General features: G+C 41.5%; 6 protein-coding genes and 3 long non-coding RNA genes across 12 annotated transcripts in view; 5 read left to right on the top strand and 4 right to left on the bottom strand.

The window, feature by feature from the left end:
* The window catches only part of LOC138969043 (prestin-like), a 69,355-nt gene extending 49,936 nt beyond the window's left edge, over nucleotides 1-19,419 (bottom strand). For both annotated transcript variants that reach the window (XM_070341734.1, XM_070341736.1), the window contains exon 1: nucleotides 19,204-19,419. The gene's annotated coding sequence lies outside the window, so the exon portion shown is untranslated. The remainder of the gene's footprint in view (nucleotides 1-19,203) is intronic.
* Nucleotides 19,420-20,344: 925 nt separating this feature from the next.
* Nucleotides 20,345-25,876, bottom strand: LOC138967984 (uncharacterized). Its single transcript, XM_070340546.1, has 3 exons — nucleotides 25,763-25,876; nucleotides 24,206-25,410; nucleotides 20,345-20,366 (listed from the first exon to the last, which is right to left on the bottom strand). Exons 1-3 carry the CDS (start codon nucleotides 25,874-25,876, stop codon nucleotides 20,345-20,347), a joined length of 1,341 nt encoding a protein of 446 aa, XP_070196647.1.
* An 11,317-nt stretch (nucleotides 25,877-37,193) lies between these two features.
* On the top strand, nucleotides 37,194-49,571 carry LOC138967982 (uncharacterized). The gene is made up of 13 exons (XM_070340545.1): nucleotides 37,194-37,224; nucleotides 37,736-37,851; nucleotides 38,161-38,391; nucleotides 39,902-39,984; nucleotides 40,406-40,506; nucleotides 42,182-42,261; nucleotides 43,391-43,506; nucleotides 45,552-45,676; nucleotides 46,668-46,760; nucleotides 47,406-47,581; nucleotides 48,446-48,541; nucleotides 48,997-49,125; nucleotides 49,506-49,571. The coding sequence occupies exons 1-13, from the start codon at nucleotides 37,194-37,196 to the stop codon at nucleotides 49,569-49,571; spliced, it is 1,443 nt and encodes a 480-aa protein (XP_070196646.1).
* Nucleotides 49,572-49,837: 266 nt separating this feature from the next.
* On the top strand, nucleotides 49,838-52,494 carry LOC138969042 (uncharacterized). Its single transcript, XR_011456356.1, has 3 exons — nucleotides 49,838-50,350; nucleotides 51,657-51,772; nucleotides 52,354-52,494. It is a non-coding gene; the product is annotated as an uncharacterized lncRNA (long non-coding RNA).
* LOC138969041 (nudC domain-containing protein 2-like) lies at nucleotides 52,177-82,095 on the bottom strand. Of its 2 annotated transcripts, XR_011456355.1 has the most exons (7): nucleotides 81,787-82,095; nucleotides 81,328-81,376; nucleotides 80,641-80,792; nucleotides 59,701-60,389; nucleotides 58,381-58,491; nucleotides 57,431-57,510; nucleotides 52,177-56,626 (listed from the first exon to the last, which is right to left on the bottom strand). XR_011456355.1 is itself a non-coding variant. In XM_070341733.1 (4 exons), exons 1-4 carry the CDS (start codon nucleotides 81,970-81,972, stop codon nucleotides 79,060-79,062), a joined length of 462 nt encoding a protein of 153 aa, XP_070197834.1. In that variant the 5' UTR covers nucleotides 81,973-82,095; the 3' UTR covers nucleotides 78,692-79,059. The 2 variants fall into 2 exon arrangements, 1 of the variants encoding a protein (XP_070197834.1); XM_070341733.1 differs by lacking the exons at nucleotides 52,177-56,626; nucleotides 57,431-57,510; nucleotides 58,381-58,491; nucleotides 59,701-60,389 and adding an exon at nucleotides 78,692-79,134.
* Nucleotides 82,096-82,324: 229 nt separating this feature from the next.
* On the top strand, nucleotides 82,325-110,580 carry LOC138969039 (scaffold protein ILK-like). 2 transcript variants are annotated; one of them, XM_070341730.1, is made up of 13 exons: nucleotides 82,325-82,756; nucleotides 89,539-89,704; nucleotides 89,978-90,073; nucleotides 91,197-91,293; nucleotides 91,905-91,985; nucleotides 92,614-92,699; nucleotides 93,793-93,902; nucleotides 94,402-94,523; nucleotides 95,157-95,278; nucleotides 96,494-96,565; nucleotides 109,023-109,122; nucleotides 109,758-109,888; nucleotides 110,192-110,580. In XM_070341730.1, the coding sequence occupies exons 1-13, from the start codon at nucleotides 82,668-82,670 to the stop codon at nucleotides 110,339-110,341; spliced, it is 1,422 nt and encodes a 473-aa protein (XP_070197831.1). In that variant the 5' UTR covers nucleotides 82,325-82,667; the 3' UTR covers nucleotides 110,342-110,580. The 2 variants fall into 2 exon arrangements, with proteins under 2 accessions (XP_070197831.1, XP_070197832.1); XM_070341731.1 differs by lacking the exon at nucleotides 96,494-96,565.
* A 3,745-nt stretch (nucleotides 110,581-114,325) lies between these two features.
* On the bottom strand, nucleotides 114,326-114,589 carry LOC138969040 (uncharacterized). Its single transcript, XR_011456354.1, has 2 exons — nucleotides 114,451-114,589; nucleotides 114,326-114,414 (listed from the first exon to the last, which is right to left on the bottom strand). It is a non-coding gene; the product is annotated as an uncharacterized lncRNA (long non-coding RNA).
* A 6,161-nt stretch (nucleotides 114,590-120,750) lies between these two features.
* On the top strand, nucleotides 120,751-125,204 carry LOC138969038 (tripartite motif-containing protein 3-like). Its single transcript, XM_070341729.1, has 2 exons — nucleotides 120,751-121,149; nucleotides 121,556-125,204. Exons 1-2 carry the CDS (start codon nucleotides 120,879-120,881, stop codon nucleotides 122,701-122,703), a joined length of 1,419 nt encoding a protein of 472 aa, XP_070197830.1. The 5' UTR covers nucleotides 120,751-120,878; the 3' UTR covers nucleotides 122,704-125,204.
* Nucleotides 125,205-132,180: 6,976 nt separating this feature from the next.
* LOC138969037 (uncharacterized) lies at nucleotides 132,181-141,067 on the top strand. Its single transcript, XR_011456353.1, has 5 exons — nucleotides 132,181-132,822; nucleotides 134,511-134,579; nucleotides 135,668-135,762; nucleotides 138,025-138,195; nucleotides 139,813-141,067. It is a non-coding gene; the product is annotated as an uncharacterized lncRNA (long non-coding RNA).
* Nucleotides 141,068-144,179: the final 3,112 nt, after the last annotated feature.

Below are 144,179 nucleotides of genomic sequence, written 5' to 3'. Positions count from 1 at the left end.
AAACACGTGTACATGAACCACGTGATATTTTTCCGAGTAAAGCAAGGGTATTCACTCTTTCACAACCTATACAAATCCGACAGAGTTATTTCCGGAATTCGTCTATTAAACAGTGGCGTTGTCTTTATGCACGGAAAGTGTGAGTGTTCAGAAGTATAGTGTCACGTCCGAATTTGGTTTTTGTTTTTTTGGGTTTTTTTGTTTTTGTTTTTTTGCCAAGCACATCATTGTGGGGCTTTTAATCAATAACATGCATCCGTCTACAATTTATCATCATTCATCCGTCAACATTTATAATAGATATGTTTGGCAAGTATACACAACACACAGTATTAGGACATAACAGACAGACGGACATATAACATACCGTTCTCCTGCAAGTAAGGCCGGAGCTTAACATAGCATGCAGATTACCATACTTGACATTATGGACGTATTACCTCCTTAATAATAATACAGTCAGAATTTGTTGATTGACGACACGGGGCTTGTGTAAAACGGACGTGAGGCGGTTCACATGTTGACAGGCGATACAGTGTTTACCTCCCCTGTAAACTCTCCCCACTTTAGATCATTGTCATTGCACATTTCTTTGACGTCAAGCAGGGTTGTAAGGTTAGATGGGGTTGTTGGTAATTGGATCAAAACTTGGACGGTTCTTGTTTATCGTTCATCAAATCCTGAAATCTCCCCCCTCTACCCCAAACACTTTTTGCATGTTTATATTACATCTAATTATATGCGGAGCTGATGGTATTTTAGTGCGGCGCAGTACATGAAAAAAACACCCGTGTGCACGTTATTCATTCAATCTTCAAAAACATTCTTCGAAGAAATTGCGTTTCGTTTTTCTGATCCGGCTTTCTTTTTTGCGTAATCTGCTGTCAATTTACTCTTCAGTGTAGCAAACAAGGTAAACCGTTTCCAGAAGTCAAATAAAACTAATCAGTCTCTTGCGTGATTGAAAAAAACCACCTACTTCGTCACCATGACAGCGACTAAACAAAGACGTTCGCTGCGAGTTAAGATATTGTATCCATCACTTCTGTGATTCCCATGAGAGCAATGTCTTGACAAATGTTTCTTCAATCTTTTAGGGCGGACTTCAGAAGACCCGATTTGACTCCGTCCTATAGCCTTAACAGTCGAGAATTCAAGATTCCTTGTGTCGCGTGCAAGCGATCTTCTTCTTCTTCAGCGTTCCAGAACTGTCTGGTTACATGTGAGCTCGTTTGCCCATTTGGGTTCCCCACACTATACTCTGAGAGCATAGTCAGCTTCACTCCGCTTTCGTTGAGTATGCATGCTGGGTATTTTCGTGTTTCCATAACCCACCGAACTCTGACATGGATTACAGGATCTTTTCCGTGCGTACTTGGTCTTGTGCTTGCGTGTACACACGAAGGGGTAACCTGGGAGATCGGAAACATCTCCACTCTTAATCCACCAGGCGGCAGCGACCGGGATTCGAACTCACGACCTACCGATTTGGAGGCCGACGTCTTACCACAACGCCACTGCGCTCGTCGCGCAAGTGCAAGCGATCATTTACCGTATCCGGTGAAAGAATCACGCCGAGCACACAAGATTAATTTTTCACGAGTGTAGTCAAAGTGGATAACATAACATAATTTTTTTTAAACACACAATTAAAACACCACGGATTGTTGCGGGCTATGTTTTCGAAAGGTGTTCCTTGTTGTCATGGTTTACATATGACGAAGTGCCAAAAGGTGCGCACAAAAAGCGTACAAAGGGGCTTATAAATAAAAGTTGACAAATAACACTGATATTGTGATTTTCGTTAAGACAACAAATAATGAACACAAGTATGAAAAGAAAAAGCAACATTACCCAAATATTTCACAAATTACGAGAATTATTTTTGTGTTCGTTATATTATTCAACAAGCATTCGTGTGTACTGAATCGTAGCATTGAGGTTATCTCGCATGTTTTTGAAACTAGGGCTTTGAAACCTGGCACACTACCAAAGTTGGATGACCCCTAGGTATGGTTCAAGTCACATTTCAACCTCAGTAAATTTCAAGGTCACAGCAAGGTTAAAATGATAATATCTTACAAGAAAACTGTCTCTCATCGCCCCAAGAGCTATACAAGTTCAGTAATTATGTGACCATACACCAGGAATATCTTACAATAAACGTTTGAGCGCTGAGTTCCTCAAATTGAAAACGGCTGTTTCATTGAATAGGAATCCCAGACTGTAATTCTCATTGTGACGCCATTTTGCGCGAGTCGTAGTTTTCGTCCAATGGACATGCGCGAACAATATAGGCAAGTTGCATGCGAAATCTTACTGATAGTTTTTGAAAAATGTCAACGGAACTTTCTAAAGCAGTATTACAACACACGTAACGTACGTAATGCCTAACTTCCCATACCGTCAACCCAAAAGTAAACATCTCAGAGTTGTAGTTTTGTTTGCAACATGCAGCGCTGTCTTTCGTGTTTAAATGCTGCCGAGTGAATTAATCATTTTTGCCTTTTTTGTCTGTAATCAATACTACCAAGTGTAGGCCTACCTAATGCGCGTTTGTCCGTTTTTATAGGTCCATTTTGGGGTATTTTGGCCGTAAAAACAGCTATACTACCTAAACGGGTAAAGATTTAGAACTCTTGTTAATATTCGTGTGTGTTCAGGCAATTCTGAACTTAAAAACAACAGTTTAAAGACAAAGATAAACAAGTCGCGTAAGGCGAAAATACAACATTTAGTCAAGTAGCTGTCGAACTCACAGAATGAAACTGAACGCAATGCCATTTTACTCGTAGCATCGTCAGGCCACCGCTCATGGCAAAGGCAGTGAAATTGACAAGAAGAGCGGGGTAGTAGTTGCGCTAAGAAGGATAGCACGCTTTTCTGTACCTCTCTTTGTTTTAACTTTCTGAGCGTGTTTTTAATCCAAACATATCATATCTATATGTTTTTGGAATCAGGAACCAACAAGGAATAAGATGAAAGTGTTTTTAAATTGATTTGGACAATTTAATTTTGATAATAATTTTTATATATTTAATTTTCAGAGCTTGTTTTTAATCCGAATATAACATATTTATATGTTTTTGGAATCAGCAAATGATGGAGAATAAGATAAACGTAAATTTGGATCGTTTTATAAATTTTTATTTTTTTTTACAATTTTCCGATTTTTAATGACCAAAGTCATTAATTAATTTTTAAGCCACCAAGCTGAAATGCAATACCGAATCCCGGGCTTCGTCGAAGATTACTTGACCAAAATTTGAACCAATTTGGTTGAAAAATGAGGGCGTGACAGTGCCGCCTCAACTTTCACGAAAAGCCGGATATGACGTCATCAAAGACATTTATCAAAAAAATGAAAAAAACGTATGGGGATTTCATACCCAGGAACTCTCATGTCAAATTTCATAAAGATCGGTCCAGTAGTTTAGTCTGAATCGCTCTACACACACACACACACACGCACGCACACACGCACGCACATACACCACGACCCTCGTTTCGATTCCCCCTCGATGTTAAAATATTTAGTCAAAACTTGACTAAATATAAAAATGAGTTATTGTAAGTCAAATCATGGCACCATCGTTTTGCGCACCTTTTGGCACTCAGGCCTACATAATAGATTCACAGATAAAGAGAGGGGTGCCAGTAGCCAGAGGTGACATTTGAACCACTCCAAACCAATATAATGCGTATTTCTCAATTCGGTAAAGACAATCAAGCAGTAAATTGAACAGCGATTAGCCAACGATTGGCGAAAGAGAGCAGATTTTGTTGTGTTACCCTTTAAAAAGCGGACGCCAGATTAGGCCTTTTACTATCTCTGATTAGCTGTCACTCAAGGTATCCAAACAAAATTGCGTGTCATGAATGGATATTAGTAACGCTATTTTTTGTAATAGTTCATTTAAGGGCACTGGAGCCTTTTTGCAAATGAATTCATAAAATGTATGAATTCATAAAAACATTCCAACTCGCCACAGCACGGTGTCAGGGTGTTGATGTATTGTATATGACCAAGCGGAGGGATGGTCTTGTGCCATGTTAAAACCTGGCCAGATCTGAGACAGGGAGACGAACTGCTTTCACAGAGCTACTTTCCGTACCCGAGGAAGAGGACAAACGTGTGGATGAGTGTATATATGTTACAGTCAAATCGGGAAATCAGGTATTTCACGAGAATGCCTGAAAGTTTAGGCATTCACGGTAAATACCTGGTTTGATCAGGCAAATCCGGAAATGACTGAAATTGTTTAGGCACTATCGGTGATTGACTGAAATAGGCTGCCAGGCATTATCGGAGAATGCCTACCGCTCACAATCTGTGTTTCTGGTGAGAGTCAGAAAGCATTTCAGCACAAAAGCCTACTATAAAACTTTGAATGGCTGGGGTTGTAATTTTTTTTCATTTTCATTTTCATTACTTTATTGTCCCATCGCTGGGAAATTCGGGTCGCTTCCTCCCAGTGGAAAGCTAGCAGCAACGGAGTCGCGCTACCCAGGTGTCTGCGTGTTTAGGTGTATTCAGCCACCTGCACTTATGGCAGAATGACCAAGGTCTTTTACGTGCCATTGTGATGACACGGGGGTGGGACATGGCTTCCGTCTCTGGGTCTGCACATAAAGTTGACCCGTGTCCGTCCCGGCCCGAATTCGAACCTGCGACCTTTCGATCACAAGTCCAGTGCTCTACCAACTGAGCTACCGGTCACGTTGGTTTCATGCCTCTTTTCCATCAGGAAGGTATTGCTGTCCAGCCATCAACTGCCTGTGCCGGGCCAATGCTGTCAGTGTGGAATCTATGTGTGTGTGTGTGTGTGTGTGTGTGTGTGTGTGTGTGTTAGAGAGAAGTGATAAAATGTCATACCTGATTCAAAATCAAGAGATCACTATTTTATTATCTGTGTCTGCGCGTGTGTGCGTGTGCGTGTGTGTGTGTGTGTGTGTGTGTGTGTGTGTGTGTGTATGTTAGAGAGAAGTGATAAAATTTCATACCTGATTCAAAATCAAGAGATCACTATTTTATTATCTGTGTCTGCGCGTGTGTGCGTGTGCGTGTGTCTGTGTGTGTGTGTGTGTGTGTGTGTGTGTGTGTGTGTGTGTGTGTGTGTGTTTGTGTGTGTATGTTAGAGAGAAGTGATACAATTTCATACCAGATTCAAAATCAAGAGATCACTATTTTATTATCTGTAACTGCGCGTGTGTGCGTGTGTGTGTGTGTGTGTGTGTGTGTGTGTGTGTATGTTAGAGAGAAGTGATAAAATTTCATACCTGATTCAAAATCAAGAGATCACTATTTTATCATGTGTGTCTGCGCGTGTGTGCGTGTGCGTGTGTGTGTGTGTGTGTGTGTGTGTGTGTGTGTGTGTGTGTGTGTGTGTGTGTGTTAGAGAGAAGTGATACAATTTCATACCTGATTCAAAATCAAGAGATCACTATTTTATTATCTGTGTCTGCGCGTGTGTGCGTGTGCGCGTGTGTGTGTGTGTGTGTGTGTGTGTGTGTGTGTGTGTGTGTGTGTGTGTGTGTGTGTGTGTTAGAGAGAAGTGATACAATTTCATACCTGATTCAAAATCAAGAGATCACTATTTTATTATCTGTGTCTGCGCGTGTGCGCGTGTGTGTGTGTGTGTGTGTGTGTGTGTGTGTGTGTGTGTGTGTGTGTGTGTGCGTGTGTGTGTGTGTGTGTGTGTGTGTATGTTAGAGAGAAGTGTGGGACAAAAGTATGGGACATGTGCGCAGAGAGAGACAGAGAGAGAGAGAGAAAGAGAGTCCCAGAGAGAGAGATACATACATCGAGACAAACAGTGAAAGAGAGAAGTGACAGAGAGAGACAGAGACAGACAGAAAGACAGGTTTGAGAGAGAGGGAGGAACGAGAGAGAGGAGTCTACTTTCTTCGAAAACAGCTTGTACTGACGTGGAGTTTTCCGACTTCCGTTTTCCATCATCTCTTCAAGTAGGGCCTATTTGAAAATATTTGGACTTTGGCATCAAGTGTTTTCCATTTTTGGCGTACTTTTGAAAGATTAACCGTTTAAATCGGTCTTCTACCAATTCTGTTTCCTCCATTGCTACCCTCAACATTGAGAGCAACGTCACAATGGAACTAGCATTATAATTTATACTGAAAGTGAACTCCAATCAATCCAAACTCAGCGAAAAGGGGGAAAAAAAACAAGTCGCGTAAGGCGAAAATACAACATTTAGTCAAGCTGTCGAACTCACAGAATGAAACTGAACACAATGCAATTTTTCAGCAAGACCGTATACTCGTAGCATCGTCAGTCCACCGCTCGTGACAAAGGCAGTGAAATTGACAAGAAGAGCGGGGTAGTAGTTGCGCTGAGAAGGATAGCACGCTTTTCTGTACCTCTCTTCGTTTTAACTTTCTGAGCGTGTTTTTAATCCAAACATATCATATCTATATGTTTTTGGAATCAGGAACCGACAAGGAATAAGATGAAAGTGTTTTTAAATCGATTTCGGAAATTTGATTTTGATAATAATTTTTATATGTTTAATTTTCAGACCTTGTTTTTAATCCGAATATAACATATTTATATGTTTTTGGAATCGGAAAATGATGAAAAAATAAGATGAACGTAAATTTGGATCGTTTTATAAAAATTTTTTTTTTTAATTACAATTTTCAGATTTTTAATGACCAAAGTCATTAATTAATTTTTAAGCCACCAAGCTGAAATGCAATACCGAAGTCCGGCCTTCGTCGAAGATTGCTTGGCCAAAAGTTCAATCAATTTGATTGGAAAATGAGGGTGTGACAGTGCCGCCTCAACTTTTACAAAAAGCCGGATATGACATCATCAAAGACATTTATCGAAAAAATGAAAAAAACATCCGGGGATGTCATACCCAGGAACTCTCATGTCAAATTTTATAAAGATCGGTCCAGTAGTTTACTCTCAATCGCTCTACACACACACACGCACACCGTCACACACACACACATACACACACACACACACACACACACACACACACACACACACACACACACACACACACACATACACCACACCCTCGTCTCGATTCCCCCCTCTACGTTAAAACATTTAGTCAAAACTTGACTAAATGTAAAAAGACAATGTGCTATACGAGAAACTCACAATAAATTCGTGCCCAAGGCCGGCTATGTAAAAACAAACTCCAATCACTCCGAACTTTACGAGAAAATCACAATAAATTCGTGCTCGTAGTCTTACACACGCGATAGTGTTACACTCGCGGTAGTGACCTGCACCCGTAAAAAAACAAAAAAACTGCAATCACTCCGAACTCAGTGAAATGGGGAAAACGATAGAATAGACAATGAGCTAGAAGAGAAATTCATGCTCAAGGCAGGCGAGGTAAAAACAGACAAGGTCTCAGAACAACCCGTTTTGCCTAACAGTCAGGCAAAACGGGAAATTTGCACAAGTAGTTTTTAGTCATTTCCTGATAGTGCCTAAAAAAATTCAGTCATTTCCGGAATTGCCTGATCAAACCAGGTATTTACCATGAATGCCTAAACTTTCAGACATTCTCGTGAAATACCTGATTTCCCGATTTGACTGTAACATATATATATGTGACCCTCCACCACGAAACTTGATGAGTCGCATGTCACCTCGCGCGGTTCTGCGCTAGGCTTAATATAAGTTCGGGGAGTGTCTGGTAACAGTGTGAGGGTCACCTTAGTCACAGGCTTATAACTCAAACAGTTTTCGCTCTTTTATAAAGCGCCACTGGATAGAGCATAAAAAACTCGTTAAGAAAATGTACAAATATGAAAATCATGCAAAGGTGACATGCGATTCATTCCGTGGTGGAGGGTCCCATATCATTCTCTCAAAGCGTTCAATGTATACGGTGAAATATGATTGCTTGTTTCGTAATAGTGTGATAGTCTTAATAGAAGGGTGACCTTATTTAGATTTTATCTGTAAATTTATTCAATTTAAAGATGAAACGAACAACACTTTAGGTCAGTGTTATTGGAAGTATGATACGTGTGCTTGTTATTACATACGTGAACCTATGTTTTATGCTTTATGTGTGTTGTCCTTTTTTCCAATTGTTGTTATAATCGTTTACAGGCAGTCAGGGTGTGCCGAAGAACATTTTCCATTTGTATGTAACATTTTAATGCACAATAAAGTGTTGTTATTGTTATTGTTATTGTTAAAATGTTGTATACCCTGAAGTTACACTTCGTCACGACAACATTTCTTTTTGAGTGATTTTGAACAGACATCAATTTGAAGTTTACGTTTGCTATTTTTTTCAGTTCTTTCTGCAAGTACGAAAGACATTCACTGTGCGTGTGTGTTAAAATGCTCGCTTTAAAATAAAAAGTTGATTAAAGCTGCTCGGGTGAAAACATAACGCATATTGAATCATCTAACTCTGTTGTATGTTCAAGCATGGAAAAGCTTGCAGAAAAAACGTGAGTAAAGTATATCTGCACAAACACAGAGACAAAGACGTTCATTCAAGGAGTAGCAAACACACCAGCCCGCACAAAGAATGGAAAGAAAAAACAGAAACGTGTTGTGCATTCAGATAATACAGTTGTATTGAATTGAATAGAATTTAAAACAAATCATCTGCAATACGTTAGCCAACTCTTGGTATTTGAATCAAGATTTGCCGTTCGCGTTCCGGTGTCACAAACTGAAAACTCTGCCTGAACAATCCTTCTCATTGCGGTCAATGCGCATGCGCTAACATGGGGAGATTAATCAGGTCGTGAACCCTAACCCTTACCCTAACCCTTACCCTAATCCTAACCCTAACCCTAACCCTTACCCATGGTTCGTTCGGTTAAAGGGTCGCATTTTTTTAAGTCCAAGATTGGCGCATGCGCATTGACCGCAATGAGAAGGATTGTTCAGCAGAGGTTTCAGTTCGTGACACCGGGTCACTTGAATCACTTTGATCCTAGAAAAAAAAGAACATTCTATTGCCCTTATTAGGTGACTGTACAATCAATTCCCTTGCAATAAAGGTGTTAACTCTTGGTAGCTTTTTCTCTCAATCAAGAGTTGCCGCTCGTAGTGCAGATCAAGTGAAAGCACTGACCTCAGGTCAGGCTCCTTAATTAAATCATTGTCTCCCAGGTACGGATATATCCGTACTCACACATAATTATGGCTCTATCTGACCAGGTACGGATATAATTATCAGCTCTGACTGTTAGCTTCAGTCTTCAGTCGCATCCTGTAACATCGATCTAACGCCTGCATTCCAGCGTGTTGATACACAGTTGCTATACGGTTGCTACTATTCTGAGTGACCTGCTGCAGCACAGCTGGTCTCAGCAAAAAAACAAACCTTGGTCAACATAGGTGGGGTAGAAAGTGTTAAAAGGACATTCCATTGCCCTTATTAGGGAAATCTCCTGAGGTCAACGAATTAAAGTCGCTACAGCTCAACTTGTAACTCTTGATCAAGACGCCCCTTCAGTTTAGACCAGCTGGTTCACAGATTCAGCGTTCACAGACATTGTTCAGGCCTGCTGTAGGGCGATTGTCCTATCAATAACCTGTGTCCGTGTCGTTTACGTCCTCGCGGAGAAGACATTAACCTTTCTGTGTTGCTGCTTGCTGGGAAAGATGCGTTCTGGAAAATACGAGAAGAGAGAGGGGGTGGGGGGGGGGGGGGGGGGGGGCAGGGAAAAAAAGAGAGAGAGAGAAAGAGAGAGAGAGAGACAGACAGATAGATAGATAGATAGAAAGACAGACAAAGACACAAACACAGAGAGTAATGGCAGCGAAAATGTGTTTGCACCACAACGAACAATTAACACACAATTGTGGACACAAAAACAATTGTACACAAACAAGGTGATCCCCCCAAAAAATGCACCCCACAAAAGTGTTAATAAAATATGCATCTGTTGACCGACTTATTTCATAGTTGGCGTACATTAACTTCAACTTATGCATGACCAGTAAACAAATCGGACAGTTTGTACGTTGAATTGTCTGACTTTTGTGCGAATTTAAAACAAGTTTCCAAAAATTCTGCGATCAATTCAACAGCACGAGGTTTGACAATGAGCGGTAGTTATACCTACCTGATTTACAACCTCCAGACTTTTATCTTTTGGATTTTCTGAATGTCTGAGTATACAAAAACACCCCCTTCACCCCCAGGATCATCGGTGACTTGAAGGAAGCAGTTACAGCAAGGTTTATTAGGGCAATCCCTAGACAGGAAAGCGTTGGTGTCATTGACAATTTCGGAGGTGTGATTTGGAACCCATTTTGGAGAGAAAGTTCAAGTCGGACTATTTACCTACAGACTGAAAACTTTGTAAAATTGTTGAAGATATGAAAATACTGGCTAAACTGAAATCACTGTAAAAAATAACCCCTTTCGTTGTAAAGTTACACTTGCGCATTAGCGAGCAAAATTCATTAATGACATAAACGCATTCCTCCATGAGAACTGCTCTGATCCTGGCTGTAATTGCTGTATGCAAGTCACTGTTTGTCTAATGTAGGTTATGGTGTACAAGGGTCTTCAAATAACCCCAAAGGTAACAATCTAGAGGTCTTAAATCGGGTTAGTTTGGCTACCGCTCAATTTCATACCTCGTACTGTGGAGTTTTTTGTTTGTTTGTTTGTTTGTTTGTTTGTTTGTTTGCTTAACGCCCAGCCGACCACGAAGGGCCATATCAGGGCGGTGCTGCTTTGACATATAACGTGCGCCACACACAAGACAGAAGTCGCAGCACAGGCTTCATGTCTCACCCAGTCACATTATTCTGACACCGGACCAACCAGTCCTAGCACTAACCCCATAATGCCAGACGCCAGGCGGAGCAGCCACTAGATTGCCAATTTTAAAGTCTTAGGTATGACCCGGCCGGGGTTCGAACCCACGACCCAAAGTGAACAGACAAACAAATATTCACACAGAACTTATCTTGATAGATAAGATAAAGTTTTATAAGTTTAGAACTGGCATTGGTAATAAGTCTGTGTTTGAAGCGATTCGCAGCCTAAGGTGTTGCAATCTTCTTCCATCGTAGGCGCTAACAACGTGCACTATTACTTTTTCTTACAATGCTACATGAAAATGTTCGAACGCACATATAGTAATAATACTATACTACGTTCGCGGACGTGCGGATAGTCGTAGGCGAATGTCGCGGTAGAGACCTAAAAGACAACATTGTACTTACTTCGTCACATTACGGAAATTGTATTTTTTTTAAATCACCGAGGAGAAAGATGTACACATAACAATAGTACTCACGTATTTACTAACTGAAAATGCATATCAGAACGTAAAAAGGCAAACAAATACTGACGAAGTCTGTTTGAAAACATGCACTATTATACAGAACATTGTGCAGTAAGTAGAACCTTTGCTGTGTATTCAGTTGGCCGCTGTCAGCGTGAGTTCAAACCCACGTTCGGCGGAAATTTATTTCTCAGACTCTCTTTGGTGTCCGAACACCCCCCGTGTACACTACATTGGGGTGTGCACGTTAAAGATCCCACGATTGACAAAAGGGTCTTTCCTGGCAAAATTGCTTAGGCACAGTTAATAATTGTCTACCTATACCCGTGTGACAGGGAATAATAGGCCGTGAAAGGTAAATATGCGCCGAAATGGCTGCAATCTACTGGCCGTATAAAATTTCATCTCACACGGCATCATTGCAGAGCGCCTAGAACTGTACCCACGGAATATGCGCGATATAAGCCTCATATTGATATTGATTGATTGATTGGATTTAAAGCACACACACACACACACACACACACACACACACACACACACACACACACACACACACACACACATATACACACACACACACACACACACACACACACACACACACACACACACACACACACATGTTATATGAAGTCTTATATCGCGCGCGTATCTCCAGACTCGGACTCAAGGCGCAGGGATCTATTTATGCCGTGTGAGATGGAATTTTTTACACAATACATCACGCATTCACATCGACCAGCAGATCGCAGCCATTTCGGCGCATATCCTACTTTTCACGGCCTATTATTCCAAGTCACACGGGTATTTTGGTGGACATTTTTTATCTATGCCTATACAATTTTGCCAGGAAAGACCCTTTTGTCAATCGTGGGATCTTTAACGTGCACACCCCAATGTATTGTACACACACACACACACACACACACACACACACACACACACACACACACACACACACACACACACACACACACACACACAGAGAAACACACACACACTGACTCACACACAGACACAGACACAGACACAGACACAGACACAGACACAGACACACACACACACACACTCACAGACACACACACACACACACACACACACACACACACACACACTACCCGACTACTCCGCCTTTCCAATTCAAGTCTCACCCCACTAACACCAGGCATAAACAACCGTTTGTAGGCTACACAAGAGCATGAACATGTCTACAAACACTATTAAACAACCTAAACTGGACAGTTCGCAGGCACTATTTAAACTGAGCTTCGTAATTACCTTTTTCTGAACAAAGGTATAGGGCGCAGTGGTATTTAAATCGTCCTAAAGACTGGCACGAAGACAAGGTCTATGCAGTTTGCGTAATGAACTTCTTGTTTAATACTTTCTACCCCACCTATGTTGACCAAGTTTTTTTTAGCAGAGACCTCAGCAGGTCACAGTCACTCAGAATTGTACAGATCGACGTTACAGGAAGCGACTGAAGATAAAAGTCTGAGCGGATATATATCCGAACCTGGTCAGATATAACCATATGAGTGGGTACGGATATATCCTTACCTGGGAGACAATGAGTTAAATCCGAAATGAGAGAATTCCTCGGTTTGCATCCGGGAGATTCGGTGACTGTTTGGACCTGAGAGCAATTAAAGTTCCGCTGAATACTGTTTCTTGATGGCGTAAAGATCTTTTCTGCAATATATATCTAAGGGTTAATATCTACCCCCCCCCTCCTCCCTCCTTCAATGACTAAGCTTCAAACGCCCATTTTGTCTTATGCTAGAGAATTTCGCTATGTTCTGTGCTACACTCTCTCATTTACCTTTGAGTTCCATTATTATCTTGTGTCTGGGAATTAACACTCCATACTCTCGAACAAATGTAGGGTTCTATACAAATTAGTTGAAATATGGCTGATTTACTAATTATGAATATGCATGAAAGCACACAGTAAGGGAAGTCATTATTTTACATAGAGACAAGCCAGACGCACACACACACACACACACACATAGCTAGTGTATGCACATTATCATAAATATCCACACAAACACACGCACGCACGTACACACGCACGCAAGCACGCACGCACACACACACACACGCACGCACACACACACACACACACACACACACACACACACAGTTTAAAAAAAAGTTGTACACTGTGATGGTAACAAATTCACGCATACTGATGGACGTACTCACGCTCTTACCAAACAACTACTCACAAAAGCACAGACGGGAATCCTGCCAAGCTTATTTCTAACACAATTGTTAAGTTGCTAGGCAAATAGAGGTTGGAGCGGTCCATCAATTCCCATGAAAGGGATGAAAAAAGCTGTGGTCGTGGTTCAATGACGACGAAAAATAAAAATGTCACACTCTGCTGACTGTTCAACCGTCATTACAGCAAGATTGACACTAAAACACCGGCGATAATGACCCGCAATCAAACTCGTTTTCCACATTAAAACACCTTTTTTTGTAATGTAAAAGTGGGGTGAGCTAGTGGCAGGGAGGAGCGATGCACTTTCCCTTATTTTTGTAATCTTGTGTGTTCGAATGCGTGTCAGTGTGTGTGTGTGTGTGTGTGTGTGTGTGTGTGTGTCTGTGTGTGTGTGTGTCTCTGTGTGTGTGTGTGTCTGTGTGTGTGTTTGTGTGTGTGGACATGCGCGCGTGGCTTTTGTGTGCGTGTGAACACGTGTTCGTACATTTGTGTGCATCCGCTCGTCAGCGTTTGTGTAAACAACCAAAAACACAAAAAGGCAATATTCAAACAAATAAACAAACAAGGTAGAGACTGTCACATCGATCATTTTTAGCCTTCAAAAGGATTGGTCAGGGCGCGCGAAATCACAATCATTATGACATCATCAAAACATTACAAAGTAAACCAGGTTCAACCCGCACGGTACGTCTGTCAGTACAAGCTTTAATTCATGACCAGCCTGAGAACCAAGACTGTTGTGACTGTGTGTTTTTCTTGCCTGTGTGTTTTCCTTGCTCGTTAATCGTGAAGACCTGACCCATGCGCTTTCAACACGTTGTCAACCGATCCGAATTAGACCTGCACCTGTCACGTTTCGTCTCGGTTTTTTTAAACACGACTTTAAAAACAGCTGCGATATTCGCCCTGCACATTTTTTAAAATTTTTAGCCAACTTTGAATTGGAAAGTTGTAGCGCGATAGTACCTACATTTAGATGTGACATACGATACGAAAATATAGTTGTGATTTAGGCTGTGCGTCAATCAAAATGGGGGAAGTCAGTTGCGGGAGTCGGGGCGTTGAGGAATCATGAGATATAATTTATACTACATAGACAGGCAGATAGAGAGACTGTATAGTGCCGACCATATGCCTCAGTAAGAAACAGCAACGAAGATGCAGGAGGACAAAAAACATACACACACCAACAAACAAGAAATCAAACTGCGGCTAAACATAAATTATATATAGAGAATACTACATGGCTTGCTGCGTCGTACCAGATTTACACGAGTTGTTTTTTTTACATATTGAACTGCGAGCGAAAGCGAGCTGTTTACTATTTGAAAAAGCAACGAGTGTAAATCTGGTACGACACAGCAAGCCATGTAGTATTCTGTTTATCCTACATACTGTACTTACGTGTATTTTACTGAAAAATGTCTTGCAGTCGAGGCAGCTAAATTGAAGACGCTTGTTTTGGAACCTCGATCTCTTCTAAAGCCTCGTGCAATCTATTACGTCAAAGCAAAGAAACGTCACTCTGAAAGTGTGGCGTGACGTGTTAATTCTAAAGATTCATCGAGGGTTATTAGCGAGCGCAATTTTTGTTTTTATAATGACGTTTGTCTCGGTGACTTTGGCATCATAAGCAGAGAAAAAACAGGTCCCTGCCAGACTTGCTTGACATGACCTCATTTACATGATATACACAGTGTGATCTGAACGATTATTATCTCACGGGTGTCTTTCTCACGCATGTAGAATAAATATTTTTTTTTAGACATACACACATCGACAAACACACATACATAGAATACATCATGCATGAAAACAGATGAGTTAAAAAAAAAAATAAAAAAAGAGGAATAAATATCTGAAGGGTCGGCGGGCGGGGAAGCGGTGGCCCTCGTGCAGTGGGGTGAAGTAAGGTCCAGGTACTATGTCCCTAGCAGGGAGCCTGGGTTTACAGCCCTCCGTAGTTTAAAAGGAATGTGGCATTTCTAGATTTTCAGGGCCTAAAAGGGAAACTTGCACGGACTGTTGTGCACATTTGAGCTTGTATGCGGGTCTCTGACAAAAGAAAGAGTCGTGAACATAGCTTTCAAATCCCAAACCTAAAATGCAAAGGTGGGAAAGGAGAAGCATGAAAAAGGCTGGTAATATTGCGTGGGTCCCGGGATCGGGTGGGGGGTAGAGAAAATATCATAACTAGAAAAGTCATTCTGGAGCGTTATTTAATTTCCACTTCTCTGTTCTTTAAAAAAAAAAAAGGAGATTTGTTAAAAATAGGAAATCTTACAAAAAGAGGAAATGTAGAAACTAAAACAAAGAATATCTTCTTAAAAGAGGAAGTTTTCATGCCTGATTCATATAGGCTATCCCCCCTCCCCCCGCAACACACACACAGACACACACATAAATTACACGCAAACAGTGACATCCTAAGCCAAATCACGCGAACGTACACGTGCACTCACTGAGCAGCTAATCCTACGCCTCAACAGGTGTGAATCCGCACTCTTGACGTATGGATCTCTGTTTTGTAAGCTTATCGATCAGTGGTATACAATGGTATGGATCTCTGTTTAATAAGCTTATCGATCACTGGTGTGCAATTAGTTGTAGGTGTGCCGTGCAGTCAGTAGTCTACCTTGACGTGACAAGGAGCGGACATATATAGAGGCTCTCATCTTTAGACTGAATTGGGACGGTTGTCAAGAGAGGGGTCAAACAGTCCAGTGCGAATCCCCCTCGAACATTTTTTTTAAATAAGAGAGAGAATTTTTTTTAGAACAAATAATAATTGAGAAATGAAAAAACCTGAAGGTTCAGATTGCACCAGATTGATCCATTTTCCTTGATTTGTATGCCCCCGGACCCCCCAAGGAGCCGGCCTTTGTCTTCTAAATAACGGTTATGGAAGGTAGGCTAATCCATATGTGTGTGTGTGTGTAATTTGCTGGCTCAGGTTGCACCAGATCAGTCAATTTTCCTTGTTTTGATCCAAATTTGCCTTCTTAAATTTACTTTTTTGAAGGTGTATTAGGGGAAGTTTCTTGGCTCAGATTGCACCAGATTGCTCTATTTTCGCGCCCTCAACTAAACGCTTCGCGTCGTCGAATAGTCCCTGAAAGAAATTAGGAACCCCCCCTTAAAAATGATGTGATCCGCCCCTGCAGTCAATCGAATGATGTCGGTGCAGGTCATTCACTACCTCATAGCTGGGAGGGGGGGGGGGGAGGGTGTGCAAGCAGACAGACATACAGAACAATGATAGTGGTGTGGTCTTTGGAGAAAGTAGAAGACATACTAACATCTTCTTCAATCCCCTTACCCCTCTCTCCCTGCACGGGCGGGGACGTAGCTCAGTTGGTAGCGCGCTGGCTGTGTAGCCAGTTGGTCGCTATCAGCGTGGGTTCGATCCCCACGTTCGGCGAGAGATTTATTTCTCGGGGTCAACTTTGTGCAGACTCTCTTCGGTGTCCGAACACCCCCGTGTGCACACATGTGCACGAAAAAGATCCCACGTTCACAGCGAAAGTCTCAGGGCCTGGAAAACACGAAGACACGCATGCATCATCTCTCGTCTCTGATTATCATGATCGTATTTCGATACTTTGGCGAGACAAACCCAATGCTGGTGTGTCGAAGATGACAGCCACAGCGGGCTTGTTCGAATCAAAGTATCACACCATATCTTCAGCGTATTACCAATACCTGTCCCAATATAGACCAGTTGGTCTAAGAGGACGTTAAACCCTAATAATAATAATAATAACAATAATGGACATTTACTACAGCGCATAATCATATATATGCTCAATGCGCTTTACATATTAATTTCTGCCGTGTGAGATGGAATTTTTTACACAATATATCACGCATTCACATCGGCCAGCAAACCTCAAGCCTATTAGGGCGAGCATTCACCTTTCACGGCCTTTATTCCAAGTCACACGGGTATTTGGTGGACATTTTTATCTATGCCTATACAACTTTGCCAGGAAAGACCCTTTTGTCAATCGTGGGATCTTTAACGTGCACGCCCCAATGTAGTGTACACGATGTCAGTCAGTCAATCTCCCTGCACACACACACGCATACATTCTCAGCTTCAGCCCTGAGGCTCACCAGCAAGCGTGCATACAATATATGAACGTTTCTTCTTCAGAAGAAAAAATCCACACACGAAACATTCACTAGAACGTTGACCTAGTAGTCTCTGACGTGAACGGAAATACATGAGACAATCAACAGAAAACAGAACTGTGTTGTCTCGGTGATCTCAAGATGGCGTGAGCCAAAGAAAAAAAACCCACGCTTTAGGTTATCCCCTTAAGAGATATGTATCATGGACTAAACTATCTCTACCATATATAAGAAGACCATTTCAATATGTACTCATTTGGCTTTAAACCGTCGCGATATAACCGTGAATGGTTGAAAACGACGTTAAACACCAAATAAAGAAAGAATTTGGCTTAAAGCAGTTGCAAATGGGACCTGTTCTTAAGTAACTGCACAACATTTCAAAAAGCTCGACTATGTCTTCAAATCTTGAAACACCTACTACATTGCAGTTTGTTTTCCAAAACCACACACACACACACACACACACACACACACACACACACACACACACACACAAACACGTATGCACGCACACACGCATGCACTCACACACACACACACACACACACAGGAACGCTGGGAACGCTGGAGTTGGGCGAACAAAAACTACCTGCATTACAGCAATGCTTATTGAGACGACTTATGCAGCAAATGTTGTCGTTTATGTCTCAACAGCATTGTTCATTAAATAGATACAACCTCCGGGATTATATCCGACATAAATGCGGATACAGCTGCTGTGATTCGTGTTATAATAATCAATAAGAAATCAAACGCCGATAATTATCACTGACGCAGGAGGTGATGACGTCTGTCGGCGTTGGAATGGGGAGCGCCTTATTTTGTCACGTGCAGTTGCTAAATCTGTCTTACTTACGCCCCGTTAAGAATGTCGTGTGAATCGTTGAACATTTGCCAGGCATCTGAGTGATTAAGAATGTTGTAATGTACGCTTGCTAAGTCTTAGAAAGACAATTATCTCTCACTAAGAAATTGTGTCATGTGCATTCATTGAATTTGAAAAAAAATTCAAAAGCTCAGTATTGAATATTTTAGTTTTTCTCTATCAATAACATGATTAGTAAATTCCTTTATTTCGGCACCAACTGTAAATGAAACTTTAAATAATAATTATGTTCATGTACTCATGCCTGCATCAGTCGTTTATGCAGAGTTCCGGAATGGATGCTTTTTGGCCGACCCGAAGAATCTGTCTACTGAGACTACAATTCCCTTTTGTATCAAAAGTTCGAGAAGATTGAACTCTCCGGGATTTCACAGAAGTATTACATATAAACCTGTCAATGGGAGTCACAGCTGTTGCACTTTCAGTAACAGCAAATCCATGAAACTGCGCTGAAGTAGACATACTGGGAGGTTTTATATATACATGTACGCAAGTTTAGTCGGGGGAAAAGCAAATCTCAAAGACAAGCTTATCAAACCGAAATCACGGTCATAGCTAGAAAAACTACGCCCTTTCTACGCGCGTTAACGAAGCCTGCCGTCACATATCCATCCCCTAGCTGACGCAGCCATCCCAAGAACAGGAGACGTCTGCTTCCTATCAAAGAGTAAAAGTGGCTTACCTCCCTTCCGCCGCGAGAACCTCGCGCGACGTCGCGTTCCACCTGTTGACGGAATCGATCGGCTTTTGATTTCAGCGACGACGGGCGGGCTGGCGGCAGGGACAAGTGACAACTCTCTCACGAAGCTTGCTCACACTACCAGCACGCAACAAGTTAGGACAAGGGGCTGAGCACACGGACCGCTGTAATAACGATCGTCTGTGTCCGTATCGGGCTGGGGAACGGGAGGTGTGACGCCGCTAATGTTGGCGTCATCTGCACCACGACAGCTTGGCACAGATTGTCGGGCCTGTATCCTCCCACCAGCTTACATATATATTTGACCTTCATAATTATACCTATCCGTGTGTTTTCGTCGATAACTTCATCGCCACAGATTGCCGACCCAGCATCTGACACTAAAAAGCATCGCATGCAGGTCTCGCCCATTAGCTCTTCGCAGCATTAGCGTGTCGATTAACTTCGTCAATTGTCAATACACAGACCAACTTCATCTTTAGTGCACATCAGCATAAAAACGACACCGCGTTTTGGAACATCTTGAACACGCGGCCAGTACAACTGGCCTTGACACGGAACGATTCAAGGGGGGCAATCTCAAGTCATCTGAAAGAGGGAAATCCAAACGCAATCCGCCTTATTCGATTTTATGGGCTTGGACGATAGAGAAAAATAAGAAAATCAAAAGCTGGAGTCCAGTCTGGACGAAACTGCTATCAAGAACGCAGAATTGATTTTATCTGAGTTTTTTTTAGCCGTAAGCGCCATGTTTATCGGAGCAGGAAACTCTTCCAGAGTGAGGCCCCTTTGTTGGTTTCACTGCGGTGAACAGCAGTTATGAGAAATTCGAAATGAGAAATGGCGCTTACGGCTAAAAAAAACCAAAAAACTCAGAAAAAATCAATTCTGCGTTCTTGATAGCAGTTTCGTCCAGACTGGACTCCAGCTTTTGCTTTTCTTATTTTTCTCTATCGTCCAAGCCCATAAAATCGAACAAGGCGGATTGCGTTTGGATTTCCCTCTTTCAGATGACTTGAGATTGCCCCCCTTGAATCGTTCCGTGTCAAGGCCAGTTGTACTGGCCGCGTGTTCAAGATGCGTGTTCGAGCAGCTTGTTGCGTGACTTGTCTGTCTTCTGTCATCAGTCCCCAGGCGGGATGCGCCTGTGGAGGGAAAGGGGAGGGCCCCAAAGGGTTTAAAATCGTGATCGTGATTGGCGTTTTTTGACCTTTCTGTGACCGTGATTGCCGAAATTTTCATTTCTGTGATCGTGATGGGACTTTGCCCGTGATCCGTGACGACAAAAAAATCAAGTCTCGTGATCGTGATCGTCATTTGTTTTCGTGATCGTGATGGGCATTATTGCAAAGCATTTTATTTTCAACGTACATTTTTCACAGCTGTATCACTTTATGATCCTCTATTCGTCAAGGTGTTTGTGATCGTGAAAACAAAAATCAAGGTAACTGTGATCGTGAAAGCTAAAATTTCCCTTCCCGTGATCGTGATGATACCCCCCCCCCCCCCTTTGGGGCCCTCAAAGGGGGCAAAGTTGAACCACCTAATGTTTTGCAATATCGATCAGGACACTAATGTCTGTAACTGTTTTGGGCCTATAGAGGCAGATGAACTCGCATACAGAGCAAAACTTGATATCAAACATATTCAACATCAAGAAAATGAAATAAAAATGCCATTGTTAAAGTTCAACCCAGCCGCCACATTGGACAATTGGGACCACATGAGGGTATACAAGTTGGACCAATAATGTAAACAATTAACAAACAAATGACAACACATTTGACAACAATGTTCACATATAACAGAAAAGAATGACTCCAAATAATGTAGAATAGAAAAAAATCAGTTTTTATCATTGAGACCTTTCTCAAAAAGGAAGTATTCATCGCCCAAATTTCCCCCCGTTTATGTGGGGCTTACGTTTTAAAAACAACAAGCAACATAATAATGAACAGCTGATTGCAAGACATCTCACACAAAAGAAGAACAACAACAAGTCGCGTAAGGCGAAATTACTACATTTAGTCAAGCTGTGGAACTCACAGAATGAAACTGAACGTAGTCCGCCGCTAGTGCAAAAGGCAGTGAAAGTGACGAGCCTGTTTGGCGCGGTATCGATTGCGCTGTGCTTCATAGCACGCTTTACTGTACCTCTCTTCGTTTTAACTTTCTGAGCGTGTTTGTAATCCAAACATATCATATCTATATGTTTTTGGAATCAGAAACCGACAAGGAATAAGATGAAATAGTTTTTAAAACGATTTCGGAAATTTAATTTTGATCATAATTTTTATATTTTTTAATTTTCAGAGCTTGTTTTTAATCCAAATATAACATCTATATATATATATACGACTAGTGTCTGTCTGTCTGTCTGTCTGTCTGTTCGCGATGCACGGCCAAAGTTCTCGGTGGATCTTTTTCAAATTTGGACACCATATTCAGCTTCACCCCGGACACAACCTCATCGATGAGATATTTCAACACGTTCTCTCAGCGCGCAGCGCTGTGCGCGCTGAACCGATTTTTTTTGTTTTGTTTGTTTGTCGTCGGGATCAACTACCAGTAACTCTTCTTTATCTTCTCCAGCGTTTTCAGCCGCGATTATCTCCCTTCCTCCGTGTGGCGTCAATCCATATTCCCGTTACTACGTTACTATTTTTAGAAGGTCACTGCACGTTACTATTTTTAGAAGGTCTCCAGTGTTTTGCGCGTTTATCTCCTTTCCTTCGTGCGCCGGCGAAGCCGGCGTACACCCGGCAGAGCCGGGTCCCAGGCACAGCCTGGTATTCGGCTTTACTTCTTCCCGGCGAAGCCGGTACCCGGCGAAGCGGGTAATCATCTAGTATGTATATGTTTTTGGAATCAGAAAATGACGAAGAATAAGATGAAGTTGTTTTTGGATCGTTTAATAAAAAAATAATTTTAATTACAAGTTTCCGATTTTTAATGACCAAACTCACTCATTAGTTTTTTAGCCACCAAGCTGAAATGCAATACCAATCCCCGGCCTTCGTCGAAGATTGCTTTGCCAAAATTTCAATCAATTTAATGGAAAAATGAGGGTGTGACAATCAATCAATCAATATGAAGCTTATATAGCGCGTATTCCGTGGGTACAGTTCTAAGCGCTTGTCGAAGAGTTGTCAACACAGGACTAACAAAGAAACTAACATCTTCAGACGGACACGAACCCTATCACACACTAGCAAACCCTGGTAAACAAACAACTGTTTAACAACAATGTACACATCAATAGCTAGGTCCAAACAAAATAATATTAAACACAAAGAAAACACCTCTCACAGAGCACAGCACAAGAATGTCTTTTGGGGCACAACACATCACGTCGAGCATGAAAGTCGCAGCCAGCTACGGGAAGAACTGAATCTTCAACCAACTCTTGAACGCGTCAAGAGAGGGGCTCTGGCGAAGCTCAAGCGGCAGGGAGTTCCAGACGGAGGGGCCCGCGGAGGGAAATGCACGCTGACCAGCAGATGCGAGTTTCGAGCGAGGGATGTGGAGGCGGAGAGGGTCAGCAGCAGAACGAAGGGGACGGTCGGAGGGCTGGGTGTACAGGTCCAGGGAGGATTGAAGGTACTCGGGAGCAGAGTCGTTGAGACACTTGTAGACCAGAGTGGACAGTTTGTAGGAGATTCGGGTGTTGACAGGGAGCCAGTGCATGGAGCGAAGTAGGGGGGTGATGTGGTCTCGCTTCGTCTTCCTCAACGTCAGCCTGGCAGCGGCGTTCTGGACTCGTTGTAGGCCATGAATGGATGAGGCGGGGAGGCCAGCCAGAAGGGAGTTGCAGTAGTCCAGACGACTGAAGATGAGGGAGACAACCAGCTTGACACAGGCGTCGTGGGTGAGGTAGCGACGGATGGAGGCGATGTGTCGTAGGTGGAAAAAGCAGGTCTTGATGATGAAGGAGATGTGTGTCTGCATGGAGAGAGTGGAGTCGAGAAAGACGCCAAGGCTCTTGACAGCAGGGGAGAATGGAACAGTCGCGTCATCCAGCTGGAGGTCGGTCACAGTGAGGGAAGCAATCTTCTGTCGTGTTCCAACGAGAAGGGCCTCCGTCTTCTCACTGTTCAGCTTCAGCTTGTTCTCAGTCATCCAGTTCTTGATGTCAGTGAAACAACTGGAGATGGATCCAAGGAGATCGTCAACGTCCTCCGGCTTGGCGCTGTTCTGGAGCTGCGTGTCATCGGCAAAGGAGTTGTAGTTCAGGCCGTGGCGTTCGATGACCAGGGAGAGGGGTTGGGTGTACAGGGTGAAAAGGACAGGGCCGAGGACAGATCCTTGTGGGACGCCGAAGCGGACAGGGACAGGCTGAGAAGAGAACGAATCAGTGGTGACAGTCTGAGAGCGGTTCTGGAGGTAGTTCCTAAACCAAGAGAGGGCGGTGTCGTGAATGCCGAACGTGGAACTGAGGCGATCGACGAGTAGCTGGTGGTCGATCGTGTCGAAGGCCGCGGAAAGGTCCAGCAGCACAAGGGCAGAGACGAGACCGCTATCTGTTGCGTTCAGGAGGTCCATGGTGATTCGCAGGAGCGCCGTCTCGGTGCTGTGGTGAGGGCGGTACGCTGACTGGTACACTGGCATCAGCGAGTTCCGAGACAGGTGGGCGCTCAACTGCTCCAGGATGATACGCTCCAGAAGCTTGGAGAGGAAGGGCAGGTTGGACACAGGACGGTAGTTCTTCAACTCGTTGACGTCAAGGCCGGGCTTCTTGATGAGTGGGCGGACAACGGCAGACTTGAAGCAGTCGGGAACGACGCCTGTGGCCAGGGATATGTTGATGATATCTGTGATAGACGGCAGGAGCTTGTCCAGACACTTGGTGAAGAGGAAGCCTGGCAGGGGATCTAGCTCGCAGGTCTTGATGGCCGTCTTGGTGATGAGTCGCTTGACGTGGTTTTGAGTGACAGGCTGAAAGCACGTGAGGGGGGAGCCGGAGAAGGAAGGGGAGGGTGGGGACGGGACGAAGGGCTGCTGATCGAGTGTTTTCCGAAGCTTGTCAATCTTGTCCTTGAAGAACTCCGAGAATAACTCCGGGATATCCTGTGGTGGGTGAGCAGTGGGTAAGGGGGCAGCGGGGGAGGAGCCCAGGAGAGAGGACATGATGGAGAACAGCTCCCTGGATGATGAGGCGTTGACGATGCAGTCGTGGAAGTGCTCGATCTTGGCAGCAGTGATGGCTTGCGTGACTCGAAGCACCGCATCCCTGAGAATCTGCTTATGAACCTCCAGGCCAGAGTGTCGCCATGCACGCTCCGCTCGCCGTCTCTCGATCTTGGCGGCTGTGATGTCCTCAGAGAACCAGGGAGCCGGCTGTCGCTCAGAGACTGCGCATAGAGATGGCGGGGCGTGTTTGTCGAGGAGCTGGCGCAGAGTCAAGCTGAAGAAATGGGCGGGGTCAGTGGACGGGTCTCGCTGGGCAAGCAGCAGGGCAGCTTCGTCTCCAAAAGCATCTGTCTCAATGTCTCGTAGCTTGCGACGTGTGACCATCTTCCGCTTCTGTGCTGGCTTGGTGATGTTGACGAGGAAGTTGATGGCGGTGTGGTCGGAGACAAGATGGTCGTTGGCGACGAGGCTGGAGACCAGATTGTCCGAGGGTCGAGTGACAATCCAATCCAGGATGTGGCCACGGGAGTGGGAGGGAAAAGGAACGACCTGGTCCACACTGTAGCTGTCCAACAGCGCACGGGCCCGCTTGGTGTCAGCGTTGGCAGGGCAGTCCCAGTGGATGTTAAAGTCACCGAGGACGATGGCGCAATGGGACGTCACGTTGTAGTGGTCGAGGGCTTGGGAGAACTCGTCGAAGAAAGTAGAGTCCTTCAGCTTGTTCTTGGTGTTAGGGGGAGGGCGATATATACACAGGAAGGTGAGGGTGGTGGTGGTGGCGACCGTCATCTCCACAGCTTCGAAGGTGGTGTGGGGGAAGGGGAGGCTGTCCGAAAAGGACGCTGCAGCATGCATGTGGTCCTTGTAGACGACGGCGATGCCTCCACCACGCCCAGCCGGGCGGGGGAAGGAGACTGTCTTGTACCCTGCGGGGATCAGCTGCTTGATCTTGGGGTCATCACCAGGTCGCAGCCACGTCTCGGTGATGAACAGGGCGTCTAACTTGTTTTCTATAATGTAGTCTGCTATCAGATCTGCTTTGCCTTCTGGATTTACTGACTGGGAGTTGAGGAGGCAGAAGTGTAGGGTGTTTTTGGAATGAGTGGGTGGGTGCTGATTTTGGGTGAGCGGGTGCTGGGGAGGGGTTGTGGGAGAAAGGGGAGGGGTGGGGAGGTGAGGGAGAGGGGTGATGGGAGGATGGGGAGGGGTGGTGAGAGAATGGGGAGGGGTGGTGGGAGAATAGGGAGGGATAGAAGGAAGCAGGGAAAGGGTGGGGGTGCTGGGGAGGGGTAGTGGTACATTGGGTGGGGGTGGTGGGCGTGAGAGAAGTGGAGGTAGGAGAAGGGTTGAGGGCAGCAAGTTGCTGTGCGGTTCGAAGACGCTGCGAGCGGCCGGCGCGACAGCCCCTTACGGTTGGTGGTCTCTGCAGGATTCCCAGCTCCTTGAGATGGAGGTATAGAGGCCGTGGCAGGCGCAGTCTAGCAGCGTCGGTAGGACGGTAGTTGAGGGGGGAACCTATCGCCATAGTGAGAGAGGGGAGTGGAAAGAGAGAGAGAGAGAGAGAGAGAGAGAGAGAGAGAGAGAGAGAAAGAGAGCTCACGCAATTTATGACACCTAAGAATGTACTCTGAGGGTACATCTCGGGAGACAATCCCCTACCTATTGTATAAGCGGGCAGAACAGTGGGAAAAGGGCCAACTCACTCTGTGACTCATCGCACGCAGGCGCTGGTCAGTGTAGCTACAGCTGACTGAACAACAACAATAGTCTAGCAGGCTACCAACTATGACGCCTGGGCAGAACAAAGGCCACTGTACACACTAAGGTACACGCTGACGCATAAGGCAGACTACGTTTACAGAAAGAGAAACACTCTAACCTAACAAAATAATAACAACAGTCTAAGCAATCTAGCAGCAAAAAGACTAACACACTAAGTTCACTATAATTTACGACAGGCTACGGTCTAGGATGACACGGGAAGTCCGAAAGCGCCTCAACCACAACACCACAACACAGACGGATGAGATACACACTAACACTGAGATCAAATGCAGTAAAACAACCCACAAAACGTTGACAAGGACAACAGAATAAAACCACAAGCTCTCGTTGACAAACACCAACGAACGAAAACAAGACAAAACAGCAAGTAGAGAGCAACGAAAACAAGGGAAACAAAAGCACTTAGCTGATTCACGACCGGGAAGGAAAGATGGCCGCTCTAACACGTGGACAGACGATCACACAAATTCACACCAATAGCACTCACAAATTCACTTATTCCGACAAGACAGGTTCACAATTAGCTTCAATACACTCTTATACACCACTCTGCAAACATACAACACAAGAATCCTTGGAAATCAACACGAAAATTATCCAAATATCGAGACAGGTAATGCAGCTGTAGTCAGCGCAAGGACAGACAACTCAACTTTTACAAAAAGCCGGATATGACGTCATCAAAGGTATTTATCGTAAAAAAGAAAAAAACGTCCGGGGATATCATACCCAGGAACTCTCATGTAAAATTTCATAAAGATCGGCCCAGTAGTTTAGTCTGAATCGCTCTACACACACACACACACACACAGAGACAGACAGACAGACAGACACACACACACACACACACACACACACACACACACACACACACACACACACACACACACACACATACACCACGACCCTCGTCTCGATTCCCCCCTCTATGTTAAAACATTTAGTCAAAACTTGACCAAATGTAAAAACTAAACAATTTCAGCAGTATAGATGTTATGATGACATGTTGAATTTGTAGTACATTGGTCCCACTTTCACTAATGATGTTATAATGCGGCGGATTTATTGGACCAGTGGTCCAATTTTGCCTCCGAGCAGAGGTCCAATTTAGGCGTTTCATACTTCCATAAAAACGAACTTTGAAATAATATGTCTTGAGCACGTGGCTCTGTGTAAGTGGCGTCAATGTGAACTACAATGATGCTGTACCACTGCAGCAAACACATATTTTGCAAAGGTGTGTTCTTAAATAGATCTACAAACAAATGTTTGACTTCTAGAGAAATGAAACTGTAATGCAAAATGCAAAAAATGTGGAACCTTAGACACTGCTTCTTTTTTGAAGCCATGTTTTTGCCAGCAAATGTCAGCCAGTCAAAGTGCCCGTTTGTTCCATAACCAGGTCGAGCTTTCCATCAGCGCAGTTTGAGAGAACTGTAGGTGGTTCAAGTAATCGCACGGTCCAAGTTATCCCCCTTTCCCCTAGTACTCTCATGTCCCTGACAAAAACCAAAACATATATGGTGAGGGCACAAAACTCAACTCTCTTTCTAGAGTCTGTGTGCTGTGCAAAAACCAGAAAACAACTGAATTCGCTTTGGGTTTTTTTCTGCTGACCATTGCACACCAGGGTAATGTGTTCAGGCGTGTTCGGCGTTTGCTTGATTCTTGATTTTTATATTTAGTCAAGTTTTGACTAAATATTTTAACATCGAGGGGGAATCGAAACGAGGGTCGTGGTGTATGTGCGTGCGAGTGTGCGTGCGTGCGTGTGTGTGTGTGTGTGTGTGTGTGTGTAGAGCGATTCAGACTAAACTACTGGACCGATCTTTATGAAATTTGACATGAGAGTTCCTGGGTATGAAATCCCCGAACGTTTTTTTTTCATTTTTTTGATAAATGTCTTTGATGACGTCATATCCGGCTTTTCGTGAAAGTTGAGGCGGCACTGTCACGCCCTCATTTTTCAACCAAATTGGTTCAAATTTTGGTCAAGTAATCTTCGACAAAGCCCGGGGTTCGGTATTGCATTTCAGCTTGGTGGCTTAAAAATTAATTGATGACTTTGGTCATTAAAAATCGGAAAATTGTAAAAAAAAATAAAAATTTATAAAACGATCCAAATTTACGTTTATCTTATTCTCCATCATTTGCTGATTCCAAAAACATATAAATATGTTATATTCGGATTAAAAACAAGCTCTGAAAATTAAATATATAAACATTATTATCAAAATTAAATTGTCCAAATCAATTTAAAAACACTTTCATCTTATTCCTTGTCGGTTCCTGATTCCAAAATCATATAGATATGATATGTTTGGATTAAAAACACGCTCAGAAAGTTAAAACAAAGAGAGGTACAGAAAAGCGTGCTATCCTTCTTAGCGCAACTACTACCCCGCTCTTCTTGTCAATTTCACTGCCTTTGCCATGAGCGGTGGACTGACGATGCTACGAGTATACGGTCTTGCTGAAAAATGGCAGCTACTTGACTAAATATTGTATTTTCGCCTTACGCGACTTGTTTTTATTTTGTTTTGTTTTGTTCTTTGAACTTTCTAAGGGTTATGCGAAATCTATTCCGCTTTTGTTCCTTTTCTCTGTGCTAGATCTGGCCCAATTAAAACGTATTAAAACAAAACACACAGAAAACAATCGCACATGCAATTACGACTATGCTACGCTGTTCACTAGGATAGGACAGAAAACAACAAGTCGCGTAAGGCGAAATTACTACATTTAGTCAAGCTGTGGAACTCACAGAATGAAACTGAACGTAGTCCGCCGCTAGTGCAAAAGGCAGTGAAAGTGACGAGCCTGTTTGGCGCGGTAGCGATTGCGCTGTGCTTCATAGCACGCTTTACTGTACCTCTCTTCGTTTTAACTTCCTGAGCGTGTTTTTAATCCAAACATATCATATCTATATGTTTTTGGAATCAGGAACCGACAAGGAAGAAGATGAAATAGTTTTTAAAACGATTTCGGAAATTTAATTTTGATCATAATTTTTATATTTTTAATTTTTAGAGCTTGTTTTTAATCTAAATATAACATATGTATATGTTTTTTGAATCAGAAAATGACGAAGAATAAGATGAAATTGTTTTTGGATCGTTTAATAAAAAAATAATTTTAATTACAAATTTCCGATTTTTAATGACCAAACTCACTCATTAGTTTTCAAGCCACCAAGCTGAAATGCAATACCAAACCCCGGGCTTCGTCGAAAATTGCTTTGCCAAAATTTCAATCAATTTGATTGAAAAATGAGGGTGTCGGCGGACTCTCCTCCCAGGTTCTCCAAGGCGTAGTGGTGGATGATGCGTCGCGCTTCCCTGGCAAAATCCTCCAGCTCACAGCCCTCGCTGTCGCCGGTGAAGATGGGGAGCTTGGGTGGGCGCACAGCCTGCCAGCGTAGACGCGCAGCATCGCGGGCAGCCTGGTCTGCCATCTTGTTGTCTACCTTACACTGCTTTCTGGTATTATTAAGATTTTAAAGTTACTGGTGCCTATGCTCCTCTTATCCTGCTCCGCAAGCGCCAGATGTGGGAATGTCGGGTGGAAGGACAAGGATATATAGCACAGGCAGAGGAGCATACAATTAAGACACCGAAGACAGAGGTTGCTTTAACTTATCTTTTATTGAAGGAATTGTACTAAAAATAACCACTCAGTTAGCTTATCTAAATCATAAATATTCCAAAACAGTTTAGCTAAATTTAGTTGCAACTAGAAACAATGCTAAAAGTTATAAAGTAGAAACAATAAACAGAACTCTAATACAAGAAATAGCAATGCTTACATCTAACCAGAAATACCAATTATGAATTCTGATATCTACCAGTACCAGAATCAGCTAGAAACAATAACAGAACCAGAAACAATATATATATATATAAGACCAGAATTTCTGGTGTAAACCAGAAATATAAACTATGAAACCAGAAATATAAACTATGAGTTCTGGTATCAACCAGAAACAGTATACTATATATATGTGTATATCTGGTGTAAACCAGAAATAGTGTTTAAAAAGTAATTATTCTGGTAGTAACTATAATGTCTGGTGTGAACCAGAAACAATATATGTATTTCTGGTGCAAACCAGAAAGCAGTGAAAAAACAAGATTCTTATTCTGGTAGCAACTATAATGTCTGGTGTGAACCAGAAATGAGTGTAATTAAAAGACAAGGTTATTCTGGTAGCAACCCAGAAATATAAACTATGTGTATATAAATGTGTATATAAATGACCCAGAAACAATATATGTATTTCTGGTGCAAACCAGAAACAATATTTGCCAGAAAACAGGGAAAAAAAGGATTATTCTTATTCTGGTAGCAAACCAGAAATGAGTGTAATTAAAAGGCAAGGTTATTCTGGTAGCAACCAGAAAGCAGTGTAAAGAAGAAGGCAAGATTCTCCTCAGTGAGCACACTTGGAACCTAAACACAAAACTGCTGCTGACGATAGTCGCGAAACACAAGAGCACGAATTCACAAGTCGCGATAAATTTGGGCAGAGGTTCGATACTTTCACGACAACAACATATGAGCAGCACCCAGCTCACTCGATGATCGGTCTCACTAAACGCGTCTGCTGACCTAGCCTAATGCTCTCCCTTTTAAAGGCTGGTCACTTCCGGTAACCAATAGGAAGAATACCTAGGTGTCAGACAACGGGGGGCGTTCTACTTAAGATGCCTGCCCAATGAAAGGGATCGTTACCGAGGCATGAAGCCGTGTCGGTCGGGTGTCAAGCACCGGAAATATTACGCACACCGGATAATGCTCATTAGATTACAAGCAGTGTCAAAGCTGATACACAGAAGGGGGGGGGGGGGGGGTAAGAGACTAAAACCTCCAAGCCATCATCTATGATGTGCCCTGTCAAAAGAAATGACACCCACTTGACAAGACGCCGTTCCAACGATACAGACAGGCTGGCGGCACATTACATAACGACCACCTAAATCTGAGATAAGAGATTAGAAATGCATCCGGTCGGGGTCTACCCTACGATAGTAAACACACAATAAAGTACAATGCACAAAGACAACCAGGTATTATTTAGTCACTCCTTAGGCACTGATGGTTAGAGGTTACGCTGCTGCTTCTCATCATTTCAAGTTAGGGATTTCTTAGCACAAAGGGCATTATTTAAATGTAAACCCAATGTGACTAGCACACACAGGGAATAGCTATAGACAGGGGAGGCAACTGGGTCGGGCAGGAGATAATACACACAAAGAGACGTGGCCGGCCACTTGGCTACAATATATTACAGACAAAGTGTCCGAGAAGCCAATTTGAGAACCTTTTCTGGTGAATTTGACCTGAAGAAGTTCAAAGGACATTCGTTGTGCTGTAATGAAGACACGCCTGCAATGATTGGCTCAAACATTGTTCGTAACTTTTCTTATTAATAATGGAAACAAAAGTCGTTGGAGCCAGGAATTCAAATCTGTAATCTAGCAAGAGCATGCACGTGTTCAGATTTGAATATTCAACGTTCAAACGCCAATTCTATGGCTTTGTGTGTGTGTGTGTGTGTGTGTGTGTGTGTGTGTGTGTGTGTGTGTGTGTGTGTGTGTGTGTGTGTGTGTGTGAGGTGTCATTATTTTAACCCTCAAACTAAATCTCTGTGCCTTGGAGCAAATTGAGTCACTTTTAGGGCGGAAAGTATCCCTTTAATGATAACACAAGTAAAACCATTATAGTAACTTAGAAGTGATACTCCCCGAAAATAAATGGTCTTTATCGCCACAAGAACTACTCTGTTCTGTTTTGGGATTACAGTGAGGAGTGTCTTAAGATTAGTATCATAACGTTCAGTTAGTAAAATGTTAACAACAGTACATTCTCCATGTTGTCTGTTTCTGTTTACGTATGGTTCTACTATTTCGGACTTGACATCAGTGAAAGGGTCACACGTTTGCTAGAATGCAGATTTGGATTCTTGAATACATTTTCCTCGGCAAGATGAATGAATGCCCGATAGATACGAATATAATATGACATTGAGCTAAATCGGGTTTCTGACAGAAGAGTTTTCTGCAAGAAGGCCATCCTCTTATTCACATTCATTTAGTCGATTGGCATCGTTACGGAGCATTTTCAAGTGAATCAGTGCACATACGTCAAAATGAGCGAATGTCTCTCGGACATCTTCAGGTTGCATTCGCCGGAAAATGTTAAAAGAAATGGAGTATCGATCTCAGAGTATCCTTTTTACATTTAGTCAAGTTTTGACTAAATGTTTTAACGTAGAGGGGGGAATCGAGACGAGGGTGTGGTGTATGTGTGTGTGTGTGTGTGTGTGTGTGTGTGTGTGTGTGTGTGTGTGTGTGTGTGTGTGTGTGTAGAGCGATTTAGAGAAAACTACTAAACCGATCTTCATGAAATTTTACATGGGAGTTCTTGGGTATGATATCCCCAGACACATTTTTTTATATTTTTTTATAAATGTCTTTGATGACGTCATATCCGGCTTTTCGTGAAAGTTGAGGCGGCACTGTCACGCTCTCATTTTTAAACCAAATTGGTTGAAATTTTGGTCAAGTAATCTTCGACGACGCTCGGACTTTGGTATTGCATTTCAGCTTGGAGGCTTACAAATTATTTAATGAGTTTGCTCATTAAAGTTGTCATTAAAATCGATTTTTCGCAAACAGATTTAAAATTGATTGCATCGTATTCTTCAGGACATTCTGAATCTAAAAATAGTACATATGTCATGTTTACTCTTAAAATGTGATCACAATTAACGAAAATAGATTAATTAGTCTTACGATTAAAATTTAAGAAATCGATCCAAAAATGATTTCATCTGATTTTTTATCGTTTCCTGATTCCAAAAACAAAATAGATATGATAGGTTGTATTCAAAACAAGCTCAGAAAGTTAACACGAATACAGAAAAGCGCGCTTTCCTGCTTAGCACAATACGCTACCGCGCTATTCTGGCGTGTGCATATCACTGCGTTTTGCATGTGGGAGGTGAGCGATTTCCTTCTCGCGGGGATTGACGAAGCTGTACTGTCTTGGTGAAAAAAATACAGTGCGTTCAGTTTCATTCCGTGAATTCGACAGCTTGACTAAATGTAGTAATTTCGCCTTACGCGACTTGTTTTTAAATTAGGAAAGTGAGAAAGATAAATAGAGAAAGAGATAGAGGGAGAGAAGTATTTGTGTGCGTTTGTTTGTGTGTGTGTGTGTGTGTGTGTGTGTGTGTGTGTGTGTGTGTGTGTGTGTGTGTGTGTGTGTGTGTGTGTGTGGTGTGTGTGTGTTCTTTGCGATACTTTCTATGGCAATATAGGAATCGGGTTGAGCATGCTGTCAGTGAGTTACTGGAGTGTGAGTAAGTATGTACATGTATATGAATATCAAACTGTACGTATAGAAACAAGCATCCTTTTTTTGCTGGAAACGACCCACAGAGTTTCAAGCCTATATAGCCTGACGATGACCGCACACAGCAGAACCACCTTATGAACCAAATACAGAATCTTTAATGCCCATGGTTGCGAATTTGTCTTGACATTGCGGTTAAGAAACATTCACTCCAGACATGCACACCAACACATGCATCTATAAAACCAGATCAACGACATCAATTTTAATACAACACTGGACAGCAATTAAAAATACATAATGTAGATGGACGGAGTTCACTTCAAGGGCGGGTTTTACAGTGCGGTGCTGGCACGATTCCTGCTGAAGCCTCGTTGTAGAAGCATGTGTACCGGCCTAAGGGAAGAAACCCACTTTTTGTAAACAGCCATTTACCTCCCATCTCTCTCTCTCTCTCACTCTCTCTCTCTCTCTCTCTCTCTCTCTCTCTCTCTCTCTCTCTCTCTCTCTCTCTCTCTCTCTGTGGGGCTATGTGTGGGTGTGTGTGAGTGCGTATGTACGCTCGTATGTGCGTGTGTGTGTGGGTGCGTATGTGTGTGCGTGTGTGGGTGTGTGTGTGATAGAGAGGGAAAGAGAGAGTCTGTGTGTGTGCGTGTGCTTGTGCAAGAGTGGTTGGTTCAGTGTGATTGTCGGTATATCTTTGTACATATTGTAACTCCCTTTGTCTAAAGGGCTTTTAAAGCTGATGACAGTACACCCTCAAAGCGTCAGAGCGTCAAGCGTCTCTCTCTCTCTCTCTCTCTCTCTCTCTCTCTCTCTCTCTCTCTCTCTCTCTCTCTCTCTCTCTCTCTCTCTCTCTCTCTCTCTCTCTCTCTCTCTCTCTCAAAAACCAATCGTTGTTGTCAGAGCCGGTCCGCCAGACATTAAAGGTGATTACGCTTGCTTCAACATCACCAAGCTAGGTCACAAAATACAATTACGCAGTGCAAACACCCTTTTTCCTGTGTGCGTTTAAAAAATTAACATTAGCCAGACCTAATTTGTAAAAGTCAGCCAGTCCGTAAGCCGGCCTGCCTTACACACACACACACACACACACACACGCACGCACGCACGCACGAACGCACGCGCGCGCACGCACGCACACACACACGCACGCTTACACACACACACACAGAGACACGCACACACACACACACACACACACATACACACACACACACCACACCACACACGTATGCGCAAAATTGAAGGAAATTACATTTCCTGAGCTAAGAAAAAGAAGTCAGCTGATTTTTGTTTTCTTATCAGAGGCCTAAAAGCTTACTGGAATACTTACATAAGAAAGTTTATCGTTCTTCGTATAACGATAAGAGAAGTAGAGCAGCCTCTTTCTTCACAGTGCAAGCCAGGTTCAGATAAATCTTATGGGAAGAACGGCAAATACTAGTGAACAAAAATTTCTGGTCGCTATATACCATAAAAGAAAATCAATTGGTTATTGTTATCAAGCCGAGTTTAAGCCAGCTAGAGTTAGCCAACAGTGAAAACGGATCGAAACTAACGATGAAAAGCCCAGTGACGTTTGCACTACTGATCGTTGTGGTGTCATTTATGACGTCACTACATGTTGATGCTGGTACTGTCCATCTCTATGTCAGTCCGTCGGGCTCCGATGCCAACAGTGGGTGAGACTGAAAACTTTTATTCACAAATATTTGAGTGTGTCTTAAAAGGGTTGTATGTACGCTGAAGTACAATTGTTTGGTGTACAGAGGCAATGATTTGTTAAATTCAAATACCGTGAAGCAAAGACGATGACAAAAATGTTAAAAAAATCACCAGTTCCAAACACAAGCAAGCAACAACCCGAAGACGTTTTCAGCTAGCAGCTGTGGGGATAATATAATAGGCGTATTGGCCGAGTCAGTGCTGTGCTATATTGACTGGTTAATTGATGAATTGATCTCCAAAGCATATGATAAGGAAAGAGGTTTAAGACACAAACCCAGCAACCTGAACGGTCGCAAGACAACTGAAATGGCTTTACAACCAGTTGTTTTCATTTTCAACTCAATCTTATTCTTATTCTCACGACACACACCACGACACGACACTAGCTGAGAAAAGGAAAACATGTTGAGGAATACATAATGTAAAAACCAGATCTAAAAGTAAGCCCGGTGTAACACGAGAAAATTACTCCGGAGTAAACATTTCGTACGAAAAAATTACTCCCTTTACGAAAAAAGCACTCCCCCATTTCACGAGAAAATTACTCCCCAAGACAGGTGAGTTCCGAGTAAACATTTCGTACAAAAATGTTACTCCCATGACGAATAAATAACGAATGAATTACTTCACCCCAACACAAGCTATTCAACTTCCCATGCCAGGTGTACGAAATTTTTACTCCCTTGTCCTCTGTTAGTCTTGGTGGTGGAAGGGGTGGAAGGAGGGTAGCGCGACATTCGTGTGCGCAAGATCACTTTTTGGCATTATCCCTTCGCCCGCATCCCATTTTTGCCTACGAGATTTTTACTGGAGGTAAAAAAAAATGGGGAGTAAAACTTTCGTGGAGGGAGTAATTTTTTCGTGCCTTGGGGAGTTCTTTTCTCGTACGAAAAGTGTACTCGGAGTAAGAATTTCGTACGAAATACTTACTCCGGAGTAAATTTTTCGTGGAGTAAAATTTTCGTGTTACACCGGTTTACGATTTCAAACCGCCTTTGAGTATGAAATGTTCGGACGGTCCCTTTCAGCCTACAGTGAAATGGTAATGTACGTACAAGCTTTGTTTCAGAACTGTGAAACGTAATAACTAGGTTTGAATTCAAATATACAAGTAAAGTTAATGGAAAATCAAAGTAAAGGTTGGGTGTAATGTCAAAAATTATACTTACATTCCGTTTCAGCATGCTCTTCCACAGGAAAAAAACTCCCAGGGCTTTGTCCTGCTTGCGATTTTGCCAAAAGTACTTTGAACACACCCCCGACGTAACTGTCAATGAGCATCATAGTGTTTTTGCCACTTGCCGGTTGAATTTGGCGCCTAATTCCAACTTCGCTGCATCTCAGGGTTGTTTCTGGTCCCCCAAATGTACACATTCAGACCTATGCCGCCCTGATCGATCACAATTTTGCTTTTTACGTAACTGGCACAAGATAGCAGACATCTTGGGACCGTAAATGACTCTTTGCGCATGCGCCGCTAATAATTTGATTGGTCGATATTTTTAGGCAAAGCACATGGTCTCAGAAAACAGAAAACAAAACATTGGAAGCGTGAGTCACGCTCCCAAAAAATAAAAACTTTGTTTACATATATTTTTTTTCTGTAACTTTTTTCCCCATGTTTCATTCATCATCTGACATAACTTTTTAGCGAAATCTAACCATAAGATTATTGGAAAAAAGCAAAAATGTAGACGACCACCTTTAATCTCCCTGTCTCAATCGGTATGTGTCTGTCTTTCTGTCTGTCTGTCTGTTGTCTCTGTATCTCTCTGCCTCTGTCTCTGTCTCTGTCTGTCTCTGTCTGTCTCTGTCTCTGTCTCTGTCTCTCTCTCTCTCTCTCTCTCTGTATCTGAGCATGAATTTTGCGGGTAATGTGGTAACGACGCCAGATTTACGTCAATTTGTTTTGTTTTGCAAGAACAAGCCCGTCTCAGCCAATAAAAACCCTGCAACATTCTGTAGACATGCTGCAAAATAGTGGAGTTTCTGGCAACGGTAAGTTTATATGAAAAAAAGGTACACTTATGGCATTTAAAATTAAATGTGTGTGTGTGTGTGTGTGTGTGTGTGTGTGTGTGTGTGTGTGTGTGTGTGTGTGTGTGAGTGTGTGTTTGTGTTTGTGTGTGTGTGGTGTGTGTGTGTCTATCCCTTTCTCTCTGTGTGTAAATGTGACGCTAGCTGTGTGTCTTCTGAGTGTTACCCTTAGCCATCGTCCTGCTCCCAAGTAAATACAATGGATTAAAAACTTCTTGTATTTTGCCACCATTACTCCTTTTTCTCAAATGCTGTACGTTTGCCAAGCAAACTGCCTTTCCTCCATGTCGATATGTGTACGCATGAGGCTTTGCCAGATGATCAGGTTCCCAAGCAATCGCCCCTCTGTTTGGTTTTAAGCGTTCTTTGAAAGCTTTATACTTGCTGAATTTCTTTCTTATTCTTGTTCTTGTTCTTCTTGATCACACTTGAATTTCTTTGAAATATACATCCCGCTCTGACTGATATACAGATGTGTTCGTGGAGCTTATGCAAGGTGATCACGTGCTGACCTCAACCCTGCATCTGTCACATGACATACATGGCAGCGTCACCTTCAGGGCCTATCGTGGCCAGGAAGTCCACGTGGTGAGTTGAGGATGTGGGACAAATAAACAAAGACACATACAACAAATTTAAAAAAGGAATCAAAACCTACCAATCAACCAAACAAATAACAAACAAACAAGCAAACATGTGATACAAATTTAATTCGGCAAAAAAAGAAAAAGAAATGTGGTTGTTGTTGGTATGTGTATTTATGGTTTTATGCTATTATTCCGTGTAAAAGTCTGGACAGATGTCTGGTAGTTTACGTTATGGTTAACACGGGAAGGAAAATGTATGTATATTCAACGTACACATGTTAGTTTTACTGAACAAAGATTGTCCTGTCAGATTGGCGGTCCACGAATTCCGAGCAAGAACTTCAATCACGTGACAGACTCTCACGCGCTGAAGCTACTGCCAGCGCCGTCTGTGAGCAAAGTGCTGGAGGTCAACCTGACCCAGATGGGGATAACTGACCTGGGTCAGATTCGTCGTACGTCCTTCAACCACAAGACTCCTGCATCCTTGGAGGTGTCCGTCAATGGATCGCCATTTCGTCTTGCTCGGTGGCCTAATCAGGTAGGGCAGATGTAAGATGCAGCGGGTTTCATGTCGGTGGTGGAGAAGTTGGCTCCCGATAACTACGCGACTTTTCCCATTCTATATCCCATTGCGCCTCAGCCGACGAAAGTGCATGCATTTCATTACTAACTATGGTCGTTTTCTATGAATCTACATTTGATATAGAAAAAAAACTCACTAACTGTTGGGGAGCGTGAGCGTCGAAACGTACTACCGGGGAAGGGCTACTCGATGACGCCATCACTGACACAAAAAGCGCTTCATCTTACATCTGCCAATCACGTAGACACATAGGCGTCTGGTCTTATTCGTGAAAGAATCAGAGTAGGGTTGTTGGAATGTTTGTTGACAAAACAATACGTTACATTCACAAATATATCGACCCAACGGTCTTTAAAGTGCACTTTAAAGTGTTCTTGTTACTCATTGTTTGTATGTGCACTTTAAAGTGTTCTTGTTACTCATTGTTTGTATGTGCACTTTAAAGTGTTCTTGTTACTCATTGTTTGTATGTGCACTTTAAAGTGTTCTTGTTACTCATTGTTTGTATGTGCACTTTAAAGTGTTCTTGTTACTCATTGTTTGTATGTGCACTTTAAAGTGTTCTTGTTACTCATTGTTTGTATGTGCACTTTAAAGTGTTCTTGTTACTCATTGTTTGTATGTGCACTTTAAAGTGTTCTTGTTACTCATTGTTTGTATGTGCACTTTAAAGTGTTCTTGTTACTCATTGTTTGTATGTGCACTTTAAAGTGTTCTTGTTACTCATTGTTTGTATGTGCACTTTAAAGACAGTTGGGTCAATATATTTGTGAATGTAACGTATTGTTTTGTCAATAACCAATGTTTCAACAACCTACCTTTCTTGTTTTTTCATTCTGAATTTTGGAACGTTGGCAGTCTCTTTGTTTTTGGATTTGCTTATTCGTGAAAGTAAAGGTTTCCTTCGAGTACTCGTGGAAGTGAGAATTTCATTGACGTACTAATTAGAGCAAGAATTTCACTGAGGTACTCAGAAAATAAAACTTCAAAAAACGTACTCACGAAAATGAGAATTTCATTGAAGTACCCGTCAAAGTGAGAGTATCATTGAGCTTCACGTAAAAGTCAGGGCCGGACTAGGCTAAGAGGAGGGGGGGTTGCCAGTGGTGGTCCAGGGGGATGTTCCCCCTGGCGGGGTCAAGGGGCAGAGCCCCTTGTGGGGGTCAGGGGGCTTCGCCCCCTGAAGCTGATGGGTAGGTCATATTCTGAGATAGGAAAATGGTCGCTCCTTGCATGAAACGGCATGAAATAAACAATAATAAAAAATGTTTTAAATAAGTGAGGTACATGTTTAGGCTAGGGGGAGGGGGGGGGGTTGCGCAACCCCCATAACCCCCCCGGTATTCCGGCCCTGAAAGTGATAGGGGTTGTCTAAATATGTGCCACAATATTTAACAGATGAGGTTCTTTGCGTGCTATTAATCCATTCATCTGGTTGTGAAGCTAATGAAAGAGTGTCTGTCAGGGTTATATGAACATCAAGTCGACACCAGACGGAAACAAGGGGAAGCGCATCACGTACAACGTCACCGACAACAGGGACACGAGGTGGGCTCAAGAGACAGAACCCTGGACTTATGGATGGTGGTCAGTAGTGCTTATAGTTTGTTTGTTCTTAGTATAATGTCACCTTACATGGCGTCGCGTGACTAGCACGGCATGACCGCCATGGGATGAGCTGACATAACATGACATAACAAGGCAAAACGTCACATTGCATGACTTTGCGTCACTAGCATGACATCACATGAGCGGACATAGATATGACGTTTCAAGAAAAAACGTCACTTTCCAGTTGACACAACACAATACAGGGCAACAGAACACAAAACAACATAACGCAACTCCACATAACGCAACGTAACGTAACATAAAGTAACGCAACATAACGTAACGTAACGTAACGTAACGAAACGGAACGTAACGTAACGTAAAATTACGTTGCATATAATATGTCATAACTGTCCAGGTGCCGTGGCTGGGCAGACGCCACACTGGACATTCAAGACGTTGACCACCATACCCACACCATCACCCTCGCCGCACTAGAGAATCACGGAGTCTGCATAGGTGAGCTAATCACGTTTTTCTCTCCCGTGTAATGTTGGTCAAATATATGTTCTTTAAAATTGATCAGCTCGCTGTCTAGGTTTTTCATATCTTTCCTTCAGCTACCTTGTTCATCTCCTTTCATGCTGAACCTTGATGAAGAGTACCAACAAGCAAATTAGATAGAAAAGAAACTTTCATCTTTCTCCCTCTCTCTCTGTATATGTCTGTCTGTCTGTCTGTCTGTCTCTCTCTCTCTCTGTCTCTCTCTGTGTCTGTCTCTCTGTCTCTGTCTCTGTCTCTGTCTCTGTCTCTGTCTCTCTCTCTCTCTCTCTCTCTCTCTCTCTCTCTCTCTCTCTCGCTCTCTGAGACACAATTAGTTATTGAGTTACCCCTCAATGGGCGAGGGACGGATGAAAAACAAGTCGCGTAAGGCCAAATTACTACATTTAGTCAAGCTGTGGAACTCACAGAATGAAACTGAACGCACTGCATTTTATCAAAATGACCGTAGTCCGCCGCTAGTGCAAAAGGCAGTGAAAGTGACGAGCCTGTTTAGCGCGGTAGCGGTTGCGCTGTGCTGCATAGCACGCTTTTTTGTACCTCTCTTCGTTTTAAATTTCTGAGCGTGTTTTTAATCCAAACATATCATATCTATATGTTTTTGGAATCAGGAACCGACAAGGAATAAGATGAAATTGTTTTTAAAACGATTTCAGAAATTTAATTTTAATCATAATTTTTATATTTTTTTATTTTCAGAGCTTGTTTTTAATCCCAATATAACATATTTATATGTTTTTGGAATCAGAACATGATGAAGAATAAAATAAAAGTAATGTTGGATCGTTTTATAAAAACATAATTTTAATTACAATTTTCAGATTTTTAATGACCAAAGTCATAAAGTAATTTTTAAGCTTACATGTTGAAATGCAATACCGAAGTCCGGCCTTTGTCGAAGATTGCTTGGCCAAAATTTCAATCAATTTGATTGAAAAATTAAGGTGTGACAGTGCCGCCTCAACTTTTACAAAAAGCCGGATATGACGTCATAAAAGACATTTATCAAACAAATGAAAAAAAAAGTCTGGGGATATCATACCCAGGAACTTTCATGTAAAATTTCATAAAGATCGGTGCAGTAGTTTACTCTGAATTGCTCTACACACACACACGCACAGACACACACAGACACACACAGACACACAGACACACAGACACAGACACACACACACACACACACACACACACACACACACACACACACACACACACACACACACACACACACACATACACCACGACCCTCGTCTCGATTCCCCCTCTATGTTAAAACATTTTGTCAAAACTTGACCAAATGTAAAAAGCATGTTTGCATTGCTTATTCTGTCATCCTCAAAAAATAAATTTCAATCCAATTCAATTCAATTCTCTCTCTTGTTTCTAAATTATTGTGCTCTTTGAGAATCAGGACCAAGTGTAACAAAGAGTACAAATGCCAAGTGAAAAGTAAGTCGTGTGAATAAAACGGGGCAGCCAATCTGACGGCGTAAAAGACTCCGCCCTCGTTAAGTCATTCAGTCAATACACGTACTTGTCTGGATGAAAAAAATAAGGGAGATTATTTATCGTTTACCGCTGTGGTCTACATTTAGAGCTATAACTTTTCTTTGCTCATGTGTTCTTTGCTCAGGTCACTACGGCGATCCGAACACCTTCGACCAAGGAGGTTACTTCAGGGTCATCAATATGCTGTCCGAACTGGACACGCCGGTTAGCCAATGTCAATCTTTAAACAAAACAAAACAAAACAACAAATAGAAGAAGACAAGTCACGTGAAGCGATATAAAAACATTTAGTCAAGATCAACACCACAAACCAATCATCGCCGAGACTACATTCAGATAGTCTCGGCTAACCGTACCGAAGACCGAGACGGGTCACGCTCGCCGCCGCGAAGCACGCGTCCGTCGTACTTACTGAACCTATTTTCTTTCATTCTGAGCACATATTTATAGTAAATATGACATATCTATATATGTTTGAATTCAGGAGAAGATGAGGAATACAATGCAATCAATCTAAAATCTGTTTGCGAAAAATCGATTTTAATGACAACTTTAATGAGCAAACTCATTAATTAATTTGTAAGCCTCCAGGCTGAAATGCAATACCAAAGTCCGGACTTCGTCGAAGATTACTTGACCAAAATGATTTAAACCAATTTGGTTGAAAAATGAGAGCGTGACAGTGCCGCCTCAACTTTTACAAAAAGCCGGATATGACGTCATCAAAGACATTTATCAAAAAAATGAAAAATGTGTCTGGGGATACCATACCCAGGAACTCCCATGTAAAGTTTCATGAAGATCGATTAAGTAGTTTCTCTGACTCGCTTTATACACACACACACACACACCACACGCACACACACACCACGACCCTCGTCTCGATTCCCCGTCTATGTTAAAACATTTAGTTAAAACTTGACTAAATGTAAAAAAGGAAAAACACCATCCTTTCCTGCATAATTCTTCATTCTGGGGGAGGGGGGCGGGGGGAGTTTCATCACCTAGTTTGTTTGATAAATCAGTCTTGTGTCTAACTGCGAAATTAATTCACTGGAAAGTCTCTTTTCTCCGCAGCAATCAGATAGGCTATTGACTTTTGACACGTGTTACAGGGGAAGGATGCTCTTAACCGATATTAAAAACCTGCACAGGTTTTGGATGGTGTGCACATTATCGTTTGTACAAGACGGGAGGTATCTGTAACTACAAGCCTATTAGAACAATAATACATGTAGCATGCTTCTACCATACAGTCCTATTCAAACGTGACTCATAGCACTTCCTTTGTTGTTTTGCAAGAGATGTGACACAGTTTCTCTGCTACTGACAGGGAGAATATTACGTGGACAGAAACAGCAAGAAGTTATACCTGTGGTCCAACACACCTCAACAGACTCTGACTTCTTCTGACCGTGTCTATGTTTCGCTTCTTGACGACTGCATTCGGTAACGTTTGTTTTTATATGATTATTATTATTTAAGTTATTGAGACACCCCAGTGCACTAAGGGATTTATAGAGCAAATCGAGAAAATTCATTATTGAACGAAGCGCATAGCTTAGGCAAAGGGCGGAAGAATACGCTCTGTGAAAATATTTGCGCACTCTTGGAGTGCGCTAACAGTTTGAGCGCATCGCCATTAGCCAATCAACTGGTTCACATCAGTCATGTGACACCAGTACTTACTGACAATTATTATTAAAGAGCGTACATTGTTTACCGTGTGGTCTTCGGTTTCGTGGCCAAAAAACAAAGAAAATCTCAGAAACATTCTTTTTACATTCAGTCAAGTTGTTTCTTGTTGTTCTTGGTCTTCTTCTCTTCCTCTCACTTCTTTTTGTTTTTGTTTTTCTTGTTCTTGATTTTGTTTATCTTTTTTTCCTCCTCGAAAACCCAGATTTTCGGGATTGTCTGCGTGATTTACACCCAACACAACAAAATGCGTCACGAGAAAAAAAGTCACAAAAGTCACATATATGTTGAAGCGCTAAAAGCAAAGCAAAATGTCCTATTTGTATTGCCAACGCACACGATGCGTCTGAAATCAGCAAAGTGCTCATTGATACAATAGTATTATTACCTAGGGCAAGTAAATAGAGGTTACATGCCGAGTCTCAGTGATTATTAAAAACAAGAAATTCCTCCGAGGTAGGAAAAACACCCCCGTTGGTCAAAGGGAAATAACCATTCTCACTGCCACCAACTGAGAAGGTTATTTCCCTTTGACCATGAATATGTGCCTCTATAAGTCCTTGTAGAATCTTAATCCACCAATAACTCCCTAACCGTGTGTTTGACTGGTCCCAATTTTTGTAAGGACCGTCTCAGGGATGTATAGAACCTGTTCACCAAGTTTGGTGACGATCGGTCCGTTCATTCTTGAGATCTATATGCGAACACAAACACACACCCAAACAAGCAAACAAACACATCGAGTGAAACCTATACACACCCCTATACCGGGGGTGTAATAATGGTCGAAGTTAGCGGATCATGAAAAATGCGAGCTTTTATAATCACTGAGACGAGGTGTGTAACCTCTTTATTCCTCCTTTCTTCAGTTATTCAAAGAAAAGAGGAGTTTTTTTGCGAAAGTTTGATCGAATCCTATTCACTCAACCAGTCAACCTGCGCAGGCGATTGATTAATGCGCGGTTGTATAGTTCCGTGCAAATCATTCCATTCTGTTAACACTTTTTGTCAGTTTTCCTATTTTGGACTAAAATCAAGTACACAGATATGCTGTTATTCTGCTGTGGCGGCAAAGGCAGATATTGTGTGTTCTGTATATGTTTTGGTATCGCTTAGGATAATGTTCTTTCGTCAAATGGGACTAGCAGACGAACTTTTGCACCCGTGTTCCAACGTTAAAAACTGTATGAAGTTCAGTTTTCTGGGGAAAATAATGTATGAAACCGCTTTATGTTGTTTAAATTAATGAGATGTGTGCATTTTGTTGCGTGTGATCTGTTTATTAAATGAAATATTGTTGAAAACTGACCGTCGGATTGCAGTCTGTTGTCGAAGAAACTGAGTGAAAAGAAGGGGAACTACTCTTGTCGCTAGTATGAGTTACTTGCCTTGCGGGAAATTGCTTGTGATGAACGTTTGAGCACGGCAGATCTAGATTCAGAAAACAACCGAACTCATGGATTTTATATGGAGATTCATGTGTTCAGGCCTGTAGTTGTTCATTTAAATGCGGTATGTTTGTATTGTTTGCTCCAGAGATGTATACTTCGTACATTAGAGCGTTCGGAACTTTTCAGTCGCAAAAAGTAGTACCGAAGCAGAACAACTTCTCAACCCATTGCACTATCGAGGATTCAGGCTGTTGCTGGGTCGTTATTTGTTTGGTTGCTGGGTCATTATCGAAAAGTAACTACCCCTACAAGTTTACAGAGGTAAAGAAGCAGAGGGGGGAATAAATACAAGTAAACGCGAGTTGTTTCGTTGCTGAAATCAATGTTTGTCACTTGTCTTGTTCACAGAATTGAATCCAACGTGCACAATGTCCACTTTGAGGGCTTCACTCTGGAGTCGTGTCGTTACTATGGTTTTAACCTTGTCAACGGTAACAAAGTGACCTTCAGAAATTTGGAGATCAAAAACATAGGCAAGTAAGCATGTTATATGTGAAGTCGTGCACACGTTCGGTAGGGGACTTTTTCTGTTGTCACAAATATATGCAGTGCAAATAACACACTCTATTATTTTCATGTACCTTTAAGTGCTCTCTTCGGGGTTTCTTAATACAATGAACAAGTCAACTTGACTGGACTGATTTTGGAATTTGACATTAAACTTTAACATTATTATGAAAACGCGTGCCTGCGTATGTTGTTATCTTTTCAGCCAGAATCGTACTGCATTTGGTTTTAGCAAGTTTTCATTCAATTCATTATGATACAATAATAAAACGAGAAACAATAGGGACACGAACTCAAGCGAACGCTTATATTACGTGCCCTACGCAGTTGAAGAATAACACAAACATGATGTCGGACATAACATTAATAATATACTATAGAAATATCTGGATCAAAATCAGAGTCAAAGAAAACATTGGTGAGTGAATACTATGGACAACCAGCATATAATTATTATACGTGGGATGATCAGTATTTATTGACAATAGACGATTTTCGGAAATAACTCCGTCGGGTTTAGACGGGTGGAGAAAGAGTGACTTTTTCTTGCAAAACCTCGTATCTATAAACATTCGAGGGGCCAATCACAAGCGAGGTTTTTTTTTCGGAAAACACGTGCGTGTTTCCACTTATTACTGACACACCCATCTCTAATGATAGGCCCCCTCAAATGTCTGTAGGAGGTTTTGCAAGAAAAGATCACTCTCCCACAACCAATGCAAACCCGACGGGGTTACTTTCAGAATGTGTTGATAGGACAGACGTTTCTTGTTTTATTTTTGAAGATGGGAACTACAACCTTTTACAGAAGAGAGCGTTTTGCATCCCTTTTTTTGTATACGGATTAAAAAATTTCTTCTTTTAAGCATTGTTTTCTACAGAACTAAGCGTCGGTTGTTTTATCTGCCAGTATTTTCATTATGTACATTTAACATGGAACAATATTCTGCTTCCCAGGTTCTTATGCCATCAACTGTGAGACAGACTGCCGCTCTGTCACACTGATGGAATCAGAGATTCATGACACCACAGGGGGCATCTGGATTGGTGGTAAGGCCAAAATCTTACACGTAGTTTTTACTTTTATTCTAAGCGTTGAAAAGCATGTACTTATTGTTGGTTTTTATTCCAGGGGTGCTACATTTTTATTTTTGTTGCCAAGACACAATGTCTAGATTTGTTTTTGTTTGTTTGTTTGCTTAACGCCCAGCCGACCACGAAGGGCCATATCAGGGCGGTGCTGCTTTGACATTTAACGTGCGCCACACACAAGACAGAAGTCGCAGCACAGGCTTCATGTCTCACCCAGTCACATTATTCTGACACCGGACCAACCAGTCCTAGCACTAACCCCATAATGCCAGACGCCAGGCGGAGCAGCCACTAGATTGCCAATTTTAAAGTCTTAGGTATGACCCGGCCGGGGTTCGAACCCACGACCTCCCGATCACGGGGCGGACGCCTTACCACTAGGCCAACCGTGCCGGTCTCTAGATTTGTTAATGCCATATCATTTGGTTTGGGCATCTCTGGCTCTCACTTACTATTTATATAGTTAAACTAAGATTTTATGTTTCAGCGGATTTCACGATCCGTTTAAGTCTAGGTTATGTCGAACCTTCAAAATTGTGTTAGCAATTAACGTTTAAAAATATGATTGTTCTGTTTCACGATTAAAGCTGTTTTGTCACTAAGGTGGAGATCGAGTGACGCTGACGTCATCAGACAACGTCATTCGTGACAATCACATTCATGACTATAGCCGCCTGACAGGTAACGTAGGTGACGCAGTGCGTGTCAGCACAGGGGTGAACACCAAAGTGCTCTACAACAACATCCACAACGGTGCATACACTGGCATCAGGTTTAGTGTAAGTCGACTTTCTAGCTTCTTTCAATCCCGAAATGGGTGCAATGCATTGTAATATTGAGTTTTATATCAAAATTATCAATGATCATCTTAGGTTTTCTTTGAACACTTTTTGATGAACATGGAAAAATGCCATTGAAGAAATAAACGTTCGAAGTGTCATAGTTTCAGCTTTCCGTCTTAGAACCGCTTATTAGATGTAAACTTCCTGTTATATCAGTCCATCGCCTGTATATTGCCACTACTCCCATGCCTACAATTAGCAATGTACAACAAAAACTATTCATGTTTTACGACTCGCATTGCTAAACAAACTGACTCACACAACTTGAGACATGTCAATGCCCAAAACAGATACATGCAGATAGATTGCCAACTTTCTGAAATAAGGACACAAAAGAAGGAATAGTTATTTTTCGATCATATTTTTAAGTGTTTTTCATTTGCACAATTATACACATAAAGCCCTGAAACAATACAACACATCACCGACACATTAAGGTGCATATTATGCTAAGGAATACAGAGGACATCACGGGGAGAAGGGACGGAGGAACAATAAAGGATGAAAGGCAGAACACGGTTGTCACAGACAGACAGACAGGCAGACAGACATAATATTCATGCAGACAGACGGGATGGACAGACCACTAAGCATGACACATACAAATAAACTCACTGACACAACATATTCATGCAGACAGACGGATGGACAGACCGCTAAGCATGACACATACAAATAAACTCACTGACACACACACACACACACACACACACACACACACACACACACACACACACACACACACACACACAGATAGTCTATGCTGTGTTCATACATGTGTCTTTGTATGCCTGTTTCCAGGGCAACGATCACGTGATCCAGAATAACCATGTGCACCACGTGTGTCAGGACAGCAGTGACTGTGGGGCAATCCACTCCAATGGACACTATACCTACGTTCGTAGCTATTCTCAACTCAGTAGATAATACATCTATTGGTACTTAGGGCTATCCACTCCCATGGATACTATATCTACGTTCGTTGCTATTCTCAACTCGATAGATAATACATTTATTGGTACTTAGGGCTATTCACTCCCATGGATACTATACCTACGTTTGTAGCTTTTCTCAATTCGATAGAAAATACTTGTGTAGGTAATTGGGGTTATCCACTCCCTTGGACACTATTCCTACATTCATACCTATTCTCAACTCGTTACAAAATACATCTTTATAGGTACTTGGGGCTGTCCAATCCCATGGATACTATACCTACGACCGTAGCTATTCTCAACTCGACAAAAGATAAATCTATATGTTTTTTGAGCTTGTGTCCACGTTCGATTAACTTACCTTTCCGTTTTTATTTTCATGTTCAATAACTGTCATGTCTGGTACCATGTCGGTAGCGAGGAAATGTGATAGAGAAGAACTACGTGCACCACGTACTACACAGCGTACCGGGCCCTGACAACAGAGGCGTCATGCTTGATGACGAAATGTCCAGCGTCACGGCAAGGTACAACGTCTTTTATGATGTAAGTACTGACGTCATCATTTCCTTTGTTTTGCCAAGCACATCAGATCGGGCGTTATACCCCCATTCCACACAACCGTTCTAGGTCCCGTTCCCGTACCGACCAAGGAACGGTGCGGGCACGGGAGGGAACCGCAATGGAACGTAAATGATCGTTAACGGAACTGCTTTGAACGGTAGGGTCGGTAGGGACGGTTGAGTTTGGGCTGCATGTTCAAAATGTTGGCCGTTCCCCTCCCGATCAGAATGAACGGTAATGGAACCTTAAACCATTGGTAACGGAACGCTTGGATCGTTAAAGGAACTTAAAACAACGGTAACGCAACGGTAGCGCTCTCACACACTGAGTTGTCATACCCACATTCCATACATACGTTCTAGCTTCCGTTCCCAGCCGTCCTGGGGACGGCTGCCACTATGGTCAGACGCTGCTCAAAGATGCCCTAAACGGCCGTTTGCGCAGCGTTCCATTGTTGTGGCAGCCGTCCTGGGTCGGAACGGGAACGGGACCTAGCACGGTTGTGTGGAATGGGGGTATAAGTTGTCCCAGACTCATGGAACATCCAAGTATTTGAAAACACGCGTGATGTTCTCCAAGTAGAAATCGTCGCCTGAAAAGTGACACGAACATTTTAAAAAGTTCCTGTTTCTGTCAGCTCAATAGTTACTAAGACGAAAAATTACCAAAAACAGATAAGGCAACGCGCGTTAAAGATAGGGTGTCCACGCCGCCATCTTGGAGAGTTTTCTGCCGAATTGGGCCGATTTGAAGATTTTGGGGAATCTAGTGTACCTTAATTAAGACGCACCTGGCTCGGTTTGCTCAATAAAGCACCAGAAGTATGCTAAATAATTAAATCAAAATGAGTAAATTGGCATTTGGTCGCGACCGAGCTCTCCACCATTTGAAGATTAAAATTGGCCGTCAAGACTGGTTTTCGCCTGCTGTCATGACAACTGGCAAAAAATGGCGGACGAACCGGACGTATCGCAAAGAGCTAGTTCATTTCTCAACGAAATTGAGTCCAGAATGAAAAGGAAACCAATGACAGAACCTGAACGGAAGCGACGCAGACGACACACTACAGCAGAACGCAAGAAGCGAACCATATTAATAGGATATCAATGGGAACGATGGATACAGGAGGCTGTAAAATGTTACAAACTTGTGTAACCGTTGGGGCAGAATCCGCCGATGAAGCGCTCGCAGAAATCCTGCTAGATTTGTAAGTACGACAATCCAAGTTCTTGTTGTGTAGATCTATACTTTTTCCTGGCCGAAGCCTCATTACATTTTTAATCAGTAATGCTTGCTGGTCCTGCCATTTCACGAAAATGGACCAGCCACTGTTTGTATGATGTATCCATGTGCACTTTCGTAAATTCCGTCACTTGACGAACTCAGAACTGTCATTTTCTTCACCGCGATACACAAGTTCATTGCGAAGATCTTCCTCAGTAAATCGTTCAGATTCCACGTACGATTTGTTGTCAAGAAACAACTCAAACGAAAGTTTCAAATCAAACTGTTAGGAGGGGGGGGGGGGGGGGGGGGGGGTGGGGGGGGGGGGGGGGTAACGCCAAGAACCTATCGCCAGGCGAGTCTAACATCACTTACAATGTATGGCTGTGCTTTGTGTACACGGGTGTATGAGACTGTCTAGCGCCACCATTGTTTCTGTTGCTATTTATAAACTATGACGTGGACATCATTTGTAAACATTGCCGAGCAGGATTTGTGCTCGGAACAGCTGATTCTGTGACGGTGTGCAGCCAAGAGGCATAAGTGAAACGGGAACAGTCATGAGGATGCAGACAGATTTTCAATACATTCATCATGTTCTCTTTTAGAAAATGAGAACAAAAAATAACAAGAGGAGAACTTGGAGAAGTAACAGGAGAATGTACGCAACAATAAGCTTTATTTTTAGGGGGATGAGTGTGTACGTGTTGGTGTGATTGTTCCTTTGTATATTTATCATTCATTTGTGTTTATACAGTGGATCCCACTTTTATAAGACCCCCCACTTTCAGACTCCTTTGACCTTCCATTTTAAGACATTGTTTATTCAGAATTTGTTTTCATAACCTCGTTAATTTACTCCCATTTAAAGACTCCCTCCTGTTCATGAACTGATTTTCTCAGATTTCATACTCATAGATCACATTCCTGTACTTATTTTTCAATATTCTTCCAGTGAGGTAAGCTGCATATAAAAAGGAATATATTACTCCCTGCTTCAATACTTGTATACATTTGTCAAATTATTCAGCCAGGAAGGTGTTACAATCTTTTGAGAAGTTGGCAGGAGGCGCTCCATGCTTTGACTGAAGGAGTTCTGTACCTCCCAACTATTATTAAATAAAATAGCAGGGGGCCTAAAATGTAGTCATACGCTCTTCATGGTTTCTTTGTGTAAATCATGTGGAGAAAATTACATCTTTACATAGCGTATGATATGTTATGTAATGTGTATGTGCACAGATGCATATATTCAAAAACTCACACATACCTTTCTTTTCATTTACCAGTTACTATGCGAAGACACAAGAACAGCAATCTTCTACATCTATCAAGGCAACTGGCGGACGACAACCAGTGATGCAGGAGTCAGATGTTTCTTAATTTCATCTGTAGAGGAGTCGGTGTAAGTCAATAAATCTATAATTTGCACATTGCTGTCTCTCAACCAAATGAAATGGAAGAGTGAATGATGTTTTATTGTGTGTGTGTGTGTCAGAGTGTGTGTGTGTGTGTGCCTGTGTTTTCATTTGTTATTTAGACTATGTAATTAGTTTCAAAGAAATACATGCCGTAGAATGAGTGCAGGTGAGTGGTCATATTTTTAATTTGTTTAGTTTTCTATCAAGATCATGTGTATATAATATTTATTTGTATAAGCAAATCGGCCGGGATTGCATAAGCTGCCATTGGTTTGAAAATAACTTGTCTCTTTCTTTATTATTGCGTTTTTGCGGAGAAACAAATGGTTACAGTTAGAGGACAAGACAATTATTATTATTAATAAATGAAACAACAAATGCACACAAATATACTCAATTGACAAGAGCATTGTTCAATTTTATTTGATGTAAATCTCAAGACCACAGCCACACATTCTCTCTGAACAGTTTAAGGGGGAAAAACATGAAACTAGTGTCTGGATTCTAAATTTCACTGTTTGAGAGATCTCAATAACCCAGAGCCATTGTTGTATTACTTCCACAGCTGCACCATGTTGTCAATAAGCACTCTTGGCTGCTGTCGTATGACCAGGGACCTAGGGTATGCAGTCATGGAGACCTGCTTTGAAGGCTCTACAAGATGAGCAAATGCTTCCTGAGAAACATCCCCAACTACTGAAATTTCAGGTACATATAATAACAGTTTTTGATCAGCAAAAAGGACACATTGTAACTCTTTCAGACTTTTTAGACTCGAATAAATGATAGTTCAAATTAAAGTTAAAATAAACATCAGTTCAGTCAAATTGTGGAAACTGTTAAAAAAATGTGAGTTGCGGGATAGATTGAATAAAAACTCTAAATGTAGAAAGTCTAGATAAATACAAAGAAAAAACATTTTTCCTGTGCTTCTTCAAAAATTCAAAAGCAGGGACTGTTTGTTCAAATTTGCTATGCTCTCTACCATCATCCTGAACTCAGGTCAAAATGAGTTCAGCTCATTCTCTCCCTGACAGGATGCCTTGAGTTTCCTTGTCTGGCAAACCGATATTTTTACATATTTAGAGCTTTATGTAATGTATTATAATTTACTAGTAATACCCGTGCTCCGCACGGGATTTTTTCTTCTTCATTAATTACAGAGTTAATTATGAATAAGCAACAACAAAAACGTGTTCAATGTGCAATGGCAAGCGCCTACAGAACAAAATGCCATACATTTATTTGAAGAGATAAAAAAAAGGGCACAGTGGTGGATTGGCCATGACTTGTGCAGTGACAACAGTAACATATTAAATTTAGAAGTAATTGCGACAAAGTTACCCCAAAAAAGCGCTAGCACACACAGAACAACAAAATGTGATAAAACATCAAACCTAAGAAAAGGAGCGTTCAATGTGCAATGAACTGCAAACCATTTACACAGCAGCAAACATGTGACGCTTTCTGAAATTTCGGTCAATGTAGTGATATTTTCTTTTTACCCGGCTCGGCGCTTCAATACACTTTCTTTGTTTTCTTGCATAGCTGCTCGCCATTAGTAATGCAAGAATCTACAGCTTGGTGAAGACAGACAGTTACGAAGGAAAGGCTAAATGCGGCCAAACAAAAAAAGTGGCTACATTGACCGAAATCTCAGAAAATATGACACATGTGACATGTGACTGGAGTGAAACAAACACATAAACACAGCATTAAATGAGCAAATAGTGTGCACAGTACAAAAAAAAGTTTGACACATTAGCAAATAGGAATGAAAAAGTAACCCAGTGGTAAATATACAGTGGGTTCTGTGAACAATAACAAATCATATAATTGGGAAAGAATAAAACAGCGTTAAATTGTGCCCTTTTCTTAGATTTCAGTCAATGTGGACAGTCTGAAAATTCAATCAATGTGACAAAATCATTTTGTCACGCTTCAAGTTCAACCAAGATGATGAATGCTAGTTAAAATGTGTAAAAGAATATATAACACCAATCATATAATTGGGAAAGATATCTCGTCGCAGTACCCCGACAGCTCGAGTCACCCACAATGAAACGTTTGTACGATTGACTGGACTTAAACAAATTAGCGGCTACATTGACATAAGTGAGGGACATAAATGTGCAAAAAAATTTGCCCAGAGAACAATAGTTGAACACATCACCATATATGTCTTGGGACGGGAAAAAAACAGCACTAAATGGAACAAAATTTGTACACTTCAGCAAACATGTGAGTGAAAAATAAAATGTTAACTCTTACACTGGTGCAATTCTGTAACACATGTTACATAGCCACTGGTGAATTAACAGAGAGAAAAATAACAAAAAACGGTCATAATATTATAGGTTTTCGCCTACATGGGAGGTAATCGGAACCGACCAAACAGACTCAGCCAGTAGCGCGACATGTGTCGTGACAACCAGGTGACAGTATACCGAAAGTAGCGCGACATATGTCGCGACAACCAGCCTCAGGGTTAAAATGTGAAATTGGTTCTGCGTTCTGCGAACAACAAAATGTTTACACATGCATTGTGCACAGAGAACAAAAGTTTACAGATCACCATGCATATAATCATATAATGGCATTATGATGGTTAGGCCTGAAGAAATACATTTGCTTTTGTTTAATATCTCTCTTGGGCTGCAAGCCAGCACAACATAATTAAAACATTTCATTTGCCGAATCAGCACCACCAAAACTGATAAATAGGACTAAGCATGGAATATTCACTGCAGGGGCTCTTTTTTATTTGTCATGCTGTGTGACACACGCGTTGCAGTTGTCACCATGTGTAGAGTTTAAGATGATGTGATTCCTATTCTTATAAAGACAAAGTCGATCTCCGTTACACCCTGCAAAAATGTACATGATTGCCCATATGGTCTTTGTTGATGTTCTTTGTCTCGTGACTTTATCGATATGTCGCAAAATGATTCCACAAAATTCAAAACAGGGATCAGATTTTACCCGCAACTACTGACTCGAGTAAATAGTGTGCACAGTACAAAAAAAAGTTTTACACATCAGCAAATAGGAATGAAAATGTAACCCAGTGGTAAATATACAGTGTAGGTTCTGTGAACAATAAGCAGATTCGAGATCGTCGATAATGATTTTTCATGTTTTTTTTGGTAATTTATAAATTACAAAGGAATTGATATGTAAGACAGTTTCAAGCGAGCTATTTTTCGCGGCTGTATTTACTGTGCAAACAACTCTAAATATGACAAAAGTGTCACGTGATAATCAACCGTTTGGTTTCGCCGCTCACTGGAGCAGACGATTTTTTCTGTAACCAGTTGACAGTGATGAAACCATATATTACGGTCTCCTTCCGGCAGCAGTCCCAAAATACAAAACGTCTCTTTCCGTGGCTGTGTCAGTTTCCAATGCGACACTGTCATTGGCACTGTCATTCTTGTGACGCTCGTCGCGTTTTCACCTGTTTTTGACCGAAACGTAGCACAGGATGCCGTTGAAAAGCCAAAGGTCTTCAGCTTTTGTTGATCTTTGGCAGTTTTATTTCGGTGGCATAATTCAATGCGCTTCGTCAAAATTTCTTAAACTGAAACCAAAAGCAGACGCAAGACTTATAGTCAGTTGGAGTTGTCTCCCGTACTCCTAACTTTAGTGTGCTGCAGACGGTTGTACCCAAACGGCTCATATCGCAAACGGTTTGGAATTCCCAAAAACGCAAGATCAGCACTACACGACTTCAGAGACGAGTTGCCCAGAGCGGTTCGCCACAGGTCGCTCGCAGTGCGAATGACAAAAAGCCGTTTCTTAGGGCAGTGTAGGAAAGCGCTCGCGAAGCACTCGGCGAGCGGCTTTGGTATATGCTCGCCCACCGCGTTATCCAAGATGGCGGCGGTGTTTACACTGCGATGCCGTGTAGCGTGTTTTGATCTTCTCGGCGTGGTTTTCGACGTGACCCGAGGGATCCACCGCTTTTCAAGGTTCAGGGACTACCCCAGCTAAATTTCCCATCATAACTACATTCTCTCTGACGATTTCACTGACCGAATCGTCTACTAGTTTAAGAAGTACAACTTTTTTCATATCTCGCAGCAATCGTGCTTTCTTCGTCGCCATCGTGAAGCGATTTGCCTCGTTGTGAGCCCGTTGCATAGACCAATCCAGAGCGACTTTTCTCAGTGCACCTGTAGGCGAGAGTGCTCGGTCAATTTTGGACAATGTGTATCTTGAATGGAAAATATCGAATATCACGCTGTCTGAAGGAATGGTGTTCTTATCGGAGAATGACAGCGCTCAGTTCAAAACGATAGGACATCAGACCGCCATGCTGCTATGTGAATCGGACATTTGAGCCTTTCAATCGGTCTATGCCTGACGCCTAACGACATCCCTGCCTAGGTTAGGAAAGGGGGGAGAAAATTGCTAACGCCCTGACCCAGGGTCGAACTCGCAACCTCTCGCTTTCGAGCGCAAGTGCGTTACCACCCGGCCACCCAGACTGGTTTATGTGATTTTTCTTTGGGGTGATCTAAACCTACGCTCTAAATTCACCTTTTCAACATGCATGACTTTTGACACAACTCTGTACTTAGCACAGGCGACGAGCATATATAGCCTGTGTACATTTTTTCCTTATGGCCTACACACATTAACTGTATCTGGCTATTTGGACTCGTTCTCCCAAATAACCATATTTGCACAAAATAAATTGTCTGTAAGCAGCATAGTGTTGTGTTTTATTGATGTCTCCCTCTTCTGCTTCTTCCAGGACGAGGGCGTCGCTTCTCTGGGACCAAGCAAGTGAAAGGAAACTCTCATCCAGCACCAACCACCAGTGCATCGAAATCCTGGAGTGTAAACAGAAAATCATCTTTCAGTGACAAAACTTGATTCAGATTTAAACATTAAAATTGTTAAAAAAGATATGCACCAAATTTAAGAAAATTGGAGAAAATAATGAGAAAGAAGAAATTGTAATTTATGTAATAGAGCGTGTCTTGGTGTGTGGGGAGGGGGGGGATATACACCTGTGACGGTACAGGCTTTCCAGTATGATAGAACAGAGTTGAGGCAGGTATATAAAACAGAAAGCAATTTAATATAGATTATATCGAACACAGAAGAACAAGAAGAAATGTACATGAGTGATGACACTGGTTAGTAAAACAAGACTGTCCTGGGACATTGTGAATATTTGTGTAGAGGCACCTGTAACATATCTTTAGCTTCTTGGAATGAATTGCACATGATTGTCTCTTGAGACACATATATACTATATGTCACCCTCTCCTTGAAATAATCTTCTAATACTTGATTATTTAAACATGTTGTTTTGCATCATATCCATTTTGTCAGAGGCGAGTTTTGCCTCATTTGTACACATTTCTCCAAGACATTTGAATTCTGGTACACCTTTCCTGTTCATAGCTCGTGCCCAGTGTACCCATGTACTGTACAGAAACCCTCTTTTTTATGCCCCCTTATTTGTAAGGTTACTTTCTCTGATTTATGTTTATAAACTGTTATTTTAACCCTATTCTCAGACAGAATTATTTCAGAGGTTTTTTTTAAAAATATTTTTATTGTGGCAACTGTCTGCTTGCACTTGCAGAGGATTTAGAGCAAATCTCACACAAGGATTAGGTACTTACTGTCATAAGGCCAGCATTCAGCTTCACAATTTAGAGGCTAGGGCTTGGAGTTTCTCCTGGCCTGGTTCCTGGATAAGTTTCTGGAAGTGGAAAGAATGTTATTTCACTTTTAAATCAGTCAATACCCATTTTTACAACTATGCCTGCTTGAACCAGGCATAAACGAGTCATAACACACCACTAACCTGAACGATGAGCAAAACTTGCAAAGTATTTCTTATGAACAATGGTGTGTTTTTTAAATTTTAAAGTGACTATTTCAAAAGAAAAGAAAGTACAGTTTTGTAAAGCACATTCATTTTTTTATATTGACAACGTGTGATTTTTCACACTTGCTTTTTTTTTATTGTTTGTAAATTTTACCTCATCTAATGTTCTCATATTACATCTAGCACATTTTCCCTTGAAACCTTAAACAATTCAGAGGAGAGAGTTTTGTTACAACCTGTACTTGTGTATTTCCTCACAGGATACATTCCATGTAAATTATAGGAAAGTATTCTGATGAATGTATAATAACAATGAATGGATCATTTTAATGACAGCAAAATAAACAATGATGTCACAAGGGTGTTGTCTATTGCATTTCTGTGTGTCTCACCATGTTATCAGGAATTTTTTTTACAAAAGGCATTCTTGCACGTAAAATTATATATCACACAACTGTGGTATATTGCTCTTCAGAGGAAACAAAATGTTGGTGGGCCCTTTTGACAGACAGATGCACAGCACACTTCTATCCTTGCCATAATTATAACTGTGAAATCCCCATTACACTCTTCACCCAAGAAAATAATATCTTCTGTTATTGTCATCAAAGTTCACCCTATTATTTCTTATATAACTATTTGTGCAAGTGCTATTGTCATTCATGATTCTGTGTATACATGCGTGTGTGAACCCGTGCATGGAAAGTACTAGGAAAAGGACTAAAACTAATCCTGATTTACCTTCAAATTGGTTCCTCAGCAGATCACTTTCTGTCCGCACCTCTTCCTCTCCTGCCGCCCTCTAGCACTAGTAAGGACAGCATGTTCTGCTGGAAGCGAAACTTCCATAGCCTAGACGGAACGAGAAGAGTTTACAGTTCTCATACTTCATCCTTACTCAATTTACAGTATCTGTATCAAACCTATTATCATCAAGAAAAGCTCACTTGACTTTGAAGAGCATGATTCATTCTCTATCGACTGCCCATTGAACAAATAAAATTCAGCTCTCATAAGCTTTACTAGTGCGAGTAGAATTTTTGCTTTTAAAATGGGTGTGATAATTAGTATTTTCTGTTCTACTCACTCTTGCAAGCAAAGCACACTTTTACTTTTAGTTTACTGTTGTGTTTATTCCAGTGGTATGAATTGTAGCTAAAAAAAAAAAATGCATCTATATATTATCAAAAGAGTAACAGTGCAAATGCCGAGTCTTATAATTATTTCAGAAGGCAAGTCCTTGATTTTCCAATCCATGATCTGCACACATTCACTGATTGAGCTATCGCCATATCGGAAAGACGTCAGCCAAAATTAACTTCCGATTGGATGTTTCTCCACGAATTTCAAGCGTTACAATGATCCAAAGTTCGATCAGCAGCACTTTGGAGGGGAGGGGAAAAGTCAGTATTAAGTTTGTGTGGGATAAACCATATGCAAAGCCGGCTGACGTCCTCGTTCTACTGCCTCTAGTAGCTGAAAACAAGTGATCTCATCGGCTACCAGTAAGTTCGTCACACGGTAGATTCGTCACGGGTGACGAAGTTACCGGCAGGGTGGGCGGGTGTTTATGCTTAGAGCTTATGCTTTCAGATGTTTGATTTGTGGGAGAGATTCAAGATTCACATTTTTAAGAGAGAGAGAGAGAGAGAGAGAATGAAAATGCCATTTTATATTGTGTACTTCACCTACTCAAAGAAAAAAGAGATACAAAATAAATACGCACAACATCACATATGCTCTGTGAAAGGATAGAGAGAGGGGGAGGGGGAGAGAGAAAGAGAGAGAGAGAGAGAGGGGGGAGAGAGAGAAGGTGCAAGGTTGTATTACCATTACATAACAGCCGCGCTCGGACTACTGTGGCGAAGTTAATGTGGCGAAGTTACCGGGGACCGGTGACGAATCTACCGTTTGACGAACTTACTCAGTTACTGGTATCCATCTCATCAGATCATACCAACCAAATGGTTCGAAATGACTCGCCTTACAGATTTCTGTTGTATTGAAAGCCCTATTTGATTATAAACAACATTTCCTGTGGTCTACAAATCCGACACTTACCTGGTCAGTCTCCAATTCGTCAAAACGTTCCCTGATAGTCGCCATGTTGTCTCGAATCAAGGGACATCACCCACGGAACACATCACAAGAGTGCATTTTCCTTTGATATTACGACAATTGATTCAACTTCCCAAACTTTTAATTCTGCAAAGTTAAGTTTGTCCTTCTGTGTGGTAACATTATTCGTCACGCAGAATCTTATGGTAAAGCTTTTAGGGCGATCTGAAGGCCTTTTACTGGCGGAGACTATATCTTTAATGTTTAAGAGAACATCTGGAACTTGATTATGAGGTATAATTTTTTTCACCAGAATGACGGCTGAATAAATTTGTAAGATTCAACAGGGGGATATGTAAACAAATCAACAATCACATTAATTATAAAGAAGACTGAAAGAGGAACAAAACGTTGAAGAACCACTGCCACTTGAACACACTTGAAGGACTTTTGCACTTTTTAATGTCTAGAACACATGTCTTTTAAACATAACGGCATGTCTCCGGTACTTAGGTGTGTCAATTGGATTTATTCGAAGGTCTTATGTACTCGCGATACTTCCAGAACACGTGTCACTTGAACATAGCGGGAGGCCGGGACAACAACGTGGAGTACAACATCTTCTACAACGCCACGCGCCACTCCTTCCACACTGACTGGAGGGGGAGGAAGCACCCCGAGCACGTCATTTCCTGGACAAGAGAACTCAACGTAGGACTAGAGATAATAATAATAATAATAATAAATGAGCATTTATATAGCGCAACATCATAACTTTACAATTATGCTCTTTGCGCTTGACACATTTAAAATTAAAACACAGTTATACAAGCATTTACATCTACATTCATAGTCAACAACGCTTAATTAAAAGCATACACCATCACACATACATTACAAAAGATTCTTCCACTAACTAAGTAATAAAAACATGAATAAAATAGGTAGTAAAAAACAAGGAAATACCAGCTGAATACCCTTAATCAAACAGAACATGTTATCAACAATGCTGCGTGGAACTGAAAGATACTGAAAACTGGAGTCTACCTCTTGTACTAGTGATAAGCTTCTTTTAAAATGAACTTTTTTTGTCCGTTTTAATGAGTGCTGAAGCCAGAAAATGGTAAAAATGATAATCTTCTTTTAAAGGGTACTTTTTGGTGTAAGTTTTAATGAGTGCTGAGGCCAGAAATAGGTAATGCAATAGGGCTTAACGGTTTAATTTAAAATATAACGACTGAAACTTGAGTATGAAGTAACGGACGTTTCAACCATAAGAAAAAGAGTGATGAAATTTCTTAGATTCTCTTCTGGATATGTCAACAAATCAACAATCAAATGATCACACAGGAAAAAACCCTCCGAAAGATGTTTTGTACTTTACTTCCAAAGTACATATTGGGATAATCAACGATTTTAGGTGCTATATTGACCGACTGATATTTCATTTAATAATGGCTTTGTTTTATTACGAGGTGGGTCTTTTGTCATGTATTTGCAGACTCTGCCTTACAAGACGGGAATATGGGCACAGAAGTACCCAACACTCGTCCACATTCTGGAGAACAACCCCAGAGACCCTGTTGGTGAGAACTTGATGGCTGCTGAGTATTCTAAAGCCGGAGGCCTTCTTTTCAAGCAGAATTAAAGTACATGAAGATCATTCCAGTAGTTTTCTTGGAATCGCTCGCTATCCCCCCCTCCCCACCCCCCCCGCACACACACACACACACACACACACACACACACACACATTATCAACCCTCGCGTCGATTCCTGGTCCATCTGAAAACATTTTGTCAACATTTGACTAAATGTGTAAAGAACAACAATAATGATGTACCGATAGATCGGAGTCGATAGATCGGAATTCGAATGAACATTTTGTTTTGTATATTATCAAAAGTTTCATAAACTTACATTATTGTTTTTAGAATACTGACAATGATATTGATGAAACCATATTGGTCTACTTTTTAACATTAAAGTTAATAACATCGTTAAAAAAGTTAAGTCTGACATCGACAAATCTCTTTTTGTTGATGACTTTCAAATTTCTGCCAAGGGAAAAACACTAGCTGGGGTTGAAAGGAATCTTCAGCTGTGTATATCCAAAATTCAAAATTGGGTACAGGAAAACGGGTTCAAATTTTCATTGGCTAAAACTGAATGTATCCATTTCCACAAGAAAAGAAATCAAGTTCTTCAGCCTTCTCTTTTTATAAACGCGCACAGAATAAAAGTTTCTAAACAAGTCAAATTTCTTGGACTGATTTTTGATAGCAATATTACTTTCCTACCCCACATCAAATATCTAAAAATAAAATGCCAAAAAGGACTCAACATCCTGAAAGTCATAAGTCACTCGGACTGGGGGGCTGACAGAGCAACATTCTTACGTCTGTACCGTTCTCTTGTCCGTCCACAGTTGGACTACGGTTGTATTGTTTACGGATCAGCCAAAAGAAATATCCTCAAAGTTTTGGATCCAATCCATCACCAGGGTCTGAGAATTGTTTGGGTGCTTTCCGCACAACACCAGTAGATAGTTTGTATGCTGAGTCTGGCTCGAGAACCTCCTTTGGAGATCCGTAGACTTCGGCTCTTTATGAACTATTACCTAAAGCTAAAAGCAAACCCTGAAAATCCTGCCCATGAATGTGTTACTTTGAAGGACAAATTTCTTTCCAAACCTAACGAAACACCAACTTTTGGCATACGTATGCTTTCTGAGTGTGAAAAGGCTGTCATAGATATTGACTCTGTTTGTGACGATCCTTTGACCACAAACACTCCACCCTGGAAATTGGAAAACCCAACCGTAAATTTTTCCCTAACCTCTTTCAAGAAGAATGTAACTTCAGACACTGTCTTTCGGCAGCTCTTTTTACAGCAATGTTCCAAATTTATACACAGAGCATGAATTTATCTTCACTGATGGCTCTCTAAAGGATGATTCAGCTGCAGCTGCAGCAGTTTCTAGCAAGAAATTACAACACCCACTTCAGCTACGGCTTCCTAACGGTTCGTCGGTATATTCGGCGGAACTTAGGGCCATCATCGTGGCATTGAAATTAATCTATCAGTCGACACATTCGTCTTTTCTGATTGTATCGGACTCGCTCTCAGCTCTTGAAGCTATTTCATCCAGAAAGTTCACTCATCCTTTTTTAATCGACATTCACGACCTTCACACAAAGCTTATTTCTGAAGGCAAGATTATACATTTTATGTGGGCGCCCAGTCATACGGGCATACAAGGTAACGAAATTGCCGCTGACAAGGCAGCAAAAAGGGCTCTGGAGATGGCGGTTCCACCGCTTCCTGAACAATCAGTCCCTTTCACCGACCTTCGTCGAAAGACCCTTTTTTTTACAGTGTAAAACTATGGCAAGACCGTTGGTCTGCCTGCAAAGAAAATAAACTCTACAAGATACGTCCTGAGCTATCAAAGCCCTTGCCTTTGATAGCTTCAAATAGAAAAGAAGAGAGTATTTTGGCTAGGTTGCACACTGGTCACACTTATGTGACTCATGTGCACCTGCTCAAAAGAGATGAAGCACCATGGTGCGACGCCTGTGATAATAGCTTTTCTGTGATACATTTCCTCACTGAATGCAATGATTTATATGATTTGCGAGTAAAGTATTTTGACTCCTCTATTTGAAACAGATTTTTATAGAGACCAGCTCTACAGCTCTCTTTGGATATTTAAAGGCAGAGTAAGCCTCCCGTAAACCATCACAGATACGGTCAGGCTTTTACACACAGTACAAACACCATTTCATTTAAACACTCACCAATTGAGAACATCCTAGGTGCCCTCCGTAAAGAGCGAACAATTTTCAAAGAATTTATTTTTGCGTGGTTTATCTTACCCCTGAGCCATCGTGAACCCGTGTGATCCAGTTTTCCCTTTTCACAATGCAGTCGTCATAGTTAGTCATTTGAATGCGACTCGACGTGAGCTTATCTACAATAGCACGTTTTTTTATGCACGAAACAACGGCTGTGGTTCACAAGAACTCTAGCGATGGCTTTTGACTGTTGAGAGGAACGGCGATTTGCACTGATAAACCGGCCGTCGTCTGCTACGACCCTTGCGTGACCCTGCTTCCGGGCTTTTCTTTTTTTAAACTTTCACAACTTCGAATTGTTCTGATCTTGTCTTGATGAAAAACGAATTCTTTTATGATTAAAGATAGTTTGTGTAACAAGCTGTCAATTTATTATTTAGATTTTAAAAGTTAGGTCTAGCGCAAAAACGAGGCGCCGTTGTTGTTAACGGAACAAGTCTACGAAAATAAATTCTTTGAAAATGTCTCACGCTCGACAGAAAGCAGCCAGGATGTTCCCGTTCGGTGAGCGTTCAAATGGAAGTATGCTTGTACTGTATTTAGACGCTCGGGGAGCTCTGTGATGGTTTACGGGAGGCTTACTGTGCCTTTAAGGGAGTCTGGCCTTTATTTTAAGATTTGAATTTTAAAGTTCATTGACACGTAGGGTTTCGACTTAACTTTTGTGTTCCCTTCGGGTAACGTTCCTGACTTTGTTTTTTGACTTTGTTTTTAAAATTGGTTTAATTTAAAGTTGTGCAATGTTAAACTTGTGGGGTCCTAATTTGGCCTAAATGGTCCGCTGGACCCTTTAAGCAACAGTTAACTAACTAACTAACTAACCATATTGGTAACTGCAAAATTTCGCTGAAGTTCTAAAAATGTCTTAAATGTCTTACAGTATAACTGTAATTTCGTGAACAGGTAATGTACTGGCTAACAACATCTACTTCAACCAGCCCCGCAAAGCATGGCTGTACTGTTGGGACCATGTTTGTGACCGCAAAGACTGGATTGACCTACACGATAACTACCAAGTAAGTCGCTCAATTACACGGATGCGACCCGTGTCCGTTAAAGAAGTTCATTCCTCTAAACATTCATAATCTGCACAGAGAGCACTAAGACTGTTGATTTAGTAAAGTTAACAGATGGTCTAATTATATGCAAAAGTCTCTCCAGAACACGGGGAATACAGTTAGAGACTACTCAGAATGTGACCAGCAATGGTAGGGTGCAGCTGGGGAGATATACGAAGATGGCAAGCTTGCGAGCATGACTACGTCTCTCGGAAGCGGAAGTGATAGATGTGCGCGCATCAATCTCCACATCCTCCCGAGGCTGGCAGACGATCGCCACAAATCGTCTGCTAGTTAGGCCTACTAATGGTACAGCGCATGTTCCTCTGAATTACGTGGTGTTTAAAACTTCTTCCACATGATGAAAATCTCCTATTTTTCCCAGGTCAAAGATTCTTCCATAAAGATAGAGCGACACTGAGATTCACAACTAACACTAAAAAGAAAGGAAATGACTTGAGGGTTCAGATGACAGTTTTCAGAACAATGATCTCTCTCTCTCTCTCTCTCTCTCTCTCTCTCTCTCTCTCTCTCTCTCTCTCTCTCTCTCTCTCTCACTCTCTCTCTCTCTGTAAGTTTCTGTGTTATTTTGTTTTTTTTTTAGAACGAATGCGTGAATGTTTATTTAATTCTGCACCGTACAAATCAGGCTTCGCGTTGATCTTGCGGATCAAAAGAATCATAATCACTCACATGACGTGATTGTTTGGGTGTGCGCAGGTTAACAGCCCAAGTGACTTCGTGGACCCGTCTAACGCCAACTTCAGGCCAGCGTCCAGTGGCATGAAGCAGTGGTCAGCCGAACACCACTTCCCTCTGCCTGTCCTCATGTCTGAAGTAGGACCCCAAGTAGACGTTGGACCGCACTACCTCATAGGTAAGTATCCTTAAAGGCAAACTGTACGTGAAATGCATTTTTGACTAGGATACGGCAAGACAATCTTTTTTACATTTAGTCAAGTTTTGACTAAATGTTTTAACATAGACGGGGAATCGAGACGAGGGTCGTGGTGTATGTGTGCGTGTGTGCGTGTGTGTGTGTGTGTATATAGCGATTCAGAGAAAACTGCTGGACCGATCTTCATGAAACTTTACATGAGGGTTCCTGAGTATGATATCCCCAGAATTGTTTTTCATTTTTTTGATAAATGTCTTTTATGACGTCATATCCGGCTTTTTGTGAAAGTTGAGGCCGCACTGTCACACCCACATTTTTCGATCAAATTTATTGAAAATTTAGCCAAGCAATCTTCGACGAAGCCCGGACTATGGGATTGCATTTCAGCTTTGAAGCTTAAAACATAATAAATAAGTTTGGTCATTAATAATCTCATATTGCTAATTAAAATTAAAATTTAAGTAATCGATCCAAACATTATTTCATCTTATTCTTTATTTTTTCCTGATTGCAAAAACATATAGATGATTATGTTGTGTTTGGATTAAAAAAAAAAAAGAAGCTCAGAAAGTTAAAAAGAATACAGAAAAGCGCGCTTTCCTGCTTAGCCCAACAGACGCTACCGCGCAATACCGGCTAGTCAATTTCACTTCGTTTAGCACTTGAAAAGTGAGCGACTTCCTTGCCGTGGGGATGGACGAAGCTGTTTTGTCTTGGTGAAAAAAATACAGTGTGTACTGTTTTATTCCGCGAGTTCGACAGCTCGACTAAATGTAGTAATTTCGCCTTACGCGACTTGTCTTCTTCTTCTTTTCCTTGTAACTAAGCTTGTAACTAGCAACCTACCACGCGTTCGCTGGTCATTTTCAAACACATTAGAAATTGCAGTAAAAGCACCAAACCAAGAGTCTAAATTGCAAGTCATGTTTAACAATTTTCATATGTGTCTTGATCGCTAGTTCTTTTTTCATACCAAACTAATGCATGCATGCATTATTAAGACATCTATTAAAGTGTTAACATTGTTTTTGTTTTTGTTTTAGCTCACCGCACGGACCCACTAGTTCGCTAGCTAATATATATGTCTGTCTATCTGCCTGTCTGTCTACTCGTCTGTCTTTCTGTATGCCTGTCTCTCTCTCCCTCCCTCTCTCGCTTTCTCTCTCTTTATCATATTAGTTCTCAGTTAGAGTAATGTTTTGAATATTGTTTGACAGCTATAGTAATGGCTGCTGCATGATAATTTGCATACATATGTGTTTGTTTGTTTGTTGTTTGTTGACCTCTTTTCATTTCAATGTGACTGTTAATATATTGTTAGGCCTACTTTCCTTCGATTGATATACCTTTTCGATTGTTTCATGATATCTCTTATTTTCTGCGCTGTTTGTGCACACTTGCATTTTAGAAAACAAATATGTTTGTCATAGGTTTAAGCATGGGTAGATTGTTACTCAAAACGTTTGACTAAAAGCTTCGTCATTGAAAGTATTTTACGTCATAACCTGTGCGTTCCTTGAGCATAGTATCTTTTTTCGTTGTTTTTCGAGTTGTGTTCGCATGATGCGCCATTGGAGTGCTCCTTACTTCTCAGGAAAGGCTGACTGGGATTGCAGCTCAATGTTCTAATTAAACATTTTTGAGTGCACTTGTAACTGACTTGCATAAAACAAAAAAAAGTTTATTTATGGTTTTCACGTTAGTCTCGCGCGCCCATGTTTGAGTATGTGTGTGTGTGTGTGTGTGTGTGTGTATGTGTGTGTTTGCTTGCGTGTGAGCTCGCGCATGTGTGCGTGTTTACATGTGTGTGTGTGTGTGTGTGTGTGTGTGTGTGTGTGTGTGTGTGTGTGTTTGTTTGGTAAAGCGAAAGAGAAGAGTTCCCAGTAATAAAGCCTCTCTCTAGTTCGGTTGTGATACACTTGTACGTGGTGCAAACACGCATACACACACAACGCACCAAATCTTTACTTATCATGGACGGTAAAGAACGATAACGCTCACACACACACCCGCGCACGTAAGGACGCACACGTGTGTGAGCACACACACACACATAATTACGTATATTAATATGGACCACTTTTTGTTTCATGCTGATAACTAGCTTGTTTTCTTGCGAAGAAGTTTCATTTTGTGTTTGGTAGTCCTTCTCTGTTAGGTTAACCGTTAGGCCTAATTAGAGTGAAATAGCTTTGATAGACATTCAGCAAAAATTAAATACAGAAAAAAATCACAAATGGTCCATATTAGGAGCCTGGGCGCCTAATATGGACTAGTGAAGCGGCCTTCACGAATCACTGTAAAAAGCCCCCTATATATCAAAATAACATGATACAACTTAGTGTACAAGTCAGCCTAATTAAAATATGCTCTAGATTTATCTGTTTCGGGTTGATGAGAGCATTATTTGAAGCACACCAGGAAACTAAAGAAGCTTATCAAAAACAGGGTGAAAATAAGTGAAATTATCAACTTCCACGTTTGTTGCAACTTTGTTGCATTTTTTTTAAATCTCGAGGGCTAGTAATAGGTTATTTCCAGCAAGCTTATTAATGAATTAATGAAAGTAGCCTTTAGCTTTTATTTTCTTCGATTTGTTGAAGGTGGTCCATATTAGGGGACTCGCACATACTTTGAGATTTTGCTATTATTTTTTGTTTGCAGTAGAAACTCGGGGTCAACACTGCTATAATGTAACAAATACGGTTTTAGCTGTCATATATAGCAAGTTTTGTGTGATAAAAGCTTTGGCTGCGGACAGAAACGAGTCCGTTTTAGGCGGAAAATTTAGAGTGAACGCTGCCAAAAGTGAAAAAAAGAGAAAACGCCTAACGGTTTTGAGATTTCTGTTTCTGCAACTGTTTTGACATGTGCAAGTTATCCAGAGAGGGTGAATACAGCGAATAAAACTTTTTTGAGCGCTCTAGCGCCGTTAGTTTGTCAGAACAGGAGGTGGTCCATACATTAAGAGCCGGTCCATATTAGGAGCCCTTCCCCTACACACAGAGAAGCTCTCACACACACACATGTACCCACATACGCGTTCGCACAGAGCTTACAACAAAGAGAACAGAATTGCACTTTGCTGCCATATACGTAGCGTTCATTAATTAATTCATATTGTTTACATGTGCCAATAATGTTATAAAACTGTACCTAAGGGGATATAATAACGATTGGCTGTAGCTTTCGAACACAGAAAACATTATTTCAGTATTGCAAAGTGGTGTTGATAGTGTCGAATGTAAACAGAACAGTCTCAAAGTGAAAGTGGATGTTTTCCGGAAATTGCGAAGTTAACAAGAATACAGAAAAGCGCGCTTTCCTGCTTAGCACAATAGGCTACCGCGCTAATCTGGCGTGTCGATATCACTACGTTTTGCACGTGGAAGCACGGTGAGCGATTTCCTTCTCGCGGGGATTGACGAAGCTGTACTGTCTGTGTTGACGGTCTAAAAATAGCCCAAGACCTGGAGAACTGTTGCTAAACATAGCAATAAAGAATTAGTTATTTCTCGTAATTGGTAAGGACTTCAAACCTAAAACTTTCCAGGAAGCTTAATTTATACAAAAAGGCTGACATACAGTCCTATTTAATTAGTTTAATTACTTCCAGGGCTTTTCCCATCGTTGCGGGGATGTATAAATTAAGCTTCCTGCAAAGTTTTAGGTTTGAAGTCCTTACCAATTACGAGAAATAATTAATTCTTTATTGCATTGTTTAGCAACAGTTCTCCAGGACTTGGGCTATTTTTAGACCGTTGACGTCACTTCGTGACGTTTCGTAAACCAAAGATGGCGTCGCCTGTGGCCTTATTCTTGCGAATTATTTTGTGCTGTGAAAGAACGTATATTTCCGCCTGCGCAATTTCCGGAAAACATCCACTTTCACTTTGAGACTGTTCTGTTTACATTCGACACTATCAACACCACTTTGCAATACTGAAATAATTTTTTTCTGTGTTTGAAAGCTACAGCCAATCGTTATTATATCTCTTTAGGTACAGTTTTATAACATTATTGGCACATGTAAACAATATGAATTAATTAATGAACGCTACGAATCATTATGGCAGCCTTTAAGAGGGACCCGTTAATCTAAACGGTATGGCTAAATAACAAACAAGGACTACATACAAAGCAAAAACGGTATTAAATTGTATTAAAACAAAAGGATATGCTTTATGAATTGCATTTCAGAAGAAACACGACGTATTGTAATTCAATGAACCGAAGGTGGAAAGCGGATCGAGAGATATTGGTACGTCACTGACCAAGGGAGACAACTGCCGTAATTTGCTGTTTTGCTTGCTACGAGCTGGTTGCCTCCCCTTTAGACCGTTTTTCTCAGGTTGTGTTGGGTTTGTGTGGCGTGTTTTTGTGTGTATGTTTTTTGGGCATGCTGTGGTTTTCTTCCAATCTTTCTCATTGTTAAAATTCTCCAGAAGTCAAAGGGTTTACTAAAACTCATTCTAATAAATTGTAGTGTCAAGAACCATAGGTTGACTATTCTTTGCTTCAGACCTTCAGACTGTGCATTGTATATTAATTTTTTCTGGCACATACACCCTTGTTAAATTGCCGAATTCCTGCTTCAAACATAAACCCATGCCCTTTTCATGGCCTGTAGTAGTGCACACACTCGCATCCCTTGAAAGGGGCATACAGAGACACATTGTCTCTTTCTTGCTCGCACCCCTTCTTTCTTTCTTTATTTGGTGTTTAACGTCGTTTTCAACCGTTCAGGGTTATATCGCGACGGGGAAAAGGGGGGGGGGGGGGAGGGATGGGATAGAGCCACTTGTTAATTGTTTCTTGTTCACAAAAGCACTAATAAAAAAATTGCTCCAGGGGCTTGCAACGTAGTACAACATATGACCTTACTGGGAGAATGCAAGTTTCCAGCACAAAGGACCCAACATTTCTTACATACTGCTTGACTTTCTTTTCCTTCTTTCTTTATTTGGTGTTTAACGTCGTTTTCAACCACGAAGGTTATATCGCGACAGGGAAAGGGGGGAGATGGTATAGAGCCATTTGTCCATTGTTTCTTGTTCACAAAAGCACAAATCAAAAATTTGCTCCAGGGGCTTGCAATGTAGTACAATATATTACTGTCACGATCGGGTGACAGAGACCAAGAAAGTGTCACTCAGTGGAGTGCCTGTTCTTGGTCGATTATGATAGAAAGCGCCTGTACGTGATATTGGGCTACAGCAGAGTTTGCTGACAGTGCTCAATGAACACGGAGGGTTTGCTGCGCACGAGTTTTACAGTGGAGGTTTCTGCTGTCATAGGGCTGACGGTTTTTCGCTGACAGCGCGCACGGGATTTTCAGGGATTGAGTTTCTCGTGTCTTTTTTCTGCTTGGGGAGGCAGAATTGTGTATAGCTGGACTGGTTTTGTGACAAGGTCAGTCACGTGTTATTGGCTAGGTTGTCTGAGAGAGACACAAGCACGGGGCACTTGACACCCAGCGGCAGAAGGGGAAGGATCTAATACACAGTTTCTAGAGTATGATGGTTTTTCACCGAATATTGTATTCGGCACTCTAGGGGAGCTTCCACTAGTTTTTCCTGTCTCACTGCCAGTACTTTGCTGAGGACAAGTCGTCAACATTCCTTCGTCGGCGATGGCTTTCGCATAAGGATTCGACAAGGGGTTCTGGAGGTTTTCGGTCACTGTTGACGAACAGAGGCTGTTCCAGGGAGGAAGCGGATTTTGCTTCCATTGAGAGTACAATCATAGGCTTTTGAGGTAATAAATCATTATTTAACGCTGTTGATGAGTCTGTGTTGTGGAATGAAATACTCTCTGTTGTTCTTTCCAGGTTAGCGCATAATTTACTCTCTGTGACGCTAAAATACTAATCTGTATATGGTTTTTGCAGATAGGGAGAGAAGGACGGAAAATGACTGTTTTGTTGTTGTAAAAAGTCCGTTTTGTGCAGGCCCACGTGCTCGATGAGATATTTAAAGATGACATGTTTTAAGGTGGTGGGTGAGGGGTAGCTGACATGTTTAGTGCACCGATGCTTTCTGTTTGCAGCCTTCGTTCGCCTCGCTTCGTTACGTTCCTGTAACATCTGCACGGCTGACTCTGGCGGGAACTGTTGAAGCTACGCTAACCAGGAGACCGGCTAACCAGGAGACCGGCTAACCAGCGGACCGGCTAACCAGCGAACCGGCTAACCAGCGAACCGGCTAACCAGCGAACCGGCTAACCAGCATACCGGCTAAGCAGCAGCAGCAGAGATAAAGCTAAGTGCACCATGTCGTACGCACCCCGTTGACCACCGTTGTCTTTTCGTATCTGTGATTTCATTGGAGTAGTGACAACGTGGGGTGTGACCCCTGCACGAACTAGAGCTTTTCGAACAGAACATTCGCATTTAACTATATTTACACGGGTTCAGCGTGTTACTATAATTTTCTATATACTACTGGCATTTTGTCAGTGAACACTGGTTTTTTACGTGTTGAGAACGTAAAAGGAACATATTTTGAGTGAAGGCTCGAGGGAGGTGGAGAGTTTATACATAAACAGGCGTCTGAAACTTATACTTTTGTTGACTCTATTTAATTGTATGACTGCGAGAGTGGATCGTGGTGTGGTTAGTTAATTAGTAGTAATTAACCGGTTCATAATCACCTTAAGTGATATATCGAACGTGACACATGGGGGCCAAGCCGGGATTTACTCAGTTAATTTCCAACTGATAAAGACCCACCAATTAAGGATAACTAAGAGCAGATAATCTCGTCAGTGCTCGACTTATTTTCTGCTTGGTGCTACCCTTTTTTGTATAGTTTTGATCATATACCACACCTTAAGCGATTCACATCTTGCAGGAAATGTAAATTGTAATTTGTGAGTTATTGTATGCGCTAACTGTGATTACTTCCCTTTCCTTTGTTTGTGAATCTTTGTTGTTGTACGTTCAGAGTTTTCCGTTGCAGAGAGCTGAGCGGGGTTAGCGGATTTGTTATTCGTTTTACTCAGTTTTCTCTACATTGTTGTTTCGCATTCTGTAACAGGTTACATTTCTACCGTCTTGTTTTACTTGGATTTTTCTCCATATTTTGACTTTGTTGGAATTTTGGGGGGGAAGGGTCCGAGGACTTCTGTCCTAACCAAGGCTGTGGGAGACACTCTGTTTCACCGCAAAAAGCAGCCGATAAAGTAGGCCACGGCTGTGGGAAACACTTTGTTTCACCGCAAAAAGCAGCCATAAAGTAGGCTACGCGATTTGTTCTACACCGTTTGGATTTTTCTTCTGCATTTTCTGGTTGCGGGATTTTTGTATCCATCGCTTTCATCACCGCGTGTTCTAGCTATAGCTGCGTTAGACTTACTTTTGTGATAAAGCTTTGCTAAACTAACCATGGCTACAGGGGGATCTCCTACGAAGAGATTAACTTTTGAGACTCCTGGTAGCGAGGAACAGACAGAGCGAGACGCACGCGTTAGAGCGCGTAGTTTGCTTAAGCGCAAGGAGTTAGAACGTAAAGAAGACATAGAGCGACAGACGAGAAAAGAAGAGCTTGACAGACAAGAACGACAGGCCGAACGGGACAGACAGGACAAGAAAGAGAAAGACGAACGTGACAGACAGGAAAAGAAAGACGAACGTGACAGACAAGAACGGAAAGAGAAAGATGAACGAGACAGACAAGAAAAGAAAGAGAAAGATGAACGAGACAGACAAGAAAGGGAACGACAGGCCGAACGACAGGCCGAACGTGACCGACAGGATAAGAAAGACGAGCTTGAGAGACAGGAACGACAGGCCGAACGACAGGCCGAACTTGACAGACAGGAAAAGAAAGACGAACGTGACAGACTTGACCGGAAGGAACAGGCGGATCGCGATCACCAGCTAGAGCTAGCTAGGCTACAGGCCGAGAAGGGTACGCTTACTCAGGCTAGCGCGCCGACGTTTGTTGCCGACCGTACGAGACTGCCGACGTTCGACGATGACAAGGACGAGCTCGACGACTTTTTACGCCGGTTTGAGCGCATTGCATCTGACCAGAAGTGGGAAGAGGCCACGTGGGCTAGCCGCCTTAGCACCTGCTTAAAAGGACGCGCATTGCAGCTCTACAACGCTTTGGATGACGACGAGGCGAGAGACTATCAGGCACTAAAGAAGGCGTTACTCCAGCGCTTCAACCTGACTGCGGAAGCCTACAGACGACGTCTGCGTAACAGCAAGAGACTGAGCGGCGAGCTGAGCCATCAGTTTGTGGCACGCCTTAATCTCTACCTGCGGCGCTGGGTGGAGATGGCCGAGAAGAACTGGACCGTCGACGACCTTGCCGACCTCATAGTCATGGAACAACTGATGTCCAGCCTGCGACCTGAGGTGGTGACCTTTGTGCAGGAACACCAGCCTAAGACTACTCAGGAAGCAGCCGACTGGATCAGAGTACACGAGGACGCCCAGGCGATCTCTGGCAAATCTTCAGGCTCACGGCCGGGAAAATCGGGAAATTCAGGTTCTTCAGGACCCAAGGACGGGAAGGACGATCAGGGACACAAAGGATCAAGTTCCAGAACTGACATCCAGTGTTATTACTGCAACAAGCGGGGCCACGTGAAGAAGGACTGCCACAGGAGACAGGCTGACCAGAAGGGCGTACACTTTGTTGGCAGTGAGGAGTTAAGGGACGTCACGAGCTCATGCACAATTCCACAACTCTGCGTTCCGTGCTCCAGGAAACATTTCCAGCCCCACTGCAACGTCTACGTTAACGGAGTGAAGGGCGAAGGTCTGCGGGACACAGGGGCAGACATGATAGTGGTTCGGGCGAGTCTAGTTCCAGCTATGGCCTACACAGGAGACAGCATCAGGGTGAGAATGGCCGAGGCATCTCACGCTTACGACTTGAACACGGCAGTGATCAAGGTCGTAACACCGTTGTTCACGGGGACCATTGTGGCCGTCGTCATGGACGATCCTCCATGCGACCTGCTCATTGGAAACCGGGTTCAGTTTGTGGACGGCGTCACCAGGGAGGTTCCCGTTTATCGGTCTCCCGACGTCATTTCAGTGCTCACGCGGGCACAGGCGGAGCGAGAGGACAAACCTCTCAAACCCCTACCTGCTGCACGAGCTGCCCTGGGGAACGTGACCCCCGCGCTTCTCGCGAAGGCTCAGGCATCTGATCCGACATTAGCGACTCCTCGGGAGCACGCGAAGTCGGGGAAGGTGAAGCTGAGCGGGAAGCATGGGAGGTCAAAGTTCCTCAGGGACAAGAAGTTGCTCTACCGGGAGTTCAGCAACCAAGAAGGTACATTCAAACAGGTTGTCGTGCCTCGCGAGTTTCGCGAGGGTGTCATGGCAACGGCACACGACTCGATTCTGGGAGGTCATCTTGGTACCAAGAAGACCACGGATCGTGTCTGGCGCCACTTTTACTGGCCAGGCATCTGCACGGATGTCCGACGTTTCTGTGCGTCCTGCGATAAGTGCCAGAAGGTGGTTGCCAAAGGAAGGGTGAGGAAGGTCCCCTTAGAGAAGATGCCGCTCATCGACGAACCCTTTCGTCGGGTGGCAGTGGACATCATCGGGCCCATCTTGCCTGCGTCTGAGGACGGAAACAGATACATTTTGACCATGGTGGACTACGCTACTCGATACCCAGAGGCGATCCCTCTGAAATCGATTGAAGCCACGCGAGTAGCTGAGGCTCTGGTTACTATGTGGTCCCGGCTGGGAATTCCATCAGAGGTACTCACCGACAGAGGCACGCAGTTCACGGGAGGAGTGATGGCGGAGGCAGCACGACTGCTATCACTGGAGCAGCACTTCACCACTCCTTACCATGCTCAGTGCAACGGACTGGTGGAGAGGTTCAATGGCACCTTGAAGACCATGCTGAGGAAACTAGCTCAGGAGAAACCACGCACGTGGGACAGGTACATCCCAGCATTGCTTTTTGCATACCGCGAGGTTCCTCAGGAGAGCTTGGGCTTTTCCCCATTTGAGTTGTTGTACGGCAGACAGGTACGCGGTCCCATGGCTATCCTGCGTCAGGCTTGGACAGACGAAGAAGCTGACGAGGAGGTGCAGACGACAGCGACCTACATCGTAGAACTCAGGAACAGGATTGAAGAGACCTGCAAACTGGCTCAAGAGAACCTGGGGAGAGCAGCACAGCGTTACGCGCGAGGATTTGACCGCAAGGCACGGCCGCGCAGCTTCAAGATTGGAGAACGGGTGTTGCTACTTCTACCTGTCAAACACAACAAGCTACAACTGCAGTGGCAAGGACCTTTTGAGGTGACAGCGAAAGTGGGCCAGAACGACTACAGGATCGTCATGAACGGGAAAGCACGCCTGTACCACGCCAACCTGCTGCGCGCCTACATAGAGAGGACAGCCTACGGGGAGAAGAACAAAGACCAGAAGAACAAAGACAAGAAGACAGAGAAGGTTGCAGTCATCAGGGGTGAAACGAGGGGTTGCTCGTTCTTGAGGACGACCTTTCTGTCTGGGAACAGACCATCAACCTCTGCAATATCTTCAGGTTGCAAGGTTGGCAAACGCCAGACTTATGCGCTGGGCGTTGATTCTCCAACCGTACCAATTCACGGTACGCGTCATCCCGGGCGCCAACAATGTTGGAGCTGACTTTCTCTCTCGGGCTGTAGAGGAGAACATGACTGTGAGCGAAACCGAGGTTTCGTCTTGAAGAGGGGAGGTGTGTCACGATCGGGTGACAGAGACCAAGAAAGTGTCACTCAGTGGAGTGCCTGTTCTTGGTCGATTATGATAGAAAGCGCCTGTACGTGATATTGGGCTACAGCAGAGTTTGCTGACAGTGCTCAATGAACACGGAGGGTTTGCTGCGCACGAGTTTTACAGTGGAGGTTTCTGCTGTCATAGGGCTGACGGTTTTTCGCTGACAGCGCACACGGGATTTTCAGGGATTGAGTTTCTCGTGTCTTTTTTCTGCTTGGGGAGGCAGAATTGTGTATAGCTGGACTGGTTTTGTGACAAGGTCAGTCACGTGTTATTGGCTAGGTTGTCTGAGAGAGACACAAGCACGGGGCACTTGACACCCAGCGGCAGAAGGGGAAGGATCTAATACACAGTTTCTAGAGTATGATGGTTTTTCACCGAATATTGTATTCGGCACTCTAGGGGAGCTTCCACTAGTTTTTCCTGTCTCACTGCCAGTACTTTGCTGAGGACAAGTCGTCAACATTCCTTCGTCGGCGATGGCTTTCGCATAAGGATTCGACAAGGGGTTCTGGAGGTTTTCGGTCACTGTTGACGAACAGAGGCTGTTCCAGGGAGGAAGCGGATTTTGCTTCCATTGAGAGTACAATCATAGGCTTTTGAGGTAATAAATCATTATTTAACGCTGTTGATGAGTCTGTGTTGTGGAATGAAATACTCTCTGTTGTTCTTTCCAGGTTAGCGCATAATTTACTCTCTGTGACGCTAAAATACTAATCTGTATATGGTTTTTGCAGATAGGGAGAGAAGGACGGAAAATGACTGTTTTGTTGTTGTAAAAAGTCCGTTTTGTGCAGGCCCACGTGCTCGATGAGATATTTAAAGATGACATGTTTTAAGGTGGTGGGTGAGGGGTAGCTGACATGTTTAGTGCACCGATGCTTTCTGTTTGCAGCCTTCGTTCGCCTCGCTTCGTTACGTTCCTGTAACATCTGCACGGCTGACTCTGGCGGGAACTGTTGAAGCTACGCTAACCAGGAGACCGGCTAACCAGGAGACCGGCTAACCAGCGGACCGGCTAACCAGCGAACCGGCTAACCAGCGGACCGGCTAACCAGCATACCGGCTAAGCAGCAGCAGCAGAGATAAAGCTAAGTGCACCATGTCGTACGCACCCCGTTGACCACCGTTGTCTTTTCGTATCTGTGATTTCATTGGAGTAGTGACAACGTGGGGTGTGACCCCTGCACGAACTAGAGCTTTTCGAACAGAACATTCGCATTTAACTATATTTACACGGGTTCAGCGTGTTACTATAATTTTCTATATACTACTGGCATTTTGTCAGTGAACACTGGTTTTTTACGTGTTGAGAACGTAAAAGGAACATATTTTGAGTGAAGGCTCGAGGGAGGTGGAGAGTTTATACATAAACAGGCGTCTGAAACTTATACTTTTGTTGACTCTATTTAATTGTATGACTGCGAGAGTGGATCGTGGTGTGGTTAGTTAATTAGTAGTAATTAACCGGTTCATAATCACCTTAAGTGATATATTGAAACGTGACACTGGGAGAATGCAAGTTTCCAGTACAAAGGACTTAACATTTCTTACATACTGCTTGACTAAAATCTTTACAAACATTGACTATATTCTATACAAGTAACACTTAACAAGGGTAAAAGGAGAAACAGAATCCGTTAGTCGCCTCTTACGACATGCTGGGGAGCATCGGGTAAATTCTTCCCCCTAACCCGCGGGGGGAGCTCGCACCCTCTCTGCTAATAAAAATACAAATATCATGCCATAAAAATATTCTGTTTGTTTATTTAGTGGAAGCAGAACAAAAAACAAAACTACAATATACGGCTGCCATTCTTTCTTTTCTTTATTTGGTATTTAACGTCGTTTTCAACCGTTCAAGGTTATATCGCGACGGGGAAAGGGGGGGGGGAGGGGGGGTGGGATGGGATAGAGCCACTTGTTAATTGTTTCTTGTTCACAAAAGCACTAATAAAAAAATTGCTCCAGGGGCTTGCAACGTAGTACAATATATGACCTTACTGGGAGAATGCAAGTTTCCAGTACAAAGGACTTAACATTTCTTACATACTGCTTGACTAAAATCTTTACAAACATTGACTATATTCTATACAAGAAACACTTAACAAGGGTAAAAGGAGAAACAGAATCCGTTAGTCGCCTCTTACGACATGCTGGGGAGCATCGGGTAATTTCTTCCCCCTAACCCGCGGGGGGTATACGGCTGCCAATCAAAGCATACAAATAGACATTTTTGACAAATGAAGATGACGGAAAAACTGATGAAGCCAGGATGAGGTACTCATGAACTTTCATATTAAAGTCAATTATGAATTGAACTTGCATTGAGTTAAATAAAGCCTTGCTTAGAAAACTGTTGAATTGTCAATCTCAACATATCAATGAAAATGGTGCTTTCTAAGATAAAAATGTCCTACACCCCCCCCCCCCCCCCCCCCCCCCCAAAAAAAAACCCAAAAAAAACAACAACACCAACAAACCCAACCCGAACTCGTCATTCTATTGCAGTCACACACAAAAAATCACTTGAATGCAAAAGCCATTGAAATGCAGAAAAAAGCACATCAATTAAGCAGCTAAGCAAGTCTGCAAATTCAGCCCCCGTTTACCTCTCCCTCTAATTTCTTTCCCTCTCGCCATGAACAGAAAAAAACCGAATATCAGTCAAACAAAATACATGTATTATTTAAAAAATTGCAAAATCCAAGGAAAAACCAGTGTTGATCGGTTATACTTTTTTTTCAATCTTTCGAGCACATTCATAGTGATATTAAAATGTATGTGTTGTGTGAGTGTTTATTAATGTTTAAACTGTGGTCCGCCCTCTTGGTAGTTTCCTGTCACTGTGGCTCCACTGAAGTCAAAACCAGGATTCTGTAAAAAAAAAAATCCAAAAAATCCATGACACACTCAAACGAAATAGAAAACACAATTTCAAAATTGTGTCAAAGCTTACTTTGTCGACTTTTGGAACATCTGTTTCCTTGTGGGTCTCATTTTCTGCTTTTTATGCTCTCGCACTTGCTCCCTGGGTAAGAGATAAATCTGTCTGTAGAGTGCTGGCTTCAAAACCATTTTGTCCTTATCGGTGTGGGTTTGAATCCCGGGTTCGGCGAGGGATTTATTTCCCAGAAACAACTTTTTGCAGACTCTCCTTGGTGTCCAATCACTCCCATGGGCGTGCATGTGCACCATAAAGATATCAAGTTTACAGCGAAATCCTGAGGGCTTTCAAATATAAACATGCATGTGCATGAAAGAAAAAGAAACAAAATGGTAGCACTGTACTGTATGGCAGCTAGCCAACGGAGAGAGTGCTCGTGAACAACCCAGTACTACCAGAGGCAGAAAGGGTTGAACCGAACTGGCCATTTGCACCAGACCACGGTGCGAAGCAGGAACACACACCCCCCCCCCCCCCCCATCCTCCAACACACTGAGATATACCGGAGGTAATCAGAGTGGTCAGAGGCAGGTAGGGAGCAGGCCCCCCCTCCCGAAAGGAGAGGGTGCTCGCGAACAACCCAGAGCCACCAGAGGCAAAAAAGGGCTGAACCGAACTGGCCATTTGCACCAGACCACGATGCGAAGCTGCCAAGGAGTACGCCGCCACAATGGGCGGGCCGATCATGCCTGAAACAGCTGAGAAATACACATATTTCATCCTTAAAACCCCCGAAAGTGGAAGACACTGACTGGTTCTCCTTGAGAGGAGGGCTGGGAAGAAAAATGAAACCTTATCCGCACGAACAGCTACTACAAAAGCAGTACTACTCGAAGGGTCGACGACCCGCACAGAGGTTTCTAAAAAGGGCTAACAGCCTTATTCACTTCCTGCCTAGCCCTAAGTTACTGCTTGCTATCGGCCATCTTGAAAATGGGTGAAATCATAGTCCACCAGAAAAGTAAATTTCTGAAGCGGCTGTAAACAAGCAGCTAACAAACAACAATTCAATTCAATAAAAAGGGCAGGTCTCACCAAAATAAAGGCGAACAGGTAAAGGCCCCCCCAAGCCCATAAAGTCACAAAGACAAGGGCTAGGGAAAGCCAAGTGAGCAGACGAAGTCCGCACGTCTGACGTGTGTCGTCGAAAGTCGAGAATGATTATTCCGGATGCCGGCGCTCAAGTGGTGCGCGGTGGGTTATGGGTAACCAGGTGGGACAGGGCAAAGCAACGACTATGGCGTCTGTTTTTAGCTTGCTTACCACCCTTGCAAGGGCAGGTAATTTGAGTAGTTTTTTCGACATCTAGCATGTGAGATTGAAGTCAATGCAACTATGAGAATTGGGGTAAGAATATATGTAATTTAATATCATATTGAAGCGCGAACAATTATCTCTTTACCTCTCCCCTTCCACAACGTTTTTGATAGCATTACCTCCATTTGAAACCTCTGAAGGGTGAGCTTTTTCTGCATCTCGTCAAGGGTGTAAGGGTCCACATGGTAGCGGTCAGTGAGCAGTGACTTCCAGCAGTGGTCAGCTGTGGCTAGAGCCTTACTGAGACACACCCGCAACACACGCTTGTCCTCTGGAAAATGCAAAACAATAAATGTCATAAGTATTTACATCAACAAAAGACAAACAAAGGAGAGGCAACAAAAGACAAACAAAGGAGAGGAGAGAGATGTAGAAATAGTTAGGGAGGGAGAGAGAGCCCTGTGTTTGTGTTCTTCAGTGCCATAGGTAGTATCATAGGATCAACAATAATTAACCACAAAATACAAAACTATGAATGGTAGCTTACAAATTTTGGCCTATGGTGTGTGTGTGTGTGTGTGCGTGTGTGTGTGCGCACACGCATATGAACCTGCCTTGTTCCTTCTTTTCCTATAAGCCCTTCTTTCTGGATTTTTGTGGCATCTCTATATTTCTGTAAGATCGTATTGCATGCAGTCCTGTCAAGCTGTAATCTGTATGGCAAATCTGTATACATGTACTGTTTGTCCAAAATTAAATACATCTGCCCTTTCCTTCCCTTTCCTCACCCCCCCCCCAAAAAAAAAAAAAAAAAAAAAAAACACACACACACAAAAAACCATGCGACAAGTATGTTCAACACCTACCTATTGTCCAAGTGGAATCATCAGGCTGCACTGCTTCACATAAATCCCCCTGGTTAAAAAATAGAGAACAATTCACAATTCACATCTGCAGATAAATTTGACAGGCAAAATAAGTAAACTGGTGTTGACAACTTGTTTTCCTTGTCTATTTTACCTGGCTGCTATTGCAACATGCTCATTCAAAAAGGTATCTGTGTGTATGTGTGGCTCTGTGTGTGTGTGTGTGTGTGTGTGTGTGTGTGTGTGTGTGTGTGTGCGTGTGTGTGCGTGCGTGTGTGTGTGCTGAAATTATGTTCTATTAACCAGATAAATGTCAACAATAGTGAGGTATTTTGAGAGAATTGTTTTCGTTCTCCAGTGTGACACAGTGTTTGCTTTTTCATAATCGGCTTTCATAATTAGTCCTCGCCCTTCAATACAAGGAGAGTAACAACAACTGCAGCGAGCAACAGAACTTACATCGACCAACACTTCTCCATAAACAACAATCTTCAAGTGTCTGGGTCTTATATCACATTTGACAACTTTAGCCGATATGTCACTGCCTGTGTTCGCCTCTATGTATACTTCTTCCAGTGTCTGCCACCACGCTCCCCATTCTGTTTTGCAAGGCACAACTCCACTTCTCTCGTCAAAATTAGCCATGGCAAGTTTTTGACATTTCGAGGAGTTACTTTGTAAATTTGCGAAAAACACTGAGCACTGGATAGATTCAAAGAATACAGCCGCCGAATAACGAAGCCATTTTTGCCTCCAAACATTCGTCTGCCAGAGAACTCTTCAGTAAATAAGTTAAAATGTATGCTAGCCTGATTACGAACTTTTAATTTAAGAATAAGATAATGATAACACGTGTTTAAAGTAGAAACACAAAATACAGATGAAATACATTTTTGCCGACAATTCAGATGTATCGAGTTCAAATACTATCATAATTAAGTGAAACAAAATACTATTCTTAAATGGTCTCTAGGTGCCCCCTTCCTCGCTCCCAAAATTTAGGAAGTGGAAGCTTTGGCTGACCTCGGCATCGGGGGAGTGAAAATCATCGGCATTCCGCATTAATTTTTACAGCTTTCGACAAAACTATTATCCTGTCCATTGTGTGATCGTCTTGAGAACCCATCTTTGTGTTTTTAATATAGCTGGTTTGTACATCGCTTTGGAAAATGAGATGACACGAGGCAGATCTTCGCAGAGGTGTTCAGTTTATGTGCCTGCTTGTTTTGGAAAGATGAAAGCGGTCCAGTGTCTGTGATAGCACCTGTTTGTGTTTCCACTATTGTGGACAGTAGTCTACAGTTTGATTTATTAATCGCAGAGACTCGCACTTGAGCACCATGGATGACATATTTTCGCAGGTTAGAGAAGGAAATGCATTTCACGTTCGTGTATGGCTGGACAACACAGAAAACGATCTGAACCAGGGGTGAGTAACTCGACGACAAGTTGACCTAGTTTTTATCTGGAGCAAATTACTGTACTTTAAGAAATCTGTAACACTTTGCCGTAATGTGTTGCTTAATCATTGAGTGCTTCTTGATTATAGAAAGCATTGCTTTTATTTGTTCTTATTCTTGTTGCGAACTTTTTTTGCGTTTTTGAGTTTCGAATGAAACACCTGAAGTCAGGCAAGAGGATTGGTTATTTTTAGACACTCATGAATAACTGCAGCTTTTTGATTGGTTGGTGCTGATCCAAATAAGGAAATGCCTGACCTATCCCTCAAAATTCCTGTTTTTCTGCAGATGATAGTAACTGGAAAAGTATTTTGTCTTTTATTTTGTATTGCAATATTGTTTTTCTAATATTAATAACGTTTTAATTTAATTTCAAATTTCTTATAAAGAAATTCCCAGTCAAGAATTCCAGAAATGCTTTGCAGTTTAATTGTACATTTTCTATGAGTCAAGTAAACAATAAATTAAGCACTAAAGCAGTTTGCTACTTATTCAGTGAGTAACATGTGTTAGGGAGGTCTTTTTAAATCTAAAAGTAGAAATATATTGATATATAATTTTTTTAAATATTATTATATGCTTTGAGTTTGATGGGGAAAAAATAAACAGGTATTTTTCTCTAAGTAGTTTTGGATGGTATTGCTAAAGCCAGTAAAGGAGAGGTCATGTATAATTTGAATTTCCTTGTGCCTCTGTTAATGTTATGTGTGATAGGCAGCTTGCATAAAGGAAGTACATACATACGGAATTTACTGCTGGACAAACTTGATAAAGACATCATTGTTGAAAATTAGCTTGTGAGAATTTCACGCCCATCACATCAGGAATGAAGAAGCGCGAGAACAAAATTAACGGAGAATCACTGAGAACATCAGCAGACATATAATATATTCTTTGTTTGATGTTTAAGGTTTTTTCCAGATAAATAAGCATGCAACCTGTCTCATTTTGTTGGAATTAGTTCAGCTTTTTGTACCATAGAATGGTAATCATTTAAGAACCCCAGCTCTCCCCCTAATCTGTGCTGCACTATTTGTGTGTTGGAATGGGGGAGGGGGGGGGGGGGCAGAGAAGGAGAAAGTTTGTGAATGAATGACATTTTTTAAGCTAGTAAAAACTTACAGGTAATAGTAATGTTCAACAAGAGAAAAATCCTTACACTGTAATACTGTAGTAATAACTTAAACATTCTTAAAGGCGAAGATCAGGAGGAATTTTTCTTGTACGAAGATTTGATTAATGGCCTCCAGATCTGTGCAACTGACACTCACACCCTCTATCCAGCAAGTGTCTGGAACTGTTTAGATAAACAGTAGTATCTCTGATTACTGGACCTAGAGAAAAAGGGGAAATCACTGTTTCGTTCACTTTCGTGTCTTCCTGTGCCAGAACTCAGTATCATTATAATAATAATAATAATAATAAGAACATTTATATAGCGCTAAATCAAAAACTTTCGTTAAAAAGGCTTGCTCTAAGCGCTTGACATCTAAACTAAAACGTCATTCACACTCTTTACAATGATGTACAAGAACTTCATGTCACACTCTTTCATTCAGTATAGCACCATTCACACAGTGTGTGTGTGTGTGTGTGTGTGTTTCAGTCTTTTTGTGTGCGTATTGTGTGAGTCCGCCCCAACCCCTCTTTTTGACCCATTTATAATAAAGTGCAGCATAAAAAATATGGTCTCTATAGCTACTACGATGATAATCAGAAAATGACGAAGAATAAGTTGAAATTGTTTTTGGATCGTTTTATAAAAAAAGAAATTTAATTACAATTTTCTGATTTTTAATGACCAAACTCATCAATTAATATTTTAGACTCCAAGCTGAAATGCAATACCAAAGTCCGGCCTTCGTCGAAGATTGCTTGGCCAAAATTTCAGTCAATTTCATTTAAAAATGAGCGTGTGACAGTGCCGCCTCAACTTTTACAAAAAGACGGATATGACGTCATCAAAGACATTTGTTGATAAAATGAAAAAAAAGTCTGGGGATATCATTGCCAGGAATTCTCATGTAAAGTTTCATGAAGATCGGTCCAGTAGTTTACTCTGAATCGCTCTACACACACACACACACACATACACCACGACCCTCGTCTCGATTTCCCCCTCTATGTTAAAACATTTAGTCAAAACTTGACTAAATGTAAAAAGAAGAAAAACAAAAACAGTCGATATGCAATGTGCTAAGCAACGCGAAGAAAAATGTCACTCTCACAAAACAGTTACATTACAAACATTTCAACACTGCATAAATTAACCTAGTTATTACGTGGTGTTTGGTCGGAGTTCGATTCAACTGAGTGATTCCGGCCTCGATTTTGTTTTACACAAACTCATGATCACGTCTGACATAGTTTGCTAGTGACGTGTCTTTTTGTGCATGATGTGGTGATCTACCTGATCTAAATTTAGATCCAAATATAGGTCAAGACCAGCCGAGTACGAAATTAATTCGTTAAAAAAATCGCAGTTCTTGACTCTTTGGGTGCAAGTCAATGAAACTTCGTAGTTCTTCTAACGGATAGCTGCCTGAGGTTAAAAGCCCCTGAGGGGCTCTGTGCACTTAGATTTGACAAGTTCAGTACCTTTAAACAGTTGTTTGTTGTATGTTTATCAGGGTTTGCTAGTGTGTGATAGGGTTCGTGTCCGTCTGTAGATGTTAGTTTCTTTGTTAGTCCTGTGTTGACAACTCTTCGACAAGCGCTTAGAACTGTACCCACGGAATACGCGCTATATAAGCTTCCTATTGATTGATTGATTGATGTTTAAATCAAGTAGACAAAGCAAAACATTCATAAATACGTTGACCTAATTGTTATTGTAGTGGAAGGGCATTCCTTAATACTGAGAAAAGAAACGTAGCTGAGTAGGCGTTTACTTTGATCTCCATCAGTATGTTTGTTTTTTTCTGTCTTTTTTTAATAAATGAAGAAAATTTATTGAAAGCGATCAAAAATAAAACTTTTCAAAAGCATAAAGTGATACCCTGAGTTTTGTTAACCTTCCACTCCCAACTCTCTTTTCCCCTCTTGAGTCAGTATTAGTTCAGTCTGTTGAGAGTTAGTTCTTTCCTCCCTCTCTCTCTCTTTCTCTCTCTCTCTCTCTCTCTCTCTCTCTCTCTCTCTCTCTCTCTCTCTCTCTCTCTCTCTCTCTCTCTCTCTCTCTCTCTCTCTCTCTCTCTCTCTCTCTCTCTCTCTCTCTCTGCCATTGCTAGAGGTGTTGGATGGCAAACAAGTAAAATGTCAGAGCTTTTAATGGAAGCTATAATTTCTTTGTGACTCACACAAAGGCTGCAGTGATATGACACTAGTGTAGCCCATCCTAGCTTTTGTTGCTTCAAGCTTAGCTTGCAAGTTGAAGAAGAGTATGAGTAGGGTTGTTTGTGTTTGTGACTTTGATTTTGAAAGAGTCCTGGTAACACTTGCTGCGGTTGCAACCACAGACTCAGCTAGTGTGACAGTACATTTAAATTAAACGTGTTTTACAGGGATGTTGCTACAAATTCATACCTATAGGACAAATGTCCTGAGTTCTTCAGCATCAATAGGACATTTGACCGCTTTCAGAAAGTGTAATAGGACATTATCAATTTGCGCCAAACAGCTTATAACACATTCCATGGAATTGTTCCAAAGTCATGCGCCCACACACACACACACACACCCACGCGCGCGCGCTGTAGAACACACACATAATATAGTAAATACATCAACACAGTGTGCGTATAATGTTGTGTTTGTTTAGTTTCAAAGAAACCACAAAAAAGAAACCAACATGAACAACTTCAGAGCTCGTACTTTGATTAAATACTGCATGATTTGGATAAAAGTTGAAAACAAAATAATCGGTTTGATCTAATGCTGATCTTTTGCAGGCTTTAGTTTCTTTTCAGCGGCATAATTCAGTGCTTCGTCTCGTATCAAAAACAAAAGCAGACTACAAATTTAGTCAGTTGGAGTTGTCTCCCGTACTCCTGTAGCATGCACTGATCTAAAAAGAATCCACTATTTTTAGATCAGTGCGCTGCACCGAGACGGTTATACCCAAACGGCGCATACCGCAAACGGTTCGGGAATTCCCGACAAAAGAAAAGATCCGCACGCGGCACTGACAACTTCAGTGTCAGCTGAACACGAGAGCGTTCGGTCTTTTAGAAGATTTGTATAGATCTTGAAATGAAAATTAACGAATATCGCGCTGTCCGAAGGAATGGAGTACATATCGGACAATGACCACGCTCAGGCTAACACGATAGGACATCTGACCGACATGCGGCAATGTGAATCGGACATTTGGGGATTTTCATCGTTATATGTCCGATGTCCGACGCCTAACGACATCCCTGGTTTTATTGTGAGCTGAGGACAGAGATATTAAGTACCAATGCTGCAAAGACTTGAGTTCCAAGTAGCTTTGTATTGTGGCAATACTGTACATGAAGTGGTTTAGAAAATGAAAGGAGAGAAAAAACAAGGACTTTTGTTTTACACACAATACGATAGACTTTACAAAGACTGAAAGAGAGATACATTTACAGAGAGCAGCATCACCAAACAGTAACAATCACATAAAAATGACACCATGGCATATGGACACATTACACAGAAATGTATGCATAGTGAACATTGCTGACGTTCAATAGACCCTTATAAATACTGCTTAATGATCCACTGATTTCTCAGGGAGTCATTATGCCCTTTTTTTTGGCCAGAGCTGCCAACAGTTACAATTTTAGTGCAGCATGCTATATTGTAGCAGATATGACTATGCTGTTATCCCAAGCCAAAAATAGCTATGATAATAATTATACAATTACAAGCATGCTACAGTTATGAATGTGAGTCCTGGTGCTAAGTTCTGCTCCTCACTCTGTGTGAGCAGTCAGAATACTGGCGTATACGGGGATCAGAAAAAATGTTCTGCACTGAAAAATGCCACTGCAGACACTCTGTAATGGGGATATGTTCCTGCCTTGTTTCCCAGTCTGAATAAAATGATTAAACTTGAATTAAATGAATAAAATTATATATTATTAATATTATTAATACCCCCCGCGGGTTAGGGGGAAGAATTTACCCGATGCTCCCCAGCATGTCGTAAGAGGCGACTAACGGATTCTGTTTCTCTTTTTACCCTTGTTAAGTGTTTCTTGTATAGAATATAGTCAATTTTTGTAAAGATTTTAGTCAAGCAGTATGTAAGAAATGTTAAGTCCTTTGTACTGGAAACTTGCATTCTCCCAGTAAGGTGATTACATTGTACTACGTTGCAAGCCCCTGGAGCAAATTTTTGATTAGTGCTTTTGTGAACAAGAAACAATTGACAAGTGGTTCTATCCCATCTCCCCCCTTTCCCCGTCGCGATATAACCTTCGTGGTTGAAAACGAAAGAAAAGAATATATTATTAATCCTTGCTTGAGGTTGAATGAATGCAACAAATAAACGCTAGATTTAACACTTCATAGCTAAGCACATGATTTTACCTATGGCACAACACAAATCTCTAGCCCCTCTCTGAGATGCGTTTGAAGACAGACTGTTAAAAGAGAATAAATGTATGTACATAATTATGATAGAATATTGATGTATGAATTGAAGAAATGTATAAGAACACAAGAATGTATGAATGACAAAGAACAAATGTTTATTTTTGAATGTTTTATGTATGTTTTATTACGGACACAAAAGCTCAGCAATGCAATTTCTCTTTTAGAGATTAATAAAGTTATTGTATTGTATTGTATTGTATTGTATAACACCACTAGCTAGTGCTACACTTGAAATTGTTACACTTAGGCTTTCCGTGGGTTGACAATGACACTGACAGCTCTACTTTTTGCACAGTCTGAGGCAGGCTTTCATTTCAAGCTGTGTTCTTACAATGTACTAACAATAACATAAAAAAAAGAAATTGTACTTTTGACAAAAATATGACATTTTACACAAATTATGACAGCGGTTGTTCTCAGAGAACGCCCAAGCGTGTGTGAATCATTACCTGTGTTTCTTTCAATCAGGGATAAGAAAGTCGATGCTAACCTAGACACTAATTATTAATACCGTATTTCTAATTTTGAAACTTTGTCCTTTTTAGCAATTGTTCATGCTCACACTCACAGTCACACTCACAGATCTCTGTTTGTGTACATTGCTCCTGTACATCAAATTAAAAGCAGTAGGATGCAGGGTTTAACCTGGGAGAAAAAGGCAATGGGACATTTGTCCCCCTCAACCAAATTCCGATGGGGCATAGTCGAAGGCAGGAAGCGCCAAAGAGGCCTGTACGCGTTTTGACCAAAGATGCAAAATGGTGCAATATGGTGCCATCTGAGAATTAGGCGCTATATCGTGTTATCTCTGTGTGTGTGTGTGTGTGTGTGTGTGTGTTCCAATGTAAAGTGTACATTTGGTGGCCCAGTGGTACGTAATCTCAATGTGCCCTTTGACGCACTGACACAAATTGTGATGGGACATTTTCAGATTTAGTGCGCAGGGCGCACTAGTAAATGAAACCCTGAGGATGAGCTTATTGGGCATCCATTTTTTTTCTTGAGAGATGACTAAGGTTCAGTGGAAAAGGCCCTACCAAGATTGTTGACATGCTGATTCTACGTGGGGCTCGTTTGTTTCAATCAGGGATACGAAAGTTGATGCTACCCTAGACAGTTATTTTTATTTCTGTGTCCTTTGGGCAATGTTTCATTCTCAAAGATCTCTGCTTGCATTCATATTTTCCAGAGATGACCACAGGTTCAGCCTGCTGCACTGGGCTAGTCGAGAAGGCCGGACCAACATCGTGGACATGCTGATTCTACGTGGGGCTCGCATCAACGCCACCAACCTTGGTGATGACACACCACTTCATCTAGCTGCTGCTCATGGACACCGTGACGCTGTTTTGATGGTGAGCATTTCAGCTTGAGGCTTTGTGCATTTTAGATTTGAATTACACTTACACTTACAGTGTAATTTGAACGTTCACATGGACTGTATAACTGTCAGTGTCATAGACTCTCAGACTTATTCACACCATCTTGGAATGAGTATGTAAACAAAACAAAAAGAGAGAGAAGGCAAAAAATAACGGTGGTAGCAACCTGCATGCAACTCGGGTCCAAACAAATCTTGGAATCAGTAAATGTGTTGATAATATTGTCACTACATTTCTTTGTTTCAGTTGATACACAACAAAGCCAATATCAACGCCATCAATGAACACGGTAACACTCCCCTGCACTATGCCTGTTTCTGGGGATATGAACAGATCGCCGAGGTAAGTCACTCGCTAACACATGTCAATTGTCATCCTGAACTCAAGTCAAAATGAGTTCGGCTCATTCTCTCCCTGACAGGATGCCTTGGTTTTCCTTGTCTGGCGAGGAAATCGATTTTTTACAAATTTAGATCTTTTCGTAATGTGTTATGGATGTAAGCAGATTCGCTATCGTCGATAATGATTTTTCATGGTGTTGTGTAATTTTTAAATTACAAAGGAATTGATATATGTAAGACAGTTTCAAACGAGCTATTTTTCGCGGCTGTATTTACTGTGCAAACAACTCTAAATATGGCAAAAGTGTCACGTGATAATCAACCGTTTGGTTTCGGCGCTCACTGGAGCAGACGATTTTTTCTGTAACCAGTTGACAGTGATGCAACCATATATTACGGTCTCCTTCCAGCAGCAGTCCCAAAATTTCGACTTGTTTTGACCCTAGAACGATGTTTTTATCATAACTGTGAAGAACAGAACGGAGATCACTGTCGAAGTCAGCCAATCTGCAATCATTTTCGTCTCGCGAACACTGATCTCAAATTTAGATCAGTGCTCGCGAAAAACATATGGGAGATAACTCTGTATTCTTGTTTTGATAGATTCGCATAGGACTGTAGCGTCCGGTCAGAGAGACAACTGGCAATAGCCGTGGAGCGATGCTTATCAGAATGGTCTATTGTGTCATGACACGCACAATCTTTCTTTTTGTTACTATTACAGGAAGAAATGGTGGGTGCTTTTAATTTAACATAAAACTTCAAAATCAAAGCGAGTCTGAGACTCCCAAGAGTGTTACCTTTGCTTGAACTTGTTAATTTGCTGATTGAATTATGTTGACTCATTGACTGAGTCATTTGCCATGGGTGTAAAAAAAAAAGGGGCTGGGGAGGGGGGAATAACTCTCCAAGTTAAAGCTGCTTCAGAGGCATCAGAAGGTTTGATTCAGCAGTCAGTAGACTTTGGTCAATATTTTCTGATTTAAATTTAAATTATCGTCCTGTTAAATTGTGCCAGGCTGTATTCAATATATATATAACTTATTTTGTTTGAGAGGATCTGGTGAATCATCATGTTAATTTGTGCCAGGCTGTATTTCAATACAAAATATTTTGTTTGACAGGATCTGGTGAATAATGGTGCCTTGGTCAACATTGCCAACAAGTTCAATGATGTGCCACTGGACAAGTGCAAACCTTACCTGGCCCGTATGTTGAAAGGTATGTAAGCCCTTACTTTCAGCATTTTATGGACAATTTGTTAGGTGGATGCATGTGGCCATGGCGGAATTCTGGCAATCTGCTTTGCTTTCGGGTGGGCAGTTGCTGGCAGAAAATACATGTCTGAAGCAGGAAAGAGCAATGATAATCCCATGGTACTTGTGGTGCCAGAAGATTTTCAGTCATGGTCTTTACACCTTACAAGTTACATGCACCCATGATGTGCGGACGGTACAGCCAATTTCTACAGAAGAAGAATGTGTACACGTCTGTAAATGTGGATCATTCGGTTGTGTTCTACAGTCAGGTCTAATTTTCTATCGATATATTTGTCATGCGTTTCATGCCACACTCTCAAGCGTCACACACAAAAGCCTATAGTATGGTCACATGAAGGTATGCCTAAAAATACACACACATATGAAGATCTGCAGACTCACACATGCACCTGCACACACACAAACACATACATACACACACACACAGCAACAGTACATGCATAAATGACTATGTTAGTGTTCGCAACATCTTTTTCACCTGATTCTTGGTTATTTTCTCGGAAGATGAGTTTATGTTTCGGAACATTCAGTTTTATTAATATTTTATTTCAGACCGTGCTATTGCTCTGGGCCAGGATCTCAGCAAAATCCCTTTCAAAGATCGAAGCTGGTTGGGCTACAAAACTCGCAGCCGTAAGTACAGTAGATTTGTGTGTGGTACATTCATAATCATGTATGTTTCAATCTAAAAGCTTTCTATAAAATCACTTGCCAAGGATCAGCTTAACATCATGAAAGTCTGATTTTTAATTTGAGTACATGTACATGTATCACAACAGAAGTTTACAGAATCAATGTTTTTCCTTTGCTGCCTTTTATCAATTCTTTTATCAGCTCTTCGATTAGGCTCATGCAGTTGCTTTTTTTTAGCTTTTTTTAAATACATGTATTGCAATTCTTCTCTGCAAATGAAATAAGACAGGTATGCACGGTCAAAGACTGTCATTGAAAACTGCCTGCCTTCAAACCTATTTGTCTTGAAATGTACATTGTATAAGTTTTTCAGCTTGTTGTCTGTCGCTGTACAGGTGATGGTGTTAGTGATTGTCACAATATGACTGATGATGATAATGATGTAGGTTATGCTTCGTTTGATGGCAGTGATGATGAGGTTGATATTGTTCTGATGGTGATAATATTGGGTATGCCTCCTCTGATGGCAGTGATAATGAGGTTAAAGTTGATACGATGGTGATTATAGTGGGTATGCCTCCTCCGATGGCAGTGATGATGATGTTGATGTTGTGATGCTGGTGTGCAGGAGATGCCATGCTGTCCCGTCACACAGGGATAGACATCCGACAGCTACAGCTTGTGGGACACATTGCCTCCACACATTCTGGAGAGGTATGACTGTGTCTGTTGATACTCTCTGTGTTACTGTACATTGGAACCTCCCTTGTTCTTCTTCCTTTTTCTTTTTCTTGTCGTTCGCCTTTACACTTGGAGTCCAGCTCTGTGTATGAAGCTGGTGGTCTTTTTTAGAGCTTCCACGGGACCGTGCAGCTTGCCTTAGAGTGTCGTCGGCCTGGGCCAAGTCTCTGTCCTCAAGGGCTTGAGGTTCTTGCAGTCCTGTAGGAGGTGAACTGTCTTGTTCTGCTTCTCCACAGAGGCACATGGGGCAGGGCACAGCTAGCAGTTTGTTGAGCAGGTGTTGTTGCAGTCTGTTGTGCCCTGTTCTCAGGTGAAAGATTGTTAACTGGTCAGGCCTTGACAGTTGCTGGTAGCTGTTGTGCGTCAGGGGGGGGTCTTAAGCAGAGATTTTATGATTGTTTTCATATCTATAGAGCTTACTGCGTTTTCTTCTTGCTCGTCCTTTGCACCAAGTTTGGCCATTCTGTCCGTCTGTTCGTTCCTCCCTTGTTTAGATTGAACGATTAAGACTGAACGATTTCAGACTGCACCTCACCCCCTCCCCTTTTTAGGACGGTGCTTTCTCTTATTTTCTGTTCACACCTCCTGTGGATTTTCTACTATTCCAGGGATACCTCCTTTTTAAAGACCTAATTTTCACAGATTTTTAGAGGTCTTGAAAAGAGGATTCCAATGTATACCCGACAGACAAATCTTAGCGGGTGTTTAGGTTTTTTTACCTTAGAGAACATCATGTGAAAAATCTATAATTGTGCATTTAAAAAGTATGAAACAAGGTGAATGCACCACAGGCATATATATCTTGGATAAATATCAAGGGGATGCTTCCGTATAATTGTTTCATTTATGCTGACAAAAGTCTTCACCCCATCATTCTTTGTGATGTTTTCAGCATGGAGATTTCAGTACTATGGGTGACCCCTTTCAAACATTCTTCAAACACTTGACAATGGTTCAAGAAATAAAGCATTTCACATTTATTGTCCGATTTGTGTTTCAATCGGTTCACATGTTATCATGTCAAGATTTTGTCAAAGTTGCTTCAGAATGTTTTTCACTGTTGCAGACATGGCGAGGAACGTGGCAGGACAATGACATCGTCGCCAAAATCCTCAACGTCCGTGAGGTCACCAAACGCATCACCCGAGACTTCATGGAAGAGTTCCCTCGACTTAGGTAAGGGTGAACACCTTCATCTTATATCTTGTAGGATAAAAAGACCAAAAATACTGTACTCACGTTTGAACAAAGTATACGCCAGAGGAGACAGCGCTACAAAAGAAGCCATACGGCCCCAGAGAGGACTTGGAAAGGACAGCACGTTTCGTCCTGCAGTCCGGACTGACGATCTAACAGCGAATGACAAGAAGAAGAAAAACAAAGTATACGGAAGTCACCATTTGGCGCAGTCACCATTGTTTTCCTGTTCTTGTAGCATACCTTATTTTAAACAAGAAATGCATGTATTTATGTTTTAAATCTGTTTAAACCCAAGGATCTTATATCTTGTAGGATACATTATTTTAAACAAGAAATGCATGCAATTGTATTTATGTTTTAAATCTGTTTAAACCAAAGGATCTTATATCTTGTAGGATACATTATTTAAAACAATAAATGCATGTATTTATGTTTTAAATCTGTTTCAACCAAAGGATATTGCTTTGTTTTGCAGAATTTTCAATCACCCTAATGTGCTTCCGGTGCTGGCGTGCTGCAACCAGCCCCCCAACTTGGTGCTCATTTCTCAGTTCATGCCCTTTGGCTCCCTCTACAACACGCTGCATGGAGAGTCGGGTAAGGAATACAGTGGAACCCCCCTTTTAAGACCTCCCAAAATTTCAGAAAATCAGGTCTTAAAAAGGAGGGAGTCTTAACCCCTTCACTGCCACAGTATAACAGCATTTTGGTATTGCTGTGTGCCAGGGCAAAATTTTGCTTTCTTCGGTAGGTTCACTGCTCGATCATTTATTGAGATATCTCTTAGATCTTTGGCATGTGTTTTGCTTATACCCTTGGCTATTATGTGATGACATGATCATTGGACTTTGTTTGTGATTGTTATAGTAAAAATTGATATAATGACCATTTTTGTCAAAAATTACAGTTTCCGGACTTACACACACACATTGCAGCACGTAAAACCACACAAAACACTGCTAAAACTGGTGTCAAACATCAGGTACTCACATTACAGCCCATAAAAGTATTATTCTGTGTGGTAATCCATAAATCACTTCTTGTAGAGCTTCCAGAACACTGTATCGCTTGAAAACAGGTCTACGAGTTGAGGTCTGACTTTCGGCCGCCATTGTGAATTCTATCTCTAATTTTCCTGGTTTTGTGTGTGTGTTTTTAAAATTGGTTTGGTCGATATACTCTGTGCGACTTGTTTTTGTCTTTTGTTACAAACTCCAAATGTGTGTGCAGGTATTGTGGTGGACCAGAACCAGGCCTTGAGGTTTGCGATGGACATTACTCGGGGCATGGAGTTTCTGCACAGCATGGAACCAATGGTGCCCAACTTCCTTCTCACAAGCAAACACGTCATGGTAAAGTCTCTTCTCTTCTTTTGTAAGCTTGATTATTTCCTGACAGTTTTTGCGGGCCAAATTTTTTTTATGATTTCATGATTTTCTTAGGGAAAAGAGGATTTTGAGTGGTGAACTTTTTGAAGAAATGTTTTGAATGAGACAGTTTTATTTTAACTTTCATGGAACAGGTAAAAGGCTTTTTTGTGATGGTTTGTGTGGGTTTTCTGTTTTTGTTGTTGTTTTTCTTTTTTGTTGCTTTTTTTTCTTCCTTTCATTGGTTTAGATCTGTTTTAAGTGGGAGGGGGAGGGGGGGGAGTTCTTGTGCAAGAGATTTTTTCATGCTATTCTTTTCTAGTTAGTTTTGTGTATCTGAGTTTGGAAGGGTACAGTCAGCTTGATTAACAATGTTGAGAAGTTGGCTATGCTGTGTTCTTCATCAACTGCTGTTGTGGTCAGCGATATTTGAAATTACCTGTATAGAACATGATACGATTTTCATGTGCATATTATTCCCCTGCCCTTGTGTCTCCCATATATTCTTTTGTTAATCACACTGTGGAGAGCACACATTCTGTTCTGAAACAAGCACCCATGCTTTGTGTATACCTTCAACGAGTCCCGAGTAATATATCATATGAAACTGTGTATGTTACATTTGGATATCTTTATGTTAATACCCATGCTTTTTCCTCCATTTTCTCATTTTGAATATATACATGTATATATGAAACAGCTTTTATTCAATCTTTGTAGCAGCTGAATTTTACTGTTAAAAACCTTGTATGTAACACTTCTTGTGACAGATTCCTTGAAATTTTATCAGGAGAAATGTGTAAATGTCAGTGGAATAGCGTGGTACAATCCTTATCCGTGTTTGTACTTTGAATTATATTTCGCTTTTCTGCATAGCAAAAAAATCAGTTTACTCAGTTTTTAGCATTTGCTGCGGACACCTTTTTTCTTTCAAATACCTGTATATATGCATTTATATTTAATTTTAAAAGCAACAAGTCTCCCCCTGCAGCATTCATTTCTTTATTTTACTTAGAAAAAATATTTTTCACTTATTAATATTTATTTATTTCTAAGTTGATTTATTTGTTCTTTTTTGTGTTTTGTTGGTATGTGCTCAGTCTTTCAGCTTTGCAGCAGTCTGATGTGCCTCGGACAGTGAGCAGTCAGTCCTGTAAGGACAAAGTTAATGTAAGATACGCAATGTATGTCTATATTTAGATCGACGAAGACCTGGCCAAAATTAACATCGACGACCCAAAGTACCAGTCAGGGGAGGCTACCCTGAATGGGGTAATGAAGCACGGGCTGCAGCTGAGTTGTCTGTCCTGACTTGTAGCGCTTTGTACCTCCCACACTGCTATAACAGTCATGACGCCACTGTTGTATACAGATATTTAAATTGTACTAATCGCAGATCTCATTTGCAAACACCAAGTGTCAAGGCTGAAATGATCTCGCAATCCTCAGAAATGTGCCACTCTCGATCGCCGTTTTCATGACTACATGTAATGGTTTTACTAAGTAAAGTAAACATTCATGAAATAAACATACCAGCTGTTTTATACCAACTGCCCTCTTAGGCTTTGGGTAAGGCCAGCACATGTTGCGCCGATTTTGGGTAATTTGCATCAGTTGTCTCAAAGTCAAAATAAGACCTCTTTTGAATCAGTGGTTCAAAGGAGATGTGTTCAGCATCGAGAAAATGCAATATGCTTGCAACATTTTGCAATCCTGCTCATAATCAGGTTTCAGGTTTTGATTTTGTTTTCCTAACGGTCACTTTCTGGTTTCAGACAATTCTTCAAGTTTATACCAGTGTTAGGACTAGGAGTGTACAATCTCTACAGGGCTGACCAGATTTGATTCAAATAAACCTTTTTTTAAAGCATTTTGAAAGCAACTAAGTATTCTTTTTGCGATCACTTATTCATTAAATCTTTGATGTTAGCACCAGCACAAAATTTGAAGAACTTTGACCTTTTAATTTTCTCCAGAGTGAACTTTCTTTTTTTTATTTGATACTAATTGGAAAATGCTTGAAGTAGTTTAAATCAGTGATCCAGCATTGTTTTGTGGACCGGCACGGTTGGCCTAGTGGTAAGGCGTCCGCCCCGAGATCAAACCCCGGCCGGGTCATACCCAAGACTTTAAAATTGGCAATCTAGTGGCTACTCCGCCTGGCGTCTGGCATTATGGGGTTAGTGCTAGGACTGGTTGGTCCGGTGTCAGAATAATGTGACTGGGTGAGACATGAAGCCTGTGCTGCGACTTCTGTCTTGTGTGTGGCGCACGTTATATGTCAAAGCAGCACCTCCCTGATATGGCCCTTCGTAATCGGCTGGGCGTTAAGCAAAAAAAAAATAAAAAATTGTTTTGTGGTACAACAAAGACTTCAGCCTTGGCACTACTTAGATATCATAAATTCAGTTTCATTCATCTCATTGCAGCTTAATTTTCATTCATATTCATTTATCTCTGTGTACAGTATTACACACAGTAATATGGGTTGGGTTTGACAGTTTTGTAGCATTGCAAATCTTCTTTTCTTGGAAAAGTTCTGCGGGTTCCAGAAGTGTATGTCAGAATTTCCTTGTAGACTTGTTTATGCATTTTGATAATAATAAAATGTAACTCTTTACCTCAAACTTACTTAGTTTTATTGTGGAAAACTGAACAAATTTGCACATTCAAAACATTCATTTGTCACTGCATTACAATGCCGTAAAAATTGACAAGTAGATTAACACAAGTTGTCCTTTTAATCTTTTACGAGCACTTTATATTAGACAAAGAATAGCTTGAAAGGACTGACCTGCTACATGTACTACTACTTATACATTTTTAAACCGCGGTTGAATTCTCTGTCAAACATTTGCTAATTAACGTTCTTCCTTCTGATGTTAATTTCTTACTTTAATCATTTTAAAATAGTTCTAACCTGCACAAGCTTTACGCTTGATAGTTGGAGTGTAGCCTCAGCGTTCCTGTGATTCGGTTCTATTTTCACATGATCAAGTACAGAAAATAATCAACTACCTGGGGGGGTGCTGTGTCGATTTTCAATAGAAGGGAGATAATAAACTGACTGAAACTGTCAGTTGTACACCCATTCCATTACCTAGTTTTGTTTCTTTTCCTTTCTTTTTTTTTATAGACTGCCAGAAAATTGTTATACTTCTAGGCTTTTGCTGCTTTCTGCAAGAAGTTTCTGGGGCTGATCATTTTATAGCAAGTAACCAAAGCTGAACTTTGTTTTTTTCCACAATCCTTGACTTGTTCAATTTAAAAAAAACCACATTGTTCTGACTTTACTTTCAACGCAAGATATTTGTTTTAGTAGTTACTAGCATAACCTCAAAAATTCTTACAGATTGTGCAAGGATTGAGTAGTCTAGATTAAAACAGAAAATACACAGATAAAAGGTGTAAGAGAAACCGTGAATACAGTGGTCACATATAATAGTATGGTTGAAAAATGCTTACTAAATTTATTTCTCGTTGGAATCACTCTTTCATGCCAAAGAACCTGATAGTTGGTTTCCTATGGTTGAACTTTCAACCAAAAGAAGTAGATCTGAGGTTATAGTGACTTTGGATATTTCACGCTAGTGGTATATTAACCATTTGACTGCCTTAGGACGGGTATACCTGCCATGCGCTTGTGCAGCCGCAGCGCCTTAGGACGGGTAAACCCGTCTTCTCCGTTCTGGGATTTTCCAGAAATGCTACGTCACTGCTGAAACACAAATAGCAGCCAATGGCTTGGTAGGATACCTCATTCTCATGAATAAACATAAATGGTGACGCGGTTTTGCGTCTGAAGGCTATTTTCGGCCTTGGCGACAGGGTAGGGGAGAGAAATCTCGACTCGTCAAAATGGCTAACGGTGACAGTCGACCGGGCCCTAGTAGGGAAAAACAAAGCCGGACTGACGCTACAGGCGGTGCAAATGATTATGGATACTGACAGAGGAAGGGGGAGATTTTCTTTCGGACGATTCGTTGGAAACAGGTAGATGATAGTGATTATAATCCTTTCTTGAAGCAAGCAAAACAGCCACCTGTGTTTGATCCATAGGCACCGGAAGATGCGCCGGACTGATTTTTCAAAAGTTCATATTTAAACATCATTATAAGCCAAACTAATTCCATTTTTCATGATTAGACACTAAAAACAGATTCTTGGTTCAATTTCCCTTAAAAATAACATAAGTTTTACTTACCTACCTACTGCCAGTTTGGAGCTAGAATTTATTGTGAATTATTACACCCCGAACTCCAATATTCCCTGGCAGTCAGGAATGCACATACGCAAGTTTTGATTGGCAGCGAAAGGGTTAAGCAAGTTCAGTGGGTTTTTTTTAAAAGTGTCTCTTATTATCTTGAGTAGGTGTGAAGTAAGAAGAATTGAATGACTGAAAACAAAATGAACTTTTCATGAAAATCATGGCAGACACAACCAAAACCCTGCAAAGAGTTCATTATGGAGCATTTGATCTGAAACAAGTACATACAATACACTCAAACAGAGAGAAAACAAGTCGCGTAAGGCGAAAATACAATATTTAGTCAAGTAGCTGTCGAACTCACAGAATGAAACTGAACGCAATGCCATTTTTTCAGCAAGACCGTATACTCGTAGCATCGTCAGTCCACCGCTCATGGCAAAGGCAGTGAAATTGACAAGAAGAGCGGGGTAGTAGTTGCGCTAAGAAGGATAGCACGCTTTTCTGTACCTCTCTTTGTTTTAACTTTCTGAGCGTGTTTTTAATCCAAACATATCATATCTATATGTTTTTGGAATCAGGAACCGACAAGGAATAAGATGAAAGTGTTTTTAAATTGATTTCGACAATTTAATTTTGATAATAATTTTTATATATTTAATTTTCAGAGCTTGTTTTTAATCCGAATATAACATATTTATATGTTTTTGGAATCAGCAAATGATGGAGAATAAGATGAACGTAAATTTGGATCGTTTTATAAATTTTTATTTTTTTTTTACAATTTTCAGATTTTTAATGACCAAAGTCATTAATTAATTTTTAAGCCACCAAGCTGAAATGCAATACCGAAGTCCGGGCTTCGTCGAAGATTACTTGACCAAAATTTCAACCAATTTGGTTGAAAAATGAGGGCGTGACAGTGCCGCCTCAACTTTCACGAAAAGCCGGATATGACGTCATCAAAGACATTTATAAAAAAAATGAAAAAAAACGTTCGGGGATTTCATACCCAGGAACTCTCATGTCAAATTTCATAAAGATCGGTCAGTAGTTAGTCTGAATCGCTCTACACACACACACACACACACACACACATACGCACATACACCACGACCCTCGTTTCGATTCCCCCTCGATGTTAAAATATTTAGTCAAAACTTGACTAAATATAAAAATGAAACAAGCTTACATGACAGAAAATCTTATATCATTTGGAACAATGTTCCTCATCATCATTGCTAAATGCATGGTGTGAACAGAGTTACCCTATGTTTCCCGTGTGTGATTTAACAGTCTGCATTGAAACAACAAAACATCATAGGTATTTGAGCATACATGAGTGATATTATAAACTTAGCTTCAGATGTCTCGTTTGCTGCAGAACAAGACAGACCTTAATGAATTTGAAAGCTTCAGCCTTTCTTTGACAGACTGTCCACACTAATCAGATTCTGTTTAATGTTTCTTTTACTCTTCTGCTGTACTCTTTTTTTTTCTTGGGGTATCCATCAAGCTGAAATATTTTCTCTTCATACTACGAGGAAGGAAAACTTTTAACAAGACAACTCCTTCAATTCATAATTCTTTCGTTATTGCTGTCATACTTTCAAACATAAGTTTTGGCTAAGACGAGTGAAGCATACAGTATTTTTGGTCTGCTCTTGTTGTTTGTTAAAATATTAACAATGTCTCTTTTTAAAATCTAAGCATTTGTGTTTAAACCTTTCCCTGTTGCTGTGACAGCGTTAGTTCCGGAATATTGGAATGGAATGTTTGGAAGACTTTTTTTTGTTCGTTCTCTGTCTGAACACTTGTTCTGCATTTCAATTCCAGTTTTTCATTAGGATAGAATTTGTGTGTGTGGTGTGTTTTGTAGAACTACTGGAATTAGGCAGTAGCTGTTGCAGAGTTTTTGATTTTTGTTTTTAATGTTTGTTAAAATGCCATGCTGTTGGATCATGTGATTATTACGGTGTTGTTTTTTCATAATTCATCAGGATTGCATCATCACATCCTATTACAACACATTTTACTGCCCTGACAGAAAATACGTCTTTTTAATGAAAAGCAGACAGTTACATGTATTTTTATTGAGGATAATTGTGTGTGTATGTTGGGGGGGGGGGGGGGTGCACGAGGAGGGTGTGTGTGCATGTGTGTGTTTTGGGATGCCTGTATGTGTGTGCATATGTGAGTGTCTGTGAAGTTTTGCATGTGAACACACATGTTAAAAGGTTTGAGAGTTCACTTTTGAGTGTGAGTGTGGGTATATGAATATAATTGTGCTGGTAGATTTGGGGCCCTAGATTCCGTATTTGAAGATTAGCACATAAACTCAAGCCATACTTTATACATAAGATCTTACACTTTTTCATTTCATTGAATTTCATCTCATTATTGGCTGAGCGATGATTGTAACAAAACATGCTTTCATATTTGCATGTGCCACAATAACAGGGCAGCAATGAATAAAAGTGATACTGCATCACCAAAATCATCAGCTTTACAAATCCAAGATTTTAGCTCAGTTTCTGTAATTAATCAGTGAAAATGTAAGAGATCTGCATGAAGTTTGGATTGGGTGTGTGTTTCAACCAAGAATAGTTTCTGTTCTCTGAATCCAACAATGTTCTGTCTTGAGTATCTCCTGAAAAGTATTGTTGAAGCGATCATGCTCGCCACCTCAAAGCTGTCTAGTCTTTAACATGCAATAAGAGCAATATTCCACTTGGACAGGCATCAGAAATCAAGTCTGCTTTCTTTGCAGAATGGTACTTTTTGCTGAATTATTTTTTTTATTGAAACCCACGTCAATCTGATTGGTTAGTTCAGGGGGAAAACATCCCACTCTGCACAGCAGCCAGGCTGTTGAGTTTTGCTATGTCTATAAGTGGAAGGATGCAAGTACAGTATCTTTATGTGCAATTTTAGTCAGATTTGATGTGATGTAGATGATCGCTAATGTGAGAGGAACTGTATCTTTAAATATTCTTCTTCGCTTGTATTGCTAGGTTGATCTTTACAGAATAAAGAGGTTTCGGTATGAGGGTCTATGGTGTGTATAAATTCTTCTCCTTTCAGGCTGATTTCTTTTTCTCATGCTAGCCTTGCAGTCACAGCAGACTCGGGTTTTATAACATTTATTTCCCATGTTTGATTTTATGATGACAGGTGCAACTTTTTTTTTTTTTTTAATGAACGTAAAGGATTGAGATAATTCTTCTAAATGTTTTAAGACTGAAGATAGTATCTTTGATTTTAGAACTGCTTTTGTGAATGAAATACAGGATACTTGGTGGAGTAAAAGTAAAAGTTGCATGACATTGATACATTACCAGATTAAAGTTAATTAAATTACATATCTTACCCAACTCACATATAGCAATTAACTCTAGTTCAGTGCTGGTAACGCTGTACGCATCCCCTTGGTAACAAGGGAAGCCCCTCTAAAAAAAGAGTGACCAATACCCATAAGGCCATATTAATACATACTTCCGACTTCCGTATGCGCGCGCATACGCCGCCATATGCATCATTCCATACTCAGCGAGCAGTGGGACTGGTCGTGTTTTTGTACGCTCTGGCTGTGTTCAGCCATCTGTCACTTCGTCTACGGACTTGGTCACTTACCTCTTGGTATCTTCTTGCTTGTCTTATCGTCTCTTCATGTTGAGGTGAGATCTTTCTGTTTTTGCTTGTGTTTGTGGGCGTTTTTGACCTTAAATTGAACTTGTGAAATTTTCTTGTTTACAAAATTTTTCGTGAGTTGTTTTTGGTCATGGCGGTTAACGCCAAGAAGCGGCAGTTGTCTAAATGAGTAACTGCTGGTTCTCCGCCGACAAAGTAAACACCTGGGAAAGCAAAGGCTTCCGGACAGGCTTGTGTTTCGGTTCATGTACTGTCTTTGCAAAAAATACCGATGTTTTGGTCGTCATGCCTCCTACTCCGTTTTTGACGGCTAAACCTTTAGACAAGGTTTCTCCTGTGGATAAGCCCGCTTAGGCTTCCTTGGTTTATGTGTTTCCCGGTCGTGCGTCTGCGGACGTGGCGACATTGTTGCTCTCTTTAAGTTCACAGGTTTCTTCCTTGGCGGGGGATATCGCTTCCACGCGGGCGGAGATGCGTTCGCTGCCGGTGTGACGGGGGTTTCGTCTCTTGCCAACGTTCGCCTGCGCCGTCTGCTACTGTGTCTCAGGCTGATGTTCATGCGGAATGGGATGATGGGACCACGCCTTCGCTTGTGGCCTGTGTTCCGGTTCCCGGTGGTTCACACCAGTTTAAAGGTATGTTTTCTACCCAAGTACCCGGGTTCTCCGGGGAAAGGGTAGAGCGTCTCCAAGAGAAAGTAACTCCGGGCTCTGGCTTTGTGGGTGAAAGTTCCGAAGCTGAGGCTGGCTCTGACTGCATTGGCAGCAGGTCGGTGGCGGTTAGGAACCTTGGAGAGCGAACGGAAGATTTGCGCAACCAACCGCTTCTTTAGATTGTGGTACGGGTGTGCGTCTTTCGCTTCCGCCCGGGGGGCAGGAAGAGAACAGTATAGCTGGCTCTTTGTTTGACTATGGGAGTCAAGCAGGGGGTCAGCTTCCGGAGGGCACGGGAGTGCCAGTCGGCTGTTCAGAAGACGGTGCTTCCGCAGGGGTGGTTGCACTGAATTCAAATTGCCGTTTAGGCTGTCAAGTGCAGTGGCACTGGGGGCTTAAGCGGCTTCAAGGTACATTAGGATCTTCTGGTGCATGTTTAGGCATCCGGTTGGTTCTGATATTTGCCAATCCGTGGCCGATTTTGCTAACGCTTTTGCGGCTGTGGCTTCCGGTTTCAGGATGGTTTGGCCTTCTGCCGTTAACACTGGGGTGTTGGTAGTTGGCGCTCATCAGTCTTCGGCTTTCGGTTCCGTTGTTGCGGTTCCTCTGCTGTTACTCAGGCTAAATGCACTTCCTTTTCCAGGCTTTCAGCTGGTATGAGGCAGGTGGATGGAATATCCTTTCGGAGTTCCGGCTTTTGGGTAATTTGTTCCGAACCTTTCCCTTTTGGCAAGTGTTGCTTTTTCGGGATTGGTTCCGGCTCTCATCCTTTTGTAGATGGTTAGAATACCACTGTACAGGATGATGAGGATTTGGAAGACTAAGCTTCTGGGGCAGATGGAGACGCCTCTTTGTTGTCTTTCAGTGAAGCTGCCATCTTTGTTTACATGGATGGCAGAGGTTACTACGCGCTTTTTCCCTGTAGGGTTAGCGGTAGCATTGTCATCTGCCTTTTCTCCTCCATCTTTTTTGGCGTGTCTTGCTCCTTCTTAGGATCAATTTGCGAACTCAATCGATGCTTTTCCCCCATCTCTGCCTTTGTTGGCATCTCAGGGGGAAGCTCATACTTCAGCTTTGCCGCGTTTTGCGCATTTTCAGCTGACCTGAGCCTTTTAAGGGAATCTTAGAACGTTATGTTCTTGGATTCTCTGTTGGGGTCGTTTGGGCTTGTGAAATTTGTTTTTTCACAATTGAGGCTCCTTTGTTACCACTTCCTTTGTGGGCAACGCTCGGCTTAGCTCCTGCGGTGGCGGGGCTTTAGCTTGCGTCATCTGCTCAAGCAGCGCGTCACGCGCTGATCGCTATCCGTAGGCTTCGGTTTACTCCAAGCTTAAGAACGTAGTTTATTCGTTTGCTTTTTCTACGGAACCGCCACCGGGTTCCCCGGAATTGGCGAACATCCGTCTGGATGTTAATAGCAAGGAGTGACTGTCTCTCTGTCAGAACAAGGATCTCCTGGCTATGTTTCTTTATGGCCGCACTCCTTTACTTTTACCGCTTTTTACAAATCTCGTTTCTGCGCTCTCTCGTGCGCGGTTACGTCCTATCTGGATATTTTTGTGTTCCGTCAGGACGCGGATACGAAGGATGTAGCTTTGCTTTTAGCCTGGGTGTAGGTCTCTTTCAAAAAGGTTTGTTCTTTTGGCGAGACTTTATCTCTTCTTTTCTTGAAGGTTCCTCTTTGTGAGTTCGCTTTTATGCACAGGGATTCTTCTCTATCTTAAAAGCTCACTGCAGAAGGAAAGCGCACGGCAGGCCTTGGCTTTTTATTGTTTTCAAATAAAGGCTTCAGGCTCGCCGTTCTCGACTTTATCTTTTGTCTCCTTACCCTCGCGTTCGTGGCAGGGTTCTGTGTCTAGTATCCACCTTTCTTCCCCCTGAGGCAAGTTAGCGGTGGGTGTTGGTAGGCACACAAAAGCACGCTTTCTTTCACACTTGTGGCAGTTATGTCAACTGGAAGTTAGTTCTCGGCATCACTCTTCTTTCGCCTTTGTGTTTAACACAGCGGCTGGGGGGGATTAGGTTTCCCTCTTTGTGGGGGGAGACACGGGGGCCTCCCTTTTTGGTTCTCTTTCATGGTTCGTTTGGTATTTCAGAGCTTCAGGGTTCTGATCTTTTTTCTAAGTCATGCGTTTGTTGAGCCGTTTTTGGATCTCTTGGAGATTGTGCAAGCGGCCCTTGATAGAAGTCCTTTGCTCCAGGTGTAACTGGGAGTGCAGGGCTGGAGCACATTAGATGTCTAAGGCTTCTCAGCTTTTATAGGACCCTTTGTGGTCTGTTGGGTGTTAAGCAATAGAACAAAGGGTTGGAACATGTGTTGTTTCAAGCAGACAACTCCACAGGGGGCTTTTCTCTTCAAGAAAAGGGGGTCTCTCACTCCCTATCGCTTCCTCACGGATCATGAGAGGTTTTGGTGGTTTCACCATCACGAGATCTTTTTAGCAGCGAAGTACCTTCATGAGAGTCTCTATGACTGGGCGGACTCTCTAAGTCTGTCGGCCAAATGGCCACTTGGAGCAGACTCTCTTTGACCACGTGTTTTTGTTCCTTCGGGGGAATGGGAGAAATTTCTATTAATGAGTTTTTGCCTTTTGGTACTATCGCCTTTTGCTTATCTTCGTCGCCCGACTGCCGGGCATAAAAATTTTTACTCTTGTTTTACTTTGAGCGGCCTGCTGGTCGCACAGTTTGGGCCCGTTCTTTTTGGGTTGCCAGACCTCGTTAGGCTGGCAAGAGGGCTCCGGTTTTGCTCACACTCGTTTCTCACGGGTGTCTACTGTAGGATATTTTTGAGTTGCTCGGGCTCTTCTGCCCGTCAACTCTGGACTGGTACTTGTCTTGTTGTCTGGCGTGGAACAGATGGCTTATGTTTTAACGGATAGAACTCCTCTTCTCTCGGTACAATGAAGGTGGCGAGCCACCTATTTTGGCTTTCCGTTCTTTTTCTCTCACGTCTTTGTTTAAGACATTATGTGATATCAGTTTTACTGAGACAGCTCGGTGCTAATTTTTCTCTTGGTGGCGTTTTGCCAGCAAGTTTAAGGGGGCCTACGTTAGGCTTGCTGAAAGCTGATCTTCAGTCCTTTCTTGGACTTTGCTCCTAGTTTTAGGGTTTTTGTGATTGGATTCTTTGACTCTTTTACTTAACTAGCCTTGCTGATCAACACGGAAATCGGCCATGCTTCTCGGGTAGCTTCTGTGAGAAGTGGGAGTAAGTGTTTTTTCTGTTATTTTGCTATAGACAGATTTTCGAAGAAAGACTGATCTATGGCACTTAGGTTTCTTTTGGGTTTTCTGGCATATAAGCGGAATCTGGAGTTACCAACTTTGATTCACCGTTCAAATCTTAATCACTATTTTGGCTCCCCTAGAGCCATATTGAGCCTTTTGGTCTGTTCGAGTTTTGAAGATTTTTTCTGACTTGCACGGATTGCTTGAGATCATTAAATCTAAGGGCTCTTGTTCTTATCTTTCTGCTTCGTCGCCCTTTAACCTTGAACGGTTATATACGACGTTAAACACTGATTAATTTATATAAAGGAAGAAAGAATGTCTTTCAACTTTGGTAGGGGTAATGACTTGTTGAGGTCAACCTTCCCTAGATGGACTGCCACAATGTTCAGGTATGCCTTCAAGTGGTGGCAGTAGACAGGGGGGGGGGGGGGGGGGGGGGGGCAGTCAGTCAGTCCTCCCCCTTCGAACAGCACGGACTCTATTTTCCTTTCTTGAGCATTTTTATGGCTCTTGGAGATTCTGATGTACATTTTTGTACGGTTATAGCCCTCCACAGTTTTCCGTTAAGGACTCTGCACACTAGATCGGAATCTCAGGAACTTCTTTTTATCTCACTCGTTATGGTGCGCTTTAAAGACTTCTCGAGGGTAATGTTAGCCAATTGGGTCTCCACCATAGTTAGACAAGTTTATGTATGGTGGCAGAGTCAGGCAGGGGATGTCAGGGCAGTTTTGCCCTTTACTACAGCTAGGCCTCACGGGGCAAGAGATTGGGCTTCCACTCTAGCTGTTCTTCGATTTGGTCTCCTGGCAGAACTGTGTTCTTGAGTCGGCTTGCTGGCTTTATTGAAAGGTTTTTTCATTGGTGTTTATCTCAGAGATGCCTATGCATTGAGATAGGATGTGTTTCTGGGTTACCTGCTCTGTTAGCGGCAGGACAGATTCTTAATTCCTGATTGGGTTAAGTGCCCTCCACCTATAGTAGCAATCTGCTATATGTGAGTTGGGTAAGATATGTAATTTAATTAAAAATTTTAGTAATAAATTTTCATTTGATTAATATACTTACCCAACTCACATCGTTTATTCCCTCCCGCCTCCCCGCTGTGGGGGGTGGATTTCTAAAAAAGGGGAGTGAGTTGGGCTTCGTTTGGAATGATGCATATGGCGGCGTATGCGCGCGCATACGGAAGTCAGAAGTATGTATTAATATGGCCTTATGGGTATTGGTCACTCTTTTTTTAGAGGGGCTTCCCTTGTTACCAAGGGGATGCGTACAGCGTTACCAGCACTGAACTAGAGTTAATTGCTATATGTGAGTTGGGTAAGTATATTAATCAAATGAAAATTTATTACTAAAATTTTTAACTTAACCATACACATGGTCGGAAAACTTGTGAGGCGGCTTCATTACTGACAGTTATTTTTAAAAGCTTAAAAAGTTCAACTTTCGCAACAAATGCACAAGTTAAAAAAAAAACTCTCTGGAAGATAGTGTAAAAAAGAACAAGAAAGATTCCCATGAAATAGCAAATTCAAAATGTGAGACAAATGTGTAAGTATCCAAGAGCTTCTTGTGAAGTGTATGCCTGGGGCTAAATTTCTTTTTACTTGAAAAAGCAAACAAAGTTCCGGGTGCAAGAAGGGCGGTCTACAAAAATCTAGAAAGTAACTTTTTTTTCTCCAGAATTCTTGCCCCAAGAGTGAGTACCGTTTTCTTCCTTTGAGAAGTACATAGTAGTATTACTTTGGCCCTTTGCCCCCAGCGGAGCATAGGCCATTGACGACATTTACATAGTAGTATAGTATGTACTTTTAACAACTGACAGAGAGAGAAGAATTTGTGCAGAGTGATTTCTACCTGCATTATTTGACAAGACTTTCAAGGCCAGGAGGAATAGTGCATGGACACCTACTTCTTCACTTTTTTTTTAAATAGTAATATTCCAGTGACTATAGTATAACTTGCATGATTACACTTTCAGATTGACGAAGACCTGACAGCCAGAATCAACATGGCGGACTACACTTTCTCCTTCCACGAGAAGGGCAAGGTTTTCTCCCCTGCATGGATGGCCCCTGAAGGTATGTGTACAGCTTGTTTCCATGTAACTAACTTTATTGGCGACCAATGCGCTAGTGTTAAAGGAACTGGGTGTACAAAAGCTGGCTGTCTCAACTCGCAAAAGCTAACTATTCGATTTTGACAGCATCTCCTTGCCAGAGAGATACATGTACCCTTTTACCGTAATCAAAAACAGATTTTTTTTTCATTTTTTCATTTTTCTCATGATTATTTGTTTGTCTGTCCACTATAAAAACCATTGGGTCGATGTACTTCTGAAAGTGTACTTGTGGAAAATTTAAGAATGGTAATCTTACTTGTTTTTATGTTTTTTGATTTTGTCTCAACTTACTCTGGAATGTTCTGCACTCTTCAGGCATTATAGTTTATACTGTTCAAATGTGTTCAATTGTTTATGGTGGTACATTTTGTTGCTGAGCCACAGTAGTTTGCTTTTGTTTTTGTTTTAAAATTTGAAATGATTCAAACATAGGAGACACCTATTAGCTGCAAATTCTCTCTCTCTCTCTCGCTCAGTGTGAAAAAATGCTGTGGTTGATGTTAACCCTCAATTGCGCGTTGAACATAAAGCTGGCAGCTCTAGAAAAAGATTAGTACAACATTGTCGGAATGTAACCTGTATTCTGTGTGACAGCCCTGCAGCGTCGACCGGCCGACATCAACACGAGGGCAGCTGACATGTGGAGCTTCGCCATCTTGCTGTGGGAACTGGAGACTCGAGAAGTGCCCTTTGCCGAGCTGTCCTCCATGGAGGTCGGCATGAAGGTCAGGGTCACGCTTATTTTTTAATTTTATTTTATTTTTATCATTCAGTACAGTGAACTCATCTTTTAGGACTCTATATTATAAGACCACCTTTCATTTATGATCCTAGTTTTCCAGATTTTCTTTTAATTTTAGTTTTAGAAGTATCTCCATTTGAGACTCCGTCCCTTTTAACATCAGGGGGGGGGGGGGCACATACTGTTTTTAAACTCACAACTTGGGTGTACTTGTTAATGTTTATTGTAAGATGATATGGGGTGAACTATGTAGCGCTTTTGTAACAAGATTTCTTCCTGTTTGTAGGTGGCGCTGGAAGGTCTGCGAATCAGCGTTCCTCCTGGAATTTCATCCCACATGTCGCGACTCATCAAGATCTGCATGAACGAGGAGCCGGGCAAGAGACCCCGTTTCGACATGGTCATCCCCATTCTGGAGAAGATGAAACACCAGTGAGAAGAACAAGATAAAACAAAAACTGACTGGCAAAATATTGAAGAGAGTGTGATCTTGGAGAATAAGAAAAAAACTCTCTTTGTAGAGAAATGAATCAGCATTGACAGGATGAACATGGATGAAAACTGACACACAAAACATTGGAGAGAGAGAGAGAGATATATATGAGCAAAGAAAAGACCCTCTCTCATGTAAAAAAGTAAAATGTCATTGACAGGATGAACATGGATGAAAACTGACCCACGACACATTGAAGAGAGAGAGAGAGATCTGAGAGCAAAGAAGAGACTCTCCCTCAATGTAGAAAGGTAAAACATCGTTGACAAGATGGAACACCAGGTGAATCAAAGACTGTCAGGGAAAATATTGAAGAGAATGCGATCTGAGAGAAAAAGAAGAAAATATCTTATTTTCTGTCTGGAAATGAAACATCGTCAACAAAGGGTGGAAAAAACTGAACTGCAAAACTTAATCGAGAGTGGGACCGAGAGGAAATAACTCTCGCTCTGTAAAAACGAGGAAAAGAAGAACAAGTGACCCCAGAGTACCAGAGATACAGTCCCCATTCTTCCTGGACAAACGAACAACCACAGAGAGCGAAACCTAAGTAGCCGGGCTATAAATAGCCGGCGGCTACTAAAAGAGCAATGACATGAAACTGAGGTGCAAAAGGTTGTGGAAAATGTAGCACACAATGTCAGTTTCTCCTTAGCTTTAAAATGCTGTTTGAAGAGACCTCAACCAAAACTACATCCGTGAGGTTATGGAAAATATGATTCATCTGCCGCAAATCTCTTTTTCACATTTAGTCAAGTTTTGACTAAATGTTTTATTTTCTTCTTTTGTTAAAGGAAACAGGGTGTCAGAGACACTGATGTGTTAAAAATCATGTGGCTATTGGTTGAGCTTATCTTTTTAAAACATCTTTGAATGAGTATATAATGAAAGGAAATGAACTGTTTTGTCCTTTTGCACAAATGAATGGATTAATGTTGCAGTGGTAAGAAACAGAAATGAAAATAACAAAAGAGAAAACTCAGATACAATGTTTTGGAAAATGATACATAAGTCATAAGTGTTTATGTAAAAAGACCTGTGTTACCAAAAACATGAATAATACAGCACAAGTTATCAAAGAGGGCTCAAGTTATCTGCATTGTGAAATGAAAGAGCCGGGTGCAAGCAATTTCACGATTAATTCTCCTGTTTGATTTCTTACTGCTGTAACTGATGACAAAGGAGTGCAAAAGACACATGTAGTGACAAGAACGCGTAATTTTCATCTTCGTCTTTCCAAGTCTGATGTTGACTTGCTTTATCATAAAGAAAAGTTGTTTCGTCTTTGTTTTTTTTTCATTCACTTGGGTGCATATTCGTACAGGGTTGGCTTTGTATCATTTGGATTGAACGTCGGTAAAATCTAAGACAGAGAGAAGGGAAAGACTTGCATCAATGCCTCAGATTTTGCTCAGCATATTTTCTGTTGTTAATAGACAGGAAGATAATCTGCATTTTATTAAAAGTCCTGAACATGCTCTGCTGTACATAGCCTGTCTTTAAATAACCATGACACTCATAAACTACTGAGTCTCAAAGATAAGATTTTATTGACATTTTTCTCAAAAATTCTAATTATCATACATAAAATGAATTTATCATTTTAGAGAGAAACAAGAGGCGAAGCCTTCAAGGCTCCCGTAAGAAATCAACAAACAGTAACATAACACAAACTCACTCACTCCGTAACACACACACACACACACACACACACACACACACACACACACACACACACACACACACACACACGCACACACACACACAGTTAAAACTAACGCATCATATCAACTCCATGTATAATTTTCAAAAGAAGGCAAACAGATAAAATGACTAGGGTAATAGGTTAGGTACCTGCCATGTGGGCACTTTTTCCACTGTTGTCCTCAGTCCTATACTTTTCATCAAGACTTGTCACCATGCCGAGTAGATCTAAATTCGGAAGTCTTCATGTGGCTGAGGCATATATCTGACATAGCGTCGATCTTGTTGTAGGTTAACCTCCTTTCTGAAACAAATGGCAAAATGCGATTAGTTATGATGACTACAACCTACACAAATATAAACAGTGTTTTGAAACAGAATAGTCAGGTTATACAAGCCACTTTACCTATGCAGCATGGTAACCCTACAATATGCGAAACATGTCGACTGCAGCAGCCTGGTTCTTAAAATAATTCTGACGGTCAACACAGCCAGAAATGCCAACAAAGACAAGAAAGCTGTTGCAAGGTAAGCTTACCAAACGTTACATGGCAAATCATATGATAGTGCGTAAACAGCAAACAGTAGATCTACAATCAAAGAGAGGATCGAGTCTGGAATGAAACGCGATACAGATCTAGCATTCAAAAACTGTCTTTCACGTTCAAGGAAGTTGTTGCAAAGTACTTAAGACTTACTAAATTGTACAGACAAAACCATGACAGTGCATGTTTTGAATCTGAGGAAAAAATCGTGATCATTTTGACTTTGAGAACAGATTCATTCCGTTTCCTTATATCTGCATGTTCAAGTAAATGGTGGACAGTTTTTTTCGGGCAGAGTAAACTTAACTTGAGACTCTACTGCAAGTCTTGAAATTCACATAAATCGAACCACGAGCAAAGACATCCAAACATTACAGGCACTTTAGATCAACTCATTTCACTAGAGGTGACTGCCTAGCACTGTGTTTGACATCCGTGTCTGCTGAAATAAAAAGAAATTAAAACAAAACGGATTAACAGTAGGTGACACGTTATCAGAGTGGGAGACACTAGATCTGTCTCTGAACTTACCGGGATACGGCTGCAAGATCGACACTGACTGCCGCGCTTTCGACAGCTCTTCCTCGCGTGGACATTGGAAACACGCTGTGCAGATCAAATTGTAGGAAATCTCCCTTTGGTATCTTCTTTATTTACTTTTCTGGAGCTTAGAAACCGAACAACATGAAATCGTCTTCCCCGGCGAATCGGCGAGGTGAGAACTGGACCACAATCCTTCGCGCGACCCCTGACCTGATCTTGACACCTGACCTGCCGTCTACATACCAAACACGACACAAACCAGTCAACTGCTTGTACCCCTTCAAAACCCCCCACCACCCGTTTTCTTTGGATACACGCTTTAACTACACACATGCCGACACAATGTTGATCATTGCTTCAATAATTTGAAGATGGTGCTTGAAAATTAACCACGTGAAATGAGTATTTCGGTGTTTAGCCAAAAATGTTAAAGTTTCTACCACAGACATACATACATACATACATACATACGCACGCACGCACGCACGCACAGACAGACAAAGTTTACCATCGCATAGGCTACACTTACGTGAGCCAAAAACCAGCCTCAAACACTAGTCTTTATGTTGTTGATGTAAACCCAAATAAGAATTTGTTTACATGTTAAATTACTGATCCCTTGACTTAACAATTTTAAAGATGAAAAAAAATGGTTAACATCCTATTTTAGCATGTTGCCATGAATGCAAACAAAAAACTGAACTTTGTTCAAAAAGGTGCTGTACAGATTGTACAACTAACAGTGTAATTTATATACAAATTACTTCTTTAGAAAACATTCAAGCATTGGCATAATGGCAGTGATGTTGTTTTGTGTGTGGCCAAAATGGTGCCAGTGGTTAACTGAAAGAGGAGCCAAAGTACGTCTGCAGGAATTATTGGCACAGGGGTTGGACAAAATGATGATTGTACTACAGCGGTTTTGTTCTCCAAGTGAGGGCTTGGAAGTTGTACCTTTCTTAACGAGTGATATTCTTTGACAGTAATAACATCTGTATTTGTTGTATATTAAAGACTTTGTAACTATATTAAAGTAACATGTTAACGGTAAACTGTATATTAATGAATACAAATTATTGCTTGAGGTGGAAGTCAACAGTGAAAAGGCATTTGCACAACAATGTAAATGATGTGAAAATAAAACCATCAGTAACTTCAAATAAGCAAATTAAAAATGACAAATCTAACTCTGAAACTCTCCACTGCAAAGCAATTAGCACTGTCCTACACACACACACACACACACACACACACACACACACACACACACACACACACACACACACACACACACACACACACACAGTTAAAAAAAATATATAAAAAAGCAAAGGAAAAATAGGTGTATGCAGTTTGTAATTAACTTATAAATAACAAATATGTTGTCATGTGAAATGAATAATCTACCTGCTGTATCAAAACCATTTTTTTGCAACCTCTACCAGTGCCTATTATGTAAATCCTTGTTGAATGTAAAATACTGACTTGTATCTTTTGAGATAACAGTGTCATGTAAAAATCTCCGAAAATGTAAGATACAAAGGTGTACACTGTGAAATGATGATATTCACACTATATTCGTTGACAAGCATTACTTAATGCATATGATTACTACAACTGCGCAGTACATTTAGTCAAGTTTGTACATCAAGCTCTTGTTGTGTATAATGTAGAATTCCTTGAATATTATTTATTAGTTTTAAAGGGGCTATCTCACACTTGTTCAAACTCACCAAATTTTAAATAATTTCTACAGACACAGAAGTTTGTTTTAGATAATTGAATTATGCACTATATTTCAACATTAAGGCTAGTGTACTTCATTTACTAAGTGGCATGCACATAACGGAAGCCATGTCCCACCCCCGTGTCATCACAATGGCACGTAAAAGACCTTGGTCATTCTGCCATAAGTGCAGGTGGCTGAATACACCTAAACACGCAGACACCTGGGTAGCACGACTCCGTTGCTGCTAGCTTTCCACTGGGAGGAAGCGACCCGAATTTCCCAGCGATAAAGTAATGAAAATGAAAAAAAACACAAAAAAAACTATGTTTCTTGACAGCCCTTTTTGTTTTGTTTTTTGTTTTGTTTCTTTTTTTTAATACATTGACTGACCTGCATGATTTTTTTTTAATTGAAAATCTTGTAATCAGCAGCAGTATCAGAATGAACAGTGTAGGATAGCTCCTTTAAACAAGGTATATGCTTGGCTGTTGGTAATTATTACGCTGAATATGAAGTTTAGAGCTGAATGTTGGAATAGATGAGAAGTGTACGTATTGCATGAGCTATTGTTGGAATGTAATGTATTCAGTTATTGCATGATGCGTTTTGTAGGCAGCGATTTTTATGTTTTCTGTGCCTTTTTTTCTGTAGCCAGGATTTTTGAGTTTATGCATGCAATATTGGTTCATGTTTTCTTCTACCATAAAATAATAAAGACTTTTGTACAAGCGAGTGGTTTTGTGGGAGTTGTGCAGTGTGTCTGTCTGTCTGAACGTCTACAGCCAGGAGACCAGCCCCCTCCCTATAAGACCTCCACAAATATAACTTCTTCTTCTTCTTCTTCTTCTTCGTTTATGGGCTTACACTCCCACGTACACTCGTGCTTTTGCACGAGTGGAATTTTACGTGCATGACCGTTTTTACCCCGCCATTTGGGCAGCCATACGCCATTTTCGGAGGAAGCATACTGGATATTTTCGTGTTTCTATAACCCACCGAACTCTGACATGGATTACAGGATCTTTTTCGTGCGCACTTGGTCTTGTGCTTGCGTGTACACACGAAGGGGGATAAGCCACTATCAGGTCTGCACATAAGTTGACCTGGGAGATCGGAAAAATCTCCACACTTAACCCACCAGGCGGCCGCGGCCGGGATTCGAACCCTCGACCTTCTGATTAAGAGGCCGACGTCTTACCACCCCGCCCGTCATCACAAATATAACAAAATCAGGTCTTAAACAGGAGGAAGTCTCAAAATGGAGGAAAAATTGCAGATAGTAAGAACAGAAAATCTGAATCTAGGTCATTAAAAAAAACTTGGGATTCCACTGTACCTGGATGCCTTCCTGTCTATCTTTCTGTTCTGCTTCTGACCTTTATGACGCCTGTGCTAAAGTGAGTGTTTATTTGCATCACAGTATGCACTGCTCACATTGGTCATAGTGTGTTCTGTTGCCTTGGTGTGTGTCACGGTGCATTCTATTTGTTTGTGTCGCAGTGTATTCCTGTGTGACACAATGTGCTCTGTTTATGTGTGCCACAGTGTATTTTGTTAATGTAAACAACGGTTTGTTATCACATGAACAAGTTGCATTCAGTGCATCTAGGATTTTGCAGCAATGCAGCATCAGTTTGTCAGCGTATATGTGATGTTATGCAGTGTTTAGGACACCTGATTTAAGAACCCCCCCCCCCCCCCCCCCCCCACCGTTTAAGACCGTAATTTTCTGTTCATAATGTCTATATTTTCCTCCATTTTTAGTCTCCCTCACTTTTAAGACCTGAATTATTTAAAAAAGAAATTAGGTCTTATAAGGGGGGGGGGGGGGGGGGGTTCACTGTACTTGTTTGTTTAGGCTCAATTATACATCCCTCTCTGATGGGTTTACATGAGAGGGGTTGAAGTGCATGGGAAGCAGACTGCCACTTGATAAGGATGAATAGAAAAATAGGCGCTTGGTCTAAGAACTCAAGTACAAGAAAAACTCACGATGCAGCTAATGGCAACATTCTTAACTATGTAAATGTGTGCAAGCTTGCTGCAGTGCGTATGCGTCTGTGTATATGTGTGTGTGAGTGCATGCATGCGTGTATGTGTGTGTGTGAGAGAGATTGAGGGGGAGGGGGGGGGGGTATCTACACAAGTGAAAAAAATGCGTTTAACAGGCATGGGAATTGTCCGCCGTCAATTTTTTTTTTGGTTCTGCCGAAAAAGCAAAAGTGTCCGCCGAAAAAATAAAGGGGGGAGGCACACAAAAAAAGCACCGGTTACTTTTGCCTTAGCGCAAAAGCCCGCGAAAACTTTCCGTACTTTGTTCACGCACTGCTACCGCCCGCCTCAGTTACTTGAACTTTTATGTTTGAAAGTAAACCAGATTGCACAGATTGTGTTACAAGTTACATTTTCCTGTTTGTCTCAACAGATCAATATTTTAACAAATGTAAACCATATATAATACATGTATATATTTTTTTTCTTCAAAAAAGCAAAAATTGGTACTAAAAACTCTGATTCTAAAAACAGAATTTAATGGCAAACTTGGAGCTCAGATGACACCAGATTGCACCATCTAGGTTCTTTGGAGAAAAAAATTTCCGGGGCTAGTGAGGCTAGGTGCTTCGCGCCGTCGACTTGACGCTTCGTGTCTTCAGTTTACAGTTATAAATTTTCAGCCTTTTTTACAATTTTCAATTCCCATGCCTGGTTTAAACTGATTTACTATTCTATAGGCCAACCATTTTTCAGCAGTTTCGGGAGGGGAGTTTGTTGGCCCGTGAGTGTGCAGCAACAACAACATCAATTAACAAGTCGCGTAAGGTGAAATTACAACATTTAGTCAAGCTGTCGAACTAACAGAATGAAACTGAACTCACTGCATTTTTACAGCAAGAGCGTATACTCGTAGCATCGTCAGTCCACCGCTCATGGCAAAGGCAGTGAAATTGACAAGAAGAGCGGGGTAGTAGTTGCGCTGAGAAGGATAGCACGCTTTTCTTTATCTCTATTCTTTTTAACTTTCTGAGCGTGTTTTTAATCCAAACATATCACATCTATATGTTTTTGGAATCAGGAACCCACAAGGAATAAGATGAAATTGTTTTTAAATCGATTTCGGAAATTTAATTTTAATAATAATTTTTATATTTTTAATTTTCAGAGCTTGTTTTTAATCCAAATATAACATATTTATAAGTTTTTGGAATCAGAAAATGATGAAGAATAAGATAAACGTAAACTTGGATCGTTTTATAAAAAATTTTTTTTTTTTTTTACAATTTTCAGATTTTTAATGACCAAAGTCATTAATTAATTTTTAAGCCATCAAACTGAAATGCAATACCGAAGTCCGGCCTTCGTCGAAGATTGCTTGGCCAAAATTCCAATCAATTTGATTGAAAAATGAGGGTGTGACAGTGCCGCCACAACTTTTACAAAAAGCCGGATATGACGTCATCAAAGACATTTATCGAAAAAAAGAAAAAAACGTCCGGGGATATCATTCCCAGGAACTCTCATGTCAAATTTCATAAAGATCGGTCCAGCAGTTTAGTCTGAATCGCTCTACACACACACGCACACACACACACACATACACCACGACCCTCGTCTCGATTCCCCCTCTATGTTAAAACATTTAGTCAAAACTTGACTACATTTAGTCAAAACTTGACTAAATGTAAAAAGAATGGGCCTAAAAACTTGAACTTGGAACTCTAACGCGAATTAAGACACCAGCAAATGCGCAAAGTAATGTGCCTGTGCTGAATGACTGAACAGAACGGGTGAAGGACCACTGGACAATACAGTGAAGCAAGGACACTGTCCTGTGTGAGCGAGTCATAAGTCCGTATCAGTCAGTGACCGTTCGGTTGCGGTTACAGTGGAACCCCACTTTTAAGATCAACAAAAGCCTGAGAAAACTCTGGTCTCGGGCCGGGTGGGCATTTTAAATTGGAAGAACATTAACATTTCAGGGCCGGACCAAATGAGTTGTAAGGGGGGGGGTTCCTCCTTTTTTGGGGGGGCAAATCAGCGAAATGGCGAAGCCACAAGCGCGCGCCTGCTGAACTAGGGGGGTCCGGGGGCATGCTCCCCCGGAAAATGTTTGAAAAACGGTTAAAATCTGTGCAATCTGGTGCATTCTGGGCCTTGTTTTGAGGGTTAAGAGCAGCATTGTTTTGGTGCTAAAACTAGTAAAAAAAACAAAACACTCAAAGCAAGGTACATGCTTTTTCCAGGGGTGGGGTTCCGGAACCCCTGGAACCCCCCCCCCCCCCCCCCCCCCCCCCCTGGGTCCGGCCCTGCATTTTACAGAGCTTATGGTCAAAATTGCTAAGAATACAGGGTCTTTAAAACGGGGGGGGGGGGGGGGGGGGTGTCTTAAAAAGGGGTTTCACTGTTCAGTTTACACTCGTCGGACATCCACCCCGTAATTTGATTTTAACGTCCTCACAGTCACAGGCCACTGATCTTTTTGGGTCACTGGTTTAGTCTACGTGTGAATTCGCCGGCGATGGATAACTATCAGATGACCACCGCCCGTGTTCACTAGCTTCAAATCAAGGGTCCTGCAGCTAATTTCCGTCAATTGCCGTCAACTGCTGTTACGGAACTACCGTCAACTACACGGTCAACTTTTTGTGTGTCTGTGAGCGACAAGAAGAAGAAGAAGACTGTGAGCGACGCTGGGATTTTTAAATTAGTAATTAGCAGGACCCAATCGCACGGCTCGCCTGAAAAAAATCACGTGCTCGCTCCCGCCTAGTCATCCACTTCAACTTCGTGAATCACAAAAATCCCGTGCTTATCGCCCCAAGTGGCGATTCCGCTACCTTCGCAAGTTTCGAACTCAGCCACCTGCATTTAGGGGGAAAAAAAAAAGTTCAAGACACACAAAAAGTTGACGGTAGTTGACGGTAGTTCCGTAACGGCACTTGACGGTAGTTGACGGCAGTTGGCGGTAATTAGCAGCACCGCAAATCCGAAGCAGGCGACTTACTCAATGCACTGCTTGAGTTAGTCAGTCCGAGATAATGTTGGGTAACGGCCCGGCCGGCGGCTACACATTGCGGACTGATTGACAAGCAAAAGAAACACACACACACACACACACACATGCACTGACCCACGTGACACAGCCGGGCAAACGGCACACACACACTGACAAACAAATACTAAACAAAGCAAACCTGACACCAAAATAAGTCAGTAATACAAAACACCCGCCTTGCCGCCCTTCAACTTAGAAATCAGAATAACTTGCGTGGCCCGTCTGACCAATTTTTAATAGCACCAGAGACATAGATAGCACACAGTCCGTTCGAAAGATTTTTAAAACCCCTATTCACTGACAAGAGGTCACTGACTGTGTAACGGATAATAATGGCCAGTGTTTTAGCCTTCAGTCAGTAGTGGTTGTGTTTTAGCACTGCACTAATGTGTCTGAGTTCTCATGCAAATTTGGCCAGTTTCAGGATTCGGTGGAATAATTGAATCGTATGTTTATTTTAGTATTTTCAGTGAGTTCTTCAATTAAAGTCTGAGCCAGGCCCCATTGCTGAGGCATTGCATGAGTGTCACACGGTTTGCAGTGTTATTTCCTCAACTGACTTTCATGTCATTTTCCCCCTTGCTTCGTTTGGTACAGGCACAGGAACAAGCGTCTGCACAGTGCCTCGCGTATACATAAACATACTAGTATTCATTTGTGTATGAAGAACACACCGAGACGCAAAACTCATTTTTCCTGTGCCTATGAGTTACTTCTGTGTCGCGCGCACGACAAGCGACCACGTGACTAAACTTGACCTCAGGAGGGTGGCCGTGACCTGACGAGCGGTAGCTCACAACATTGTTTCTTTCTCTGAAGACACCGGCAGCCGCATTTGACGGTTCTGGGTCTACGCGATACATCTTTTTGTGTAAAGCTTCACGTTAACACTTTATTAACAGGAGTATGGAGGCGGCTTCAGCGTCGAGAGCAAAACTTAAACACTTGTTGCAGACTTTTTATGCCGAATGTGCGAAATGTCAAGAACGGAGGGAGGAAGAAGTAACCGTTCTTCCTTGTTTTCATGTCGTCTGCAAATCGTGCGTTGCACGGGTGAATCAGCTGGCGATAAAGTCGGCAACTTCACCCAAAGCGTGTCAGCGAACTCAGTATCATGACCACAGACGATTCGAATGTCCAGTCTGCCGCTGGCCCCAGTATCTGCATTTTGGATCAGGTAAGAATCTCAAAATTGAACTGACAGTAAAGGGGGGGGGGGGGGGGGGGGGGGGGGAGAGAGAGAGAGAAATGGTGCCAAACTGTCTGAACTGCTTGTCAAAAGTATGTGTGTGTCGCTGAGACTCCTCAGCCTGATTGAGACTTCATGAAGGTTATGTGTGCTCAGCTTTTCTGTTGCAAATGCCATTAATGTTACCAAAAAAAAAAAAATGTAAAAATAAATAGGCCTAAGGGGAAGAAGAACCAGCGCAATGACAATTACTCATCTGAATTACAGATCTGAATGAGGTTCCAAATTGGAGATCATGGGGAGTTTTTCATTAACCGTCAACTGCAGCCAGCTCACAGACCGGGTCTGTTTTGTACTTCATAGCTCATATGCTCATGTCTATCCTGTGTTTCAGAGGGTTTTGACAAGAAGTACCCCAGCAGGCTTCCCCTTCACAAGGAGCTGTTGGCAATGGGCGACAGTCCCCCCAGAGTGGTTCCCTACATGACCATCAAGTCTGACGGGGAGAACAAAGCCAACCGCCTCTACAGCTACGAAACCCGTCAAGGAAACTACGTCTTTGAGAGCGTCATTGGAGAGTTCGGTCCACACTGCGCGAAGGGCCAGATGAGCAGAATCACAGGGCTGGCGGTGGATGAAAGCGACCCCATGGAACCGCTGGTGGTTGTGTGCGAGAGCAAGGAAAACTTCATTCTGACTTTCCACCTGTCTGGCAGGTTGGAGCATGCTCGCGAAACGGGAATCAAAATCTGGGACGTCTGCATCGGTGAGCGAGGAACTGTGATCGCTTCTGTGGCAGAGCAGAACTATGCGCTGGCCAAGTGGGACTCTGGGCGAACACCCCACGGTGGCATCAGGCATGAGAACATCTTCAGAAATATTTATGGTCATAGTGCCGCCATTCATTGCGAACCGTTCGGGGTAACCACAGACAGTCAGGGGCGCTTTTTTGTCTCAGTGCTGGCCAAAGACAGAGTGTGCCGCTGGGATCCGCGTCGGGTCGGTGATCATCTGTACTGGTTCGGTACTAGCGGTGAGACTGGGAATGGTCTTAATGGACCGTATTATGTGGCCAAAATGTCCAAGGATTTGACCGTCGTATCCAGCACCAACTCTCACAAGGTGAAGGTCATCGATGACGAGAAAGACATGCTGGTGATGGAACTAGGAGGTCTTGGCTGTGACGCTCCTGACCTCTGCTACCCTCGTGGAGTGTGTGTCGATTCCAACGACAACATCTACATTGCTGATACGGGGAACTTTCGTGTCGTTGTGTACGACCGCAATGGGGATTTTGTTGGCTTCCCTGTGAGTGAAACGTGGAACTATGGGACTGACGTCAAGCCGACCAATGTCGCTGTGATGCAGGATGGAAGGCTGCTTGTTGCCATGCAAGGGAGGGGGTACTGCAAAGTGCACGTGTACGCCCCACTGAGAGACACTGGCAGTGAGAGTGGGGAGTGTGACTGTCAGTGCAGCTGGTTTAGCTTCTTTGCTTCATGCTGCTGCATTTCTCATAGGGGCTATGAGCCTTTGGACTAAAGTGTGATTATCTCACTCCCCTTTACACACTCACATGCATGCACATTCTGTTGTGCCTGCATGCACACATTCACATGCATGCATGAACACCAATGATCTATATTTCAGATCAGTCATGCACATGTATGCATACATGTGCATGTACTGTACCACACACGCACACAAATGCATGCACACCAATGATCTGTATTTAGATCAGTTAAATACATGTATGCACTCTTACAAGCAAGCACACATACATACACACACACACACACACTCACACACACACACACTTGCATGCATGCATTCACACTACTGATCTATATTCAGATCAGTGATTCACATGCTGCCTTCTCCTTCTCCGAGTCTCATTTGCCAATTCCTGTTATTGTCCAGGTTGTAAATTGATGTATTAAACTAGAAGACAGTGATGTTATGGTCACTTCTCTGTCTCCAGTTATGTCTGTCCCTCCTCCTTTCTGTTATACTCTCAATTTCGTTTGTACAATGTAGTTTTCTATTCTTCAATAATCTCTCTGTCCTCCTACCTGTCTGTCGTACTCTAATTGTTTGTGCAATGCGTGTTTCCTTTGTTGATTTCTCTCTGTTCTATCTCTATTCTCTTAAGTCTGATACATGTACTCGCATTGTTTGTAAAATATAGTTTTCTTTTCTTTACGACCTTTCTCTTTGTCAAGTCCTATTTGATCTTTCACTGTAATTAATTGTTATGAGCAAGCACGTTGTATACATCAATACAGTACAGTGCCATTATTCAATGTCCGTTCATTTTTTTCATTTTTCTTGTCTTTCCAAGCATCGGTGTGCCTTTTTGGTGACTTCTTGTCCTACCCACCTACATTGACCGAAGTGCATTGTATATTTTTTATATATTTTTCTTTGGGTAATTATTACACACTCAGTGCTTTTGACTGTGTTTTGTACAGTTCATACTAGAATTGAGTGGTACATGTTCATGACATGTGGTATACATTTCAAGATTTTTTCTTTGTACCATGAAAATCGTCCAAGATTTAGTATCTATAAAGTTGGAGGTATGAAGATGCTATATATTTAGAATTATATATATATACATGTATTTAGATGCTAGCTCTCCGAATATAAAATATTTCAAGATTTTTTATAGTTCTGCATGATGAGGTTTACTGTCTCCTTAAATTTATAGCACATGCACTGAGAACAGTCAACAAACTTATTTTTGACTGGTGTTGAATTTTGTGCAAATTAAACCAAAATATTATATTGTTGAAACATATATGCATGTTTATTAGAAAAGAATGGAGTTCCATTTGACCTATTAGTTGTAGCATACAAAAATGGATATTTGAATCTCTGATGAGTGATGTTCTGAATTGAAGTCTTACTAATGTAAAGTGTATGTCTCAAAGAATGACCTGCCTCCCGCGGGTTAGGGGGAGTCCCATATTGGTTGGGACCAGAAAGAATTTACCCGATGCTCCCCAGCATGTAAGAGGCGACTAACGGATTCTGTTTCTCCTTTTACCCTTGTTAAGTGTTTCTTGTATAGAATATAGTCAATGTTTGTAAAGATTTTGGTCAAGCAGTATGTAAGAAATGTTAAGTCCTTTGTACTGGAAAGTTGCATTCTCCCAGTAAGGTAATATATTGTACTACGTTGCAAGCCCCTGGAGCAAATTTTTGATTAGTGCTTTTGTGAACAAGAAACAATTGACAAGTGGCTCTATCCCATCACCCCCCTTCCCTCCGTCGCGATATAACCTTGAACGGTTGAAAACGACGTTAAACACCAAATAAAGAAAAAAAAAATAAAAATGACCTTTTTTTGTTAACTTAAAGTTTGTAGTTTTTGATTTATGTATGAATACAATTGTCCCAGTGGTGTTACAAACAAATGTGTGACAAATTTTGTTTTGTCCCTTGCTGTCAAGCATTATATTTTTTCCTGTCCGTTTTTTGGTAGTATTTTTGTTTGATATTTTTATAATTTACTGTATGATTGGATAAAAGTGTACATATTTTATTTAGTCTAACAATGCAGAAGTGGGAACGAGTTTTGTATCCCTGTGTTAATTATCTATATTTTATCAACTGTGGTGCTTTTCACAAAGTGTGAAACCGTCTTTCTTGCTTTAAAAATTAAAGGAGTTAAATGGTGAACAGTGTATCATTGTAAATTATTTCACGTGCATGTCCGATATAAAATATTGATTTTGATACAGAAACACAGATTCTTGTGTGTGTATTTTCCCCCACATTTTAAACATTTATAGAGCACTTTTGATATGTTATTTACCAACACTTCTGTAAACTTATCTTTGCTGGTTAGGCCAAAAAAACCAAATAGGTGTGGTTAAGGTAACATAGCCAAAAAAAATAGGGTAGGAAGGTAGGCAATCACTTTTTTTTTTAAACTTTTTTTTCTAATGTGTACAAATTAAACCTACTTGACAGGGAAATAAGTGTGCGACTCGAGCGCTGTCGCTTTCATTGCGTTTTCTGCACTCAGGTTTTTTTTTTGTTTTGTTTTTTGTTTGTTTTGACAAATGTAATAAAAAGTTATAGGGTCGGCCCCTAAAAATAGGGTAGGTTGGGTTACCGTAACCACACCTATTTTTTTTTTAGGCCTTATCAAAGATGCCAGGAGATAAATCTAGACAATCTTAACTGATAGTTGTACATGAAGCTAAGTGTTGATAAAAATATAAAGGCGAATTCCGACTGGTTTTTCCAAAGCAGAAGCAAGGTGCTGAAAAGGTAACTTAAATTGTCATGCATATGTTGATTTGCAAAAGTAAGAACTTGCACAAGGTTACATATTTATGTAAATATTTTCCTTTCAGATTAATTTTTGTGTGAGTTTACTGTTGTTGCAATGTCCTTTTTCAGTAAAAAAAATGAATAAAAAAGAATTTAAAAAACTGCATGGATTGAGATTTTGTTCTTTGGTTTGTTTTGATTTGTATACATGTGTTTGGTTTTGGCATTATTTATGTTTGTATTTGTTTCTGTTTTGTTGGCTTCTTGTTGTTTTTCTTTTTGTGTGTTTTTTTCATTATTTATTTACACTTACACTACCAATCTACTAAAACCCTTTGTTGTTGTTAGCTGTAAATGTTTTTGTTTTTTTCTTTGTTATTTGCCATGATGGCGACGAAGTTGATTTGATTTTTACAGTTCTGATGTATTACCTATTTGCGGACTGTCAACGTAACAGTACATTAACTGGCATTCAAACAAAAGAAGGAAAGTGTTCAGCAAGCTATGCAACAAACACAAATTATGTATGGTGCGTATAATACAAAGAAGCATGTTCATGTCTAAGTATGTGTTTCAATGCAATATAAAATGAAACACAACACAAAACAAGTGTTGACCTTAACGGGGTCAAGAAGCCGCCCTTGGTAATATGGGGGTGAGACACGGAGACAGACAGACAGGGAGGGAGATTTTTTTTTTTAAATGAATAAATTATAAAAAAAAATTAAAAATTTAAAGTAAATAAATGCATTTTTTAGAAAGAATTAATTTAAAAAAATGTAATTAATAAATTAATAAATAATTTTTAAAAAATTGACCGAGCTCTTTACACGTGATGACAGGGTAGACAAACAAAAACCTGAAACCCGGACAAACAGGCAGAGCAAATCCAGTAAGCACCCTTTACAAGGCGGCTTAATAATCCAACGCATGTTCGCATGCTGTCAGTGATAGAACGAGACCCGAAGGGAAGTAACTCATTACGCAAAGTAAATGACGTACACACTTTTGCGTCACTTAACCTTCACAGTACCAATGATATTACTCATGAACGGCCCATACTTTCTAAAGAAATATTCAACATAAAAAGTATCCTTCTACACAACCCACGCCATCCAAATAGAAATAAACAAAGTAAAATGCCTTCTTTAATTCAAAAGTGGGTCGTCCACAACCCACCACATATAGACTGTGTAGTTCAAATGACGTCACTATTTATTTGTTTATTTACGGAATAATTCTTCAAAAATCGGTCGTCATGAAGGATCTTTGGTGTTTCAGATTTACATGAAGTCTCGATCAAAAATCCATGTCCCACCCCATATTACCAAGGGCAGGCTTCTTGACCCCGTTAAGGTCAACACTTGTTTTTGTCCGGAGTTCTAATCCAACGCATGCTGTCAGTGATGGAACGAGACTCGAAGGGAAGTAACTCGGAGTTCTGGGTGCGGGAATTCCCGCAAACGTATTAAGTCTGTCAGTGGGTTTCATCCCCTGGCTCGGTTTGTAAAAGCGTTAAAAGCTAATATCTTCCGTTTGACTACCGTTAGGAATGTAATTTTTTGCATACACCCGTCTAACCCTATTCCTAACAATTTCACAAAATTTGAGCTTAATTGACCCAGAGATACAAGTCTTACCCGACAAACAAACAAACAAACAAACAAGCAGACAGAGCAAATCCAGTAAGCCCCATTATACTAATGGCGGCTTAAATAGGGTCATAGAAGAGCATCACTTAGTCAAGTACCTAACTGTTTCTGAGTATTTTCTCATGATGGAATGCAACAACGACAAAGGCGACATTTTTTAGACTGTTCGATATTTTAAATTTACAGTGTAAGCCCATTTTTTAGACCCTCTGATTTAAGATTCACCTTCTCCTCCCCTTTTTGGATCAAGTTTGTGATCGTGAAGAGTTTTTCTGTTCAGACTGTCTGTTCAAACTATAAATTAACTGTAAATGTTTCTGTTGTGTACATTTTTCTGTTCAAACTGTAAATTAACGTCGTATTAAAAGTCGCCCTAGGGTCCAATGTTCTCTGATTTTTGGAGAGTCTTCATAGAAAGGTTCCACTGTATTGGCCTTCATAGAAAGGTTCCACTGTATTGGCATTCATAGAAAGGCTCCACTGTATTGGTCTTCATAGAAAGGTTCCACTGTATTGGCATTCATAGAAAGGCTCCACTGTATTGGCCTTCATAGAAAGGTTCCACTGTATTGGTCTTCATAGAAAGGCTCCACTGTATTGGCCTTCATAGAAAGGCTCCACTGTATTGGCCTTCATAGAAAGGCTCCACTGTATTGGCCTTCATAGAAAGGTTCCACTGTATTGGCCTTCATAGAAAGGTTCCACTGTATTGGCCTTCATAGAAAGGTTCCACTGTATTGGTCTTCATAGAAAGGTTCCACTGTATTGGCCTTCATAGAAAGGTTCCACTGTATTGGCCTTCATAGAAAGGTTCCACTGTATTGGCCTTCATAGAAAGGTTCCACTGTATTGGCCTTCATAGAAAGGTTCCACTGGATTGGTCTACATAGAAAGGTTCCACTGTATTGGTCTACATAGAAAGGTTCCACTGTATTGGCCTTCATAGAAAGGTTCCACTGTATTGGCCTTCATAGAAAGGTTCCACTGTATTGGCCGACGAACGTCATGACAAACACAAACATTGTGGGGGTAAGAACGCGGGTCAGAAGCTATCACATAGAGCAATATGTGGGGCCAGTTATTGTGTTCAATTTCTTTCACCCGATAACAGGCGTTTGAAAATGACCATTTACACAAACAACTTCAACAACAGCAGCAACAGCAACAACAGCAAACGAAAAAAAAATCCGAAACAAATAATCTGCTTTAACTTTCCAAAATAAAGAAAGGTAAATTATTCAACGTTCCATAAACTAATCTTATTTCTTTGTTGATGTTTGAATATCTCACTGACAGTATCATAGTTCAGAAATTAAGAAAGGGTCTCGTAAATTATTCAGCGTTCCATAAACTAATCTTATTTCTTTGTTGATATTTGAATATGTCACTGACAGTTTCATAGCTCAGACATTAAGAAAGGGTTTAGTAAATTATTCAGCGTTCCATAAACTAATCTTATTTCTTTGTTGATGTTTGAATATCTCACTGACAGTTTCATAACTGAACACGTTATGAACTCCTTCTTACAGGAAGAATCAAGAATTAAATGAATCAATTTATGCACATCGCCTGTGGGCATGATATCAAAGAAAACGGCGGAATGTAAAACCTGTTGTTATCAGTGATAATCGAAGCTGATAGTAGGCCTAAATTTACACGATTATAGGCCTACGTTGTGATAACAGACGAAAACTGCGAACGTGACCTTGGGAAAACGGTATTCATTAAGCTTTGTCTCTCACTATTGACAAGGAAAACAAGTCTAGGTGCGTAATTGACCCCAGAAAGACGCTTTATTGATTAAGCTTGTATTGTGGCATTTGACACGGAAAACAAGTCTAGCTGGGGGCGTATCAGTGTGACCTGAGAAAGACGATATATGCATGAAGCTCGTCTGGTGACATTTGACATGGAAAACAAGGTTGGCTGGGTGCATGTGTTAGCTAAGGACACTAGCAATTAAATGTAGACACAGATACACCAGTGCACGCACGGTGACACACATAATATATTGACATCGACAGAAAGACACTGGCTCAGGCATACACATAGGTACACACGTGACACTGAGACACGAAGACAGGCTAAAACATGACACACACAAAGATGCAGAACTGATTTGCGGGCACACACATAATTGCTTTCTCATCTTGAACTTTACCTTACGCTGCATACACAAGTAAGACAAATACGGGCATGATGTTACATGTTGTTTCACACTCTCGATGCTACACAGGAACGCGCTCATTTGAAATCTGCAGAGCAATAAGCAAATGTGTAAGGGGAGGCTGCAATGTATTGTGAATGTCGCTTAAATAGAATAAGATCGAAATTATGTTCTTTGAGAATTTTGTGGTGTATGTACACACACACGCACACACCAACACACTCATGAACAGTGAAAATTCTGCAAGATGACTGTTCCTCAATGAGCCTAGTGTGGATCACTAGCTCAACTTCCACCCCCCCACCCCCCCCCCCCCCCCAAGCTACCCCCGCAAACCCCTATCCACCGATCCAACTAACAAAACCAACACACATAAAAAAAATTAGTTTCGACTACATTTTTTCTTATTCCTTTAACAAGTTGCCGTAGCGATGTGTGTGTGTATGTGTGTGTGTGTGAGTGTGTGTGTGTGTTATTGATCAACCCCTTATAACTCAACTATTTTCCCCTTCAAAAACATGGTTTTGCTTGTTAGCCGATCACAAACTGGAACTTCAAACAAAGAAGAAAGCACCATCCAAACATCTCAAGTTAAAGAATAAAACGAGTATTTTATTCATTCGTTCGGACCGGACGTAAAAAACACTAAATTTTGCCTTTGCAGCCGTTGTTTCAGCACGCATCCCGGACCGCTGAGCCGAAATGTGACGTCACTATAGTCTTGGTTTTTTTACTCGGGACGCGTCCGTCTTCTGCACAAACAGTTTATAGCGGCTTCATTGAGAAGACTTGTGAGCATCTGAAATGGTACCCGACAAAACAAACTGTAAATCCACGCCTATCAACGATTTTTTTTCTTTTTCTTCAAAAGCTATTTGCAAAATGAACAATTATGTCCATAACACATACTTTGATTAAAGTGAACTCGACTTAAAGGCGGTCGTCTACATTTTGCTTTTTTTTTCAATAATCTTATGGTTAGATTTCGATACAAAATTATGTCAAATGATGAATGAACCATGGGGAAAGAAGTTATAGAAAAACAAATATATGTACAAAAAAGATTTTATTTTTGGGTAGCGTGACTCACGCTTCCAATATTTTGTTTTCTGTTTGCTGAGAACATGTGCTTTGCCTAAAATACTGACCAATCAAATTCATGTCACAATGCTTATAGCCACGCCCAAACAAGTGCAGCAACAGTTTGACACTGGAGCGCTGTCCAAGCTTTTTTTTTAAACGCACGAAATGCACGTGATTTGAGAGGAGTTTTGCGCTTGGCATTTTCCAAATAAGGATATCCTACTATGAGTACTACGCTGGAATACTACAATGAATTTTCAAATGGCTACACTGGCTTTGTCTTTCCTGATCAAAAGGGTGTGTATTGTTGATATTTGTAGATAATAGACTCTGCATTTTAATGGCGATTTCGGTATAAAAATGTAGACAAGGACCTTTAACAGCAGGGCCGGACCAATGAGTTGTAAGGGGGGGGGGGGGGTTCCTCCTTTTTTGGGGGGGCAAATCAGCGAAGTGGCAGGGTCCGGGGGCATGCTCCCCCGGAAAATTTTTGAAAAACGGTTAAAATCTGTGCAATCTGGTGCATTCTGGGCCTTGTTTTGAGGGTTAAGAGCAGCATTGTTTTGGTGCTAAAACTAGTAAAAAAAAAAAAAACCACTCAAAGCAAGGTACATGCTTTTTCCAGGGGTGGGGTTCCGGAACCCCTGGAACCCCCCCCCCCCTGGGTCCGGCCCTGAACAGCAAAGACCAATTTCTATCTTCCGTTTTTGCAACGACGACAAATTGCTCCATTTTCCAGCCGGAACGTCTAGCAAAGGCCCCGTCCCGACTGTGTGAGGGCAAAAAAAGTAGGTCACCCTCACTTGTCGTCGTGCTGAGTTGTCGGGCGTCTTCCCCGCAACCTCACTATTACCACAGGACAGTGAACGGCCAAAACTGAATAACGGGATGACACAAACGGACCAGATAATAATAATAATACGAGAATTTGTAACGCGCACATATCTCACCACAAGGCGACTCAAGGCGCACTGGAGTCTTTTTGCGTCTATAAACTAACTGTTAACAGAGAGACTGGAAATCGAGACGAGGGTTATGTGTGTGTGTGTCGGGCCATTAGGCCATATAATGAGCGAGTTTTCGCGAGGAACAGGGTTGAGCTACGGTAGGGTCACTGCGCATGTCTGGTTTTTTTCTTCGCGGAAACGCTGTTGGGTTGTGTCCAGTCGCGTCCCTTGCAACAAGATGGCGACAAGCGCGTTACGGATTTACTGTTGTGGAGAGTTGATGGACGACGATGATGAACAAGCAGTACTGTTTTATTGTTGATGTGAATGTAATGCCAAAACATCGAACTATCGATTCGAACGTCAATGAAGAAGTGAGCGTGAAAATCGAGCGCAAAACAGCCGGGTAAACTTGGGTTCAGGGCGCTAAAGTACATTTGAGCCGAAATCGCACCCAAACTCCTGTTGACCTCATTTCTTCCCAAAATAAACATCACTGCTAAAATAAAATGCATTAAAACCAAGACAGTATCCAACCCAGTACAGTACTCCTCGGATAAGGTGACTCCCCTTGGGACCAAAAAAAATCGTGATCTTATCCGAGGGACACGTTAACCGATCCTCGGATAAGATCAATTTCAGTTAAAAAAATTTTTATCTTATCCGAGGATATCAGAGTTTAGTTTGAGGCCCCATAAAAGACTTCCCGCCAATTGAAAGTCAATGACGTAATAATGGGCAGATCCAGAGAGACACACACTGACATACATACTGACACAGAGACCATCAGCTGCATTAGAGAGAGAGAGAGAGAGAGAGAGAGAGAGAGAGAGAGAGAGAGAGAGAGAGAGAGAGAGAGAGAGAGAGAGGAGGTGAGGTACCCATTGCACACCGGTTGGACCGTATATAAGGTAACGTCAAATTATGCTTGTGCAACGTATGTGGGAGTATCACTTATACCCTCAGGATATCTCTTATCCTGTTGCGTAGCGTTACAAGCAGAGAACAGTATACCGAAATGGGAAGGGGAAAAAATGGATCGGGAATTTACAGGACGTCCGCTGTGCTCTCAATCTTCAGTAGTTATAAGTCCCTCTTAGTTTATCCGAGTTGAGTCTGTCTAGATAATGCCATTTTCTCCACCCCTTCTTTTGTACTTTTTTAATTTTTTTTGTTGACTGTGCTTGAAATGAAAGTTATTCGTTAGATCGTTTCTACTTTTTTGTCACTTGAAACATGGCGGCCATCGGATGAAGTCACGAGTGGGGCGGTTTCGCCCTGCGAAAAGAAGCTTCGTGCCGGTTGTAAATCGGACTATAAGTAGGGTCGGCAGGCCCAAAACACGCAAAATAAACCTAGATTCCTCTTCTGGTTCCTCGCGTTGCGAGTCGTCATGGGTTCGCTCCTCAGCCGATTCAACCCAGCAAGGACTCCAAGTAGGTCAAGGAGACGGCGACTGGGCAAAATCCCAAAGTAGACTAGATCATTAGAGGAAAGGACGTTATACCCATTCCGTAAAACTCCAAAGGTATGTAAATGACGTAGGACATAAATCGGAGGGTTAGATTGCAGTTGATTCGGAGCAATGAATTTACAACGCTAAAGTTCAAAACTTCTACACCATGACCATACAAATTACTTTTTTTTTCATTCAATTTCAAACTCAAAGATTCCATTTTGTTCTGTCTGTGTTTGAACTGCATTTCGACTCTCAGCATCATGATATTGATAATGACGCAGAGCAATCAACACCTACTGAGCTAAGTTCCTTTTTATGTCTGTTGGCTAGTACAACAGTACAACTTGAACTACAAGTACAAGGGCCATGAGGTTGACATAATTTGGGGTTGGTTAATTTTGTTTGTTTGTGATGTTGCCACATAAGGCTTTAGCAGTTTTTAGTCCCATGACTCATTGAATGTTTTAAAGATCTACATATTTATGTATTATATGTCTACACACCAATGTCTCATGCACTGAGGAATTTCTGTTATGATGATGTATTGGTAACAATTCTTATTCTGCAGATTGCTCCAATTGTAATACTCACTAATACTGGTATGATCATAATGACATGTAGTACTCACTACTGCTGACTCAATCAGTCAATGAAATTAAGCCATGAAACTACAGTGTTGCAACTGGATTTGTTACACATATTTGTTATGCGGTGTCTGCATGAGGAGAGGTACAACCTCTGTCCCCTCTGTTAAAATAGCAAAATCTAGATCGGCACTTTTCAGGGTGAGTACGGGTAAGGTCATCAAATCTAGTTTTTAGGCCACATGTTTGCCAAGATCTGCAGTCTTGGTTGGAGCAAAACAACGTTTGATTTGGAACAAAAAGGACTGGGTGGTCGGGTGGTAACGCACTTGCGCTCAGAAGCGAGAGGTTGCGATTTCGACCCTGGGTCAGGGCGTTAGCAATTTTCTCCCCCCTTTCCTAACCTAGGTGGTGGGTTCAAGTGCTAGTCTTTCGGATGAGAAGAAAAACCGAGGTCCCTTCGTGTACACTACATTGGGGTGTGCACGTTAAAGATCCCACGATTGACAAAAGGGTCTTTCCTGGCAAAATTGTATTAAGGCAAAGATAAAAATGACCAACCAAAATACCCGTGTGACTTGGAATAATAGGCCGTAAAAAGTAGGATATGCGCCGAAATGGCTGCGATCTGCTGGTCGATGTGAATGCGTGATGTATTGTGTAAAAAAAATTCCATCTCACACGGCATAAATAAATCCCTGCGCCTTGAGTCCGAGTCTGGAGATACGCGCGCGATATAAGACTTCATATAACATCCTGACTGCTTGCTGTGCAGAGGAAGTGTTCTTTTTAAGAAATGCATTCAAATAAAACAAATGGAGAAATGCCCACTGAACAGAAACAGCCAGGCTCCTAATGTGTGGTATGAATCCAAGTTGAGAGAGATCAGCTGAGCTAGGATTTTACATGGAACAAGATCATCCCTCCACTTGCATACATACCAGAAATGAACATACAGTGTGCTTGATGTGGTGATCAAGTGACATTTTGCTATGAATTTGTTTAAGCAACTAGTAGCTTCTTCAGCGTTAATTCATTAAACAATTACTCTTATTAGAACACATTGCTAAGTTAAGTTATGCGTGTGTTTGTTATTGCAATGTAAGACCTCATGACATAGATATAACAAAATAACACATGATGAGATTCTAAAAATGTTTTGTTTACTTGCAGGTCTCAGTTATTACCAAGCCCTGCCTCATTCTTCCCGCAACAGTGACATGGTGCTGTTATAGAACACAAGTAAGGCTTTTGATCATTTCCAAAATACACTAGCAATAGATTGTGAGTGCAACTGGTAATGAGAATATTTTACCACAAAAGGCTAAAGTACAAATAACAGATTTATGATGTTGGAAAAAGAAGTCCGCCAGAGCAAGTGATTAGTGTACCAGTTAGCTAGGGTGGATATATTATATAATTACAATTTACAGTCAGCATAAAATGTTGAGGCCAGTCTTGAATTGTTCTCGCCCTGTGAATTCACCGGCAAATCAGATGGCATGAAGAAATCAATGGTATATTATGCTCTGCATTGAATGAACCATATCCAGTCATTCTGAGTGACACACCTCTTTAAAAAAAAACATGCCAGTAATTAAATCCAGGCTACATGGGGATGGAAAATGACCCTGGCAATTTCAACCTCTGCTTGTGCCTTTGTGTAGCAGGATTGGATATGGATCTTCAAAAGCCTTAGTTCATTTGTTTGTATCATGTATGACGTTATAAGTTAATACTATTAGTCAATTTCAGATAGAGTTATTTTCAGAGCTTTCTAACCTCAAACCCTGTCTGCCCCGTGGATTCTAGTTTGTAATTTAAAGGGTATTTTGATTTTGACTCAGTTTCTTTCTTGCAAGTTCATTCTTTTCTCATTCTAGGTACTAAACCACTACTGATGACTGCCTGCATCAGGGTTATAATTTATGAAGAAGTCAAAATGCACATATATAACAGTTTACAATTTAAAGGCACACTTGCCTTGTCACTATAGTGTGGGTCACTGTCTCAGATATTATATGGCTATGCTTTAACATGGAATCCCTCATCTTGGCCACATACTAAAAAATAAAATATATATTCAGTGACTGCTTGCTGTGGTGAGTTAACTCAAAATATGGGATATTTTCACAAACATTCAAGCTAATCTATGTTGGTATGCGTCCAAGTAGAGGGATGATCTTATCCCAAGTAAAAGCCTGACAAGATCTGAGACTGTGATTGTGAAGCAAAATGTTTTTACATAGTAAAGTAAGCCTTTAACGAGAAAGTATGTCTATTGCACTGGGTGTTTTATTATTATTATAGTATATATATTTTTCTTCCAGGTAGTCTCTCTTTAAACTGACTTTCTACACCATGGTGTCTCTGGCAGTGTTATAGTGGCAGAAGACAGTTGGAACTGGATATCCTCATTTAGATGGTAGGCATGTTTTCGGCTTTTGTGTTGCTTTGGTGTATGTGTGTATGGTGTGTGTGTGTGTCTGTGTTAAGGCCATGTCAGATGCACAACACAAAACAGTGTTTCCTTTCAAAACAAACACAAAACAGCGTGTTTCCCATGTGACATCCCCCAAAACGCGTTTCAGAAAACACTGTTTCGTGTTTTTGCATCGTGTTTTGGGTTTTAGAGCATGCTCTAAAATCTAAAAACACGTTTTGGTAGTCAGCCAATGAACGCGGACGATCAACTCAAGTGACTCGGTTTCCGGCACCACGGAGATAGAAAAAAATGGCAGACTCAGATGTGGTACCGATTCAGGGTAGTATCGGACCCATGAATCCTAACTAGAGTCTATGGATCCTGTCACAATTGAAGAGAGGCAATAATATCAGTGGGCGCTGCCAGCCGTGTTGTTTACAAACCCAAACACAGCGCGGTAGCTGAACGGGTCAAGCTGACACTGACCGTATCAGTGGACACTGACCGTATCAGTGGACACTGACCGTATCAGTGGGCACTGCCAGCCGTGTTGTTTACAAACTCAAACACAGGGCGATAGCTGGACGGGTCAAGCTGACACTGACCGATATTTCTGTGAAAACACGCACCGCGCTTCATCTGTGTGTTTCGCAAGTGACATCCCCTCTTTAAAAACATGTGTTTCCCCGACGTTTTGAGATGGTGTTTTTGTCGAAAACAGGGTTTTGTGTTGTGCGTCTGTCTCCGCCTTTAGACACATACCAGAAATAAACACACTGTTTGCATGCTGTGGTGAAGTGACATTTTGTGATTTGTTTTTTTAATGAACTAGTACAGGTAGCTTTTACAGCATTTATTCATAACACAATCGCACTTTTTGGGGTATGTGAACAAGTTAAGAGATCAGGGTTCGACACTAGCGGGGGCGGGGGGCGGGGGGCGGAACGCCCCAGAGTTTTGTGTTCCGCCCCAAACATTGCCGAAGCTTGGGGCCCACTCCGCCCCAGGATAAATTCCAACAATGACAAACCGAAAATTCTAATGCCAGCAGAGCCAATCACTAAAAATCGCCAGTCAAAGTCGTCACTGAAATTTGCGTTACGATCAATGCCGCAGTCAAGAAAAAAACACATTCAAATCGTCGAAGGACAATGTCGTAAGGGAAATAACTCCCAGATTGCGCTCTTTAGCGTGAGAGATAAGTATCGCCTTCAAATGCCAAACGCAAAATGTGGCGACACATCCCTGGTGTAAAAAGACATGGAAATGAAGATGAAGAACAGGGTGGAGAGAAACGAAAAAAGGAGACCGATGCAGCCAAAAGCGCGAAGCGCTGTCGTAATTTCAATGTCAAATGGTTGAAAGAATTTCCCTGGCTTCAGTACGATGAAGAAAAACAGACAATGCATTGCCGCACGTGAATACTGAGAGTGGGCCCCAGATTTTTTTTTTTCGCCCCAGCAATTTCCATCTCTGGGGCCAGTGTGGCCCCAGGCCAAATAAGTTAGTGTCGACCCCTGGAGATCATGTCTTATCCCATTTTAAAGCCCTACCAGATCTGAGACGGTGAGCCAAATTGTTTTCATGAGAAGGAATGTGCCTTTTAGTGAAATCTATGTACTTTACAAAACATATTTTAAGAAATGAAATGTGTTACAAGTAACAGCCATAGGAGTGATAGCCTGTAGGTGGAATAATTATCTTCAATTGCCTATAAATGATTATCTGGTTAAGAATGACCTCTTCAAGAAAATTAATGCAAAGCATTTTGATGTTTGTGACGATTAGTTACTCTTTATCACGTTTGGTCGCTGATTTTGCTGTCAGTGTCAGTGTTGGGCAGGTGTGCGTCCATGATGTCATTGCTATTGAAAACTAATCTGTACTGTAAAGTAAATGTACCCATACATGGCAGTTGTCTGGTCAAACCGGGGGCCAGCCATGACTGGGACTGATGTATCCTCAGGCACTCGACACCAGGTGGGCGGGGCCAGTGGTTGGGGTGTGATTCCCTGCCTTACACCACCACAAAGTGTTGTATCAGTAGACAAGACTGAGCAGAACTTCTGCCCCTCCCCCCCCCCCCCACCCCCCTCACCAATTGACCACTCAGTGCCATGTGCCTGTGGCTGTATCATAAACACTTTGTGACAATAGTTGTTACCTCCTTAGAACATATCTTGTGATGCTCCTCGGTGTTTGATGTATGCTAACTGGTGTACTTATGACATAGTGTTCATATGAAAGTTTTATGTGTTGCAGCTCATCCAGATCACAGGTACACAAAGGAGCTGGTTCCAGTGAAAACATAGGCACATGGAACTGCTTATGGACTACTTTAGAAAGTGTGCGGTTACAACCAAGACTCTCCAGTTAGGAAGGTCTGCGGAAGGGTGCTTGTTCTGTTTCCTCGGACAGGCTTTTCAAGACTAGGTAGGTTAAACCACATGATTGGGCTTTAATTATGAATGCACTTCAAAGTTCACTTATTTCATTATCTGGTACAAGTTCTCTTGCATGTGGGTGTAAGGCTGAAGAAGAACCTCTGACAAGTCAATTTTCAAGCAACTGAGCATGAACCCAGGTAAAAAAAAACCACAGAGCTCTCGTTCTCTCTCTTTCTATTGGTCTGTTATTCATAGAATGACACTAACAGTGACACAAGTAAAAAATCTGTATCATTGTTTTGACCTCTAGAAATTTGGTAGAGAATAAGATGACTAATAGTATTATTTTGATTATTTTATGGTCATTACTGTAGACTCCCCCCCCCCACACACACACACACACCACCCCACCCCTGCCCCTTTTAAGACACCCCAATCTAAGACTCCTTCCTATTAATGACCCTGTTTACGCAGACTTCTTGTTCATAACATCTGTAAATTCACTCCCATTTTAAGACTTGCTCCTTTTTAAGACCTGATTTTGCTTATTTTGGATTTCGAAAAAGAGAACAACAAATCCCCACTCTCTAGCCAGGCACATGATTTTTGTATGAACCAAGTTGAGGGATGGCATTTGTATAGGCCTGACCAGATCTGAGATGTTGAATCTATTGCTTACAAAGAAAGCATTGTGTCATTAAAGGCACACTACTTCTCTTCACCGTCTCAGTTCAGGCCAGGCTTTAACATAGGATAAGCTCATCCCTCAACTTGGTCACATATGAACAATCAACACACTGACTTCTTGCTGTAGTGATCGAGTCAGATTTGCCAAGGCGTGTACATGGAATAAGATCATAATTCTAAATGCTGAAGTAACATTCTGTTTCCTATGAAGCTAGGCTTGATTTTGGTATGAATCCAAGTTAAGGGATAGCATGTGTAAAAGCAGAATTGTTTACAGAGGCAGCTTTGTGTTATTAAAGGCATCTCAGATCACCTGCCAGGCTTTTTTTTTTTTTTTTTTACATGGGGTAAGACTATCCCTCCACTCCGGCACATACCAGCAATAAACACAGTGGTTACTTGTGATGAAATAGTGGCAAGACAGATTATTTAAGCATCACATAACCTTCCTAAGTGAAGTCAAGTCGTGTGTGTGTGTGTGAGCATAGAATGTTGAGGACAGCCTTGAAATTTTCTGACTGTGTGAATTCAACAGAACTGCTGTAAATCTGGCGCAGTATAGTTTTTATTGTATGAAACTTCATTTCCAGTCAGGTGCTATGAAGAAATCATATCAGGTTATGCTTTGCAGTGAACCACCACCAGTATTTATTTATTTATTAAGGAGATTTCTATAGCGCATAACTAAAAGCACTATTTCTGAGTAACACGTCATCTTAATTAAAGCATGCCAGTATCGCCAGGCTCCTTTTGGGTGGTAAATGTGGATCTTCAAAAGCCTAAGTTAAAAAAACAAGATGTAAAAGTACATTTTGAATAGTAGGTTTTTTTCAGAGGGCAGATATCACAAGATATGATCGTTCAACTGCATGTATGCCTCATTACTAAAACAAAAATTAAGTGGTATTTTACTCGTCTTTCTGGTAAAACATATACACCATCAATATATTATAATAATGATCTTGCTTGTTTACAGATGGACAACAGCTGCTGCCAGGACTAGGTTACGCATAAAGAAAACAGTCAACACTTGGCTGGTGCTGGAGCTTCTTTGATGTCTATATCAACAACAAAAAGACAGACAGATACCAGCTCATTCAAGACTATATCCCCATTTTACTCACACAGAACAGAGAGCCATCTTCCGCCTTCGCACAGAACACTGCTGTCTGAAGGTACACCTCAAAAGGATAGGTTTTGCACCTACAGCGGACTGTGGCTAGGGTAGGAAGAACAGACTCTGCAACACGTTCTGAGAGGGTTGCCTTTCCTTGCCGCCCCTGTGCAACAAGACTTGGCCAGAGAGCACACATCCAAATGCAAACACTGAAGAGGAAGAAGAAGAAGGTGCCCACACAGAAGGGCATGAATCTACTTTAAGGGCAGAAAGGTTTACAGCAGTTTATAGACTTGTAGCAGATAACATGATTGTTGAGACAAAATTACCTTAAAGGGAGAAAATGAACAAGCTAAATAGGCTGTACAGTACTTCACATGAACAATTTATAAGGTTCCCTGTAATGTATTAAGTATCAAGAACATTTACAGATCACAAGACATTGTGTTTTCTTTTGTTTGCAATACAAATTTTTCACAATAAAAAGATATGCACTTGGCAAGATCCTTAAAATGTAAAACTAGTACGTGTGACAATTTTGAATTGTTCAGAGATGGTTTTGCTTCAGTGGTAAATGTTTTAGCTTTGTTATAAGATTCCGTTACTGAAGCATACTTTAAAACCTTGACCTTCCAAGTCTTGAACAACATACCCTAACTGTGTTAGCACCCTGGGCTGCGATCATTGTGTTGAGCTACTTAACAGAGGACTCCTTGGTTTTATTACATATACTTTGGTTAACTTTAATTATTTGATAAATAATTCTAATACAGGACAACTCCCCCATCAAATGTAGAAATGTCGTCTGCATTTTTATTTTGTATACTGCATATTTTAAAAGGCTATTTTTGTGCACAAAACATGCATCTGCAGGGAGGTTTAGAGGGTGAAGTTAGGATCTATTATGGGGCATGCAGCACCACACCCATTTTGTGTGTGTGTATTTTGTGTTGACACATAAGACACTGTCATTCCAGCAGAAACCTGTGATGATGCACATTTTATTGCAGTAACCAGCTGAAATTGTATGTACGTTGTTATGAAATTGACAAATGATCCCTGCTTTGCAATCCTGGGTTAATGATATTGCCAAAATTAAAACGTGGAGGAAAAAGTGAGTGTAAACCTATTCTTGTGGTGGTGGTGGTGGTGGTGGTGGTGGTGTGTGTGTCTGGTTAGTGTGTGTGTGTGTTTGAGTGTGTGTTAAACAAACAACAACGACAAACAACACCAAACCTAAATCAAACAAGCACAACAAAAACAAATGACACAAAAACTGACAAAAATCAGAATATCAACTGAGGAGAAAAAAACAGTGGCTGAATGCAATACTTATTATAACTTAAAAAGTAAAAGTGTGCGTGTGATGTGTGCGTATGTTTGAGTGTTTTAAACTAAAACAACAAACCTAAATTAAACAAGCACAACAACAACAACAAAACAAACGTGGCAAAATTCTGAATATTAACTGAGGAAAAACAAACAGTGCCTGAGTACGAGACTTATTATCAGGGAAACAACGGCAAAACTCGCAATGTCGTATGGAATAAGGTAAAAGATGTAAATCATGGTTTACAGAGAACATCAGTACTGAGTTCTGTCATGTTTAATTTTCTCCAGAGTGTGACGTCTGCAGAATGATCGATACAAAAAGCAGTGTCTCCAGTCATGGCCATATGCTGCTTTCCTAATTTTTGCTTTGCACTATTTTTGCTTTGTGCACATATTTGAACCTTGTGGTGCTATGATTCGGTTCTTAAAAGAAAATTATGACTCACACTCACATACAATCCTTGTTTTTGAATGTTTTAAAACATTGCTGCTTTCTGCTTTGAGCCTGGAGGAACAAAATGACTCTGAAGCCGGACTGCCGAGAGGAAGAATGAGAGGGAAAAGAACACGCAGCCATGAAAACACACACAACTCCCTGACAGATAAACTGCTTATGTTCCAGAATCAAGAATCTTTAAGCGCGCACGCACGCCGCACACACACAAACACACACGCGCGCGCGCGCGCACACAGAGAGACTCTCCTCGTGGAAGTAAACTTATACTCGAACTTGAAAGTAAGTATAAATGTTTGATACGAAATAAACCTGTGATAAAAGTCTTTTTATAAATCATCGGTACCAACAAAATTGTCACAACACGTAAAAGGACATACTGTAGTTTCAAATTAGTAACAATCTAAGCCATTTTAATCAGCACTGGTGTCCGGCAAGCACTAACAGATACAACAGCACGTGTATGCATCTTGAAGTAATAAGACCTTGAAGTAGGCCTAGAGTTTACACTATGCATTATGTAATGCTTTAATTCAGCTGCCTAACTGTGGAACTTTGCAAATGTGTGAGGACCGTTTCACAAAACAGACAAAACACCCTCTCAGTTATTTACACAAATCAGTTCCAGAATGTGCGTGTTCCTTTTCCGCAGTCTCTACAAATTAATGTTATCTGGGGGGAAAACGAATCATTGTCGCTTCCGCCCTCAGTTATAATTGCCTGAGCATAATAGGAAATGCAACAGGTGTAGTCTTCCGCCTGATCATTTTTAGTCAAGATATTTCGACACAGAATGTTTCTTTCTTTTTTCTTTGTATGTTCACAAGCTCACATACAATCATTTATGCAACACTGACAATAAGACCAGACCAGAGTTGTGATTGAAATGGGCAGTTTATTTAATAAAGCTCCAGAATGAATAAAAATACATGACAAAATAAGGTGGTCCCGCTGTACAAAGCCGGTTACCAAACACACACACACACCAACACACACAAACACACTCACGCACGCACGCACACACACACGCACGCACGCACACACACACACACACACACACACACACACACACACACACACACACACACAGTAACATTGTACAACTTACTGTCACATTCAAGCGGGAACACCAAACAAAACGTATCATCAAATGAAACAACATTTTAAGTGGTCAAGCAGATGACCACAAACCACACTTGAAATCTTCACATTTTAACACTTTCTCCTGTATCCATAAAAGTCATTTATGCTGACTAGATAATGACATAATAAAATGACATCAATAAAACCATTCCCTTTTTTATTTTAAAGAAAAACAAGAAAATTAAAATAACGCAAAGAACTGATGCTCAGTAAGGTTGGGTATTGATCTCAAATGTGTGCATAGCTAATTACATGTAACCGGCATGGACTGGGGCTAGAATTGGCCTTTCTGTCAGGCAACTCGGCCTCTAATTGGTTTTATATTGTCTGATCCCCCTCCAGAAAAAAACAATACCATTTGCCCCGTGCTTCTGCGCCCACAAAAAATATTCGGGAATAAGAAAAGTTCAAATTTTAGGCACCCCACATACAACCTTAATTGTCAGTCAATTACTTTACTGCAATCAACGTTGATTTTAAAGTACCATGTCATTATTATTTTGGAGATAGATTTGAAAAAGTCCATAATTGCAGACTGCGTATTGCATACCTGTCAAGTACTTTTGGCCTCTGACCATAGTAAATGGCATAAGAAACCATAGTTGGGGATCAAAAACCATAGTTAATGCGTGGATCAGGATGTGGTTAAACGCACAAATTCAACTTCTCACGCATACACACTAAACCAATCAGATTGGTTTTCACAAACTAAAAGTAAAACACATAAATTCCTTTCTACACAAACTGCTCTTTATTTACCACTACATGTAATACATTTACACTGCACTCTTGTTCGTTCATTTTTTTTGTCACTTGTCACTTGTGTTCTTTGTTGTATTCATCTGTGCAAATCTTTGCTTTGTCAATCATGCTGCCAGTCACCTTAAAATCATGGCAGCATGCATCAGAGTTAATTTTGACCTGTAAGAAGGCAGTCAGTGTGTCAGCTCCCAGACTGTGATCCAGCACTTGAAGGTGTTGCAGGGTTTCACTGCCAAATGGAAATTTATTCAACATTTTCCTCACACAGGCCATGTAGAACTGGCGCACATCATGCCAGAACTTCTGTTGTGTGGCTGGTGCAAGCTCCTCCTCAGAAATGAATGAACGGCAGTCCATGCCAGCAAAAAACAAAACAAAATTTTTTTTTTATTTTTTTATTTTTTTTTTTTTAATGCTGAAAATGCGTATGGTTTGAGGTATACGACGTAGGATCCAAAAAACACCGAAAATCCGTAAGAATTACGCAGAATGCGTAGGACTTGACAGGTATGGTATTGGTTTGAGTGATTTGAAT

This window comes from Littorina saxatilis, linkage group LG6 (assembly GCF_037325665.1).
Source record: "Littorina saxatilis isolate snail1 linkage group LG6, US_GU_Lsax_2.0, whole genome shotgun sequence".
Taxonomy (NCBI): domain Eukaryota; kingdom Metazoa; phylum Mollusca; class Gastropoda; order Littorinimorpha; family Littorinidae; genus Littorina; species Littorina saxatilis.
Note: the sequence above shows the minus strand (reverse complement) of the source record. Positions and strands in the feature narration are given on the sequence as shown.

Excerpts from the sequence above, each read along its gene's own strand:
- LOC138967984 (XM_070340546.1), bottom strand. The coding sequence starts at position 25,876 with ATGGCGATAGGTTCCCCCCTCAACTACCGTCCTACCGACGCTGCTAGA. Across the intron at positions 25,411-25,762 it reads TCCTGCAGAGACCACCAACC|TCAGTAAATCCAGAAGGCAA; the intron begins GTAAGGGGCTGT and ends CTCAACTCCCAG. Across the intron at positions 20,367-24,205 it reads GATCAGCAGCCCTTCGTCCC|GCGCATCCCGCCTGGGGACT; the intron begins GTCCCCACCCTC and ends TTCCCTCCACAG.
- LOC138967982 (XM_070340545.1), top strand. The coding sequence starts at position 37,194 with ATGCTGCAAAATAGTGGAGTTTCTGGCAACG. Across the intron at positions 40,507-42,181 it reads GAATCACGGAGTCTGCATAG|GTCACTACGGCGATCCGAAC; the intron begins GTGAGCTAATCA and ends TTCTTTGCTCAG. Across the intron at positions 42,262-43,390 it reads TGTCCGAACTGGACACGCCG|GGAGAATATTACGTGGACAG; the intron begins GTTAGCCAATGT and ends TGCTACTGACAG.
- LOC138969041 (XM_070341733.1), bottom strand. The coding sequence starts at position 81,972 with ATGGCTAATTTTGACGAGAGAAGTGGAGTTGTGCCTTGCAAAACAGAA. Across the intron at positions 81,377-81,786 it reads ATGGAGAAGTGTTGGTCGAT|GGGGATTTATGTGAAGCAGT; the intron begins GTAAGTTCTGTT and ends TTTTTTAACCAG. Across the intron at positions 79,135-80,640 it reads TTCAGAGGTTTCAAATGGAG|AATCCTGGTTTTGACTTCAG; the intron begins GTAATGCTATCA and ends TTTTTTTTACAG.
- LOC138969039 (XM_070341730.1), top strand. The coding sequence starts at position 82,668 with ATGGATGACATATTTTCGCAGGTTAGAGAAGGAAATGCATTTCACGTT. Across the intron at positions 91,986-92,613 it reads GGGCTACAAAACTCGCAGCC|GAGATGCCATGCTGTCCCGT; the intron begins GTAAGTACAGTA and ends GCTGGTGTGCAG. Across the intron at positions 109,123-109,757 it reads TGCATGGATGGCCCCTGAAG|CCCTGCAGCGTCGACCGGCC; the intron begins GTATGTGTACAG and ends TCTGTGTGACAG.
- LOC138969038 (XM_070341729.1), top strand. The coding sequence starts at position 120,879 with ATGGAGGCGGCTTCAGCGTCGAGAGCAAAACTTAAACACTTGTTGCAG. Across the intron at positions 121,150-121,555 it reads GTATCTGCATTTTGGATCAG|AGGGTTTTGACAAGAAGTAC; the intron begins GTAAGAATCTCA and ends CCTGTGTTTCAG.